The sequence below is a fragment of the Juglans regia genome, chromosome 4, assembly GCF_001411555.2.
Source record: "Juglans regia cultivar Chandler chromosome 4, Walnut 2.0, whole genome shotgun sequence".
In the NCBI taxonomy this organism is placed as follows: Eukaryota; Viridiplantae; Streptophyta; class Magnoliopsida; order Fagales; family Juglandaceae; genus Juglans; species Juglans regia.
Window position 1 is genome coordinate 17888133 of NC_049904.1, and position 144179 is coordinate 18032311.

Sequence of the window (144179 nt, forward strand, 5' to 3'; positions counted from 1 at the left end):
TGGTTATAGACCTTCAGATTAGTGCTTGTTATTCAATTCTATGTGAAGCTCTCATTTGAGAGACTTATTGCCCTCTGTCAACTCGAACTTGCAAAGAAAATAAGCACCTAAAATCATAGCAAATAAAGTTTGGGGTTTTTTGTTTTTATTTTTGTTTTTGTTTTTGTTTTTGTTTTTGTTTTTGTTTTTATTTTTGTTTTATTTTTTTGTTTTTTTGTTTTTCTATTTCCTATTGAATTTTATTAACCATTACTTCTTTGCCTTATTACTTGGAGAATGTTTTTTTTTAGTGTTTTTGTTTTCTCTCTTTTTTATAATCATCATATAAAATGTAAGCATTGGAATTGGCTATCCAAGTTCATTACATTAATTTTCACTCTTTTGTCTATATATTATTTGAAAAGTTTCATTTCTCAATTTGTTTGGGAACTTGGGACTTAGGGTGTTAGAGTTAGAGCAAGGCAGATTTTTTTATTTTTTATTTTTTATTTTTTTATGCGTTGTGTTAGAGGTTTTGGATTCAAGTCCAAAATTGAATGATCAGAGCTGTATATAGAATATTAGTTTGAGTTGGGTAACCATGTTTTTTGTTTGAGTTGGATAACAATTTAATTTCCACATCTTCAGTTTGCATCTAAATTTGGATTTTTTGAAATGCATTCTTGGGTTTTTGTTTCTCTAAGAGTGGGAACTACATTGGACAAGGATTTAAATACAATCTCTTTATTACATCCTTTTTTATGTAGATGCAGAACTATGGTAGTGGATTGTTGCAATTGCATGTAGCTTGAAAAAGCACCTGTCACATTAATTTCTTATACAAAAACAATCATTCTGCAATGTCTCTCTCAATTTCCAACTTCCCTTTTAAGGATTATTTAACCACCATGCTTTTAAACCAAAGTATTTATTTTCTGGGTTAAGTTGAATATTTATGTTTAACCATCATGCTTTTAGTGTACTCAATTGTGGAATGATTTATACATTTCGGTTTAGTAACTTTGTCCTAAAAACTCAATTGCAATAGCGGGATGAATAAAGAGGAACATGAAATGCCACCTATTTTATATCGATTTCACCGACTCATGTATGAAACATATTGGTCATTTGGAAATCTCGTTGTGTCCGATATTACCATTTAGTTAATATATTTGTTATTTGTGTATTATAAAAATATTATGGTCCAGGAAACCCGTAATACCCATAATTTATTATGCCTCAAAATGCATATCCAAATCCATATATATAAGCTTGGGGTAGCCAGGTAGATTCCTTTTAAACTTTTTTAGTTTTTTTTTCTTATATGCATTTGAGATGTTTTAATACCGTGCCTAACTATAGCCTCCGTCGATGCCACCTTTTGGACTAATGATGCCTTACCCTCCGTCAAGTAATTCGGAAGAGTCACACGATTTCAACATACCTTCCAAGTATATTTCTTTTAAACTTTTTTAGTTTTGTTCTTATATGCATTTTGGATATTTTAACACAATGCCTAATTACAGCCTCTATTGATTCCACATTTTGGACCAACAATGCCCTACCGTCCGTCGAGTAATCCGGAGGAGTCTACACGAATTTAACATACCTTCCATAAATATTCCTTTTAAAAAATTTTAGTCTTTTTTTTTCTTATATGCATTTTGGATGTTTTAACACCAAGCTTAATCACAACCTCCATCGATGCCATCTTTTAGACCAATGATGCCCTACCCTCCGTCAAGTAATCTGGAGGAGTCCACACGAGTTCAACATACTTTCTAGGTATATTCTTTTTAAACTTTTTTAGTTTTTTTTTCTTATATGCATTGAATTTGTTTGAATATCGTGCCTCATTACAGCTTCCATCGATGCCACCTTTCGAACCAATTTCTCCATACCTTCCGTTGAGTAATCCAGAAGAGTAAACAAGATCTGAAAAGACTTCCCAATTAGCAAGTGAATCATCAACTGTGCCACTATCATTGGGTGCTGAAAGTGAAAAGAATTTTGGAGATGCATCACACACGATTGATTAGAGCTATCTCCGGGCTAACGGTATTAGACTTTTAACCCAATTAGTAAACATCTGGTGTATATAATATAAGTTTTAATACAAAACATATATTTTCATTTTCAGAAATTTCGTCGAACGTAAATAAAGCGACAGAGGCAAAGGGGACTAATGAAATATTAGATGATGATGAACAAGTTGAGGAGCCAAAACTTGGTATAGAGTTCGCCACTGATAAAGAGCTTATGGCATATTATAAGCGATATGCCAAGCAACGGGGGTTTTGGTATTATCACACAAAGAACGAAAAGAGAGACAGATGGGAAAGCGAAATATGTGATAATTGGGTGTGCACATGGTGGCAAATACCATCTAAGCCACAGTAATATCTCGAAGCTACGACCAACAATTAAAACAGACTATAAGGCAAAGGTAAATGCTCACATTTCACATTGCACATTGAGAAGTAGTTTCAAGCAGTGTATATAAATGCGAAGTTTAAAGAGATCTAAAGAGAGGTGTGGGGGATGATTGGTTGTAATTGCATTCTTATTAGCAAACATGATTTTATTTCCACCTTCAATATCTTAGATGAAATTTTCACGGATGACCATGTCAAAACCGTCCAGTAAATAGTTTACTATAACGAGGAGGAATGTGATGTCAAATGCATGTTTGCAGTGTTTGAGATGAGGGACATTATCTGTAGGCATGCATTTAAAATTTGTCAAATGAAGAAGATTCATGTGTTGTCCGATAGAAGTGTCAAATTCTTGGATTTTCACTTGCGGTGAAAACAATCTATTTCATCCATCTACCATTTTAAAAAATTAATAGAAGTTTTTCACGTACGTAGAAAAGCTATATCAGACGGCTTAAGTTAAAAACATCGTTACTTGCGTAGTTATTGTCCCACTAGCATCTTAATTAACAAGAAAAGACAAAAACAATTATACAACCAAAAAGATGAAAAATAGCGAGGAGTTGGATGGAAAATGATATAACAACAACTATACTTCAGTTTACAACCAAGTATAAAAAAAAAAAATTACTATTTTATTTACTTTGAACCGTTGCAAGTTTAGAAATTTTAAATTAAAATAATAATAAAATTAATATTTTAATATATAGTAATAGTTGAGTTGTAATATAATTAGTGATATATATCATCGTCTGGAGTTGGATGCCCTTATCCTCCTAGTACAGATGAGGCCCTCCGCGCCTCTATTGCGACTAAGAAGGCCATATGAGAGGGGGCAAATCACCTATTCAGGCTATTCTCAATGCAAAGAAGAAGAGGGCGGGAGGGCGGGGGTCACCAAGGTTACATATATTGTGATCCACCCTTGTGCGGAGGCGGATTGCAATATCTCCAACTCTAACGACATGTAGAGGACAACCACGGAGTGGCGTGCCACTTGCACAAGGTGGCCTGGGAGCCGAGCCACCCTCAATGGGTGGATTCGGCAATCTTGTTTGGACTGTTGTGTTGAATTGCAGAATCACCCAACAATACACTACACAAGTGCATTCTATTGCTGCAATACACACTTCACTATCCTAATATTGACATTTCATTTCATTACAACTCATTATATAAATTGATCGAGTACTAATAAAGCACCAAATATATTTAATTTTTTATATACATAAAACTATTTTTTTTAATTTTTAAAAGTATTTTTATTTTGAGAAAAAAATTTATCTTTTAAAATATTGTTTGTTTTGCACATAAATATTAATAAGTTTTATTTCTCACTTTATATTTTTTAATTTAGCTGGATATTTTATTATTATTATTGTTGTTATTTATTTCAAGGGTAAAGGTAAAATTCTCTTTTCAAGTGAAAAGATCACAAATTTCTATGCATCAATGATCGCAAAAATTAATAGACGGTGCTACGTCCACCCAGCTTCGTTGGGATCTACCATAAGGCATAAATTATTGATATTTTTTATTATTTTTTTACATGTAATTTTTAATAATTTTAAATATTTAAAAAAATTATAATATTATTAAAAATTATTTTCTTAATTACTAAGTAAAAAGAATAATAAAAAAAAACTCTAGTAGTAACATTGAACGGTAAAAACCAATGTTGAGAGTATCATTTTTCAAAAATAATAGTGTAAGGCAATTGCAAATTGAATGGTAATTTGAAGGAGTGCGTGATTTTTCGCAACTCATCTCAACTTATCTCACTACTATTTATTACTATTCAGTAACTTTAACTCATAAATTTCATTACTATTCATAACTCATCTCATTACTATTTACAATCTATCTCAACTCATCTCAAATTATCTTCGAATCCAAACGTCTCCTTAAGCATCCAACTAATTCAATATTACTCTACTTTCCATAATTCCCACGTCTCGTATAATCCCACCAAGTTCTAAGAAAAATAAATAAAACCGTATTTTTTTGACAAGAAATTATGTAAGATTATCCTTTATTAATGGCAGAAGGATAGAACAAAGACAAGCATCTCAGATGGATTTAGGTGGTTGTCTGATTCCTTTTGAGTGATTTCTTATCGTATAAGAATTTTTTGTTTTAAATGAAAGTTTAAAATATTATTTTTTAATATTATTATTATTTAAAAATTTAAAAAAATTGAATTAAAATTTAAAAAAAATTATTTCTTACATTTGATGTGAAAATTTAAAATATTATAACGATAAGACTAAATAAAAATAAAATTTTGTGCCTCGTCCCAGAACATTGGATTAGCTGTAAAAAGTTTCACAATTAAGATGGAAAGAAAACACTTCCAAGGCGTGAACAAAGGCAAAAAAAAATTATATAAATAAAAAAGAAAAAAAAAAAAAAAAGGTGAAACAGCTCTTTGTGATTGATGAGGAAGAAACTATAGGGGGTAGGTTCCCTTCAGATGAAGAGCATGCACAACATGAAAGACTTTCACGCAAAATGAATGACAAAAAAAAAAAAAAAAATTTGAGAAACCCCAGGTGGCTTGAGCACGTGAGTTAAGATGGTGATAAAGCTCTTATACGTCAGTGGGACCATCATCTCTGAAAGGATGCTGAGCCTGAAACCTCTCGATTTTCATGTCTCCACAGCCTCTGACCCCTTTGTCTCACTGTGTGTTGACATTATAGGGATCAAGTTCATGATATTATAGTACCCTACCATAAGGATCTCAACCTTCTGTATCTCTCAACCTCACCTCATATATGATATCATTAACAGTAATAACTCAAGTAATACACTCATCAATGGAGCAGATAGAATTGCAAAAGGTGGTGGTGGTTTGTGGACCCCAATCACACCAACTATACACAGACATAATTGCTTTGTGACTTCACAGAGAGAGACAGAGAGATGGCAAAATTGAATAACTTTCCCCCTACTCGGATTCACTGTCAAAGCTCTCCATTCCTTTCAGACCCCTTCGCTTTTGCTGCATATGGCATCCACAACAAGCAACAAACATACTAATAGTTTCAGTCTACAAAGTTATATGTATATATATTATACACACAAGCAAACAATTGAATCTAATATACCCTTTTATATGTACCCATAACTAATGGCTTCGAGCACTTGTATTATTACTTTGACCATAAACATTATGGGTTTTTTTCATTTTTTATTTTTATTTTTAGTTTTTGGATTTTGTTTGGGGGGGGGGAGTCGAGATGGATGGTTGATTTGCAAAGAATATGTCAAAAAACTCCAAAAGAAATGTGTGTGAATCAAGTTGTAATCTCCATCAAGGAAAGTAGATGGAAACATCCAAAGTCAAGCACATGATTGTGAAGGATGACCGAAAGGAAGAACAGAAAAAATAAATAAATGATCGTAGGGACTGGGTCAAAAGACTAAAGAGGTGTTTGTTCATTGCTGAGACTCCAAGTTTATTTTAAAAGTCTTTGATTAATACAAATGCTTGCCAAAAAAGATTGAAAAAATAAAAAGAGTTGTAGTTTGTTATGGGCGGTCTCTCTCGCACTCTTCCAAAATCCAAAAAGGCCAAGAAGAGTAACACAACCGAGAAAGAGAATCAATACCTTCTTCACACATTTCTTCTCCCGAACCTCATATCGATTCCTTGTCAAGTCCGACAGCCACATCCCTGGAAAACAATACTGCACCAAAAACACAGTAACCCACAAATTTATATTTGGTATCTGCATGGAAGAATTTGGAAGGAAGAGAGCCACTCAAGAAAGGAAACATATTATTATTATTGATATGATTTATGTGGATTTTTCCTGTTGGGTTCTTATTTTCAGTATTTTTACCTGTAGAGCTTTATCAATATTCTTGGCTCTTTTCTTGGGTCTCTGAGAGAGCTTTGTGCCTTTCATTGCAAGGAAATCATCTTCTTTCTCCTTTCTCGACAGAGAAATGTAAATCCTGGGCCACTCAGTCACTTCAAAATTCACCTTTTCTCCTCCTCCTCCTCCTCCCAATGGAGCAGCAGCGTTACTACGGCGGGATTCCTGCTCCAACAGTGTGTGATTAGCAATCCCAACACGATCAGAGGATCCATTTGGCTTCTCATCTTTTGCTGACCCAGAACAAAGCATCACCTTTCTATCATGTTTTTCAGGAGGAGGAGATCGTTTCCCCGCCGTAGATCTCGGCAGCACCCTGCCACCGTTTCTTGATGGTGACCCATTTCCTACACGACCAGATCGCTCTTCTAAAGTCCTGGGCATGGCGGCCTAGAAATATTAGGTAATAGATAGCTAAAGGTGCTTGCTTTGGGATGGTTGCAGAGTAAATTCAAGTTCTAAAACTTCGATGAGAACGGAAAAATCGAAAAGACAGGATTTTTAATACCCACCCAGAACATTAAAATGCATTTAACATACACTTGTCTATACTATACTAGTACCACATACTAGCAATTAATTATATTAAATAAATATAGTAATTCATGTCAATATATCTTATAAAAAACAAAAAAGGAGTTTGAACTTTGAATTCTAATCAGAAAGAACAAATAAGGGAAACGATTTTCAAAGAGTTCTTTTCTTTTTTTTCTCCTCTCAAATTTCAAGATCGGGGATTAGAGGACTGTAACGGGGCTCAAAGCAATTCTCTGTCATAATCAAGGGACGGAATAAGGCATGAATAGGGGATACCCACTAAACCCAACAAACATTTGTGAAAGAGAATTGGAAAGCAGAGACAAAAACAAGAGAGGGATGGAGGACTAGGATTGGACTGCCTGAATCTTGATAACCCACTTGATCTTTTAGGTCTTTATTTTCCATACCCATCTTTTTGAGGGGCACAAAGGTAAATTAGTAAAAATGTGCTGTTTTCAACTAATATATTCTACAGAAGCAGCTAAAACATAGCGATCAAGGGTAAGCACAGCATCTTGATTTCAGATCCTGGATCGAGGTGAGTAACGTCTGAAATTTACCAAATAAAAGCAAATACGAAGACCCGGAATGACATTTAAGGGAAATTATTCATCATTCATCCTACATCTAAAGACGAGAAGAAACCAAACAAAAAAGTCCTTGATGAATCATAATGCAAGATCTACAAAAAACAAAAAACTTAGCAAATAAAGATGCATAAAAACGTACTAATTAGAAAAATATTTTCCAGGAAAAAAAATGAAAGAAAATATTCGGTAGAGCGAGAAAAACAAGAAATGAAAGCAAAAAGGTTGATACCTGTTTGAAAGAAAGGAAGAAGCTTCCCTTCTGGGTCTGGTGGTGCCATTAGAAGTAGAAACGGGAGGAAGGGGCAGTGGCGGCGGCGGCATCGATAAGGCGGGGGTTAGTCTCCTCTGGGATTTGATAGCAGCAGACGACGATGAAGATGAAGCCGAGTCATCGGTCGGTACGCGGACATCGGTCCTTGAGACCCTTGCCCTTTTTCTTTGGCCCCACTGCAATAGCATGTCTCCGTTACCAGCTCCAGCACCCCGGCCGGGGCTGGGACTGGCACTCGCACTAGGACTTGGACTCCTGTCGCGTTTCGGGTTCTGGGTCGGGATCTGTGCCTGGTGGTTCTTTGCTGGTGGTGGTGGGGAATCATGGTGGTGGTTCTCGGATTGGGGAGAAGTGGGTGCAGCCTCGAGGGTGGTGTTATGGTCTTGAGTTGTTCTAGATGGGGATCTGAATCTGAAGCCTTTGCCTTCCAAAGTAGAACAACTAGTGCTATTCACGATTGGTTTGGTAGTATTCGTCGTGGTGTGGAGAATTCTGCCATTGGTGATGGACCTTTTCACATTGCTCAGAGCCAGAGGAACACCATCTGGGCTGCTTACTCTCTGATATCTGCATAACCAAAAAAATATACACATTCAATACCATTAACCCTTTCGATTCAATTGGGAAAAAAAGTTAATCACAAGATCTGATGGCGCAAAGGGAGGATATGACAAAAAGAACAGATTCCCTTTCCCAGCTGCTCACCCAAATTGCTCTAAAATGTAATCGGCATTACACGAATGAAAACATTCAACACACACCAAGAGAAAGCACTCAACACTAAATGTGCACAAGAAATGTTCAGACATTCAAGGATTTATGTTTAGCATAATGAAAATAACAACATTTTTAGGATGGAAATTCATTTTCGGAACATAAGGCCACAGGTGAATCCTCCAGCAACGCAACCGGTGACCTGCAACAAAATCTAGCAGAAAGCAAACGAGCTCTGGTAAAGCTTCTTAAGCTCGGTGCATCGCCCCATGAGTAAGGAAGAATTTCTTCAGGAGGTTTGGTGTTGTTCCCTTGTTGATTACTTTCCGAATATCTAATCGAGAAATCCAGGTTCAAAAACATCTTGACCGCTGTAGAGAAGCAATTACCTTAAGGCTTGAACCCGCCAGTGAGATTTGTTGCCAGATTAAGATGCAGAGACTCTCCAGCAACCGAATCTAAAGAAATATGATAATCGATTGGAATTCAAAACAATAAAACCGTAAATCTCAATCTCAATCTCGTGGGTATCTCGATCATTCCACACTCACACACAGAGAGAGAGAGAGAGAGAGTCTTCCGTGATATTTTCATTCATTCAAGAAAAAAGACAAGCAACAAAAGGACCAAATTCGGGTCCAACCCACAAGAAGGAGCTCAGTTTTCAAAGAAACCGAGGCATTGCTGCCTGCCAACAATTTCCACCATGAAAATGGTTGATATCAAACAACAATAACTTGGGGGGTGGGCGTGTGGGGCTGAAGAAAAACAAAAGAATAAGAACATCTCAATCAAGTATCGGCAACAACAGGATCCAGGAACTCATTGCGCCATCAGATAAAGCTACAAAAGGGAAGAAGAAAATAAATTCATCTCAAGGCCTCGAGCAATGGCTATATATATTCTGGCCTTTTATAATCACAACAGAGAGACACACAGAAAGAAAAGGGATATATGGAGGCAGACCTCATCGACATATATGTACTCCAAAGGATGAATATTGCTGGAACAAATTCTGCTTTGATCCCTCAATCACTCACTCAACCAGCTTTCTGTGAAACAAACGGATACGCGTTTCGGTAACGAAAACACCTATCAAAATGACTTCTTTCTTCCGATAAATTCAAATGAGATAAATCAAAATAAGACAAGAACAGAGAAGAAGAATGCTAGAAAGAGAGAAAGAAGAAGAAGGAAGAAGGAGAACAGTAAGAGAGCTACAGAGGATGGGCGATGAAACGATATAGTAGTAAACAAAACAGGTTTTAACAAAGTTCTTTTATCAATCGAATTCTCTAAAACACCCCCATGTTGTCACGTTATCTCCCACTCTGCCACCATATACATATTAAAACCCATTCCCAAGAATTCCATCACCCCCTTCAATCCCATTACCCTACAACTTCCCAACACTAGGGTTAGAAGTTGCCGTCCCAACCCAAATGCATCGAATCCTTCGCTTGTGAAATTACCATTTTTTTTTCTCTTTTTTTTTTTCTTTACTTGATATTTATTCAATTTTTTTTAAAAAATTATGTGACGCTGACACACTTTACTTTACGATTGTAAATATCATTTTTTTTAAGCGTAAATTATACTAAACTTCATCAAATACGACCTTTTAATCTTGCAATGATACTTCCAATAAGGCTTGATATTCTTAATTCATAATTTAATCTCACTTTACACTCTTGCTTGAATTCTAGTGTTAAATTGGATGGAAAGTAGTTCACATGCATTGCATGAACAATTTTTCGATTTGAAATTGATCGAATTGTGTTTATTTTATGTGCCGATTTGGAAAATAATATTGTATTTTTAAAAATGGTACTTTGATCATTTATGTAAAAAATTACACTTAAACAATACAACAACTACTTTTCCTCTAATTTAATAGCAAAACCTAAGGAATGGTTCAAAGAGACATTATAATATTTAATTTAGGGTGTTAGGAAAGGAAAATGATAATTTAGAAGTGTTTTAGAAAAGGTGGCAATTGAGGGCTTGAGTATCATCCTTCTTTTGATCTTTGTTTAAAGACCATGTTCAAATAAAATCTCAAGACATTTTTCTAATTAAAATTCAAATAAAATTTTAGTTTTTTCTCATGGTGGGGCCCTTCCCCCCCAAGAAATTTCAATTCTAGCTCGTTAGTATTGGTGGAGTTTTTTTAAACAGCAATGCTATATACAGTCTGTGAAATACACAAATATTGTGCAGTCATTTTGAAAAAGAGTGGGGTCTACTTATAAAAAATTAATTTCTTTTTATGTGGGTCTTATATTTATTCACTTTTTTCAAAGCGACTGTACGGTGCTTGCACACTCACGACTGCAAATATCATTTCTCTTTTTTAAATCCTCTTGAAATCATTTCTAAAAAGTATATCAACAAGTGAATCCAATATGTAAAATATTTAATTAAATATATTAGAGTGTAGAGTTAGATTTCGAAGATCATGCTCTAATACCATGTAATATCACTCTTTATTCTAAAATTTTATTGTAATTGAAATAGGTAGATTTAATATTTATATTATATTGTTAACGCATATAAAATGCCATAATGGCATCCTCGACCGTAAGTATTCTTCTGCCTTGTCTTATTATTATTTTTTTTTATCTTAAAAAATTATCTATGATTTTTCAAGAAACATGAAAAAAGGGCAATTGTATTTTATAAGAAAAGAAAAGATAATAGAATATCTATAGATTATTTAATTTTACAAAATATTGAACCCTATTCCTATGATGCCACATCATCAACAATCTCACTAGATTATTAAATTGTTTATTTTATAAAGTTAAAATTATAAATATAGTATAGTATATCCAATTAAAATAATTAATCTTATTTAAATTCAAAATTATTAATTGAAAAACAATACATTTAATTAAATTACTAATATTAATTTCAAATTACTAGTCCTTTAACATTTTTAAAGCGCATTTTTTTCCTTTCTCAAATTATACCCATTAACTTTGAAAAATTATATAAATAGCTCTTGGTTTCTCTCTTCACATCACTTCTTGAGATTAAAAAGCTAACGGATGACTAGTTAAAGAATCACATAAATGCCATTATATTTCTTGGTTCCTATCATAAATGCTATTAAATTTTAAAACAAGTTAAAGAGTAATTAAGCCGTTATGACTATAATTATTTTGACACGCTCTATACATAGCTATGGGTTCCTCTTTTCATTTAAATAAAGTTTACGAGGTTTCCTCCTCACTAATATAGAAATAAATGAGAATAAGAGATTATATTTTTCTTTTTCTTTTTTTTTTAAAAAAAAACATATTACATTCATTAATAACGAACATTATAATTTTGATCTGAAACATATATAACAAGTCAACTACAATATATTAATAGCTCTCCAGTACACAACTGTTACTGACATAGTCTAGTTTATACTGCAAATCTCTACAGACCACCATCTGAGATCTTTTACAACTTTTAATTATTCTATGATATTCCAAAGCATGCTAACTTAGTTATCTAAAATGTTTTTTTTTTTTTTACATACTAAATTTAGTTATTTTTGTGCATTTGATATCAAATAAAATTAGAATTATTCCAACTACAAGTTTTGATTGTAACTATGAAATTCCAAAACCACGAGAATTTTACTTGAAAAGGCAAAATCTTAATTATTGAAAGAAAAATAAATATTTAATTAAACAAGAAATCTATCATAAATCTAGCCAGAATTGAAATCAAAAGTTATAGTCAAAATATTACCATATGAGCAATCAATCATAAAAATCTCATTGTTTCTTGCCATGTTTCCTCTAATCTACTTCTCTAAATTTTAGTCTAGCGAAGGTAACAATTCTACCTTCTTAAATCTACTCAGCTCCTCAAGTGTACCCTAAGTGTATTTTGGATTTTTTTTTGTTTTTTTAAATGTTAAAAAAGTAAAAAAAAAAAAAAAAACACACACACACACACACAAATATATTAGTGATAACTTATTCAAACTCTTAAAAAATAAAAAATAAACTAAGGTAATTTGAACTTTACACTTGAGGGGGTTAATTAGCATTAAAAAATTATATATACTCATTTTTGCGTACTCTTTTACACATTCTACTAATACGATTATCTACGTCACTTTTTCTCAATATAAAATAATTATTTTAGTCAATCATATTAGTATAGTGTATAAAAAAATATATAAAATGATTATATGTAGCAAAACTTATTAGCATTTTTGAGTTCTTCTCATTTAGAGCGGTGCTACATCCAGCACCAAATCTATCTCAAGAAGAACAAATTTTTTTTTATTTATTTTTTTTATATTTATAAATATATTTTTTTTAAAAATTTATAATATCACTAAAAAATATTTATTTAATCGTTAAATAATAAAAAAAAAAAAAGAAAATTTTTTTATCGGGACCAATGGAACCCAAATGTCGGTGACTTAGCAGTTTTCTTTCATTTGTCACAGCTTAGAGTAGAGTGCTTTCCTTTGTTTTCTTTCCAATTGGATAATACTACAGCTCTTATCACTCTATTCTACAGCTCTGTTCTACTATTTTGATTTTTTAATTTTTTTTTTCTTAGTGATTAAAAAAATATTTGTTAATAATATTATGATTTTTTTAATTTTTAAAAAATATTTAAAGTGTAGAAAAATACATATATAAAAAAGAAAAAAAAAATCCTATAACAAACGGTAGTTTTCCGTGATAGCTGGAAGTGATGACTGTAACAGGGTCCCTTTCCATTTGTCAATTGTCACAGTTCATGGAAAGCCGCTGTGACGTCCAGACCATACTATGTATTTGTTATTTAAATTTTTTTTTTAATTTTTAATTTTTTGACAAATCATTCCTCTGGTTTACACTCATTTAAAAAAAAATATATATATTTTTAATTGTGAATTATATAATTATCACATAATGATTTTGAAAAAATATAAATAAAATATAAAATTTATATAAAAAAATTAAATTTTTAATAATAAACTCTATTCTTTTTTAAAACGGTTACATGACGGTTACACACTTCATAATTATACGAAGAATTACTATTCTTTACACTCTTATTTAAAAGAGAAAAAAGTATTTACAATTTTAAATTGTGCAACCGTCGCGTAATAATTTAAAAAAATAAAATAAAATATAAAATCTACATGAAAAAAATTATATTTTTAATAATAAATCATACTATTTTTTAAAATAATTACACGAAGATTATATAATCATAATTAAAATTACTCTTACAAAGGACAAATAAATTCTGGCGTTCTAGAACATCAACCTCGTAAAAAATCTAATTGTAAGTTTCACTTTTTATCCAATCGATTCGCAGTTGATATAGAAACGTTTCACATTAAGTATTTTAAAAAACGTTTCACTTATTGACACACCAAAATTCTAGAAAGAGTTGTACACGAGTCGTGTGTCAATACACCCTTTACGTCCTCTTTACTTTATTATATAAAGAAGTGTAAAAAGAGTTTTACATCATCTTTACTTTTTATATACATTGGAAGAGCAGTTATTTGGACAGCACAAAGAAGTCAATCGACAACAGGACTTTTTCCACAACAAGACAAAATAGAAGGGATCTCCACGTCAAACTTTTGGCCTTGCCCACAATTCTATCCATCCAAACGTGGCCTTAAACCAGCAATCAAAGGGCCATGAACACTATCTAATAACTTGGAAGTCAAGCCTTCCTTCTTTCTGCATAATAATTATTGAGGAAAATTTGAATTCAATTGTCAAATGCTCCTATCAAAAATAGGATTGACTATGAATTGGAGCCATAGCACATGGTTTCATCAAACCATAAAAGCAGGTTTTACATGAAGATTTGAGTCGAGTAATTCTATGCATCAGTCACTATTTACTTTCACACTTCATAGTTATAATTTTTTTTTTCCGTAGAGTAAGAGTGTTTTTCATAGAGTATGGGATATGAAGAAGCAAATAATGTGACATGTGGCTTATATGGCACCATTATATCCTCTACTTGGAATAATAATATAAAAAAAACATGGCACAATAACATCCACTGGCATCATGGCGCATCCGTGGGGAATATAGAGTGGTATAAACTTATCTAGCGTCATGACTTCCAAGTGGAGAAAAAAAATAGGGAAAAATGTCTAGACTCATGAATAGTTATTATACAATATTGAAGCACAAGTAAATTAGACTGTTGATATGACCTGTGCTTCAGCATTTTGGGAGAGATGTTCCCGAACACCATTGACGTGCATGCCTGATTTACAATGAACGAACTGCATCACAACTCTACAGTCAAATTGACCAAATAATATATGGCAAAACAAATATTATAATCAAAAATAAAAAAGGAAAAGCAGAATTTTGTATGAACATATGAAAGACTCAAGGATAAATGATCTCAGCAGGAAGAAGATAAAACTCTTGTGAAAGCAATGAGTCACCAAATCTATGAGATTGTCACCAATCATACCAAAAAAGAGAAGATAAAAAGCTCTGAGCTTCAGAGTTGGAACAAAACTACAATATATTAAGTACAGGGAGTCTTCTAACTCAAAACAAAATGAGACACGACTGCATACCATTTAATGTATGGAACATAGCTGCTTTCTCTGTTTCTTTTTTTTTTCCTTGTTATGGAAATGACCAGGAGTGGAAATTCTCATCTTTTGGATTATGAATTTATGGCTCCGGAAACATTGAGAAATCTCAATAAGGCACGATGCAAAAGAGTTCTAATTATGCTATTTATTATTTCTGTCTCTCTTGATATAGCTATTTACACCTCTGCAATATTGCATTTCTAGACAGTAACTCGGGAAAATCATTAACCTTCAAATAGAAAATCCACAGTGCATGCATTGAGATTATAAACTATTATATTCCATCCTTCAACAACATATGAAGCCTCAACTTTTTTTTTTGTTTAATAGGTAACCATAGAAGCCTCAACTAATCCAATCATTTCAATTTGTAACACCCTTATGGACTTATCATTACCAAGGTCAACCTGGCACTAATTCTGATTTCATCGATTTGCCGAACTCTTATGGACCTAAGATAAGCTAACCAAGCATTGAAGGTGACACAGGACACAAAAGGCTGAAGAAAAATGAAGCTTATAGAATAACTAAATCATGTAATCTTTGAAAGGCTATTCAAGATACCAAGTAATCTTAATTTATGTTTCACTGTCAATGAGGTGGGTCTTCAATATGTAATTTCTTTGTTTGTTGTGTTTTTTTTTTCTTTATATTTTTTTATTTGTGGTCTTTTATAGCAGTTGGGTTCTGCAATTCTTAAATTAGGACTTCAATTTCTACTAGAAGTGGTAGAAAGTAGAATCATGACAACTTTGATATGGGAAAATTTTCAAACAAGTTTTGCTTTCTTTTAACAGTAAACTGCATCAAAAACTTTTCTAGGTGAGAGACTCCTAGAAGGCCTTGAAAAAACTCCAAGGCTCCAAAATGTCTGAAGTAGCCTTAACCATGAAACCAGAATATCTAGAGTCCTTTAGCCCACCTATATTGGTAGGAAAACCTAAACTTTGAACTATGGTCAAATAGGTTTTGGGGGCCAAGCAGTATCCAGATTCCTTGGCATATGGAAAGATTAAAGGATTGAATCCTCAGGTCCTCTTTAGCAACTATTTCTATAGGTGTCGTGAGAGGCCAAGTGATCAGCTCAGCTTGCTTCCAAAATTACTCTTCGCAAAAGAAAAAAAGTTAGGCTTACTGTTCTAAATCCATATCCTTTTTACTATGTTGCCGTTCTTATTCTATTTACTTAAACATAGAAGGTACATGCCTAGTATGAGAAATGCCAAATACAATGTTAAATTCCATACTTCAAAACAAGGCTGATGTTGAAACCTGTGCAATCAGCCATAAAAACGTCTCTGCCCAATCTACCGAAAGAGCCTTGGAACTGATCTCTTTGGTACTTTGCCTTCAAGTTTTAATCTTCTATATGCTTCTCTGATATGGCAAGGCCTGATTGGCCCAGATTCTTTCCTCTCCGTCATAACCATTCTAGCTGCAAAGTAAGGAGTCTTGTTACTAATGCTAACTATTCCAATTTTAGAAGATACAGATAGTTGGACTTCATCATGCACTATATTTTAGATTTGATACATAGTGTTCAAATAAATATAATTGAGAAAGCATCTCACACAATCTCATTTATTCTCCATTGTGCAGTCATTCTCTTTATAGTCATAAGAGTATATATCTTTCCTTCTTATGATTAACCAAAAGGTGAACAATAGTTGTTCCTGAAACTAGTTCTCAACATAAACTCAAGATTGGACAATATGCATACCTGTTTCGACAAGTTCTCCAACAAACATTTTTGCTATCCCTGACACTACAATTGTCATTGGCACAGAAATTTTCGGGGTTCCTGTGATGCTTGCTAGCAACTGCATCCACACCAAAGGATAAATATGCAAACAATGCAAACAAGAAAAGAAATATGAATCTTTACAAGGATGTACCAAAAGCAATCAGTAATTGGTGAAGGTAAGTTCAGAAAACAGTACACAAGACCATAGGAATAGTTTGACAAATTCAATATTAGGCACAAAAAATGGCATTCATGTAGCAGAAAAATGTGAGCCTCTTTTTAACCTGTCTTTTGTTTTTACCTTTCAAAAATTCAAACTCCCAACCTTTCCCCCCCATCAAAAAGAAAAAACAAAAACAAAAACAAGAATGAAGAATTCCGTTAGGCCTGAACTTAATATTGCTGGTCCCCCTCCACCACCTCTCAGATAAACAAAGCAGAAACTGACCAATTTATTGGAACTAGAACACTTCAATTAAATACATTGAACCCAACAAATGAAGCCCATCAACAAGGGAAGAAGAGGAGAGGAGAAAACAACAACCAAACATGAAGCGTACCCTTTTCATGTTAGATTTCTGAAATCCAGCTCTCCTAAAGGACTCGTACCTACTCATCTGTTGCTCAGTGAATTGTGACAAAATAGCCCTGTAGAAGTGATCAAGAGCAATAGTTAGCGGACATGCTAGTTGTATAATTAATCACATCAATTTCCAATGCAGATTAGAGTAGGATAAAGAAAAAGGCAAGTTAGAAGATTGGCCCTTCCCTCATATCCCTATTCCGCCCTGCCTCAGTAATAAAAAGGAGAGAGAGGGAGGACAGAAGGTTAGTCTGATGCAGGACTTGGTGTACGTCTAGTTCCCACAGAGATTTCTTTTATCATAAAGATAAGAAGCACATGCAAAGAAAGGCAAGCTCTAAATTGAAGAACCTTAAGAAACAGGCATTTTTTATGAAGTGGGATTGTAACCAAAACGGCTATCAGTACATGCAATTGCAGTTTCGATAAAAGAAACTGCTATTATTGATGAAAATATACTGAGTGGTTTCATTTTCCTCAATATATACCAAAACGTGCATTTGCAGCCACTCCTTCAGAGATGATTCTGTCATAAACTGGTATCTAAAGCCTTCAAAAGCTTATCTTTACAAACGACTTGACATAATTAAGCGATTAACGGGTTTCTCCATATACGACTCCCGTTTCTTTTTCTTCTTATGTGTTTAATTATGATTTTATTTTCCAATTGATAGAGAAACACTTTTTATGATAATTCAGGCGCAAGTGGTATATGGGTTGTCAAAATTGAAATTTTCTCACAGAAGAAAAGGTAATGGAGAACAACAGTGAAACGGGTCTGCGATAATAAGATACAAAAAAAAAAAGAAAAAAAGAAAAAAGAGCATACTGCATCTTGGCCATTTTAACAGGGTCGGCAGTGGGGGGTAACTTGGAGAGCTCAACTTCCATGTTGTCCTCCTCCTCTTCCTCCTGATCGTCGTATTTGTTCTTTGCATTGGATTTAGCGGCAGAGACTGCTGCTGTCGTAGCGGTCGATGCTGGTGCGGACGTGGAAGCAGAAACGGAAGGGTCAGCGGCAGAGGAATGAATACCCATACCCGTATCCGTACCCGTACCCGTACCCGTACCAGTACCAGTACCTAGACCATCGTAGTCTTCGTCGTCGTCGGGTTCTTGTTGTTGTGCATCGACAGCTACTGCGGCGGAATCATCCTCTTCCTCCTCAAACGCCGCCTCGAACGGATCTTTCGATATCTGCTTCATTCTCTCTCTCTCTCTGAAACAGGGAAATCATAAGGGAAAGTAGGTAGAACCTGAAACAGCATCGTTCTACTTTGTCCGGAACGATACGACCTGTCGCTCAAATATGTTTGTAAACGGTATGTAGTTTTTATACTGCAGTCCAAATCCCTTAAGCCAGACATTTACCTTTCACCAAATATAAAAATTTGATCTACTCACAAATTATATAAAATATTTATATAGAGATCCGGTTTAATGTGATTCATCGTATCATAAAGTTCTTTTTATTAAGAAGTAAATCATATATATTACATCAAATGTAAGATTCGCGTGGTTTTTTTTTTCTTTGAAGTAGAACTTTCCAATTTCATTCATAGAACAGTGTCTACGATACAATCTTTGTCTTTCTGTAAACAAGTTAAAACAAAATCAGATGCCTCTTCTATCCACACCTTCTCAACATCTAAATGTGTAGATGCTTTGGATAAATTATGAGCTACTGTGTTTATACTTCTATGTGCATATTGCACCTTCCAGTCAGGCCAAACTTGTAGGAAGACCTTCATTTCTTCGATAATGCTTCCATAGTAGGTAAAATCTTCATTTATGACATTTACTACATTAACAATAACATGTGCATCCCCCTCTAGTATCACTCTGTTGAAATTCAATTTGCTGTAGATTTACATTGTTTTCCTCAGTGCAAAACGTTCTACTATAATTGGTTGCTCCACATTACCTCTTTGATCGCAACATGCTACCATCACCTCCCCCTTTTCATCTCTAATGATAATTCCTACCCCCATCTTCCTTGACTTAACATCGAGTGTTGCATTCCAATTAACCTTTACACAATTCTGCCCTGTGGTCTCCAATGTTGCTCCTCCCTATCTACATTGTTAAGTCTCTCTAGCCTCTCTAAAGGTTGTTGAGCTAACTGATATTTATTCAAACTATCTTTGGCTGACTTGATCACATTAGTGGGGCTGAGAAACTTCTTTTAAAAAATGAATGTGTTCCTTCTGATCCATAAGTTTATCATGATTGCTGATGTTTCTTCCATTTAAGTCTTGTTGAGCTTTCCTGTCAACTCTTCCCATAGTTTCAGTAAATCATCTTCTGCTATCCTCCATTTTTTAATTGGCTTCAAAGCCATGGCCCAAACATTATTTGTAGCAGGGCAATGCCACAGTACATGCATCACATACTCTTCTTCTTGTAAACAAATGGGGCATTTTGGTTCATAAACAATTTTTTTTTAAAGAGGTTTCTTCTTGTAGCTAACAAATTATTTCATGCCTTCCACAAGAATATTTTCACATTTCCAGGTATATCCAGACCCCAAATATTCTTCCACCTACTATCTGTCTCAAGCTCTCCTGATGTTTCCCCCTGCACTGCTTTTTTCCTTGCTTTCTCCAGAAAATTAGCATTCTTAACACTGAATAAACTCTTCTTGGAAAGACCTTGTACCATTTTTTCCTCTATATTAATCCTTCTGCTTAGGGGGGATACTGCATATCTGGTTTGCCTCTTCCTTCTTGAATATTGCTTTGATTAGACCCTCATTCCACTCCCTATTTTCCTCACGTATGAGTTCTTTGACTTTTGCATTAGCACTAAATTTCCCTCACGTATGAGTTCTTTGACTTTTGCATTAGCACTAAATTTCGAAATGGGTAATTGAACACAAAAGGATGAAGGAGATGACAACCACCTATGACCCCATATTTGAATTTTATTGCCATTACCTACCCTCCATCTATGTCCCTCTTTTAACAGACCAATAGAACTCCATGCACTCCTCCAAATTAAAGAGGGTGCATTTCCCAACTTTGCCTCCAATATTGAGGAATTTTTGAAGTACTTTTCTTTGAAAATCACTGTAGCCATGGAAAAAGGGTTCGAAACTATTCTCCATCCCTGCTTTGCCAATAAAATTGAGTTAAGGCTTTCTAAATCTTTGAAACCCAAATTTCCCTTCCCTTTTGGTTGTCCCATCTTCTTCCAGCGCCTCCACTATATACAACTCTCTTTCTGTTGGTTTTCCCACCAAAACTTGGAGAGCATCACATTCAATTCTTTGCATAGCTTCTTAGGCAACTTAAACACACTCATAGTATAGGATGGTATAGCTTGCAAGACAGCCTAAATCATAATTTCCTTCCCTGCTCCTGAGAGAAAAGAGTTTTTCCAATTGTTCATTTTTTGCCACGCTCTTTCCTTTAAACACCTAAAAGTGTTATATTTAGATTTGCCTACCATGGTGGGAAGCCCCAAGTGTTTCTCATAACTGCCTTTCACTAAGGCTCCCATTCCCTTAAAATCAGATTTTTGTCTTCAGTTTTGGTGTTTGCACTGAAAAAAATAGCAGTCTTATCCTTGTTCAAAAATTGTCCAAAGGTTTTTTCGTACCTTAACAATATCACTTGCAATTTCCTCCATTCTTCCACACAAGTTCTCCCAAACAACACACAGTCATCAGCAAATAACAAGTGATTTATTCTTAAACCCCCTCTCACCACTGATACCCCTCTTGTTTCCCCCTTATGATTAGAATTATTAAGCAATGAGCTTAAACCTTCTGCACACATAATGAATAAGTAGGGGGATAAATGATCTCTCTGTCTTAAGCCCCTTGAAGGATACACTTTTGCCTCTGGTTTACCGTTTATCAAAACTAAGTATGATATAGAAGTAACACACTTCATAATCAATCTGACCATTCATTACAGAAGCCTAACTTCTTCATAACAGCTCCCACAAATGGCCATTCTATTCTATCATACGCCTTGAACATGTCAAGGTTAATAGTCATACTCCACATTTTACCTTTCTTCCCCACCTTTATTGTATGCAAAACCTCATAAGCAACCATGATGTTATTAGTGATTATTCTCCTTGGGATGAAGGCACTTCAGTTGGATGATATGATTTCTGTCAACACTCCTTTGAGCCTATTAACAATCACTTTAGACACAATTTTGTAAATGACCTACAAAAGCTAATAGGCCTATATTCAGTAACAGCCATGGTGTTCTTTGTTTTAGGAATAAGGGCAATATAAGTATAGTTCATAGGTGAATAAAAAGAGTTACCATTCAGGAAGGCTAGCCTTGCAGAACACACCTCATCTCCTACTGTGCTCCAGTGATTCTGATAAAAACATGCTCCAAACCCATCAGGACCTGGTGACTTTAATGGGGCCATTTGCTTAATTGCTTCCTTGATCTCCATTTTGCAGAAAGGCCTCACAAGCTTCTCATTCATTTATCTTGTGACTCGAGGCTCCAAGTATTGCAGACAGTCTTCAATAATTGTTGTGCTTGGTTGAGTTGTGGTAAATAACTTCTCAAAATAGTTTCTAAAAGCTCCTTCAATCTCTTCATGACTTTTAAACATCCTATCTTGCTCATCCACAACCTTTTTTATGCTATTTTTCCTTCTTATTTGATTTGCACTTGCATGAAAAAACATGGTGTTTCTGTCCCCAAAAGCATACCAGTTCCTTTTAGCTCTTTGTTTCCACTTCAGGTCCTCCATTTCAAGCATAACCCCAATCTTCCTTTATACTCTTTTAATCTCTTCAAAGTTATATCTACACTTTTCATCTTGTAGCTTTTTGAGAATCTCAATCTTTTCCATTATTTATTTCAACCTGTCAATACTAATCTGATTACTCCATCTGGTGAGAGCTCCTTTACACTTCTCCAGCATGTTTTGAATATTTTGAGTTGGCTCTCCCCTTTCCCCATAACTGTGCCAAGCCCCTTTAATTACTTCTTCACAATCATACTCTTTAGCCCAATTATCTTCATACCTAGCACTTTCCTTCCCCTCCATTCTTTCCCTCCTACCTTATTCATGGGCAGTATGATTGGCCTGTGGTCTGAGCTTCTTCTAGTCAGTACTTTCACCCGATAATCTTTGAACATTTGTGACCATTTTGGATTTGCCACTGCTCTGTCCAGCCTTTCTTTTGTGAATGTCTCACCTTCATGTTTATTATTCCATGTGTATTTATTCCCTCTCCACCCTAAGTAAAAAAGTTCCCCCTTCGCAAGTGTTGATCTGAAATTCTTCATCTATTTTTCTTGTATCGACTTACCACCCACTTTTTTATCATGAGCTAGGATTTCATTAAAGTCCCCTATCACACACCACCCTTGATTATCACTTGGCCTTAGGGATATAAGCAAATTCCAAGCTTCTTCCCTTTTGCTAGTTTCAGGCTAATCATAGAAACCTGTCAGCAACCACTTTTCATTCCCTTCTTCCTCTGTGATCCAGACACTTATATGCCTCTGAGTATAATTCAAAACTTTTGTTTTAACCCTATTATTCCACAAAAGTGCTAATCCACCCATTTTCCCAACTGGCTCCACCACAAAACACCCTTCACAATTAAGTCTTTTCTTCAGTCTAGCACACTTCTCAGCTTTTAACGGGTGAGTTTGGTTACCAAACTCATCTCAACTCATCTCAACTCATCATTACAATTTTTTCAAATCTCAATACAAAATATAATAAACAATTCAACTTTTTCAAATCTCAAAATAATAATAATATTAAAAAATAATATTCTAACAATATTTTATCATCTCAATTCAACTCAACTCAACTCGCTTCAACATCCAAACACAACCTTAGTCTTCATTAAGAAAACTAAATCAGGTTTCCTCTCCTCCACCATATGGCAAAGGTCTTGAACTGTCTAAGGGTTTCCAAGCCCTCGGCAGTTCCAACTAATTGTTTTCATTGTAATTGACGGGGTTGTTGAACAACCTCTACCAATACGTGTTGTGAAACTTCCACCCTCTTATATATGCTCTTTTTGCCTTTTTTACACTTCAAACTCTCTGCTTCCCTATCTTCCTTCTCATCTTTCATTCTTTTTTGAGTGATACAAGCACCAAAATTGTTTGTTCCCTTCCTTTTCTCTCGAGCTCCTCTTCGATTCACCTTTAGATTGAGTCCTTTTGGTTGTTAACCCCTTGACAATTGTTACTAGATCTTCCATCAGCTTCTCTATCTCAATAGGCATAATTCCTATGGGTGTAAATTTAAACCGGAAAACTGGACCAGTTGGAGTTCCTATATTATGAAAATTGGCCGGACTTGGTCTGATTTCGGTTTCGTAGTTTCCGGGACCGAACCGGTTGGAAAAAAATATATATATAAAAATTAATTTTATATCTTATACAAAATATTTTATGTATACAAGTTTGATATATAATATATCATTATAATAATTATATATAAAATTTTTATATATAATATATAATTATATATCATATATGAAATAATTTCATATTATAATTTATAAATTATAAAATAAAATGTTAATCTTAAATATGAACATTTGTAATTTGTTTGATCATATGTTATTAATATAATTATATATAAGATAATGTTATTATAATTTATAAAATAAAAGTTTACTCTTAAAAATGAAAATTTAATTGATCATATGCTTTAAACATAAAATATATATATTAAATTATTAATAACATTTTATCATAAGAAGTAACATTTTATCATATATTTTTTTACATTTTAAAAAAATAGAAAATTGGATCGAACCTTACTAGAAACTGGAGGTACCGATTTAAGAGGATAACCGGTGCATAATCGGTTTTGAAAAATATAAAACCAGTACACATACCGGTTCGGTCCTAAATTTTGTCCAAAATTGGACCGGACCGGACCGGTTACACCCCTAATAATTCCCTTGCAATCTGCCACTTCCCCTTCTTCTTCCTTTCCTCTCCTTCCATCTTTTAATTTTTTTTTCTCTTCCCTATTTTTATTTTTCCAATAGTATTTGCTTGCTTGCATTTCATAGCTGACTCTTCAACATTCCTGCCTCTCCCATCACTACCTTCCCTCAAAACCCCCCACCTTCAATGTCCAGCCTTACCAGATCAATACGATCCTTTTTACTGTTTATCTTTCTATCATCCTTTTTGTTACACTTTGCTGCTACCTCAGCTTGAGAACCCCACCTCTCATATTCTATATTTGTAGTAATACTAGCAGCACTCCTATTTATAGATATGGAACCCTATTTTTTCTTCATTCTACCTCATACTTTCGAGTTTGCCCTTAGCCACGTCCCATACTAAACATTCCCTTCCTCTTTCCCTTCACATCCTTTAAGCCCATGAATTAGACAACCACAAGAGAAACATAGCCTAGGTAGCTTCTCTTAAATGAATCTATAACTTTTCACCTTTCACAGTAATGGTTCTGCCTCTGGCTAGTGGTTTAGAAAGATCTAGATTAATGAGGACCCTTAGATATTTTCCTCATCCACTGTCATCCTCCTTCACATCTACCTCCACCATGTCTATGGTCTCTTCCCTATCTGCTTCCCACGTTCTTCATTCATGCATGTGAGGGGCATGTTGTGCCTCTGAACCCAGAATTGCTCCTGACCAAACCTCAACTTCTGTGGTGGTGTGTATTCTTCAAACAATTTCAAAGCAAACAAATGTAAGTCAAATAACCATGGCCTCCCACTCCACACACATTGTTTATGAGCTTGATTAGCAAAAGTTATTGTGAAAACATTCATACCAACTTCTAAGAATTTCGTTGCCTTGCTTACCCTCCATACTTTCATCGTGGACTCTATCACTTCCTTGTTGATGCTTATTTCCATGCAAACCTTCCCTACCAGATTGCACTCACCTTTGTAGAAGATTTCTTCTGTAACTCTCTCATTGATTTCTATGGCCAAACCTTCCTCCTCCGTTAAGCATGACCTCTCCCGTTTCTCTTCTATTTCATTCATCTCCTTCATTGAGCTTACCACCTTCTTTTGAGTTGCTACCTAGCGGCTGTGCTGCCCACAAAATCTTCCTCCATAGTATCCCTATCGTGCTCCTCTTCCACTCTAATACTTTCCCACCTCAATTCTGTTGGAATCTTTTGTGGTCCCACTACTTCACCGCAACCTCCCGTTATAAAAGGAGAGAGGAGACTAAAAATATGTTGGTATCTAAGATTTGTGTGTTGAGCTAAAAATTTTTTTTACACTAAAAAGATTTGTGTAAGAGCCAAACGTGCAACTTCGGAAAAAAATTTTGAAAAAAAAAAAGAGATTCCACTTAAACAAATTCAGATTTTCTTTAGAGGAGCTTACTTCTTTTTAAGGGGCTTGTTGTGAACTTATAAGACACAAATTTGGTAAGTAGCATTACATGTGGATAGAAAATGATATTCTCACCAAGGAAAGCCACCGACAAAATTTACCGATTATTTTACTTAATGATTAAGTATTTTTTAATGAGTTTGTAATATTTTTTTTAAATGTTTAAGGGGTTTAAAAAAATGTTTAAAAAATATTTACACGATTTACGGAAAACTTTAGAAGACTATCCTCAGTAGGTATATATGTATGTATGTATGTATGTATGTATATACAGAGGTATATATATATATATATATGTATGTATATATAGAGGAAGCAAGAATGATTGGAGTGGACCATACGATGTGAAATATGTCACCTCGAACTCTCACACTCAAGTCTGTCATTTGGTTGATATGAGAACATTGGCTTCAGTTTGAAGCAAAGTGAAACATTCCTAATTCCCTCTTTTGAATCTTTTAGCAGGCCCTGAAATCTTGAAAGATACCAAAACATCTTGAATACATGCATACAAAGCTACTGTCATAAATAATAAACACGACAAGAAAACCAAGTAATTCGATCGTACAACGGAAATGAATTACTACGATATTCCATAAAAAGGAAATATTCGGTAACATTTTTCTTTTCTTTTCTATTTATTTTTTGAGAAACTTCATTTTACACCCCAAATAATTTGCACTTTTTTTTTTAAGTTGTACCCGAACTATCATAATCGGTATAATATAGAGAAATGATATTTGAATTTGTAGAATGTGCAAACGTCGCGTAATTTTTTTTAAAAAAAGTAAGTAAATATGCGACTCAGATAAAAAAAAAAACTAATTTTTTAATAACAGATCACAATCTTTTTTAAAATAATTACACGATATTTATACACTCAATGTGATTCAATTTGGACCATCATGGTTTGCAAGGGTACAAGATGGGGAGAATGTCCCAGCTTCCATTCTTAATAACTAAATACCATCCCTTCTTCCTACGTGGGGAGGGCTTCTTTTCATGTTCTCCTTTTTATTATTTCTTTCACTATATTGTTGTTGTCGTCGTCGTCATCATTTATCAATATTTATCAGTACTTTTATTGTCCATAATTTTTGTTAGTCTTTTTATTTGCAATTTGTTATTGTTATTGTTGTTGTTGTTATTATTATTATTATTTATTTTCCATTTTCTTTCTTTATGATTTTTTTAATCATTGTTTTATGTTATATTATATTTTTATTCATTTTTTGATTATAACTTTTGTTGTTTATAAATTTTTTCTTTGTATTACTCTAGACCTATTTAACGAGGGTATGCTGACAATTCATCCATAAAATTCCAGAATTTCATTGGATTTAAACTGCGAGGGGTTGAAAATGAGAAGGAAAAAAAAAGAAGAAGATAGTTTTGAGTGTAAATTGTTAATTTTTAAATAATGATAAATGATATTTGTAGTCCTACAATATGAAAGTACTCCATACTCTGTAGTTGGTTTGAAAAAAATTGATAAATTTGATACTAACATAAAAAAAATTATTTTTATTATAGTGGCCTCTACCTAATATTTTCAAATGAGTATGCATGACGTGCATACCATATGACTATATTTAATATTACTCTTTAATAATTTAACGTGAAAAATGATGTTACTATATATTGAGTTGATGTATGACTAGAATAGATCCTATTTTGTGACAATAAGTTAATTTCCAGCACCTCACTAGCTCATATTAGCACTCACAAATATGGGTAATGATACGCTTACTACTCTATTACTACTCATCGACTACTCAAGTGTATTTCAAGTTTTTTTTTCAATTTTTTTTAAGTATTTTTTTAACATCCTTAATCATTAAAAAAAAAATAAAAAAATATATAACTTTACTAATACTCACTTTTTTAATCATTAAGTAAAATTAAAAATTAAAAAAAATCAAATATAAAAAAAGTAATAGAAGGTAGTAATGAATCAGTAGTAACCCTATCATTATTCTACAAATATATGCAAACCGGCATGCAGGAGCAAGGAGGGATAGCTTTTTTGAGGGCACCTACGTTATGAAAAAATCTACACAACTTCCCATCCTTCACACATCACATATTTTTTAAATTTTATATATTATTTTTTTCTTTCATCAAATTTTTAATATATGAATAATGAATAGAAAAATAAAATTATTTTAAAAAGAATAAACTCAAAAAAAAAAAATTTTTAAAAATATTAAAAAATATAAAGATTTAAAAAAAAAATAATGTATGGAGGTTGGAGAGGTTGTGTAGCATTACTCCCTACGTTATACCTTAACTAACAATATATATAGTACAAATAAAGCAAGAAGATTAGAAACGAATACTAGTCTTCTCTCGCTCTTTTTCTCTCTCGGGAAGGGGAGTGAGGTGAAGTGGGGTCCACAAAATATTCTAACAGAATTGGAGGTGGCAGAGAGGCAAGGGACGTGCACAACGGTTTCGTTACGGCTGAGTGGGAGTACCGAAGGTGGCAGGGAAGGGGTGGTCAGAGGAGGAGACGCTGGTTCTTCTCTGTTTTCTTCTCTGTTTTCTGATAAGTAAGAGAGGCAAGCAAGGTGGTGAAGGCTGAGGAAAACATGAATGAACTGGAGAAGAGGTGGGAAAGTATGAAACTAACGGAGGAGGAATCCAAATGCATCGATCTAGACGATGAGATACCAGAGGAATTGAAAAACAAGGAAGACTGTAGTCTGGTAGGGAAAGTGTGGGTGGAGAGAAGCATTAGTAGGATGGTGATAGAAAACACAATGGCAAAAGTATGGAGAATTAGTAGAAAAGCTCAGTTCCAGGAGGTTGGAACAAATATGTTTGTTATGACTTTTGCCAACCAAGCTGACAAACTACGTATTCTTCAAGGAAGGCCATGGTTATTTGATAACCAGATGTTTGTGATAATGCAGCTGAATGGATCTATCCCTCCACAGAAGATGGATTTTAGTAGAGAAAGGATGTGGATTCAGTTACACAACTTACCTTTAGCATGTATGAATAAGGATAGAGGAGTGGTGATGGGGGAGACTATTGGTAGAGTGCTGGAAGTGGAGACTCTGGTTGATGGAAGCGGATGGGGGTCGTTTCTTAGAATCCTAACAGAGTTAGATTTAAAAAAACCATTAGCTAGGGGAAGAACTATTACTATAAAAGGGCAGGTTCTCTGGATACCTGTTAAATACGAGAAACTTCCTCATTTCTGCTTCAGATGTGGGTGCATTATCCACGATGAGGTAGGTTGCAGGGGAAAGGATGGGGAGGAAATACAGTTTGGTGCTTGGATGAGGGCTGGAGTGAGAGCTAAGTTCCAAAAACAAGGAGAGAGTAGATGGAGTCCAACTAGAAATGGAGTCAGCATAGAGAGAGGGGAATCAGCTGCTATAATGAAGGTGAAGGAGGTTCCACAAGAGCAGACTGTTGATAAGGGAGGGGTAGAGACTGACTCAGGGTTTGAACAAGGGAGAGAGATAGGTCAAGAGACTAAGGGAAGTGAAAGGGAAGAGAGTAATTTGGGTAGTTCACCAACATTTAAGGGCGTGAAGGATATTACTATAGAGAGTCAGGAAACATTAAGTGAGGAAGGGAGGGAAGAAAGGAGTTCTCTGAGAGAGGAAGTTGAAAATAGCATAAGGGAGACGAGGGGGAGAGGAAAAACCATAGGAGCCTGGAAGAGAAGAGCAAGAGAACAAGGTGACAAAACAATTTCTCATAGTGTCTCCAGCCTTTCAAAGAGATTATTTAGTCCAACTGTTGTAGGGAAGGAGGAGGTAAGGGGGAGGAAGAGGCAAAAAAGTACCAGTTGTGAGGTGCTTGAAGAGTCACAACTTTTGGTGGAGGCTGGTGGACAGCCCCACCAATCATTATGAAAACTCTCAGTTGGAACTGCCGAGGGCTTGGCAACCCTCGGACAGTTCAAGACCTTTGCCAACTGGTAAAGGAAAAGAGGCCAAATGTGATATTCCTCATGGAAACAAAGTTGAGGAGTGGTAAATGTGATAGCATAAAAAGAAGAGTGAGGAGTGAGGGCTGTTTTGTGGTGGAACCTGAGGGTAGGAAAGGGGGATTAATGTTACTTTGGGACCAGTACACGAGAGTGGAAATTCTGAACTATTCCAATAGACACATTAATGCTTGGATTAAAAATGAAGATAGTAATGAGAGGTGGTTGCTGACAGGCTTCTATGGGCAGCCTGAAACTAGACTAAGGGCAGAAGCTTGGCAGTTGTTGGCATCATTGAGACCATTAGAGGAGGTAGGATGGTGTGTGGTAGGGGATTTCAATGAAATATTAACACATGATGAAAAAAAAGGGGGCAATCCAAGATTAGAGAAACAAATGGGCAGGTTTAGAGAAGCATTGGAGATGGGAGGTCTGTTTGATTTAGGGTGGAAGGGTGATAAATATACTTGGAGTAATAAGCATGGGGATGAGACTTTCACAAAGGAAAGGCTCGATAGAGCAGTAGCTAATATAAGGTGGAAAAGGATGTTTAAGGAAGGGTGGGTAGAAGTTCTGGCTGCTAGGTGCTCTGACCATAGACCCATCTTACTTTATGTGAACCAGAAATTTTCTAGTGAAAGGAGGAGGAAGAGGCTGTTCAGATATGAGGCCAAATGGTCTTTGGAGGAAGATTGTGAAGAAGTTATAAAAAGAGTTTGGCAAGTGAGAACAATGGGTAGGGATACAGAAAAGGATTTGCAGTTGCTACTGGAAGACAGTAGAGTAGCCTTTCAAAGCTGGAGCAGGAAGATTACTCAAGATAAGGGAAGACTATTAAAGGAAAAAACAGAAAGGCTTAAAAAATTACAAGAAGATGAAGGGAGTCACAATATGATGGAGATAAAGAAAATACAAGAGGAGATAGGGACCTGTCTTGAGATGGAGGACTTAAAATGGAGGCAAAGGGCCAAGTTGGATTGGTACATTCATGGGGATCGAAATACTAAGTTTTTCCACTGTTGTGCAAATCAAAGGAGGAAAAAGAATATGATTTTGCAGATTTATGATGATTATAACTTGAGGTAGACCAAACCTGAGAAGATTGAAATGGTTTTTAACAACTATTTTTAGAACCTGTTCACCTCAACAAACCCGACCCCTGCAGATATTGAAGACAGCTTAAGGGAGGTGGTACCTTGTGTGACAGATGATATGAACATTTGTTTAACTAGAACCTTCACTAGAGGAGAGGTCGAGGTAGCTCTTAAACAAATGGCTCCATTAAAATCACTAGGCCCAGATGGATTTGGACCATGCTTTTTTCAAAAGCATTGGCATGTAGTAGGTGATGGAGTGTGCAAAGCTGTTTTATCATGGCTCAATGGTAATGATCTGAATTCTTCTTTGAATTACACTTATCTTGCTCTTATTCCTAAGGTTAAAGAACCAAGAGTGGCTAGTGATTTTAGGCCTATAAGCCTTTGTAATGTTGCTTACAAGATCATGTCAAAAGTCTTGGCAAATAGGTTGAAAAAATTTCTGAATGCTCTTATTTCACCCAACCAAAGTGCCTTTATTCCTGGAAGGTTGATTACAGATAATATAATGGTGGCTTATGAGGTGCTTCATTCAATGAAAGCTAGGAAAAAAGGCAAAGTAGGGAATATGGCTATCAAATTAGATATGTCTAAGGCTTATGATAGGATCGAATGGTGTTATTTAGAGGCTGTTATGGGGAAATTGGGTTTTTGCAGGAAATGGATTGAACTTATTATGAAATGTGTAACAACTGTGAGCTATTCTGTGTTAATCAATGGTAGCCCCGGATCTAGGTTCCTTCCTTTGAGAGGTTTGAGACAAGGTGACCCTTTGTCACCATATCTCTTCATTCTTTGTGCTGAAGGGCTTAGTGCACTGCTTAATCATTCAGATTCTAGGGGTCACACAAGAGGAGTCACAGTAGCAAGAGGTGGAACTCGAATTAACCACTTACTTTTTGCTGATGATTGCATTTTGTTTGGAAGAGCTGTAGCAGGAGAGTGGATTAAAATCCAAGAATTACTACTGAAATATGAAAAAGCATCAGGGCAGTTCTTGAACAAGGAAAAAACAGCAATCTTTTTCAGCTCAAACTCAAGGAATGAAGAAAAAAGGAAGATATTGGAACAAGGAGGCTCAGTTATGAAAGGCAGCTATGAAAAATACTTGGGTTTGCCTCCTGTAGTAGGGAAATCCAAGTACAACACTTTTAGAGGTATCAAAGAAAGAGTGTGGAAGAAGATCAGCAATTGGAAGAACTCTTTTCTGTCCTCAGCAGGAAAGGAGATCTTGATCAAGGCAGTGTTACAAGCAATTCCAACATATACTATGAGTGTGTTTAAACTTCCAAAAAATCTGTGTAAGGAATTAAATTCCCTTATGGCAAAATTTTGGTGGGGCAACCAGTCTAGTAGCAATAATATTCACTGGTGCAGTTGGGAAAAACTTGGAAAATCAAAAGGGAGGGGAGGTTTGGGTTTCAGAGATCTCGAGAGCTTCAATGTGGCTTTGTTGGCTAAACAAGGATGGAGGTTTTTACAGAATCCAAGGAGTATGGCAGCCAAGATTTTCAAGGAAAAATATTTTAGCTCAGTCTCTTTGTTTGAAGCTAAGTTGGGTTATAGACCTTCATTCATATGGAGGAGTGTATGGGGGGCCTTGAAGCTGTTAAAAGATGGTTTAAGGTGGAGAGTTGGGGATGGGAGTAGCATAAGGATTTGGGGGCAGAAATGGCTTCAAACACCCTCATCTTACTGTGTGCAATCTCCTTGCTCGATTCTAAATGAGGAAGCAAAAGTTAGTGAGCTGATCTCTGAAGGAAAATGGAATAAACAACTGATTGAAAGAATTTTCACTCAAGAAGAAGTTGAACAAATATGTAGCATCCCTATTAGTAGACTAAACTCTGAAGATAAAATGATTTGGGGAGGTACCAAAAAGGGACAATTTTCTGTTAGCAGTGCATATCAGATGGAAATGAACAAGAAAGAAGCATTGAAGGGTGAAAGTTCAAGGGGCAGAGAAGGGGATGCTCGATGGCAGGAAGTTTGGGGTTTGAATATCCCAGGAAAGGTAAAAATTTTTATGTGGAGAGCTATGAAGGAATTATTAGCAACTAGAGTGAATCTGTCACTGAGGAAAATAACAGATAGCTCATCTTGCCCAATATGCAAAAATGATGATGAATCAGTGATGCATGCAATATGGTACTGTCCAGCAGCAGCAGATGTTTGGTCCGAATCAGACATTGTCATACAGAAGTGGAGCTTGTATGAAACTGATTTATTAAAACTATGGGACAGTTTGGTGGAGAAGGTAAGCAAAGATGTGTTAGAGGAGACTGTTATGGTTATGAGAAACATCTGGTTAAGAAGAAATGAGTTCATCTTTGAGGGAGTTTTCAAAAGACCAAGCCAAGTCATTAAAGCAACTAGAGATGAATTGAGAGTCTTCCAACTGGCTCAACAGAATGCAAAACAGAATCCAATTCCAAGAGTAGATAGAGGTGCTGTTTCGTGGAGCAGACCAAGAGAGTCCTTTGTTAAAGCTAATTGGGATGCAGCAGTGTCGAGAAAAGATAGAAAGGTGGGGCTCGGGGTGGTCATTAGAGATGAGGAAGGGGAAATCTTGGTTGCTGCAAGAGAACAGATTAACTTGACAGACTCTGCAACAGCCGAATGTCTTGCTTTATGGAAAGCAATGGAAGTGTGTAGAGAGCTCAACTTTAACAGAGTTTTATTCGAGGGTGATGCTCAAGTTATAGTGAATGCTGTAAACAAAGGGGATGAAGACTACTCCTCTTATGGGGGTGTAATTGAAGATGCCAAGAAGATGTTAAAAGCTATAGAGAACTGGAGTGTTAATTTTGTTTATAGGGAAGCAAATACGGCAGCTCATGTGCTTGCTCAAGAAGCTTTATCTTTACATACAGATTTAGTTTGGATTGAAGAGACTCCTAATTGTATTAGGAGTATTATTTGTAAGGAAAAATCATGTAATGATGTTATAGTTCAATGAATGAATAAAGAGGTTTAATATCAAAAAAAAAAAAAAAAATAAAGCAAGAAGATTCTTAACTTCTCTCCATGCATATATGCAGTACCATTTATAATTAGCTTTGTAAAACACGAGAATGCATGCAAGAGAAATACTCTCTCTCAATTATTTGCTTTTTATCATGAAAGTTAGCGATAACATCAGATCATTGTACGAAAAGAATATTAATTGAGACAAAGTAATAAACAACAACAGCAACAAATATTCCTTGAGAATCTTGGATGAGGATGCTCATGAATTTGGTGAACTTTATGAAGATCAAAACCACCATATATATAAAGAAAAGATTATGAATCATTATGGTTTTTAAATTTATATAAGTTTTTTATTTGTACTCTTTTCCCCCCAACATTTTCTTCTTAATTCTTGTGGGTGACTGCATTTGTTGAAATGATCAGGACCGTCAGTATTCTCGAGAAATATATACTAATCTTTATCTTAAATTTTATTATCCTCAATTATATTATTGATGTGGTATGTTTTAAATAACTGTATTTAAATAGTTGACATGTGAAATTACTTGAATTATTTGGGCAAGTATACTTAGAGATGATAGATCAATTTAAGATAGTGGACATCATACATATATATATATATATATATGTGTGTGTGTGTTAAGTGATAGCAGAACTCGAGACAATGTCACGTTGTCTCTTGAGAAATGCTTGAGATCTTATGTAATGAAATTTATAAATTGACGTGGCTTAACATTATTCATCCAATCTATTTTTTGATAAAATGATAAGTTAATTTAGAATCTGACGAATCAGGTTAAGTTATTTTAGTTTGTAAACTTTTCTGTATAAACTGATTTCTGTATAGAGCTAACACTCATCTTAATTTTCTATCTATTGCTCGATGCAGTTACATGCGCAGCAGTACGTAGGAATTTGGGTCCATTGGGACAGAAGGGACAACAGTTGAACCGAAAGTTGATTCCTTTTGTTTCACCAAACGCTATTTTCAAATGGGCCCTTAGAATATCGTTTCATGAGTTATGTTCATGACTCATTATTTTTTTTTAAATTAGACGAGATATTAAAATTAAGAATAAAATATTATTAGAATATTATTTTTTAATATTATATTTATTTTGTGATTTGAAAAAGTATAATTAATATTTATTGTATTTTATGTCAGAGTTTGAAAAAATTATAAGAATTATGTGAGATGAGATGAGTTGAGAGGTTCTCTAAATCCAAACAACCCTTTATGAGAAAAAACATACTCTCCGGCCGAGTTTTGTCTGAATTCAAAGATATAAAAAAAGAAAAGAAAAGAAAGAAAGACACAAAAAATGGATTTTATAGCATTTATTACTGTTCATATGATTTTTTCGAATGATCGATAAATTTTGTAAGACCTACTTCATGAGTCAGTTTTTCTCTCATTTATAACCTTCAAGTACTTCGGATAAAAAAAGCTTTGAGTAGATGATCTTGGTCCATCTGATATAAGATGATCATGGACTTTATAAGGGATATTATAGCGTGTGAGAGATCAGCTTCCACAAATGCTGAAGCATCGGAATCTGATATTGGTGATTCAGTTAGGTAGCAGGCACCAACCAGATTGGATGTAACAGGTTTTGTACATCATCGTCGCATTTCACATTTGCATGCACTTTAAAGGTAGCACATTGGTTTGTATATTAAAGTAAAGGAAATTTGAAAGCCACTTTAATAAAGATATATATATGTGAATAATATAAGGAAAATCTGATGATGCAATACCAAAGATAGATAGCTAGATGTCTTTTCGAAAGAGAATTGTGTTCCTTTTTATCTTCCATGAACCACTAGTGGGTACCTAACTTCTCCTGGCCAACAATAATTTCTTAAAGCATCTTAATAATTAAAGAAAACATTAATAGACTCGCATGCATGCATGCATACTTCTTCTCTTTGATTGATGGTAAGAATAAAAGTTTATGATAATAGATACTCTATCAATTTGTAAGATTAGAAATAACAAATTCTACAAGAAAAATAAGCATTTGTGACGGATTATTTATTATGATAGTGACTATTGTTGCGATAAAAATAGACTGATTTTGGAAGGAAATAATCATTTTCACTAGAAATAACTTATCACAAATAAACAGTTTTCTTGTAGAATTAATTAATTAATTGAAATCCAGCATGAAGAGCAAATTGTTGAACATCATGTGATAGCAACCATGATGTTTGCATGTAATGCTCTAATAGAAGATCCAAACCACATGACCTATACTCCAAAAGGACTAGTCAATAATACAATTGGAGTCTCATTGGAATCTTATAAAGAGTAAAAATTTATCATTCCCAAGCAATGTGGGATCTCATACACCACATGATAAGATTATGAGAAGTACAAGTGTTTGCACAGAATGATTTACTGCTGTATTTGGAAAATATTCACACACTAATTACAACAGTTGATCACTGAATAAATACACATTTGCAGAAACTATTTTAAGAAAGAATAAAGCTAGCTATTACAGAGTATTATGGAGGAATTAAATATGGTGATACGAGCTTGATTCAAGGCTGAGAATCTGCCTCCTTGGTCTAATGCTTGATTGAAGGAATTTGCTTGATTTCCTTTATACCACATACCCTTATTCATATCATATCGAGTATCACAATTTATCCCCATTAAATTCCTGACGTTCTCGTCGGACCTGTCCATTGTAGGTGGCATGACTTAAGTCCCACATTTCTGGTTAGGATAATCTCTGATGTCATTTGTAATGCCCCAATGGAAGGCCCAAACCATATGACCTATACTTCAAAAAGACTAGTTAATAATACAACAGGAATTCTATTGGAACCTTATAAAGAGTAAGAAGTACTTCTCATTTTCAAGTAATGTGAGATCTTATACATCACCTACCCTTATTCATATCATATAGGATATCACACTGCACATATTTTTTATATATTTGATATTAAAAGCACTGCATTGAACATGTGATATATAGCAGCCAGGCCTTGTCCTTTTTTTCTTGTTTTTCTTTTCCCTCTCTGCAAGTACAGGAGCTGCCACCCTCGAAAATCTAGGCTTGTGTGTTTTTTTTTTTTAAATGAATCATTAATTTCAACGGTGATTTTTTCGTTATCCATTCAAATGATCCAAGGGAGGAGGGAAGAGATTCCATCGGTGATGACATTGATGATGATGGACCATCATGGCTTTAAAGACATCATCATCATCAGATGCTTAGAGTTTGGAAACAGCAAGTCTACATGCGCTTAAAAAAGTTGTACGTACTGTTTTGTAAAAGATGAATGATGCTTATTAGATATGTTTTCAACATGTATATCATGCATGGAAGCGTTTTTGGACATCATAATTTCTTAACGGTCAATGGCTTCATGGCAGCATGGCCTATATATTATCATGCTCTCTTCAAAGGAAAGCACTCTTCTGCAAAATTTTCAAATTAGAGTCAGAAAATGGAGTCCTCATCCTCAGGCAGAAAATGGAACGGCCAGTTCTGTAGGACCCCAGAAATAGAGCCAAAATACCAATCAAAAACCAAAAGAGATTACCATGCCTCTATTCGAGGACAAACTAAGCCTGTTATACTGCAACTTATTGACAAGAGAGGAGAAAATATATATAAAAAAAAAAAAAAAAAAAAAAAAGAGATTCATGCAGGTCACAGGAGAGAGAGAGAGAGAGAGAGAGAGAGATTAAAGTGATGAATCCCCAACAAGCTCCAAAATCAAGCGAGATGCTTTTTCTTTTTCACCTTGAGGTTTAAGTTTTTTAGTGACTGGGGGGCCGGGCTCTTAGGTGATCACTACTTATTCCTATGCTCACAGCCAATTAGAAAGATGGACATGACCGAGGACCAGGGGATTTTCACTTTCCACCTGAAAGGACAGAAATAGTGTGTGTTTATCTGCATGCCCTAAGTTGATACAATTCTTGGATGATCCTCATTATTAGACATCAAACACCGACAACTTAAAAATTCTCACGAGCCAGGGTGTATCCCCCAACAGCTTCGCTAACTAGCTAGGCTGCCACTCTCAATGCAAATATTCCTTTGATGTCATAATGATAAGGGCTTGACTGCATCTGGTGATCATGTAAATAATTAAATCTACATCTTTTAACCAATTCAAACTTTTGAGATAAGTGGTGATTTCACACCAGCTAACATAAAATATATTTTATGCTTTTGAATTTCTCTCACAATTGATGTGCTTTCACGGTATGCTGTGTATCACATACTAACTTATAAGTGGCAAAACTCATTATGATAAGCAACAAAAATAAAGCAGAAGGAAAAGAAAGAGGGAGAGAGTTGCAAGGTTATATAAGTAGATAAACTCAAGCTGTATGTCATAATGGTGTTGAGGAATAATCCCATATTGCATGTGAACAAGGTCTTGAGCATGTTTATAAGAAATGAACAATCATCTCTTGTAAAATTGATTTTATGAGATGAATTAGGTTCAAGAATTTTTTCATGATATCAGAGCCAGGGTACAGGACGAACGGGAACCCACATTACTTATCTCGTGACAAGAACTTGGAAAAATACTACTCTGCATTTGAGGGAGGGTGTTGAGGAATAATCTTGCATTGCCTGTAAACATGGTCTTGGGCATGTTTATAAGGAATGAACAATCCTCTATTGTTGAACTGATTTTATGAGATGAGTTAGGCTCATGAGTTTCTCGAGGAGGGTGGAAAGACATTTGCCAAGCAATAAGGAAAATCCCAGTACTGCATTTTAATAATAAACCAACTCGTGCAAATTATACTTCCAAACCCAATATCACAAATGAAGAAGAAATTATGCCAAAATTGCGGCTGTCATCATCGATTGACATGCTTTAGATTTGCATATAGTTCAGTTTAAGTATGGATACTGAGCTCTAACAGTGTGTAATACTTAAGGGTCAATTAATTTTGCATTTGCCTAGCTACCTATGATTGCTTCTTTTGCATTTTCATTTTGGTCAAAAACCTCCCAAGTACAGAAGATTCAAAATATGACTTCTCTGTCCATTTGGGTCCAAAATTTAAGAAATAAAAGCAGGGCCAGCTTTGTCATTTGGATTCAAAAGCAACGGAATTCTGAATATTGGTATGATCAAACGGTCTGCTGTAATATATTCATCTTTAAGCAAACATTGCTTTTGCTTTTTCTTTCTATAAAGTGAAAGATAAAACCAGGATAGACTCTCACATAGAGGAAGAAGGCCTTGGATGCTGCTAATATAGCTCTTTGCTTTGCAATACATTTGCTGCTTCCACAGTTGTCTTCATTGGCTCTCTCTCTCAGCTCTGCTGAATATATAGCTCTATGAACTGTGGTATTGCTTTACTTCAATCTGATAAAAACTATTGTTTTCTCTAGAACCCACCTCCTGTATACCAGAGAGCTTCCCATGGCAGCTTCTGATATGAGGTCCGTCTCCTTCTATTTTATAATTCTTGTCTTTCTAACAACTTCTCTTCCTGTCTCGGCACATTATCCATCTCTCAAAAGGCAAGCTTCAATCCTGGTTTCTCTCAAACAAACTTTCGAGTCCTTCGATCCTTCTCTAAGTAGCTGGAATGTATCGAACTACTTGTCCCTTTGTTCTTGGACTGGTGTCCTTTGTGACAGAACGAACAGATTAGTCGTTTCACTAGACATATCAAATTTCAACATCTCTGGTTCTCTCTCCCCTGCAATCACAGAACTTGTTAGCCTTGTTAATCTTTCAGTCGCCGCAAACAGCTTTTCCGGCTCTTTTCCGCCAGATGTTCACAAGCTAGGAAGACTTCAGGTCCTCAACATGTCCACCAACATGTTCAGTGGAGATTTGAACTGGGAGTTCTCTCAGTTGAAAGAGCTTGTTGTGCTAGACGCTTATGATAACACTTTCAATGGCTCACTTCCTTTGGGTGTCACTCAACTTCCCAAGCTGCAACACTTGGACTTTGGCGGGAATTTCTTCACTGGGAAAATACCTCCAAGCTATGGAGATATGAAGCAGCTCAATTATCTTTCACTTGCAGGAAATTCATTGGGCGGGTTCATACCAAGGGAACTTGGTAATCTTACTAATCTCCAGCAGCTTCTTTTGGGTTACTACAACGAATTTGATGGTGGAATCCCATCAGAGTTGGGTAAGCTGATCAATCTGTTTCATCTAGACCTTGCAAGTTGTGGACTGGAGGGTCCAATTCCTCCAGAGTTGGGCAATCTGATAAACTTAGACACTATATTCTTGCAAATAAATCAACTCAATGGTTGGATCCCTCCTCAACTCGGGAATCTGAGTAGTCTGAAAACTCTTGATCTTTCGAATAATGCACTAACCGGAGCTATCCCGGTGGAGTTCTCAGGCCTCCATGAGCTTACACTCTTGAACTTATTCATCAACAAACTTCATGGTGAGATCCCTCGTGCCATTGCAGAGCTACCCAAGTTAGAAGTCCTAAAAATGTGGCAGAATAACTTCACCGGAGCCATTCCTTCCAAGCTTGGTCAGAACAGTAGACTAATTGAGCTTGATTTGTCAAGTAATAAGCTCACTGGATTGGTACCTAAATCTCTATGCTTGGGAAGGAAGTTGAAGATCTTGATTTTACTACACAATTTTCTGTTTGGCCCTCTGCCTGATGATCTTGGCCAATGTTACACTCTCCAAAGAGTTCGAATTGGTCATAATTATTTGACTGGCTCGATACCAAATGGATTTCTGCACTTGCCTGAGCTATCACTCATGGAATTGTACAATAATTATCTTAGTGGGCCACTTCCGCAGGACACAAGCAAGGTACCCTCGAAACTCGTCCAGCTAAATCTTTCAAATAATCGCTTATCTGGGACTCTTCCTACTTCTATTGGAAACTTCCCCAGATTGCAGATTCTTCTACTAAATGGAAACCGATTCACAGGAGAGATTCCATTCGACATGGGCCAGTTGAAAAATATCCTAACTTTGGATCTGAGTAGAAACAACTTTTCAGGCAGAATCCCTCCTGAGATTGGTAATTGCCTCTTGCTGACTTCCTTGGATTTGAGTCAAAACCAGTTTACAGGCCCAATCCCTGTTCAAATTTCACAAATTCATATATTAAATTATCTCAATGTCTCATGGAACCACCTTAACCAGAGCCTCCCTAAGGAAATTGGGTCCATGAAGAGCTTAACATCAGCGGATTTCTCCCACAATAACTTCTCTGGTCCAATACCAGAAACAGGACAATATTCAGTATTCAACTCTACATCCTTTGCTGGTAACCCTCAGCTCTGTGGTCCTTACTTGAGCCCCTGCAACTATTTATCAAGCTCACCATTAGAATCCCACAACCATAGTGGCAGCAGGCCTCAAGTCCCTGCAAAATTTAAGCTTATTTTTGCTTTGGGACTCCTGCTATGCTCGTTGGTATTTGCTGTTCTAGCAATCATAAAAACCAGAAAGATGAGGAGGAATTCAAATTCGTGGAAGCTCACGGCATTCCAGAAGCTAGAATTTGGAAGTGAAGACATTCTGGAATGCATAAAGGAAAATAATATTATAGGAAGAGGTGGAGCTGGGATTGTGTACACAGGAACAATGCCAAATGGGGAGGAAGTAGCTGTGAAGAAGCTGTTGGGAATAAGCAAAGGCTCTTCCCATGATAATGGCCTCTCTGCAGAAATACGTACACTGGGGAAAATCCGTCACAGGAATATTGTGCGATTGCTGGCCTTTTGTTCAAATAAAGAGACCAACTTGCTTGTATACGAATACATGCCAAATGGAAGTCTAGGCGAAGTTCTGCATGGGAAGAGTGGTGGTCATCTGAAGTGGGAGACTAGGCTTAAAATAGCCATTGAAGCCGCAAAAGGATTGTGTTATTTGCATCATGATTGTTCCCCTCTGATAATCCATCGGGATGTCAAATCCAACAACATTTTACTTAACTCAGATTGCGAAGCTCATGTGGCAGATTTTGGACTCGCCAAGTTTTTGCAAGATACTGGAACATCAGAGTGCATGTCTGCAATTGCAGGCTCTTATGGCTATATAGCTCCAGGTATGTTTATTCTTTTATTTTCTTTTTCTTTGCATAGATGCATCAGTTTCTGGCATAACTCAAAGCTTTAGCTTCATCATATCAGAATACCTAATCACTTACATTGAGCAGTAAAATAAAGAAAACACCAAAAAAAAAAAAAAAAACAAAAAAACAAAAAATCTCTGACTAGAGTCTTTGACTTGGCGAAATGGGTCCGTCACCCGGGATCCCGGGAAAGAGGTTGTGTTCATGCTTTCGGAATCTTACTCATTTTCTTCAATTTCGGGATCAAAATAGCAAACTAATAAAGGGATATACACTTCTTCCCCCTCTCCATAAAATATAGCTAGAATATACTTTTCTTGGTACTAAAGCAGAAAGCAGAGTTCTGTGCATTCCGATAAGGGTAAAGCCTCCACTAACACAGGAAAATTCTCCTTTTGCTTTTTCTTTTACTTACAGCCACACTAACGGGCTATGAGCTTTGCATGCCTTGAAAGTTGAAACCATTAGCCCATGTTCGTTCAGACGTATTCCGATCGACCTTTTTAACCAGAACCCAAAACTAAGACCATAACAGCATGCACATATATCCAAAGAATTCCCCCTTAAAGAATCCAGATTGGGATCTAAGCTTTGCTTTCCCTAAACCCCAGAAAGAGCAATATATCTTTAGATATACAAACCACAAAATACCTTTCTTTTTCACATTAGAGTCAGTAACTTTACCTGGGGAGATGAGCTGATACTGATTCTCTCTCTGTAAAAAGAACAGTGTGGTGAGTCATGAAATCCCACTCAAACTTCACAACATTGAAGTTTGAACAGACCCATAATTTACCCTTCTTTAAAGTATACTACTGCATGGTGAAAAAGGCTGCATTTTTTTTCTTTCTTCCTTTTCTAATATTATGATATTCTGCGATGCAGCTATATATAAATCTTTTTCTTTATCTTTTTTTCTCCTTTCTGTGCTTCCTGTGACAGAATACGCGTACACATTGAAAGTTGACGAGAAAAGTGATGTCTACAGCTTCGGGGTGGTGCTCCTAGAACTCGTAACGGGAAGGAAACCAGTTGGTAATTTTGGTGAAGAAGGGTTAGACATTGTTCAGTGGGCTAAGATGCAGACTAACTCACGCAAAGAAAGAGTTGTGAAAATTCTGGACGAACGGCTGGTGGCTGACTTTCCACTAGATGAAGCAATGCAGGTGTTCTTCGTCGCAATGTTATGTGTTCAAGAGCACAGCGTGGAGCGCCCCACCATGAGAGAAGTTGTTCAGATGCTTGCAGAAGCTCAACAACTTAATACGTTTCGAATGCAATGACATCCCAATCATGCAAGATCTTCAAAGTATTAAAACTAAAATATAACAGCATCAGACAAGCAGTTTCAGTATACATATATAACATGAGTGGATCAAATGCTTTTTTTTTTTTTTTTTTTTGGATTTTTACGTTGCTCTGTATTAATTGTTGGTTGGTTCATGTAGTTAGAGTTGAGGGGGGGTGTTGTGGTCATTTAAGTACTCCAAGTAAACATGAACAGTAAGGATACTGCAAAAAGTGATGGTATATTTGTGGTTGACTGAATTATTGTGTCATCATTTAGATGGTATTCACTGAATGATGTGAGGTTGCTTTTTGGAATATAGGTGCTGTAACTTAGTATTTGAGGGATGCTAAGTGCATGAGACAAGGTGGGCAAGACAGTACTACTGTTTCTGAGGTCTGGCCTAAAACGACAGATCAAGGAATATTTACAAGATTTTACGTTCGAAAATTCCAGTGCTTCTGTTAATTCTCAAGAACTCATGACAATGAAAGGGTTTCTTTTTGTTTAGTGTTTTTAAGAAGTATTTCTGTGTTTTAGGGCACTAACATCTGAGAAAGTATTTTAGGGTATTTTTGTATTCTGATCATTATAAGAAAAATAGATTTTTGTGACTATTTGTGATCAAAACAAACTTATTTTAGCTGTAAATAATCATTTTGTTAGAATTAATTAGTCATAAATAAATAATTTTCTTATAGTAAATTTAAAGAAATATATTTTTATTGCATGGAATTGGGGTGTTTGGTTGCTTTTGTTTCGGGAAATGTTATAACTTTTGTTTTGGCAAGTCTTATGGTGATTATCTACTTTGTGTTACCATTCGTGACTTCAACTCACCTATTAATTTCACCCATTTGATTTTTTGTTTTGTTTTTTCAATAAGGTAATATATTTTTCACTTGAAAAGCAACCCACTCAATTTTGTCCTTCAAAAAGTCGTATGCCCTCCTACCGCTTCTCTCAACAAAATATTCTCATCCTTTCCCATATGTGTTTCTACCGGATAGGAGGATGGAGCCTTGTCCTCTTTCGTTCTTTTTCCAAAACCTGTCTATTCATAAGCTTTTTTGTTAGAAATTTTAATCATTTCTTTCCACCGGCTCGGTTTTGATCAGATCTATCGTACTCCAGTGACTGATTGCCTGCATGCGCCCTACCATGCAACTCTCCAGTCTGCAATCTACTAGGATGAAGTGGAATTGTGACGAAAATCTTGGCACGTGACCCTCACGTTGTAACACCTAGGCCCAATCTTAGTCCAAGCTCGTACAGAAGGTTTGTTGCTAAGTAAAATTGCTCCATTTATGAGTAGTGTGTGCATTCTTATTTTATTTATTTATTTATTATTATTATTATTATTATTATTATTACTTTATCTTCTTCATTATTATTTTTATTATTTAATTTTTCTCTATCTCTTCTCTCCCCTAGCAAACAGTTTCCTCGATAGTTTTCCTTCCTCGTGACCCACGTCCTAATTTCTCTCAACAATTGCTCTCCCTCATCCTTTTATTTTCCCTCTCCCATGCGCCTTTGATGCTATTTCAGGTTCTCACATCATCTTTACCTCGAAAATGCTCTCTCTTTCTTTCTGATCTTCTCCGTCAGTTTATTTTTCTTTATCCAACTACTCACATCCTGTTTCAAACGCGCACCCACTTTGCACCCAATATTCTCCCTTTCCCTCTTTTCTTCTCTGTGAATCTCATCGTAGCCACCCTATAATATCACGATATACTGTCTGCTGCAAACATCCATAATAGATGCACCACTGTACGTAAGAATTGCTGCGTGCCCTTCCATAGCCAGCAACAGGATCCATAGAAAACCACAAAAGAAAACCTCCACCGTTGCACGACTTCCACACTCATGACATTACTGCACCATGCACATGACAACAACCAATGACCCATTTTCACAATCGCATGCCGCTGCCAAGCCGTATCTTTGCCACCAACATCCAAGCAAAGGACCACTGCCTCACACCTCCCACAGACAGTGTAATGCCCCAATCCTGCATGGGGTCGGAGAGTTACTTTTATTACTTAATATCAACTCCAATATCACAATTATAACTAAAGACTCCAAATCCCTAATATCATATAGAATTTTGATTCAAACTAATTTCCTAAATATAATCAATTTTTCAAAAGACCAAGTCATTAGAGTACAATAAAATTTCTTAATAAACTTCGCCAATACTCATATAGAAACTCTCTATACTTAAATCCACTATTATTTAATCATCTTACCCAAATCTTCATAATCTGATCCTTAGCTGAAAATATCCAAATATCTGAAAAATATTATAAAGATAATGGGAGAGTTACCAACAACTCAATAAGTAAAGAACATATACTAGTATGTAAATATGAGTATTTTCAGAATTTAGAATGCAGAAAAAAATATTTACTTTCAGAATGCAGAACAAAAAATACTTACTATCAATTTGCACAATCAAAACATATTACCAAAAATATCAGAATGAAACTTTTAGAAAAACAATCTTATTCAAAAATCTTTTGGCATATCAAAATCTAAAACCACATCTTCATCATATCAAAGCATCATATCGGGACATATATCATATTTAACCCCGTAGTAGGGTTATAAATCACAATTATAATCTGTGGAAGGGCCGTATCCACTATTATCACTCGCGATTGGGCCATATACAATGTTTAACCCCCCGTTTTAGGGTTATAAACCACAATTATAACCCGTGGAAGAGCCGTATCCACTATTATAACCTTTGGTTGTGCCGTATCCACTATTATCACCCGTGGTTGGGCCGTATGCCACTGTTATTACCCATGGCTGGGTCGTATCCACTATTATCACCCGTGGTTAGGTCGTATACTATGTTTAACCCTCATGGTAGGGTTATAAACCACAATTATAACCCGTGGAAGGACCGTATCCAATATTATAACCCGTAGTTAGGCCTTATCAGAACAGAATCAGAATCTCATGCCAAGGTTTTCTGATGCCACTTCATATCAAAAACCAAATACTGAACAGTTTCAGATAATTTCACATGTTCGAAATAAACAGAATCAAAATATCTTCATTTATTCACAGCAAAACTTTTAGATATCATGCATCAGAACATCTTTATTTCATCAAAACAATACTTTCAAAAAATAGAAAGACTCATATTCGCTCTTTTTCAGATCAGAAACATAATGTACAAAAACTAGTTCATGTCTACACTAGTTATGACAAAAATACTCTTCTATTTCTTACGGATCTCATAAGTAATGCAAAGCAAATAATTGAGGATATTTTCAGATTTCTTTTCAAAACAAACATGCATATTTTCAAAATTAACTTCGTTTCATTTTCTTTTTATGCAAAATCTAGCATATGAAATCCGCTTATCTGAACTTCTTAGCTTATCAAAATTTCTCCCCCGTAGTACTGAACGAAAATCAATCGTCACCTATAAAATTGTCATGTAACTCTCATAAATTTTAATTTGATTCTTAAACCTGAAATACCAAAATAACCAATTTTTCCTAAATGTCTAAAACTCTCTTAATCTAAAAATATAATCACTTCCCAAATTCATCAATAATCACTTAATTTCTCTGACAATGACAATAAATTCTGAATTATTTACTACTGAAATATAACTATAAAAAATTTAATATCAACTAATATAATTTAAAACCTTAAATATTTCCTATAGAAAAAATAAAGTTTATGTAATAAATTATAACCTGGTCAGCCTAATTTAAAACGCAAATCCAAGGTAAAATATAAAAAGAAGAAGCCGTCTTAAAATCAATCCATCCGAATTCTAGTTCAAAACACATTATAATTTGACTTGCAACTTAGAGGGTAAAATAGAAATATCATAAAACAAATCTTCTCCCACGTAAAATGCAAAAACCACTTTGGTTTGTAAAATGTCACTAGCGAGAGGGAGACCTAGTTGTGACGAAGACTCATCTAGAGGAGTTGCGGCGGAGCTGGGTGGATGCAGAGGAGAGAGAGAGAGAGAGATGAGTGAGAGAACGGAGAGGGAGAGAGAGAGCTGAGCGAGAGAGAGAGGACAACCGTGAGGGACAAGGCGGATCTAAGGTGATTTTGTGGCTAACCTGATTATTTTTCTGTCGTACGGTGGTGATCAACCGAGTTTATGGCCTTCTCGGTTTTGCTCTGTTTTGGGAGTGGGAAAACAGGGACAACGGGCTGAGTTCGTGAAGAGGTGGTGGCTTACGGTAGCAAAGAGGAGGAGTTGCGCAGTGGGCTATCACACGGTGGTGCATTCATGTAGTGGTGCTACGCAGTGGCATGGTCGTTGCAGTAGTGCGGAAGGGTGGCTCGATAGCTACTGGTGCAACAGGTTGGAAAAATAAGAGGGGCACGTGGAGGTTTGAAGCACTAGACACTATCTTATGGTGTTGCTAGACCAGGGTGTTATAGACAGTGTTCTAGCGCATGCACTGTCGTAGGAAAGCCTCCTCCTCCTTTGTTTTTCTACACCAAAATAGAGCAGTGTCACCCCAAACTTGAGAGCAAGCTGCTGCACGTCTCCTCTCGTACCACCATGCATCACCGAGCAGCACCACCGTGACATGCACCTTGCACCACCCCGAACCACCATACCCAACCTGGAGCCGTCGTGAGCCACCATCATGGCACCTTCACCCCTCTTAGTTACTCCCTGTTGGCAAGGTCATCATGCTCTCTCCCTCTCTCTGAACTCCACCGCCTGCCATAGAGGAGGCCGCTGTGATTGTATCTCGCCAGCCCACTCCCTGCTCCTTCACGTGTTCCTTGCTCTCCCTCGGTGAGTGTTCTATTCCTCTTATGCTGTGATATATATATATATATATATATCTCTCTCTCTCTCTCTCTCTCTCTCTCTCTCTCTCTCTCTCTCTTTGTGCTCTTTTGCCGCACCCAGACTGCCGCACTTGCCACCGTTGAGCACAACTCAGCCACCCACGTTGCACTGCCTTGTGGTCTACACCTAGAGCTGTAATCGAGCTGAGCCGAGCCTAGCTTTGGCTTGCCGAGCTTGGCTCGACTCAAAATACTTGAGCTCAAGTTCGAGCCCGAGCTTGAGATTTTTTTTTTTTTTTTTTTTGTGTTCGAACTCGACTCGATAAGCTTAACTCTCAACTCGAGCTCGTCCCACAAACGACTTCGAGTCGAGCCGAGGTCGAATTGTTTATTTTTTTATTTTTTGAATAAGATTTAATAATTAATAAATTAAATAAATAAAAAAAAATCTAATATTAAATTTATACAACTAACAAGTAGAACATCTATTGAATTATAAAATTTTAAAAAAATTATAAATAATTAATATCAACTAGTTGATACTTATCCAAAATAACAATATATTATATGCGTGTATATATTATTAATATATACACTTAATATGATAGCATATATCTATTTCATATATGATTCTCACATACTAGTATATGAAATTATTAAATTTTATCGACTATTATGTACAAATTATAAAATATACCTATGAAGTATATTCACTATATAGACATAAGTAATTAGATTACATATTATATATTTAATTATAAAAGTGGTATGCTTATATTATTTGCTAATACATATATATGTATATATACATATGTATATATATATATTTATCAATATATGAATGAGTTTTAATCGAGTCGAGCTAACGAGTCAACTAGAGCATAAACGAGCGGGCCTTAACGAGTCTTGGCCGAGTCGAGTCGAGTTTTGTCGGGTATGTGTCATTTACAAATTGAGCGGGTATCTGGTTTCACGAGCGAGCTTCTTTTTTTTTTTTTTTTTTTTTAATTTTACGAGTCGAGTTCGATTCAAATTTAACTGAGCGAGTACCAAGCGGGCTATCGAATAGATTGGTTCATTTACAATCCTATCTACACCTGATATGCTGATATGCAAATACACAGTGCCACTACACCTAAGATGAGTGGGTCGTGGGCCACAAGCCCATGTGGTCTCATGAGATTACCAAAGTACTTTTATAATTTTAGTATTACGGGCTTTCGCATGGGTTTCTTTTAATTTCTTCTTACTTTTGGATGTTTAGTTTTAAAAGAGTTGAATTGTTTGATTTTTAAATTAGGTTTGTTGTATTTTATAGATATTGTATTAACAATTTTAAATGGGCTTTATCTTCTTTTTTTTTTTTGTATTAATAAATTAATGTATTATTTAAAGTGGGTTATGTTCAAGAGATACCAATTTTCTATATTGGGCTTCTTTTTAATGTAATTAAAATACTATTATTTTATTTAAAGTTAGGTTGTGTTTAATATTTTAATCTATCCATATTTTTAAATGGGCAATTATATTAGCCCATAAGCGATAGGTTACAGAAAAGGAAATTATGGTTTTAATTGTATAACTAAGTGTTAAATTTTGACTAGACTATATATTATAAGTTTACAAGGATTTTATTTTAACGTTAAAGTATTATTAAATATATTTTATGAACTACTATTATTTAAGAAATTATGATTTCCAACTACGTTATATGTTAGTAGTATTAAATTAGGATTTCTTAAATAGTTTATAAATATATGAGTTTTAAATATGATTAAGTTAATTTTCAACATGAATTTAAGTTGTTTCGCCATATTTTGATAAAAATTATATTATAATGAGTTAATAATATACTTTTAATGATATTAGTATTTATTAGATTTCTTGTAAGTTTGAATAATAATGTTAATTATAAGAAAATAAGCCTATTTTAAGAATTTTAGTTTTCTTGACTTGTTTTAACAGAATGAATATAGCCCAAGTATTCTACCAAATTATATTTTAAAAGTAAAAAATATGTTACTAGTATTTTAAATAATTTAAAATATTAGCATTCATGATTTTCGTATTAAACTGAATATTTATAAAACTATTTTTGCAATATAGATTAAGTAGACGAAGAGTTTTAGTAGTCATTTTAGAAGTTTAGTAATGTTTAGTTTTCCGTATAGGTGACGATTTGTATTTATTCGACATGATTGTAGAAAGATTAAAAAAAGTTAAAAAGTCCAAGTAAGTGGAGTTCCTATGCTAGATTTGCATAAAAAGAAATGAATTGAGGTTAGTTTGTAAAAATGTGCATGTTGTTTTAAAAAAAAGAAGGTAAAAAATAACATCAGTAAATGTTTTGCATTCACTCATGAAATACGTATGGAAGAGAAAAAAAATGCTTTTGACATGAATAGTGTAGATATGAACAATTTTTGACATGTTTCTGAAATGTGCAAAAGAGCGAATATGATATCTGAGAATTTTTTTACATGTGATATGAAAATGATTTGGATCTGTTTTTAAACATATGGAAATGATATGAATATGTTCAGCACGTGGTTTGATATGATATGCATCTGAAAAACCTTTAGCATGACTTATATGTTTTTATTCTGATTCTGATTTTGGTTCTGATATGATGATACTGTAAGGTTGCAACCCGACCAACTTGACTCATGTATTGGCCCGAACCGACCCGTCTTAAACACAATCTGATATGGGCCGACTCGACCCGAGATTGAAAGCAGGTAATGGGAACCCAAATCGTTTACAAACAGATCCAACAAAAACCTTACAAATCCCACTATCCTTATACAATCCGATCAAAACCCAGCATAAGCCAATACAAACAGAGCCCATTTTCTCGAGAATTCATGGATAAATGCACAATCAGGCAAAAATTACAAATCCCCTGAATAAAAACCTTAAACCACTCCATTAAAATTCCATGAATGCTAATGCTGTCAGATCGCTTCAATTTCTAAGCAGAAACAGCACGAGGGTTGCTCTTGCTTTTAGTCTCTGGGCTAGCTTCCTCGTCTTAGGCCTTCTCTCTTGGTTGCTTCATATGGTTGCTCCTCTCTCACGATCCATCTTTTTTTATTGGTTGAAAATATTATGGAGATAGCTGGCGCCGCGTGGTGGTGAAAACCCTAAGAAGAGCGAGTTAAGAAGACTGAAGACGACGAAGAGGACAAGGGCGACGACAGCACTGGACTTGAACTTGAAGAGGGAGAGGTCGCGGCTCGACTCCTTGAGGATGGTCTCGATGCGTTCCATCTTTTTGATCTTAGATTTCTTGGCGATCTTGGCGGAGGAGTCGGTTTTCATCATCTCCAACTTCTTGGTAGCCTTGTCACTTAAGGACCTCGACTTATAGGAGTTGATGCGATAGATGAGGAGCAAGGAGATAGCTTCGCAGACTATGGAAGTGTAGAATGAAATGGTCACGACGGTGAGGCTGTCAGAGTACTTGAAAGAGGAGAAGATCTAAGGAGAGGCCATGGGAATAGGTGGTTGTTTGGATGATAGTAAAAGGTGAGAAAATGTTTTCTTGAGAGTTTTACGAGGTTCAAATCGTTTGACAACTTGAACTGAATTTGAGATTTCTTATAATATCGGTTTTAGCGGGTTCGACCTGCAAGTTGCTCCACCCTATTTTTTTGGTCGGGTCGGGTTGAGCCCCATGGACGGGCCGGGTTCTAATGTTTTCTGCACAGGCCTATGATACTGTTTCACGTGACATGGTTGGTACCAACATGATATGATATGAGTGCACCCATTTTAGAAGCAAAGTGATCTTTTATGTGTTCTTTATTGTGTGCACACTTGAAACTTCGAGAATGAATAAGGAGAAGTTTTACAATATGATACTGTCTGGTTTGGCCACCGGGGATAGCACAACCCTACCACAGGGGTTAAACATGATATATGATATGATATGATATGATACGATACGATACGATATGATAAGATGAAGATGTTAAGTTATGTTATGCCATAGTGTTTTTGAATATGAAAATGGTCTTTGAGTATGAAAATGATATTTGAATATGAATAGTTGGTTTTTGAGTATGAAAAGATTGAAAAGTCGCTCGGATTTTTTGATAACACATTTATGAGATCTGCATATGAAAATAAAATGTTTTGTTACTGCATACCGAACTTTCTGAAAATGCTCATATTTCATATTTACATACTAATATATGTTCTCTGCTTACTGAGTTATTGATCATCCCTTATCTCCATAACATTTTTCAGATAATTTTGATCATACAATTGAGGATCAAGAATAGAAATCATGTATGAGGCTACGTGAACATAGTGGATTAAGCACAAAGATGGTATTTTGGTTGTTGGAGATTTTATTCCGTAGTTCTGTTTTGCTCTGTTGACTTAGCATCTTGGAAGGTTGATGTTAAATTTTAGATTTTTGTGGTGTTTAGATTAATCTTATTGGAGTAGTTGATCTGAAACAATGAGTTGTACGTGTCATTGAAAACTTTGGAGTATATAACTATATGGTTGAAAAATGATTTTGAGTGATAAGGAGTAACTCTCTGATCTATCTGGGACCGAGGCGTTACATACACGCGACTTGTTCCTTATGTGGCTACCATGCGCCGTCGCGCCATAATGCGTTCGATGGCTACACACATCGTACTAGTAGTTTCGCCACCTCAAGATCTTTTAGATCGAACACACCCATCTCACAATCACTAGCACGTGGTCTCCATGCACTATAACAGGTGAAACTAGGCCATAGTCCAGGCCATTCAATGCCAATCTTCTTATTATGTTTCCGTTATCCCTAATTGGTGATCTTAAGGTTGGGAATATGGGTCTCTTTAGGAAATATCTCAGGACAACAAACTACAGTACACCTTCAACATCCACCACATCTAGCGGTGGCATCACAGTTCGCATAGTTGTGCAAACTATAAAAAATCATCATTTAAGACTATGTTATCTTTGTAGGGTATGGGTGGGGACTAAGTTTTTGGTCCCAAAATCAGATTTTTTTTTTCTATTTTTATACTGTGGTTGTTGTAATGTGATGTTTATTGGGAATCTCACCCCCTCCTCATATATTTGACTTTCCTTATATTAATGATATATATGCTTGATTAGGAAAAATAGAAAAGCAACCTACTCAATGCTAAAAAAAATACTCTCGAGAAATTCACCTATTTATTTCACTAAAAAGACCAAGCCTAACACATATTTCTAGATCTATGAATTTACTTTCCATTTTAACAGGTGATGCCTGAGAAGTCATTGAATATGTTGCTTATACAAAATCAATGCTATGAAATAATTCACAATATGACATCTTGAGTCAACATGATCATATGTCCTAGTTGCGTGACGACGAGCCTGTAGGCCATTTCGAATACGATGGCCTTGCCAGCCCAAATGTCACCGGCAAGATCATCGAAAATCATGAAATCTTATGCTGACAGTCTAAAATCGAAGGTCTCCTCCAAGGTGGCGATTTAAATGCGACCTCCAGTTGCAGTTGGAGGTCACAGTTCAAGGTGGCTCAAGTTTTTTTCTTCTCGGAAAAGAGATGGCAATAGAAGTGAAAGAGGTCCGGTTCACATTGGTGCTAATAGGCGTTGGTGTTGGAAAAATTGCATTACAGATTGGAGGGAGAGAAAAAGTCATTCCCGACCTACTGAATTGATTTCGCCTCAATTAGTATTATTTTTAATCTCGATAACGTTCCGGTACGATTGTACAGTAGTGATACGTATATTTATAAGGATGAATGAAAAATAAGTATAAAAAAAATAAGAGTAAAAGACTCATATTTACGTAATTAGACATATTACCCACTCCCCTCTCCTCTATTTTGTCTTTTAGTGTAACTTGGTAGGCTGGACCTAGCCTTCAGCAGGTCGGATGTTTTATCCTCCACAATTAGGATTCACGTCAACAATTGCTGGGGGGCTGTTCTCTATCCCTTCGATTGTTATATTGGATCAGAAGTACATAATGGTGAGAATGAATTTGAAGGAAGACTTTGCCAAAGCTTGGGAGAGGGAAACTAGATAAATGGAGAGGCGGGCGTATCGAGTGTTCAAGAGTGGACGCCAGAATTTAACGAAAGAGAGGAATCCTCTTTGGCACCGATTTGGTTACTCTCCTAGGTCTGCCTCTTCACTTATTCCCAGCATTTATGAAAATATTTGCCAGTTCGATAGGTCGATTTTAAAGGCCGATAATGCAACTCTGAATGAAAAAAGCCGAGTTGTGCGTGGATGTATGTGGAGGTGTGGCCAAGACTTTACTTGATAGATTCTGGATTGGGACTTCCAAATCGAAAGGATTTTGGAAAAGGGCTGTATATGAGAAAGTTTTGGTATTCTGCCAGGTTTCTAGGCATTAGGGTCATCTTCAAGGTGCCTGCAAATTGATAGAAAAAACCAAAAGGATTGAGATCTAAGAAGGGCAACAGAGATGAGGGGAGGACAGTCAGTCTACGATGGATATGGAAGGGCGGGAGAAAGAAAGTGTGGTAGGGAAAGAGAGTTAATGGTAGGAAAATAAAGCTAAGCCTCATACCTTGTAGGAAAATATGGAAAAAGGAATGGACGAGATGAAAACTGGGCAGTGCAGCAAGAAAGGAAACCAATTGTGTGAAACCCAAAATTTAAGTATTGAGAACCAAAAAAGACTAGAAGAAGTGGTAAAAATCGACCTGAAAGATGATAGTGATCGAGAATGTAGTAAAAAGTGTGAATCTCAAATGCATGGGCAAAGAGGACTGCCAGTGCTCCATTCAATCCAAGGAGGATATCTCTATGGTTGTAGACATAGTGGTGGTGGAATCTGTGCAGAAGGATAGGAAGGACGATGATGGCAATCTTATAATAGAAATCAGTCAAGGACTGAGATGTTCAAATTCTTTTTCGTCCTTAGAAGACCAAGATGATGAGAAAGCTCTGTTGAAGGCAATCATTACTAGCAGAAAAGATTATGAATTTGATTTGGATAAACCTTTAGTACTATTGAAGAAGGAGATCAAGTTGAAGGGTAAGAAGAAATCTAGCAACAACCATAACCATTTCCATTAAATATCTCAATGATACCAAATATCTTAGTATGAAACATTAGGTGAGTGGGAAATATGGCTTCAACTGGCAGATTAAAAAAAATTGTTTTTAAACATAAGCCTAAGGTAATTGCTCTGTTGGAACCATTCATTGCCAGTTAAAAAGCAAGCAAGGTCTTTGGTTAGAATGTTACGTTTCTCTAATTATTTTCCAATGAGGATGTTTATGGAAAAATTTGGCTGTTGTGGGATGAAGAAGTTGAGTTTTGTCCTCTACAGATTACCAATCAAACTATCTCAAGCGTGGTGAGTTATCAACATAATGAGTTTATCCTTACATGCTAAATGAAATTATTTAGAAAGGAGGGTTCTTTGGCAAGACCTAAAGAATGATCTACAAATACAGAATAAAATATGGATTGTGGCTAATGACTTCAATACTATCAGGAATAATTCTGAGAAGTTGGGAGGTTTGTTAAATCGAGGGTGGCCATTGAAGACATTAATTTTTTCATAAACGATTGTAGTTTAGTGGAGGTAGCTGGTAGGGAAAGGAAGAAACAAAATATGAGTGAGATTGGATAGAACATTGATTTCTACTGATGTTCCTAAATCTTGGTGTAGTATCTATAAAAAACATGTTCTGATCGTTTGTCCCATGTTAGCTACTGAAAATCTAAGTCATGTCTCCTATGGCCCGACTCCATTCAAATTCTTACATATATAGGCCCTACCCAAGGAGTTTAAACCTTTATTGACTATCTTGGCAGGAAAGCAGCTTATGGGACTGGTTTAGCGAAGTTGGTATTTAAACTAAAGAGTCTAGAATAAACAATCATTTGGAGGAGTTGAGCAAAGGATGCAGAAACTAGAAGAGGACATTCTAGAGTTAGAGGTAGGGTTGTGTGAGAATCAATCTAGTCAAATGGAACAGGAGTTGTGTAGAAAGAAGATAGAACTTTATACTTGTTTACTGTAGGAAGAAATACTTTCTAAACAAAAATAAAAAATAAAATGGCTGCAGGAAAGGGATGCTAACACCAAATTTTGTCATGATATCACGTAAGTCAGAAGGAATAAAGCCCAATAGCAAAAATGAAACTAGATAATGGTAGAATTCTGGAAAGTTCGGAACAAAAACATGAGGCTGCAATGGGCTACTTTGAAGTAACCCTTACTTCTAATAGTTCAGTGGAAGACTTCAGGTTCTTTTTTTTTTAAGGTAGAATAAAACCATTCATTCATAACAAGATATTACAACTTTGACTTGAGACATACAAAATACAAGCCAACTCCTGCTTTTAAGGCCCCCCAATACACAAATTTATTTGTGACTAACATGGTCTAGTCTATTGCTGTAACTCTCTACAGACAAACCATCTGAGAGACAACACTTTGTCCTAAGACATATTTAACAAACCCACCATTCTGTCCTAAGAAAAAATTAAACAACCCCACACTTTGTCTAAAATAGAGTAAATGACACACTCTATGGAAAAAATCCAAGAGATTATGTGTTTTCTTATTTATTTTTATTTTAACCTAAAGCAAAGGAAATAACAGAAAATGTAAAAGATATATGGGAAAATAGTGAATTACAGATTGAAAAGCTGTGGATCCGCATTTTCAACCTTAGAGGAAACAAACACCGAGACTGTGGTGGCGTGTGAGGGACACGCGCCACCTTGGAAGAACGGCAGAACGTCAGGTCTAAAGAAACTGATGGCTTTGGTCCCAAAAAAGCCGCTTGGGGCGGCGATAGAGCTCCCCTTGCGATGGCGCTTAGATGTCACACACACACACTTTGGGCCACGCGTGTGGCTCACGCGTCGCTCTGTTTGACGAGATTCTTTGTCCATCTGAAGAACCGATGCCTTGGGAATCTTGCGGTGGGGTGTGTGGTGGTAGCCTGGCTCTAGAGAACAACAGATTTGCATTTCGCCCTACTGTGAATGAAAAAACAAACAAAACCAGAAAAATAAAAGAAAAACTAGAGAGAAATGGGAGGAAGGGAGGAGGGAGGGAGGAGCCAAAGCTCCAACCCCCCTCCTCTGGTCTAAGTCTTTTTTTTTTTTTTGGATTGGGGGGTTGTGTAGAGAGAAATGAGAGAGAGCGAGAATAGGGTTTTTTGAGGGGGGCGAGGGCGGCTGTGGAAGACTTCAAGTTTGATTCTCTTATAACCCCTGTAATCTCTCAAGTGGAAAATTATATTTATGCAAGCCACCATCTATGGAAGAATTAATTACTACAAGAAATAAAACCTATTGTGGAGATTTTCTTTATTGTTGGAAATAATATCGCCACAATAAGTATTAAAAATTCAGCGACCTCGATGTCGCTGCAAACTTTTAACATCAAGTTTCGAAACTGGCCTTTTGCATCAATGTTTTCACTAATTTCGATGGAAAAATTCGCCGCAATAATTAAAAACTTGTTGCGACATAAGTGGCTCAATGGAATTGGTGTTTTAATGATAGATCACTCTGGCGCCAAAACGCACCAAAAGTGTCCCCCTCAATTTTCACCTATACAATCCCCAATATCCATCTTTCTTCCCCAACTTCGTCTTCTCTATTTTCATTTCCCTTGCAAATTAACCCACCTGTCTCACGACTGTCCTTTACCATCGAAAACCACCCCTACCAGATGCCTCCATCAATTTGCCTTCCACAGAAGCTACTGTCCTAGATTTCCTCCGAATGTGGTAAACATCAGTGATCTGTGCCTCCACCTTCTGCAATTTTTGGTTCAAAAATCTGGACTCCCAAGTGAAATAGGTTGCTATTTTTCTCTCATTTCCCATCTATTTTGTAGAACCACCATGCTTATCGTCCTCGTCAGTAGATCATCTCTACTCCACCGTCTCTCTCTCTCTCTTAGACGTTCATTGCAGTAGAGTAAAAGTGAATAAAAAATGGCAACTAATATGCAGCAAAGTAAGAAACGAAGAGAAAGACTAAAAGTAGTGCTTTTAACCACTTGTTGCGACGAAAAGTGGCGCTGCAAAAGGGCCATTTTCTTGTAGTGTATAAAGATAGCTGTAAATGCTATATGAATGGATAGTAGCCTGGGTCCAGATGGTTTTGGATCTTATTTTTTCATGGAATGTTGGGACATTATCAAGGAAGATTTGGTTGAAGCTGCCTCATAATTCTTTCAAGGCGATATTTTGAAAAGACTTTATTCAGCCTCTTATATAGTGTTGATGCCAAAAGATAGAGATGTGTTGAACTTTTCTAAGTTTAGATCCAAAGTATAAACAACACTACATAAAAGGCGAGTTCATAGTGTAACAAAAGGGTGCGAGGTGGCAATGTTATGATCGAAGTTGATATAGCTAAGGCATATAACAAGATTGAATGAGATTTCTTGTTGGCAGTACTAAATGAATTTTGTTTTGCAAAAGCTTGGATCAAGCTGGTGTCCAACTGTATCTCATCTTCATGGGTTTCCATCATGAAAGGGACTTTCTTTAAGTCATCACGTAGACTGAGACAAGGAGACCCGTTGTCCCCATATCTTTTCATTATAGCATAGGAAGTCCTAAGTAGATTAATCAATCACTCTTTTGATGCATGGGCTATCGGTGCTTACTAAGGTCTATGAGACTATCCTTTGGGTACACATTTGATATATGCAGATGACTTGGTGGTGTTTTCTATTGGATCTCAATCTTCTTTACAAGCTCTAGCTATAGTGTTGGAAAAATATGTGGATATCAGGGCAGATGATTAACAAAGAAAAATATGTTATATTCTTTCCTACTAAAGCCACATTGTCCAGAAAAAGGACTGAGCTGAATGAATTTGTATAAGAATGCCATAAATAGAGTTACCGATGAAGAGACTTGGATAAGAGGCTCTACAATAAAAATTGAGTTGTAGAAGGAACACACTGAGTAAATCACAACAAGCTCGTGGAGCTTGTTTGAGGATGTTGAGGGCACAACCGAGTTTGCAGACATGGTTAGGATGGCGGGAGTCAATGTGGCCCAAACACTACTTCATATAGTCAGAAGTTTTAAGGAATTAATTAAGAAACACATTAACATCGAGTTGACGAATCTCCCAAACTTTAACGATGGCAACGATGAAAACAAATCGAATGCTTGTAGGTTAGCAGAGAGAGAGCCTTAGAGAAATCAAGGCCATCAACTTGGTTAAACTGCTTGGCAACCAAGCGAGCTTTGATTTGAGTTGCTCAAGGGAGACGTCGGCTTTGAGTTTAACTTTGTAAACCCAATTGGAGCTGATCACATTCATGTGAGGTTGATGAGGAACTAAGGTTTGTGCATCATTGCTGCCCAGAGCTTCTAATTTCTCTTTCATAGCTGTAAGCCATCTTCGATATTGTTTAGCAAAGATAATAGTGTGTGGGATGAAAGGGACATCATGAGAGACATGTGCAACATGCAAATTCTAGTACCTTGGGGTTTGGCTTGCGAATGCCATCCTTGGCCCAAGTGAGCATATGATGTAGAGTGAGGACTTTTGAAGGTGGAGAAACAACGTGATTTGAAGGGATAGAACCTGTAAGACTTGTGTTCATGCAAGGGATCAAGGTACGGTCATTAGGTGTAAGCCTGGCAAGCTCAATGTAGGTGACAGAGACTCCAGACGCTTAGGTGTGCTTAATGAAATAAGGGGATCATGAGTGGAAGGTGGAAGAGCAGTGGAGGAAGCATCATTAGGATGAGAAAATGATTCACAGTCGGTAAATGAGCACAAAGTAACAACATCTTAACCATATAGTTGTGTTGGTGAAACGTACGTGTGAGAATCGCAAAGAAAAAACTCTAGAAGAACACTCTAGAAGAACACTTCCATTTAGTAACCACTTCAACATAAAGAAATTCATAACTTCCACTTGAGATCTCTTAGGCTTGAGGGAAGAATGGATTTAACATTTAAGACTCTAACTATGAAAAAAAAAACATAATGCCTATATGTCTAATCCTAGAGTGCCATGTAGCGACCATAAAACACCTCTAGTAGAAATGTCTAAGACCCACCTCCTTAAGAGTTTTCAACTCATCACTTGGATGCTTGACATATGGCATCCACATGGACTAATGGGAAGTCGCCACCTCATCAAGATTATGCCACCTCATCATGGCCTTGCCATGTCACCCTCCACTTCAGCATGAATAGTAACCATACCTAGACCTAACCACCCACAAACTCAACCTCAAACCACTCTTGGTCAAGCACAAGATGCTTTAGGACACATGTCTTACACTAAGGAATGGAGGACCAAAAGGGACTAACAACCACAAAAGGACTTTCTGCTTTGGCCGGGTGTCCCACTCACACAACAGCCTCATTTGTTTAGTTTTTGTTGCCTCAAATTCTCTTAATCCGCCATACAGATGTACATGAGGATGAATGCCAACCCTAAGACCAACCACAAGCCATTCAAGAAACCTTAGAGCCCTCTCAAACTCTCTCTTGCTCACTGGGCACATTCCATTCTCTCCTCAATTTTCTCTCAAGCTATCTCTCCCTTACTCGCCCACTCACAAAATCATTTCCATCAAACATTTTCTCTCAATCTCTAGAGCCCACCTACACAAACACACTCAAAACACCATCATGCCAAAAAACTCACACCTTTCTCTAACAACCTAGACTTGGGAGTCTTGGTTTTAGCCTTCAAGGAATGAGCCTATTCTCTCATGTTCTTTTTTTGCTTCATGTTTTAATGGCTAATCAAGAGTGTACTTGATGATGAGTTTTGATGGTCGAATATGAAGTTATTAATGTCAAATTTTTCGGGTGTATGAGTTTTTGTTTTGATAACTAAAGGAAAAATGGTTTTGAGGGTAAAAGATCTAATTTTGAACTAAGTTTTGGATACTTGGTTTTGATAAGAACTCATGAAGGAAAAGGATACTTTTATGATGTTTATGGTTGATGTGAATTTGAATTGAGATTTAAAGTATGGTCTAAGATTCCTATTCGTGAAAAGGTTGAGTCTTTTGATTATGATATTGTTATATGGACTCAGTTGGAGTAATATCAAGAGTAATGTATGTTTCTTATGTTTTATGGCCTTAGATATCGGTTCACTTGAAGTATGATATAAGAACCATTGTAAGAAATGTGTTTAGAAATGTGGAATGCTTGGTTATGTTTCAACAAAAAGTTGTGTTGATGGATTTGATAATAGAACTTGTTTTGTATCAAAGAAATGGAAATAGAAATAAAAAGGGCAGAAGTTGATTGGTGTTAGGTTAAACACCGTGGGGTATTAGTGTAATTTCAAACTTCACTAAGGGCCTAATTTGCAAAGTCAAACATCTTAATCAACGTCAAACTTGTGTGTGATCGCTCTTTAATAATAAACTATCAACACTATAGGTTAACTAAACCATGCTCTTTTGTAGACAACAAGCCAAACATGTTTTAGTGATGTTAGCAACTTCAGGTAAGTTTTTCCATGATGATACTTACGAATGCGTGATCTACGATTGTAAGTTATGCAAATTGTTCAACTTTCGTGTTGTATACTTCCTACAATAGTTATGTAAATTATACATTTATGTATTGCACATAATAACCTTTAATTCTTGTAAGATCACATTGTTTTCAAAAGAAGAGTGTATGGGTTGATTCACAATTCCAAGTTGGGATGGGATTGGACATTATCCTAGTGAAACTCGTCTAACCACTTTAGAGTGCTTAAGAATGAAGTGATATCTTCTAGATTGATGCTGGGCATGAGAGCGTAACGATCTTGGGTTAAAAGGCTTAAGGTAAAGGACGATTACGCAAAGCCTTAACTAATTCTTGAGATAAAGTCACTCTGGCAGACGTTACCCGTAGGTCTAGGAAAGGGAATCATGATGTGCGTATGAATATTTAGGGGAGGTCGTGGCATATAGTTGATATGAACAATAAGGCTTTTGACATTCAAAGATGAGGAATCTGGAGGACTTTATCCTTTGAAAACTTACATAATTCATGCATCTATTACTTATGTGATAATTATCAATGCATACATTCATAAGACTTGCTATAAAACTAACTTACTGAGATTTAAAAATCTCGCCGTAGTAGTCCCACTACGATGCTGATTTTCCAGAACCACAAATTTTGCAGATTAGTTTGATGAAGGTGTCTATGAGCAAGATGACCAAACACATCCGAAGGAGTAAGGAGGGATTAACCCATTTACTGACCCCTTGTTTATCTGTTTACTGTGTTTCGGCTTTACCACAATGGGGTGAGTGCTTTTATTTGGTTGAAACAATTTGGGGTATGTAGTAATTTATGATACTATGGTTTTAATTTTGGTGACTTATGGATGGCATTTGCTGCCATACTTTAGGAGTTCAGAAAACTCTTCTAGTATTGATATATAATATTTATATATTTCAACTAGCCATTTACTTTCCGCTGCAATTGCATCATATCATTAGTAACATGCTAGGAGCATGATTATAACAGTCATGAATGTAAGGGGTGTGCAACTCGGTATTACTTGTCCAAATGTTGCGGTAAATCGCCAAATCACAAGCGGAGGGTCGTGAGCTTCACAATAAGCGATAACATATTCTTTGAAGACCGTATGCAGCGAACTGTAAACTTGACCAGTGGGTGGCCCTTATGCTTGGTGGTATAGCCCAGAAATACACAATGTAAGGACTTTGGCTCCAGTATATGCACCCAGTAGTCACCAAGGAAAGGGAAGGAACATGATCCCAACACACGTAGATTGGAGTAATCAAATTGTCTTCTATACAAACGAAGAAAAGAGACTGCATGTGAAGATCTTTGGATGGTAATCTATTAATTAAAAACACAACAATAGAAAAGTAGTGAATCGAAAACCATGAAGGAAGGTGAGCATGAAAGATCATAGTGAGGCCAAGTTCAGTGATGTTCCATTGCTTATGTTCGGGTTTTCCATTTTGCTTTGGTGTTTTATGATATGCCAATTAATGATGGATCCCTTTAGATTGCAAATAGGATATGAACTCATGAGGACCTTCATCAGCTTGAGCCACACAAATTTTAGCATTAAATTGGCATTCAACATAGTGGAAAACACCGCAAAGTATGAAGTCAATTCAAACTTATGCCACATGGGAAAAGACCAGGTGAAATTTATGTATTCATCAACAAAGATGGAATACAATCTATATTTATCACAAGAAGCAACAAGAGCTGGTCCCCATAGTCACAATGTACTTTATGAAAATAACTGGTTATTTTGTTGTCTTTAGGCAAAAATATAGCTACATGATTTTCCCATTTGACATTTGACAATTGACACGTATAGATGAAGAAGTAGATTTTAAAATATCAAAAGAAATATGTTTATTTGAATGTAGATGCTACAGAACTTGCTAATTTGGGTGCCCTAGAAGGTGATGCCAACAAGCAAAACTGACTTTGTGAAATGTGTGAGAAAAACAAGCAATTAGAGCTTCATTAAAAGCATATAACAAACCTCTTCTACAACCCCTCGCCATTATTATCTGAGTTGCCCTGTCCTTTATTACAAAACCATCCCCATTATATTTAATAGTGAGTAGATAGTCAATAGTAAATTTACTAATAGAGAGTAAGTCCTTTGTAATGGTATGGAATTACAAGAACATCATTTCTTGGAATGGAAGAGGTACCGAAACCAATAGAAGTGTTACCAATATGTGTGATCGATAAAGCACACCATTACGAGCCATAAGACTTTCTAAACTATGATAAGGTTTAAGTGCATGAAGGTTACCTGAATTTCTTGTGACATGATCAATAGTAGCTAGTCTGGGAACCACTTAGAGTCGTGAATGGTCATGGCAGCCAAGGCCTAGGATATGTTGTCAGTTTGTAAGGAGTGGTTGAATCAATTAAAATGAAGAAAGTACATTGACTAGGTGTCTGAACCTTGGGTGACGGAGGTGAGCTGTTGCTTAAAAGCAAGGCTGTGATTGGATGAGTCATGGGTGAAAGCATGTAGTAGAGCGTTCCAAACATCAACGGCAATATTGAGATTGACAACAATATTGACTACGTCTTCTGAGAGTGTGGCAGTGATCTAGCCTTTGAAAATGTGGATTGTCTTACACCACTAGACATTTATGGGGTTAATAGATATGTTATCCACTAGAAGATATGGTGAATATTTGATTTATCCTTTAATGAAGCCTTGGAGATCATAGCTCTCCAAGATATTGAGCCTCTGTGTCTTCCAAAGTAGGAAGTTGGTGGAGGTGAGACATAAAGAGAAATAATTAGTTACATCTTGAGCCACGGGGTATAGGTATTCAGTAGATGAGGGAGAAGATGGAGAGTAGTTCGATGAGTTGGATGTGGAGAAATAAAATTTGCAGATAGTAACCTCTCTCTGATCACCATAAAGAGTTACGAGAAATGCCATCTCATGATGAAGAATGAAAGATATGTCTTATAATATCTATAAAAAAGATACACATTGTCTTTGCATATATGAGAAGCTATACAACAAAGTAAGGTGATGTGCCGTGTAAACAGTGCCAAAATATAAACCAAGGTCAACAATGTTGTGTAAGTATTGAAGAATATGTTTCAATATTTTTTAGTGAGCTACAATTGGTGAATATATAAATTGGGGAACAAAGCCAACACTATTGGAGAGTTTAGAGTGTGTAAGGGTAAGATATTGTAGTGTCCTAAAAGTACCATGAAAATGGTTGTGGTCATGGAAAAAGGCATCACTAGTGAGGCCTTTGGTTTTGGACATCATGATGTCCAATGCCCAATGATCATTAGTGCAACTTCACTCTAATGGTTGATTAGAGTGAGGTTGAGGATAATCTAAATGGTGCCAGGTTTGATGACTGGTGAGAATATGTCAGCATAATTTACTCCACCAACTTGGATAAAGCCCTTAGTGACTAGGCTAGCTTTAAGGCAGCCAAGTGTACAGTCACCATTTAATTTAGTCTTAAAGACACACTTGCAACTAATGATACCCATGTGAGCTTCATGAGGGACAAGAGTCTAGGTATGGTTGTCTTGTAGGGCATGGATTTCGCCACACATTCCCTGGTACGATCTGTCATGATTTAGAGCGATGCAAACACTCTTGGGCTCCTCAGGAAGATCCACAACAATATGAAGGTGAGCATCAAGTAACCATTGTGTCTAGGAGGAGACCAAAGTGAAGTTGGAGGATCTAAGCAATTAGAGAAGGGAACAGTAGAGGAGAGTGAAGAAGGTGATGCTTCAAGGGGAGAAGTGTCACCAATAGGGCTGTGAAGAAAAGTGTAGAACCCAAACCGCCCAATAAATCAAACCAAACTTGCTTGAAAAACACGGTTTGAACTAGTTTGTGGGTCAAACCCGTAAATGTCGAAACGATCTGACTATTTCTTTTCTTTCACATGATTCTTCTTCGTCTTATTCTTCTTCTTTTCTGCACAACCCTACCCCCACCAATCAGGAGCAAAGTCCCGACACTACAAGCAATCAAGACAACCAAGGGTCCAAGATTACCTTTCGCCGATACTTTTGGAGCTCGAGGACGTAAAATTGAGCTTACAGAATGGCGAACGCAATCATGTAAATCGAGGGGTATGCGGTGCAGTCAGAGACGTTGCCGCTGGAGGGTTCGATCAGGTACGAGGCCTGAAGGGTGGAGAGGTTGGTGGTGAAAGAGGCACAAGGGAAGTTGTTCTCGAGGGACTGTTGTAGGCTTGCAGCTGGTGAACCAGTTGGCTTGGAAGAAACGGAAGAGGATCATGGGTTTTTGCCTTTTTGGACTTAGATATTGGTTATGGAGATTTTGCTTTCGAGTGGGTTGGAGTTGAAGTGTGATGCTTTTCGAGCAGGTTGGAGTTGAAGATCAGGATCAGTTTGATAGTCACGAATCGTTGCTTCAGACTTTGAGAAGAAACGGGTTGGCCCGACTCGGGTCGGGTCGGTTCGGTTTGTATTATCCTGAGAAGTGGGCTAGGTCAGGTCGGGCCCAGACATAGCCAGGGTTGTAGGCCTAGTCACCAGTGGATGTAGTAGAGCTTGGCCGGGAAGCATTAATTGCAGTAGCTAGGGCAGTACGTGTAATGCTTGAGAGACTATAGAGGAAGCAGAATATTTTTCCAATTTCTTGTGGAATTAGCGGCAAATGAATTTAGATGAATGAAAGGCTACTAAAGTTTGTTGAACAATTGCAATCAATCCACTTGTCGCTTGAGATAAATGCTTTTGCTCTTTATTTCATATTGGGACTCTAATAAATAAATTATTTCTAACATGTATATGCATGTATGTTTGTATGTGTATATACACACACATTGAGAAGGATCTTCTCTCCTAACATTTACTTTATAATTACTACTGTAAAATATTACTGAATGCGGCCAAGATAGGTTAAATATATATTCTCTGCTTTGATAATTAAATGACATGTTGACATGTGTTAAAACCATGCATGTATGAATATGACATATATATATATTATATATATATATATATATATATGAGTTTCAAATCGTTGATTACTTGGTGTCTGGAAACTCTTTTGGTGGAGGATGGCAGGCTGGCTATACTGTCCACATCCTTGAAACCAACTCTACAGTTTTTGTTTTTTTCCTTACACAACCAAGGAGAGGGTCAATTATTCATGCTTGGATGTAGGGAAAATTATAATTTTCTGATGCATAAAAGTCATCATTTCTAAAAACAAAACCCTTTTTTATTTTTTATTTTATTTTTAATCTAATGCGTACAAGTCAGATTAATTGAGATCGGAGTGATAAACAAAGCTATAATATATTAATTACCTTATATAACTTTCTATCCAAATTCTGTTCAGTTTTGGTCGAGTTTTAATACTTAATTAAGTAAAAGAAAAATATATATATAAATAGTATCTTGCAGAATCTACTGACACATTTTCAAAATCGTTACTGACTATAATAAATATTACGAGACCACTTTAAATATCTTTTACTCTCACTTAGGGTTCATAATTTTAAAATTTTCAAAAAATTAATATTAAATATAATTTTAAGATGTGTAAGATTCGTACATTAATCCCTTTAAAAAAAGTAGAATCTATCGTGAGAAAACTGATTTTTCACTTGAGTCCTAAATTTTTCCTATTCTAAGATTGTATAAATTATTTTCCAGTTTCAAATCCATGAATTTTGTTATACACACGGAGTGAGAATTAAATCCAAATAAATATAGCAATTTTTAATCCATTAATTTGTAAAAGAGGATTGTTATTTGTTAATATCCTTTTATTGATCGTCCTCTCATTATCTATTTGTTATGTTTAATTATATTGTAAATGATTCAAATAAATCCACAAAAAAATATACACTTAAATCAAAGAATCAAATCATTAATTGTGAAATCAATCCATAAAAACAAATCCCATAGATATTAAAAGCAAATTAAGGATGGAAATTGCAGTTTGGTTTTATAAAAGAAGTTCTCACAGACATCACTCTTAGGCAAGTTCCTGTACTTGAGTTTGTCAAGGCTTTGGCGGCTCTGCAGCTTCCTTCACCTTGGCAGGCTCGGTTGTAGCTGGTGCTGCTTCTTCTTTTTCAGCCTCCTCCACTGCCAATTCTATCTTCTCTTCTTCTATTTTCTCCACCTCCTGATCTTTCTTCTCTTCCTCTTCCTTCTTTTCTTCTTTCTTCTCTTCTTCCACAACTAAGATCGTCTCCTTTTCTTTATTGCCACCTGCTTCTTCAGTTGTCGTAGCTGCTGCTGGAGGTGGCTCATCAACTTTCTCTTCTGTGACTATGAATGTTGATACCTTTTCAAAGACAAAGAGAACTGGTCCTGGAACCAAAGCTGGCTCAAACTTTGAAGATGCTTCAGATACTTGTTTTGATCCTGGAAATTCTGTACATGCATGTAATGTGTTGAACATAATTTAGCTAGGGAGATTATCCTTTGTTCTTAAAATAATGGAAATAAAAATGATCATATATAATATACGTACCGATTTTCACGAGTTCTTCTAGGAACTTTTGAACCACAACAGAGTTCTTCTTCAATCCTGCCTCCTTAGGTTCCTTGATAAAAGTCTGTTGCAGTTGAAAACATGATTTATTTAGTTTTACTCTTTATATTTTCATTCATCTCTTATTTCATTTTTAACTTATATATATATATATATATATATATATGTTCTGTTATTGCCTCAATCTTCGCTGGGTATAATCTGACCTTGATTTCTGCTGAAGAAGCCTCATATATCTGGAGGACTTTAGGTTGAAGCTCAGTCCTCTTCTCTTCAAACTCCTTATTGATTTGCTCCTAAAACCAAACATAGATATATATATCAAAAGAATGTCAGAATTTTTTTGTTGTTGTTTTGTTCTACAATTATTCATCATATATGCCTGCATGAGTATATCAAAAAGTTTATGGTTTCTATTATCTTCGGAATAAAAGAAGCAATAAATTTCAAAGCAGTAAGCAATTACATACATACATACATATATATATATACCTTAGACTCGTCGAACGACTTGCATGCCTCAGAAGCAGCAGCCTTCTTGGTACCAGTACTAGTCTTGTCGAAAACCTTCTTGATCTTTGGAAGAACTTTTTCATTCCAGTAACCCATTTCGTTTCTATAATATTCAACCAGATAGCTTTTGCTGGCCCTAAAAAGAGAAGATCGAAACCAAGCAAGATCAAATATAAACACACACAAACACACAACAAGCTTAATAAGGGTTTCAAAACAGGCAAAAAGTTAAGGTTAATGAACAAGAAATCGCTAAAGAAATTGAGAAAAGCCATACAAATTAAGTGTGGATAGCTAGGGTGCAGAGAAACCAGATGCAGGCAAAGAAGAATATATATCTCTCTAATTTCTTGGTTCAAAACTAATCTCTCTGTCTCTATCGTGGCAAAGGTGGTCACCAGTTGAAGTCCAGCTCAATGCATCTGTTCCACCCAACTGTCTACTCCAAATTAAGGCACATGAATGTCAAAGACACGACAGGCATGCATAAACATATAGACGCACTTTCCACTAAAATACCCCCCTGCTTGCAATTATATTACCAAGAAAACCCATTTCTTCATCCTCTCCTCCCCCACTGCCGTCTCCTTTAAATGACATTCTCTATCCTCCAGTTGGATAGTTTGAACAAACATATATAAACAATGTAAGCTGTAACATGCATGGGTACTTTTACAGGTATTTTTCTCAGTTTCCTGAATATATTGGTGGAGGGATATGCATGAGGGTATAATAGGGAAGAAGAAAAGTGGTGGTGGCCAGGAGAAGGCGCAGCTGGCAGTCACTCATGCACAGGTGGGCAGACAGATATCATGAGTGGGGGCCATTCTAAGTACTATACCTTCTTCGATGTGTGACTGCTCACGTGGCTTCGCTGGTTCTACACACATTCATGCCCTCGATGGCTTCAAGCCATACATATCTATCTGTAAAAAAACAAAAAGAATGGCGTTATTGTATAGTTGACAGATAACAAGTGAGGACAAAACTTGATCATGCATGCATGCCAATATTTAAAAAGGTACTGCAATATGAATTCCAAGGGAATAATATATGTGTGTGTATATATATATATATATATATGTATATAATCTTAATTAGTGTTCATGCAAAATAATGTAATAGATCATAAGGTAGCACGCAAACTTGCATTCACAAGATACGGGCGGAGTTGTGAATTAACGAAACTGTAGGTAAATTAATACTACTATAACAGATTTCATTGTGATTGAAGAAACCGTCACAAAAAATAAAGCCAACACATAAATGTTTTGGTGACAGTTTATTGTACGATCGTATTTTGTGATGGTTTATTATACGACTGTCACTAAAAGTTTTTTTTGCAATAATTGAAAATTTATCATAAGATACAACGTTCAAACGTGAAGAAATTTTATGACAGTCAAATTCCGTCATAGAAAATACGTTTGAACATATCAAATAACGTTCGAATGTTAACCTGACCGATTAACATTCAAACAATAAATATCTAACATTTGATATTTTTCATTCGTATGTTTGATTTTTACACCACATGTTTGAACGTTTGTGATATGACGATTGAATTTTGTCTTCGCACATTATTGGACAATTGTTCGAACGTCAAAGATTAAACGTTTGGATGGTTAATAAACACGTTCGAACGTAACGTATATATTCCATAAACATTCGAACTTATTATGTTTCGATCGAACGAATATTTCTTAATGTTCGATCAATTCATCAAAGCTCACGCATTTACCAAGATTTGAAGCATAATTGTCAGGAAACTTCACACTTTGCAACCATTTGCAAAAGTCAATTCTCTCATTCATTGTTATCATAAAACATGCATGCAGCATAACCACCCTAATATTGCCTTCCACCTGCAAATGAAGATTAAGTTTAATTCTCATTCTTTTAAGATCTTTCATCGTCTTAATCGTGCCCTTTGTCGTTTTGTTAACGCTCATCAATGTTCCCAATATATTATCATAAATATTATTCTCTATATGCATTACATTCAAATTATGCCGCAACATGCATGACAACCAATATGGCAAGTAAAAAAAAATACTTCGCTTTGTCCAATTCAATTTCATTGTTCCTCATTTTCTCTTGTTCTTCCCCCGACCTTTGTCAAAATTGTTCGCTCCAAGTTCTATTAATTGCTCCACTTAGGGGTGTAAATTTAAACCAAGAAACTGATCCGGACCGGACCGGTTGGACCGATTTTGAACCGGTTCCGATATAATGAAAACCGGCAGGACCCTGTCCAGTTTCGGTTTCACAATTTTTGGGACCAGACCGAGCTGGTTGGAAAAAATATATATAAATTAATTTTATATATTATACTAAATATTTTTTATATATAAGTTTTATATATAATATATAATTGTATATGAAATTTTTATATATAATATATATAATTATATATATAATTTCATATTATAATTTATAATATAAAATGTTAATCCTAAATATTTACATTAGTAATTTGTTTGATCATATGTTATTAATATAAAAAACATATCTTATAATATTAATTACATTTTATGGCCTAATAAATTCTGAACATAATATATAGTATTAGTATATATTAATATATTATAAGAGTTATAGCATAAATAGTATTTTTTTTTTTTTTAGAAATAGACTTCATTTCATTCAAATAAACCAAAGTTACAACTGTGACTTATCAATATAGGAAAAACCTGAACTACAAGTCAAACTACGCATCTAATCAGGGGCACCCCCACACACAAATTCTTCTCTCATAATAGAGAAGAGCGATTTGTAAAAGCAGAACTAAGCGGCCACTCTTCCAAGGAAGAGTAGCACTAGTGCTATGGACACCAAATCCAATAGACTATTTCTTTTTTTATTTTTACTAAAAACAAAAGTACAAAAACATATTAAAAACTATTAAGAGGAACTAGGGCTACATCTCATTCTCTGCCCACTACCCCCTTCTACTATCTTTATTCTTTTATTCTTTTCCTTTTACTATCTTCTTCTCCTTCCTACCTCTTCTCTCTCCCTAGCCCGTCCCCCTCTTTGTTATCGCCGCCCACCGCAAGCATTGACTTCTCGAGCCCAGACGACACGCGCACCGAGCTCGCACAGACACCAGCCTCCACTACGCAGAAGACCCTCTTACACATGAGCTCCACCGCACAACACTAGCCGTAACAACGCCTGCCCCTCTCGACCAGCTATTGCCCCAGCTGCGTCCATTCTCGACCTTCAACCTGACCTTTCAATTCCCCCCCCCCTCTTCTCTGTCTGTCTCTCTTTTTTTTTTTTCTTTCTTTCTCCTACTGTACCCGTGACCCCTCTCTTTACTGTTTTACTCCTTCCTCACGAACACCTCCAGTCGATGACCATCGCACCAGGCGACACTCATCACGAGCCTAACCATCGCACGGCCTTCCGATTGCCATTGCATAGCCACCCATTGATGACCGTCACGGCCACCCAAGTAGCTCCAACAGGCTGCAACACTGGCTTCCACCCATCGATGACCATCGCGACCACCAGGCGACTCTAGCAGGTTGCATCCATCACGAGCACCGGCATCCATCGCACAGACCATGGCCATCATGGCCAAACGTGCAACGAACAAGCACCATCGCTCCAAACCCAATAAGCCCATCCAAAAAAACAACTTCGAACAAAATGCATCAGACAACACTTCCAAACCCAGAGGATTTGTGGGGTTGTGATGGAGAACATAGGTGAAAAAAATTGTTGAGAATGGATCACCTCCTTTATTAGACCTAAAAAACACAAAAAAGAGAACAAAACACAAACTAAAAACTGGAAAAAAAAAGAAAAGAAAACACAGGCTCGTTGAAGCTTGGGGAGGTTTCTTTTTAGAGAGAAGGTGGAGATTCTCTCTCTAGGTTTCTTTTTTAATTGTCAAGCTACAACATAGCATAATATAGTTAACTTATATGTTAGTATTAATACTATGATATTAGTATAGTATGATACTATGATATTACTTATTAGCATAATAGTATATATTAGTAATAATAGTATTACTATTATTTAATATAGTTTTATCACTTACATATTGATATAGTACTATACGGTATAGTCTATACCAATGGTATTACTATATACTATTGGTTAATAGTATAATATGTAGTACTAGTATAATATATCATATTATATTATACGCCAATTCAAACCCGCTTCCAAAAAGAAATCCCTCGTCTCTGAACTTCTCTCGTCTCTCCCGAACCCGCCACCTCCCTCAGCGCCTCGAACCCGTCTCTCTCGAGGGGGTGGGAGCTTCGGCTCCTTCCCCCTCGCCCCACCTCTCCCTCTTCCGTCTGCTCTGTGCCACAGCAGCTCCGTTTTTGTGTTTTTTGTTTTGTAGGCTTAATAAGGGGGAACACCGGATATGGTCTTTCCGGCGACAATAGATCAGCACGAGCCTCCCCTTGGTGTTGCCCAGTCGCCGATCTTCAAGTCTACCGAAGGCGATGCCATCCGGAGTGGCGAGTTGCTCGCACGCGCGGCCAACAAACTCGTAGGCGTTCGGCGAGTGGCCTTCTCGCGACGTCGAGAGGCCCTCTACCGTCGCGACGCGCGGCGCCGCTGGGGTCTGTGAGCCCGGAACTTCCAAGATCAGTCGACGGTTTTCTCCCAGGGTGGCGCGTGTTCTGCACGCGCCTCCGCAGCCGTTCGGAGCTTTTCTTCTGCTGTTGGTTTTAGTTGTGTTTCAATGTTTTTTCTTGTGTTCTGTTTTACATATAAAAAAAAAAAAAAAAAAAAATAAATCAAAAATTTAGTCCCCGCGGACCGTGGTCCGAACTGGTGGTATGTCCCCATCTCCACTTTGGCGGTGTATGGGATTGGTGTACCCTACCTCGTGTAGTCGGGGTATGGGGTTTGTTTACTCTGTCGGGGACAGAGATGTGTACGATGAATCTCTTAGACCTCGGTCTTTAGAGTTTTGTCGTCTGGGCTAGACCATGTCAGCCACGAAAGTGTGCTGAGGTGCTATTAACGATTGTATCTGACTTTTTAAGTCAAAGTTGTATGTCCATTTTATTAATGGAATGAGATCCTTTATCAAAAAAAAAAGTATAATATATCATATATGTGTGATAGTGTATAGTTACTATTATAATTTTGATAAATACATTAGTGTATTAGACTTTATTTTATAGTTATATTACACTATATAATACTTATATTTATATAATACTTATTTTATAATACTTATCTTATTATTATTTTTAATTATTACTCTTATATTATTATTATACTTATATTATAGTATATAGTATAATATATGTTATACTATATATATTTTATTCCATAGGAGATTTTTTTCCCAATTTTTTAGTAGTTATATTTATAGGCTTGTAGCAAAATTTTTTTAGTAAAACAGATTTTTGCAAAGCAGTTTTTAATAAAGTAGATTTTAGTAAATTAGATTTTTTTTAAAGCAAATTTTTTATACTAAAGCAGATTTTTGTAATAGTAATAGATTTTGGAATAAAAGTATAAAACAGATTTTTTAAAGCAATTTTTTTTTATAAATGGATTTTTAATGACAAATTTACGTTTTAAAAAAAAATAAAAAATGGGACCAGACAGGATCGAAAATCGATAAAATCGGAGGTATTGGTTTAGGAGGGTAACTGGTGAATAATTGGTTTAGAAAATACAAAATTGATACATACCGGTTTGGTCCTAAATTTTGTCCAAAACTAGACCGAACTGGATCGGTTACACCCCTAGTTCCACTATCTCATCCCTAGACAACTCCTTTGGTGCAATTCTGTCCTCCACTCTACCATCAAATTTAGTGTCTTCCCTTCACCATTCATAATTTGTTGACAAATACCGTCGATAGCCCATGAAACACATCTTCTACGAATGTTTCCTTATTATACGTGGGATATGCCAACTTTCTTTCAGTACTTCAACCCAAAAGATTGCCATATGCTAGAAATCATTTATCATCCATAATGCTGCAACATGTATATGAAAAGATGTCGACGTGTATGCATCAAAAGTTCGAATGCCATTTTCCTATAGATCTTTCAACTCTTCAATTAATGGCTGCATGAATATATCAATATCAATCTCAGGTGATCTTGGACCCGAGATAAGCAAAGTTAACAGAAAGTTTGGCGACTTCATGCACTTCCATGGTGAAAGATTATATGGAATCAACACTATAGACCACATGCTGTAAGTTGTACTCATATTACCAAACAGATTGAGTCTATCCATTGTCAGTCGTAGACGCATGTTACGAGCTTCGTTGCCAAAATCTGGGTATTTATTATCAAAACATTGCCACGCAATTGAGTCAGTTGGGTGCCTCATATATTTGTCATCCTTAACTTGTTTCTCCTTATGCCACCTCATATCTTGAGTTTGTTTGCTACACATATATAGCCTTTGCAATCTTGGTTTGAGCGGAAAATAACGCAAAACTTCCATCGGAACATTTTTCTTACCCTTCCACCTCGACTCTCCATATACAGGACAAGACTATTTTTCCTTATTCTCCTTCCAAAATAATACACAATCATTCCTACATGCATGTATTGACTTGTACTTAAACCCTAATCCATTTCTCAATTGTTTCACTTCATAAAAATTCTTTGGCACTGCAGAACCTTCATGGAGCACCTTATTAAATAAGTCCAATACCATGTTGATTGCTTTCATTGACATCCCACACAAAGACTTAATATGAAGTAACCGCACAATAAACAACATTTTGCTGTGTTTTGTACAGCCAGGATAAAACTCACAGTTTGCATCTTTCCACATTCTAGAGAAATTCTTTGACTCAATCCCTCGGCCACTTGAGGCATCATCATCAATTTCATCCATAAACATCCCAGCTCTAATGTCATCCAACATTTCCACCATCTCATCCCACTCATCATTGTCATCCAGGTGCCTTATTTCAATACCATCATTGAACGAAATATCAGCAGATTGTTCATATGGCTCACCATGTAACACCCATTGAGTATATCCCAAATTGATACCATTCACAAATATATAACTTTCTAGTTTATCCAAACCTATAACTTACAGATTTTTGTACCCTTGACATGGACACTTTATGTAACCTCGACTATCGGCAGAGGCTCGAGCAACATCAATAAAATTTTTCACTCCACATGCATACAAAATGTAGTCTTTTCCAAATCTATCACCAAGATGTATCCAACTTTTTTCAATTTCTAAAAAAACCTATGGATTAGTATCATGACAACTAATTTCACATGCGTGACATGTTCCAATTCAATTCCCCATGTTCTTTAGATAAATGTAGTTGGTCCTATCCTATTCGAGATTATATTATTCATATTGCACAAGTTTCTTCACTCTTGTACTCTCCATGCCAGTAGAAATTTCGGCAGCACCTCGCCATAGTTCTCCAAGTATACATGATCGCAGAGAGGGATTGTCACCCTACGAACAATATACCTAAAGAACAAATGAAGAAGACACTGAACTTTCCATCCTTAATGTGAAAAAAAGAGTAATGAAAATGTGCAATATAGATAATATAATCTCAAACTATCCACACTAAACAATTCAAGAATTAGTGAACACCTAAGTGTATACTAATTTCCAAACGAGTCTAAAATTATTCATGCAATGTCACACACACAAGCTATAACATATAAGACATAGCTATAACACACAAGTTATAACATATAAGTAATGTATATTCATACAAAAATTCTTAGAAATCCTCAATAAAGAATCCATTATTGGGTCATAACACACAAGCTATAACATATAAACAACATTCCCAATTTCTTAAACATGCCCCAAACTTGTAAGATGCATTATATTTTTTTTTTCAAAAATTGTAAACCTATTGCGACAACTTTTATCGCTGCAATAGGTTAAACTAAACATAATGATGGCTTTCTCTTTAGTACAAAGTCCTTTTGCAACAACTTTTTAAATGCAAAGACATCGCATCAAAGTGCCGTAACGTTCAAACGTTTACGGTAAATGTTCAAACATTTTGTAAAATTTTCCATTCCCGCTAAGTGTCTTGCCAAGTCTGTTTACATACCATAACGTTGTAACGTAACACTATTGACATGCAAAGGTAGATGAAATTAGGTCCCCGTATATGCCATAAAATTAACGCGAGAAAGGTCCCGTCAAATTTTTAAAAAGCGTTTGAACTTTTTTTTTTTTTTTTTAAATACTACCTCATTCTTTCATTCAATCATAGAACATTGTCTAGAAAACCTTCCATGTCTTTCTGCAAACAGGAAGAAATACAAGTTGGTGCCACTTCTATCCACACTTGCTCTACATTTGATCTTAATGCTAACTTAGCCAAGTTGTGTGCTACTGTGTTTGTGTTTCTGTGTGTATATTGAACTGCCCAATTGGTCCACTCAGATAAAAAGACTTTGAATCTTCAATGATATTGCCATAGCATGATAAATCTTCATCTGGGCTATAAACAACTTTAATAATGTTTTGAGCATCTCCTTCGAATGTCACTTTGTTGAGTCCCAAGTCTCTGCAAAGTTCCATGGCTTTTCTAAGCGCAATTCCTTCTACTATTACTGGTTGATCCACATTACCTCTGATTCCACAATAAGCTGCTGTGACTGCCCCATTTTCATCTCTAATAATGACTCCTAACCCCATTTTCCTGTGTTTGACATCACAAGCTGCATCCCAATCAGCTTTAAAGTTATTTACTCCTGGTGGTGACCATTTCTGGATGACTTCTGCTCTACTGTCCCCTCCTCTACTGCGTGGTATTCTTCAATAGATTCTCTGGCATATTTGATAATACTACTTGGGCTAAGAAATTTGTTGTCAAAAATAAATTTGTTCCTTCTCATCCACAATCCCCTCATGATGACTGCAACTCCATCTAATTCATATTTGTTGAGCTTCCCTTCAAGATCTTTCCAAAGCTTAAGCAGGTCAGTCTCCAAAGGACCCCATTTCTGAATTGCTCTATGAGACTCAGCCCACATATCACCAGCTGCTGGGCAATGCCAGAGAACATGCATGATAGTCTCCTCTCCTTTCAAACAGATGGGGCATATAGGGTTTTCAATAACTTTTTTTGAAAAGAGGTTTACTCTAGTAGCAAGAAGGTTGTTTCCCGCCTTCCACATGAAAAACTTCACCTTATCAGGAACTTTCATTTCCCATATGGACTTCCACCTGCTATCCATCTCAGCCTCCCTGGAAGACTTTACCACCACTGACTTCTTTCTATTTTCTTCCAAAAAGTATGCACTTTTGACTGAAAAAACACCTTTTCTCGAGGGACCCCATATCAATTTGTCCCCTAGTGCTCATGGGGATACTACATATATGCTCAGCTTCTTCTTTATTGAAAATTGACCTGATAAGGCCTTCATTCCAATCCTTTGAAACATCATCAATCAATTCTCTGACTTTTGAATTTGCTTCTAGGATCGAGATAGGGGATTGAATACAAAAGGTTGAAGGAGACAGTAACTATTTTTGACCCCATATGTTGATTTGTGCTCCATCCCCAACTTTCCACCTCAGCCCCTCCTTTAGTAACCCCAATGAACTCCAAACACTCCTCCATATCAGAGAGGGGGCATTCCCTAGTTTTGCTTCTGTGATGGAGGTGTTCTTGAAATATTTTTCTTTGAATATCTTAGCAATCAAAGAGTGAGGGCTTTGTAGCAATCTCCAAGCCTGTTTAGCAAGGAGAGCTAAGTTGAAGCTAGCCAAATCTCTAAACCCCAAACCTCCCTTACCCTTAGCTGTCCCCATTTTTTCCCAACTCCTCCAATGGATCCCATAACTTTTCTGATGATTACTCCACCAAAATTTGGACAGCATGATATTGATCTCCTTACAGAGCTTTTTGGGCAGCTTAAACACACTCATTGTGTAAGAGGGAATTGCTTGAAGTACTGCCTTGATTAACACCTCCTTCCTTGCCCCTGACAGAAAACAATTCTTCCAGTTGTTGATCTTCTGCCACACCCTCTCCTTGAGACATCTAAAAGTGTTATATTTCGATTTACCAACCATGGTTTGTAAACCAAGGTATTTTTTAAAGCTGCCTTGAGCCATGGACTCCCCTACACTTAGGACTAAATCCCTTTCTGCCACAGGAGTATTTGAGTTGAAATATACTATTGTCTTCTCTTTATTCAGAAATTGGCCAGAAGCTCTTTCATACCTTAGCAACAGCTCTTGCAATCTCTTCCATTCCTCAACACAAGCCCTCCCAAATAAAATACAGTCATCTGCAAATAGCAGATGATTTACTCTACTCCCTCCTCTCACAACTGTGACCCCTTTAGTATTCCCAATCAGATCTGAATGATTAAGCAAAGAGCTTAACCCTTCTGCACACATTATGAATAAATAAGGGGATAGGGGATCCCCTTGTCTCAAACCCCTCGAAGGAAAAATTTTTGAACCTGTCTTTCCATTGACCAACACAGAATAAGAAATTGAGATTATACAACTCATAACTTGCTCTATCCAAGCATCACAGAAGCCTAGTTTTTTCATTACTGCTTTCACAAATGGCCACTCTATCCTATCATAAGATTTTGACATGTCTAACTTAATGGCCATGTTCCCTTTCTTTCCCTTTTTCCCCACCTTCATGTTATGCAAAACCTCATAGGCAATCAAGATATTGTCAATAATAATTCTGCTAGGAATGAAGGCACTTTGATTGCTTGAGATGATCTCTGTCAAAACTCCTTTGAATCTGTTAACTAGCACTTGGGAAATAATTTTATAAAAAATGTTGCAAAGGCTAATGGGTCTATACTCAGTTACTACTTTTGGGTCCTTCTTCTTGGGAATTAAAGCAATAAAGGTAAAATTGACAGATTGGAAAGAAATGATACCATTGAGATGGTCAAGCACAACTGCACACACATCATCTCCAATTGTTTCCCAATGGTTTTGGTAGAAACAAGCTCCAAAACTATTAGGGCCTGGTGACTTTATAGGTGCCATACTTTTAATTGCTTCTTCAATCTCCCCTTGCTAAAAAGTCTAAGCAGTTTTTCATTTGCCTCCCTTGTAACTCGAGATTTTAAGTGTTTTAAGCAGTCTTCCATCTCTTCTGACCTTGGTTGAGTTGAACTGAACAAGTTCTCAAAATACCCCTTGAAAGCTCCCTCAATTCCCTCTTGGTCTTTACAGATTCTCCCTTGCTCATCTTCAATCTGTTTAATTATGTTCTTTTGCCTCCTTTGGTTTGCACATGCATGGAAATACTTTGTGTTTCTGTCCCCCAGTGCATACCAATTTCTTTTAGCCCTTTGTTTCCACTTAATATCCTCATTCTCAAGCAAAGTTCCAACTTCTTTCTGCAACTTCTTTATTTCAGCTGCATTGAGGCAACTCTCTTCATCTTGTAATCCCTTCAGTACCTCAAATTTTAGCTTTATTTCCTTATTACTGTCCAGTTTGAAATGCTTACTCCATCCTAGAAGTGCCCCTATACACCTTTCCAATTGTTCTGTTATTGGGGTTTGTGAATCTCTCATTCTATCATTAGTCCTCCATGCCTTTTGGATTACTTTCTCACATCCCTCCTCCTTATCCCAGCTTGCTTCATATCTAAAGATTCTACAATCCTTCCTTATGAATCTGTCCCTTCTGTTCATGGTCAGCAGGATTGGCCTGTGATCTGAACTCTTGCCTGTTAGCACTTCCACCCAGCATTCCTTAAACAATTGGACCCAGGTTGGGTTGGCGACTGCCTTATCAAGCCCTTCTTTCATGAATGAAGCATCCTTATGTCTGTTGCTCCATGTGAACTTGCTGCCCACCCACTTTAAGTCTAACAGGTTTCCCTTCTCCAAAACCCTTTTGAAATTCTCCATGAGTTTCTCTTGTGTGGGTCTGCCCCCAATCTTCTCATCATGAGTTAAGATTTCATTGAAATCTCCTAGCACACCAGCCTTGAAAACCTATTGGCTTTAGTGATGTCAGTAGCTCCCAAGCTTCAGCCCTTTTGTGAGTCTCAAGATGGCCATAATAACAAGTCAGCAACCACCTTGAGCAATCCACCTCATTTGATATCCATGCATTAATGTGCCTTTGTGTGTAACTCAAAACTTCTAAGAGGACCCTACTACTCCATAAAAGTGCTAAACCTCCTTTTTGTCCAACTGGTTTTACCACAAAACACCCTTCATACTTAAGTTTCTTTTTTAAACCTTCATACTTGACTGCTTTTAATCTAGTTTCCATAAAGAAAACTACATCGAGTTTCTTCTCATCTACCAAAAGGTAGAGATTTTGAACTATCTGAGGGTTCCCAAGCCCTTGGCAATTCCAACTTAAGATTTTCAATGAGAGTGACGGGGCTGGTGACCAGCCTTCGCCAATACTTGTTGAGAATTATCCTTTGAACCTTCACTGTCCAACTTCCTTTCTTGATCTTTTTTTGCATGTTTTCTACCCCCCATCACCTCTTCTTTTTTCCTTTTTCTAGGAACATATCGTCCACCCTGATGGGTGTCTTCCCTTTTCTCTCTAGCTCTCCTTTCCCCCCCTCCCTTAGTCTTCATATTAAGCATTTCTAGACCCTTGCCAATTGTGACTGTTTTCAAAGTCTCCTCTCTCTCCAGACTCCTAACTTCCCCACTTGCTTCCACCAACCATCCATCAACCCCTTTCGTACTTTTTTTAGGTGTGCCTTTAGTGCAACTACTCTTTACTTCATTGTTCTCTTCCCCTCCCCTAAACCCAGGCTCAGTATTCTCCCCCTCAACACACTCCTCCTCAGTGTTCTGCTCACCCTCACCCCTTTTGGTTTCCTCTCCCTCAGCCTTATTCTGGTCAACCCTTTCCCCCCTTGTCCCTCACTCTCATATCTCCATTTGCTTTCAAAGCCTTCTACTTTTATTTTCAACTTGGACCCCATTTTTGTGTCAGCCCTTAACCACACTCCATATTGCAACTTCTCACCCACCTTCCCAGTACATCCCAGTGTGCCATGAATTAAACAACCACACTCAAAGCAAAATTTGGGCAACTTTTCATACTTAACTGGGATCCAAAACTTGTCACCTTTCATCGTGATTGCCGTGCCTCTAGCCAAGGGTTTCATGAGCTCGATGTTGATACGGACCCTAAGGAACTTACCCCACCCCACCCCATCTTCTTTTGCATCCACCTCTTCTACATTACCTATTGTTCTCCCTATCTATTTGCCATGTTCTTCATTCATGCATGCGAGAGGCATATCATACATTTGGACTCATAAACTTTCCTTTTCAAACCTCATTCTTTGCGGGGGTGTATATTCAAACAACTTCAAGGCTAACAAATGTGAGTCAAAAAGCCAAGGTCTCCCACTCCATACGCACTGCTTGTCTGCTTGGTTAGCAAAGGTTGCGGTAAACATGTTACCTCCTAGGTCAACAAACATGGCAGGCTTGCTAACTCTCCAGACTTTCTTCATTGTATCCTCAAGAACCATTATGCCAATGTTCCTATCTAGACAAATCTTCCCTACCAAACTACAATCTCATTTGAACCATATTTCCTCATTGACAGCATCTTCAATGGCTATAGCTTCCCCTTCCTCCTCCGTCAAACAAAACTTCTCCCACTGTTCCTCCAGATCATTCATTACTGAATAACTTTCCTCACCTTCACACCTACGACTGCCTCTAACTTCCTCCATAACCACCAGCTTAATGCGAATTGCTCCTCCGTACTCCACCTTGCGTTTCTTTCTCACAGCTACGTAACCACTCTCCTTGTGCGTACGTGATCTCTTTCCACCACCTTTCCGTTAGGAAAAGATGTGGTCTCCCCCACTTCATCTCAGCCTCCCACTAGGAAAGACAGAGAGAAGAATTAAGTGCACTTTTATTTTAAGTATTGGCACAACATGCAAAAAAGGTTACTAATTATTCCACATTCGAACGTAACAAAATAACATTCAAATGTAACACTGTTGACATGTGAATGTAATTGAAATTAGGTCTTTGTATATGCCATATAAGTAATGCTGGAATGGTTCCTCTAATTTGTTTAAAAACGTTTGAACTTAATTATTCAACATTCGAACCTACCAAAATAACATTCGAACATAATACTATTGACATGCCAACATAATTAAAATTAGGTCCCCATATATGCCATAGAATTAACGCGGGAAATGTCCCACCAATTTTTTTAAAAAAGTTCAAACTTAATTATTCCACATTCGAACGTAACAAATTACCATTCGAACGTAACATTGTTTACATGCGAACGTATATGAAATTAGGTTCCCCATATATGCCATAGAATTAACGCGAGAAAGGTCTTGCCAATATTTTTAAAAATGTTCGAACTTAATTACTTCATGTTCAAACGTACCAAAATAACACTCGAATGTAATTTTGTTAATATGCGAACATAGTTTAAATTAAGTTTCCGGTATATGACATAGAAAAAATGCGGGAAAGTTCCTGCCAATTTTTTATTAACGTTCCCATGTAAATCCTACCATGTTCGAACGTGGTTTATACATTTTAGTTATATAGTATATGTAACATAATTATATCGTATAGTAATATATATAGTATATATTATATGGTTATATACTATAGTAATCTATATCTATATAGTATATTATAATAATCTATATAATTACTATAGTATATATATTACTATATATTTTGTTACTATATATTACTATATTACTATATACACTAACTCCATGTAGTATTTCCCCAATTGATCTATATTTGAGAAAATATACTATATGTAATATTTACCTATAAATATACTATATATATAAAATTCATTCCATTTATGTTCGAAAGTTTACAACACACGTTCGTACGGTACGGGAAATAGCATAACGTTTGAGTGTACTAGTTGTAACATTCGCATGTTACTTTTATATATGTAGTGATTTTGAACGTCGAACGACATTTTCACCTACATCCAAAATTTGAACCGTCACACTAAGCCATCAAATCCATCACACGCCGCCATCAATCGCCACCACAACTGTCACATAAAAGGTTAGTGTCCATCTCTCTTCCTTTTATTGTTTTTTAAGGGATTTCCATATGAACCAAAACTCGATTGGGGCCAGATTTGTAACTTAATTTTCTGGCCACCCAATGGCCAAATGGCCACTGTAGATAGTCTACACTTATTTCTATGGTGGTCATTACAAGATTAATGTCCTATTTGAGGAAATCGGAAATGGTTGAGCCGACTCAGTCATTTTTTGGGTTTAAACATCTGAAAGTCTCACTAGCAACGTTTGAACGATACTCTGTACTCTGAATGTATGTTAATCTAGGTTCGAATGTACTGTTACGTTCAAACATTTATACACTAAAACGTTTGAATGTAATATTTTCCTGGCCGTTTGACTCCTAAGGTTCGTATGTAACATTTCTATAGTTTGAACGTTTAGGTATACGTTTGAACTATATACATCAAACATTCAAATGTAAGGTCTCGTGGGATGTTTTAGTCCTAATGTTCTAATGTATACCTACATAAGTTCGAACGTTAAGTTAAATACGTTCAAATGTATACCTGCATAAGTTCAAACATTAAGTTAAATACGTTCAAATGCACAAGCACGTTCGAACGTATTTACATGAAACGTTTGAATGTAACGTTTCGTGGGTTTTTTGACTCCTAACGTTTGAATGTTATTACCTACACGTTTGAATGTTATCATTTTACGTTTGGACATTAAGTTCTACGTTTGAAGTTATTTCAGGACATATTTAATTTGTTCCCCTTTATATATATGTATACTTTTTTTTTTCGCAAAATATGACTCATCTTTTGACAACTAGGAAACGGGAGAGAGAAGGAACCCACGACACTTCTCGGGTATGCTATAGAACTGTTATGGTCGAAAGCAATCAACGAGTTCGATGAGCTGACTGGGAGGAGAAGAGTCTAAGGTCCATCTTTATTTCCAGAGGTTGGACCAACATCTGCGCACTGAGGGGGAGGTTATACCCCTCCATGGTCCGCGAGTTTTACATTGAGATGTTGTCCATGCCTCAAGATGCATCATCTCACATTGTAACTATATGTGGTGTTTAGTTCGAGGTTTCAGAGGATATCATCTTTGAGCTACTTGGGGTCAGTTGCGTGTCTGAGGCCTTAACTATAGTGGATGCTCAGGCTAAGGATGCACCAAATGTAGGCACATCTGCATCATCTACTGGCCCAGTCTAGTCTATGGCCAGAGATGTAGACCAGTCAAAGGGCAAAGGGACTGATTAGACTCAGGATGATGATTGTGATGAGGATTTCTTCATTCTCATTGGGAGATACCACATACCATTTGATAAGAACATGTTCTCCCAGATGTTGCTGCTGACATTTTTCCGCATGTTGCATCTCACAGTTGCAACAAATGTGGATTATGTGGCACATAAGGCCACCTTGAGTCTGACTCGCACGCAGTTCCTTATATGAGTGGCACGTGGAGAGCCTATCGATTTACCACTGTGGATATTTGAGAGGATCTGTGCCGAGACGAGCATCATCTCCAATGATAACCTACCATATTGGGTGATCATTACTCGGCTATTATTGGACTAGAGAGTGCCACCCCAAGCATAGGAGTGGTTGACTGAGCAGATGAATGCCCTCGACATGACCTATGATCGGAACATTGGACAAGGAAAGGGACATGCTCGACGTGAGCCTGGGCCTACACCAGATCATGTTCCTATGACCCATGAGCTAAAGCCCACGCTAGCCATTGCCCCACTGTGCTCCACCACACCCCGCCTTGAAATTTCCCTCCTCCACCAACTAGCACGTCAGATATGCCACCCCGTTGAAATAACCCCACTGGTTGCCCCTCTATTTTGTCTAGATCCACCTCTGCTATCGTGCACCACCGCTGCTACCGCATGCTCCACCCCTCTTGACACTGCCAAATTAAGCATTTTTGCCTCTTGCCTCATGCTTTAAATTTTTTATCATATTCAGATTAATCTAATCAACTCTGTCCATCTACACAATGACATGCACACACGCTCAATCGTGGGACACTTTAAGCCATCACGCTCAATCATCCAGAAATTTACCTGCCGTATAGTAAGTAAATCTTTAGGACCCTTGATTTTACTAACGTGGAATTGTTGCTAACTTTGTTGCAATCTGGTTGTGATTAAGAAGTGGCCTGGGGGCCCTGTGAAGTGTTAGCATATTAATGATGTAGTTGTTGTCGAAAATGTGGGTCGAGGGTCAGATGGAGAGTTGGGAAACGCGTGTAGTTGGGATTTATGAAATTGTTAAAATTGGGACTTTTGTGTTGTTGTGTGGTTGACTGTTTTGTGCTATGCCAAGCCAATCAATAACTCATGTCATGCATCTGCATACTAATTGTTATTAATATTTGTCATGATTTATTCAATTGTGCTATGTTGTTTAATCTAAAAACTGGGCTTTTGGGTGTCATTGAGAATATATTTTTTCTATGGGTGCATCTGTGTCATGACCCCAAGTCAAGATGGGGTATTATTTCGGTGGAGCCCCTCTGGTCACTCAGGAGCATGTAAGATTGAGTGACGTCACCTAGGCTATTGTGGGGCAACAGTTGGCTCGGCCAAGACGATAACGCTCTTAGCTCTACTCTGTAGGCCCTTTGCTCGTAGGGGCTAGAGGATGTCTTGTTACGTTAAGTGCCAAGTGTGGAGTTGGACATCACTCGTTATGAAGTCACATGTACAGTCGTTACCCGTGGTGTGACGAAGGGAGCTGGGGTGTGCGGGTGGTTCCAAGGGGAGATCATAATGTACACTGTACTAAATGGTTGTAAATTGGGTACAAATGGAAATTTTGGAGTGAGTAGCTAATTAAATGATATTATGTTTTTTTTGTAAGATTACATAAATGGGTATTTGGGAAAGTCTCTTATGGCTGTTGTGCATGTTTGTTCATATGCTTCCATGTTTGAAATTATTGGTTGTTGTCTGTAGATTTATTTGTTGAGATTGCGAGATCTCATTGTGGTGTTTCCACCTACGGTTCCTTTTCAGTAGACTTTGATGCAGAGGAGGGTTTTGAGCATGATGGACCAACCCTACTTGAGTAGTGATGACCTAGGGTTTATTTCTGTAGTAGTTGAAGGACTTCTAGTTCTATTCTTATCCTGATTAGTTGGATGATTGTAATAAATTTTTTGGAGGACTTCTTGTTGGGTTGTAATTTTAAATTTTCTGGTACTTAGTTTTAGACTGCTTTATTATATTTTTCATTGTGTTTATAAATTGTACACAATTTGCATGTTCGCACGCACTTGCATTTGGCGAAGGGGTATGTGACCCAAGTGGCCATCATCCCCGTGCCACGACTCCTATCAAATCACACGTGGGGCTCGAGGGCGCCACAGGTGGTATTAGAGCGATTCAGCTCTGGGAAAACCACAAGTCACCTAGGTGTAGTACCATAAATATAGGCTTTAATCTCTGAAAATTCTTTTGTTTGAGTTAAGGAACAACATTATGGGTTGCGCTTTGGCAAGAAAATATGGTGCGACCCAGGTTCCAGCGTGACAAACTTTTGGCCAAGCTCCCGAGGATGAACTACCTCTTGGTGATGGAAATTACGCCATGGCTAGGACATTAAATCGTATGAAAGAATTCCTCCAGAAGTTCCAGCCCCAACCTGGGGAGGAGTAGAGGGGGTGCTCCTATGAGCGTTTCTTGGCCCATAGGACCCCTGGATTTATGGGTGAGGAAGTCCTACTCTGAGTTGGGAGATGGATCAAGGATCTAGAGAGGATGTTCGAGATATGCGGGTGCACCGAATCCCAAAAGGTGCTTTATGCAAGCTACATGTTGCAACCTTGAGATGGAGCTAGGATCTTTCGAGTTCAAGGAGTTTGATGATCGCTTTTTCCCTAACATAGTGAGGCTCCTAAGGCAAGGAGTTCAACAGTCTAGTGCAAGGAGACATGACAGTGGAGCAGTATGCCCAGAAGTTTATGGAGCTCAGTAGGTTTGCGATGTATCTGATTACCAATGACGAGATGCAGACTGAGCAATTTCAAGAGGGACTACATCTCGAGATTCGCAGACAAGTCACTTGTATGTAAATTCTGACTTTTCAGAGTTTGGTTGAGGTGGCCTCTATAGCAAAATGGGAGTTTGGTGGTCCTGTAGGCTCTTCGACGAGCTAGAATAGGAGATTTGCAGGAGTGGGAAACAGGTCAGGGTCACCTCAGAACAGGGGCAAGACTGCAGGCGTCTACTGGTGTGCGTATAGGGGGCCGAGCTACAGCATGTGGAAGGTGCAATAGATCTCATGAAGGTTACTGTTGCTCGAGAGTGCCCCAATGCTGCGCAAGGAAATTGACCAAGACAATGTGGAGGAAGGACGAATCAGGGGCAGGAAGTGCAGGCGAGGGTGTATGGTCTGACACCTAGTGATGTCAATGATGAGGCCCTGGAGACTCAAGATGCGGGGGTCATCACAGGTATGAACTAGACCTAATCTTTTGAGTTAATGTTTGTGTGGTTTAATTTCTAGAATTACATTGGAAGTGTTTGATCTCATCAGGGAGAGTTCGCTTGTATGAATTTTATGCTTGTACATTTTTTGATTCGGGAGCATCCCAATCCTTTGTGTCCACTACTTTTGCACAAATGCGTAACTTAAACACAGAGTCTTTACAATAGTCCATGGTCGTAGCGTTACAGAACGGAAAAAGAGTAATGTGTACAAAAGTTGCCCTAAGCTGTCCTTTGGACTTTTGAGAGAGGATACTTGATGCCGACTTAATAGTATTCAAATTGCTTGGGTTTGACATCATTCTGGGAATGGATTGGCTATTTTGGCATTTTGCGAGTGTCAATTTTCGGAGCCGAGTGGGGTCAATTTCCATCTACCTAGAGGTGGCTATATGGAATTCACAAGTAGCAAGCTGAGGTCAAGACCCACAGTTATATTTGTGACCCAAGCAAAGAAAGATTTGGCAAGTGGGATAAATGCTTATTTAGTTCAAGTGGTGTCTAAATCAGGGGAGAGGAAGTCAGTAGTGGAAATTCTAGTCATTCAGGAGTTTCCAGATGTTTTTGCAAGTGACCTCCCGGGTTGCCTCCCATTCGAGATGTCGAGTTCACGATTGATCTAGAACCTGGAGCGGCTCCAGTGCACAAGGCTCCCTATAGGATGGCACCAATTGAGTTGAAGGAGTTGAAAACTCAATTGTAAGATTTGGTAGACAAGAGATTTATTCAGCCCAGTTCCTCACCTTGGGTTGCGTCCGTACTGTTTGTCAAGAAGAAGGACGGCACCCTTAGAATGTGCTTTGATTATTGGGAGCTTAACAAGGTGACCATAAAGAACAAATATCCACTGCCTCGGATTAATGATTTATTCGATCAACTTCAAGACGCGGCTACATTTTTGAAGATCGACTTGAGATCAGGGTTACTATCAGCTGAGAATAAGGGACAAGGATGTACCGAAGACTGCTTTCAGGTCAGGGTACAGGCATTATGAGTTCAAAGTAATGCCTTTTGGGCTAGCTAAAGCCCCTGTAGCTTTCATGGACATGATGAATTGAGTGTTTCAGCCTTATCTGGATTCCTCTGTGGTTGTCTTTATTGATGATATTCTTGTGTATTCCCAAGATTTGGAGGACCATGCTAATCACCTACAATTGGTGCTAGGTAAGCTACGGAAGCATCAGTTATATGCAAAACTCTGCAAATGCAAGTTCTTGCTTGATGAAGTCAGGTTCCTTGGGCATGTCATTGAGGGTGTGGTTGTAGATCCTAGTATGGTCGAAGCAGTTTTGGCCTGGCTGCGTCCCACGTCAGTGCATGAGATCCGAAGCTTCTTGGGACTATCGAAGATTTGTGGAGGGGTTTTCTAGATTGTCTGAACCACTCACTACTTTGACCAAGAAGAATGCTGAGTTTGTCTGGACAGATAAGTGTGATAGAAGTTTCCAAGACTTGAAGAAGAGGTTGACCTCAGCACCTGTTTTGGCACTTCCAAAGCCGCACAAGCTGTTTGTTGTTTTCATCGATGCTTCCAAATTTGGTTTGGGGTGTGTTATAATGCAAGAGGAGCGAGTTGTAGCATATGCGTCCCACCAACTGAAGGATCATGAAAAGAACTATCTCACTTATGACTTGGAGCTTGCAGTAGTGGTTTTTGCCTTAAAAATCTGGCGACACTATCTGTATGAGGAGACCTATGAAGTCTACACGGATCATAAAAGCCTGAAGCATCTCTTTAAACAGAAAAATCTCAACATGAGATAGAGAAGGTGGTTGGAGTTAATTAGTGATTATCAATACAAGATTAAGTACCATCCGGGGAAGGCAAACCAGTTTGCCGATGCGCTAAGTCAAAAATCTCAGCTTGTGGATGTGGCTAAATCATCGGGGTTAGACTCTCTTCTCTTCGGAATGAGGAGATTTTTAGTGGAAAGTTCACAACAAGAGGAGATCATAGCATGCATGAAGTCAGAGTTTTCGACCTTGAAGAACTGAAGACTCTTCAGATGAGAGACCCGAAACTTCTAGATATCCGGCAGAAGGTCAGAAAGTCAAAGGGACCAGCACATTTTAGTTTGAGTAAGGATGGGACTTTGTTGTTTAGAAATCGTAGGATGATTCCTATTAATTTAGAGATTAAGGAGAAGATTCTAGCAGAGGCACACGCGGCCCCTTACTTAGTTCACCCTGAAAGTACGAAGATGTGCCAGGATCTGAAGAGAAATTTTTGGTGGGAAGGGATGAAGAGGGACACAACCACGTTCATTGAGAGATGTGCCACCTGTCGACAAGTTAAGGCAAAACATCAAAGACCCGCTAGTAACCTTCAACCCCTCTCAATTCCGAAATGGAAATGGGATGATATTGCTATGGATTTCGTAGTGGGTTTGCCGAGGACTCCAAGCAGGAAGAATTCTATTTAGGTGATTATCGACCGATTGACCAAAAGTGCTCATTTTCTACCGTTCATGAATACTGACACATTGGGAAAGTTCACACTACTATATGTGAAGGAGATAGTCAGACTGCATGGGATACCCAAGACCATCGTTTTGGATAGCGACCAGAGGTTCACATCCCATTTTTGGAAGAGCTTACAGGTGGCAATGGGCACTAAGTTGAAGTTTAGCAGCACTTATCACCCACAGTAAGATGGCCAATCATAGCGCACTATTCAAAATCTTGAAAATATGCTGAGAGCCTGTGCTTTGGAATTCAAGGGTAATTGGGAAAATCACTCATTGCTCATAGAGTTTGCATACAACAACAGTTTCGAAGCTTCCATTCAGATGCACCTCATGAGGCTTTGTACAGGAAGAAGTACAGATTACCGTTATACTGGGATGAGGATGGTGAGAGCAAGCTTATTGGGACAGAAATAATTCAAGAGATGAAGGACCAGGTCGAGTCATAAGAGACAGGATGGCAGCGACGCAGAGTCGTCAAAAGATTTATGCAGATACAAGTAGAAGAGACCTATCATTCGAAGGTGACTGGATGTACCTCAAGGTCTAACCCATAAAGGGCATCAAGAGATTTGGGAAGAAAGGGAAGCCTAGCCTAAGGTACATCTGCCCTTTTCAGATAATGCAGAAGATTGGATCTATCGCTTACAGGATTGCATTACCGGATTATTTTGGGGAGGTGCATGACATGTTCCATGTATCCTCTTTGAAAAAGAGTTTTAGACAGCAAGAAGCTCGACTGGTCGACCCCAGTAGCATCCAACTGCAGCTTAACCTTACCTATAAGGAAGCACCGACATAGATTTTGGACTGGGAGGAGCAAAAACTAAGATCCAAGACAATACCTTTGGTGAAGGTGTCAAGGGGAGATCCATCGGCTCAAGACTTCACTTGGGAGAGAGAAGTAGACATGAGAGAGTATTTCCCGTATCTATTTGGATATCATTGACTGTATATCTTATTCCAAGCAAGTTTTGAGTTGTACTTTGTAATTGTTTTGGAATTAAATGGTTTGAGCTTATCAATTTCAAGGACGAAATTTCTTTTAAGGGGGGGAGGATGGGAAGCCCAAAATATTTTGTGTATGTAGGCTTTTTCTTTAAAAGAAATTAAATTTGAGCCCAAGTGATTGTTTGTGGATTATTTTTTTTTTCTTGGATTGCTGGGGGCCGAATCTAAGCTTGAGAGGGGAAGAAAGCGAGCCCAGCTCGTGGGTTAGTGTGGGAGCCTAGCCCTCCCACCAAAACGGCGTCGTTTTGATGGCTTTGGAGGTGAAATTGTTTTCCCTACCCCTATATGGCGTCGTTTTGTGCATTTGATGGCAAAACCCTAAATCCTTTTCTCCCCTAGCACCGCATGCCCCTCCCTCTTCTCTTCTCTCTTTCTTTTTTCTTTTCTTCTTCTTCTTCTTTCCTTCTACAACCCATGAGCCCTCGCCACTATTGCACCTTCGCCACATGTCCATCGAGCAGGCCATCGCCTTTGTCTACCGCCACCTTCACTTCCACCAATCCACGCGACTCTCTCTCTCTCTCTCTCTGCAACCCGTGAAGCTTCGGCCATGGCAACTGCTTGCCGCCACTACCCACCACTTGTCGCATGCCACACATGCGACACTCGTAAAGTCAACACCATCCCACATCCCTAATCACAGCCACGGCTGCAATTGCCGAGACCTAACCCTCTGCCTCTAAATAGGTCGATCCTCTCCTCCCCTAAATCATCCATCAAGTATCCTCTCCTCCCCTCAAATCGTATTTGAGCACCTCCCTCACCCCCAAATCTACTCCCCCATAGCCTTTAGGAGTAATTTTTCCTTAGCGCCGATGTGCGCTACCGTGAAGCACCACTCCCAGTTGTGTTCTGGCTGCTGCACGACTACTTCTTGGTACTCCACTTTCCATTTACACCACACCCCGCCTTGAAATTTCCTTCCTCCAGCCACTAGTATATCAGATCTGCCACCCCCTTGAAATAACCCCACCGGTTGCCCCTCTATTTTGCCCAGATCCGCCTCTGCCATCTTGCACCATTGTTGCCGCCATGTGCTCCGCCCCTCTTGACGCTACCACAATAAGCCTTTCTACCTCTTTCCTCGTACCTTAAATTTGTTATTATGTTCAGATTAATCTAACCAACCTTGTCTGTCCGCATAGCGACACGTGCACATGCTTAATCGCAGGTCCCTTTAAGCCATCACGCTCAATCATTCAGAAATTGCCTTTCACATAGTAAGTAAATCTCCAGATCAACCCTTGATTTTACTAACGTGAAATTATCGTTAAATTTGTTGCAGTCTGGTTGTGATTAAGAAGTGGCATGAAGCCCTATGAAGTGTTGGCATATTAATGATGTAGTTGTTGTCGAAAATGTGGGCCGAGGGTCGGATGGAGAGTTGGGAAATGCGTGTAGTTGGGATTTGTGAAATTGTTGAAATTTTGACTTTTGTGTTGTTGTGTGGTTAACTGTTTTGCTCTATACCATGCCATCCAATCATTGTCTGCCATGCATCTGCAAATTAATTGTTATTAATATCTACCATGAATTATTCAATTGTGCTATGTTCTATACTATGCTACGTAAATTGAAAACTGGGTTTTTGGGTGTCATCGACAATATATTTTTTGTGTGGGTGTATGCGTGTCATGACCCCAAGCCGAGATAAGGTATTATCTCGATGGAGCTTCTCTAGTCACTCGAGAGCGTGTAAAACTAAGTGACGTCCCCTAGGTTGTCGTCAGGTGACAGTTGGTTCAACCAAGATGGTAAAGCTCTTGGCAAGACTTCGTAGCCCCTCTGCTGGCGGGGCCTAGAGGATGTCTGGTTACATTACACGCCGGACACAAAGATGGACACCGCTTGTTACGAAGTCACATGTACGGTCGTTACCCATGGTGTGACAAAGGGAACCTGGATGTGCGGGTGGTCTCGAGGGGAGACCATGGTGTACACTATAATAAATAGTTGTAAATTGGATACAAATGGGATTTTTGGAGTGAGTGACTAATTAAATGTTTTTTTTGTAAGTTCACATAAATGGGTCTTTTGGGAAAGTCTCTCATGACTGTTGTGCATGTTTGTTTGTATGCTTCCATGTTTAAAATTCTTGGTTGTTGATCTGTGGATTTATTTGTTGAGATTGCAAGATCTCATTATAGTGTTTCCACCTACAGTCCTGTTTCATGGAACCGTAGACTTTGATGGAGAGGATGGATTTGAGCATGATGGACCAACCCCACCTAAGGAGTGATGACCTAGGATTTATTTCTATTGTAGGTTATGGACTTCTAGTTCTATTCTTATTTTGATCAGTTGGATGACTGTAATAACTTTTTAGAGGACTTGTTGGGTTATAATTTCAAATTTTCTGGTGCTTAGTTTTAGACTACTTTATTATATTTTTCCACTACGTTTATAAATTGTACATAATTTGCATGTCCGCACACACTTGCACATGGTGTTGGGGTGTGTGACCCAAGTGGCCATCACCCTGTTGTCACGATTCATACCAAATCACATGTGGGGGTCGAAGGCTCCACACACAGATTTATGTGGTTCAACATAATTCCTACGTCCCCGGGAGTTTTGGGGATGGGAGAATCCGTTATAATGTTATTGTTTTACAATCTCTCTTGGTCTCTCATTTTTACTATACAATGAAGATCGAAACTCTATCTTTTAGAAGTGTCTTTGTTGTTGGTTCTTTGGTCGTGAGGTTGAAGAAGCTGAAGCCATCTTCAAAGTTCCCCCAAATCATCTGTAAGAAGCCCCTTTCATCCTCTACCCCTCCCTTGCTTTATGTCATATCTTCTTTATTTTATGTCACATTTTCACTTTTCCTCCTGACACCCTTTCCTTCCTCAGTCGTTGTCCTCTTCTTCCTCTCTCCTTCTGTTGTCTTCTAGTTGGGGCCTTTTGATAGGCTAGACTTTTTATGTGAGCTTAAGATATTTAATCCCCTTTAGTTCTTATTAGCATTCTCGTTGTTAAATTGTTTGTTGGCTTTCACTTTTGAATTAAGCTTCCCAGGCAACCTTATAAATGCTAGGTAATCTTGATCCAATACCCCCATGTGACTTGGTACTTAAGTTTAGGATCTTGAGTATTTTTATTAAGAAAATCCAATACCCCCTTGTGGTATGAGTTTATTAAAAAGAGAATCCACAGTTAATTTTTCATCAATCAACATTAGCCAAAAACACTTGGCAGGATCACAAAATACAACCTGTCAATTTGAATATTTCTTTTAAAAAATATATAACTAAAATGGATTTTATATTTAAAAATTAAAAATTAAAAAATTGGTGTGTAGTGGCTAGTGATGGCTGAGTTGGGTGGCCAAATCGAGCTACCGAACTACCATGGCCAAATCGAGCCACCTAACTCATCCACCAAGTGGGTCGCCCAATCTTTGCCACCATGTGGTGGCTAGCTAGATCTTGGCCACCCACACAATGGTCACGCGATTGGTTTCTAGATCTCCCTTGAGTTGGCTAAATCTTAGCTAGCCATCCTATGGTGGTTAGAATCCAACCACCACCTAGATGCCCCTGTTCTGGCTACCCACGGTGGCTAGAATATGGTCTTCGAGCCATTGCCACTTGTGGTCGCTTGGTGACTTTCACTATTTTTTCTTTCTTTCTTTTGAAATATAAAATCATTTTTTTATTTAACAAAGTTGTTTATGTGTTTCTAAAAATTCAATTAGATTCTTAAAAAAAAGGTTAAAATTGTCACGTGACAAGATATGATTCAACCACATTTTTTTATACATTGATTGATGGAAAAATTAAAAGATGATCATCATTCTTATAAATTCATATCAAAAGTGATTATTATTATTATTTCTTAAAAAATACAATAATCTAAATCTAAGTACTCGTGCATGGGGGGTTTTTAGCCAAAGTTTCCTATGTCATTTTATTCTAACTTATTAAAACCCCTTAGTTCGCTCTTAATTAATGTAAAATTGTACGTACTCTCCTATATTATCTAGGGAATATCAAGTAGTATGTTTATATTAAACAAATTTAGTCTTCCTCGGTCTTATATTGTTTGTACCGTATTGACTTCACCGTAGGACTCGATCAAGATGATTAACCTACAAGAATAATGCATTAGGCTGATCAACAACTTACTGACGTCAGGTATCTGTGGGTGAAAGTTTTATGCCTGAGCTAGTGCCTTGAACAAGTCGTGAGCTGTGCAAAGTGACAAATTGATAACTTGAGTCCAATCTTTTCACCTGGCTCTTGATTGCTTTTACTAGGATTGCGCATAACTCCGAGAATCTGACTCCCATATTGACTCCGTACTATTGGAGTCAGATCAGCTCCGATAAAATAGTTGGAGTCTAAGGTTTTGTTTTTGTATTTTTAGTCGGAGCCGACGACTCCGACCTCCGCCTCTAACTTTAGCCTCCAACTCCGCGTTGACATCCGCCTCCAACTACAATATTAGTATATACATAGGTTATAAAATATATATATATATATATATGTATTATATAGTGATCATATATACTCATATTGATAGTTTATAACTTATATAGTTAAATTCAATATTATACTAGTATGTGATCATTATTATAAAATAATATATTTATACTATAATATAAATAGACTAATAGTCTAGTATATGCGCATACCGTAGTATTACTATATATCATACATAGTCTATTATAATAAGTATATACTAATATACTTGATTAGCTAATAGTGAGTAATATGTAATAGTCTATTATAATAAGATATAATTAGAAAAATAGTGTGTGATTTTATATATAGAGTGATTGTTTATAGTTATAAACAACACATAATTAGTAATTAAATACACTCATAGTTCAATGAGTCAATACTAGAAGTAGTAAATTAGTAATTGTTAGTAATCAATACTAACAATTAAGCTCAGTTTTAAAACCATAAAATCCATAAATAAATAAAACTTGGGGTTAAAACAAAGGTTAAAATTAAACTTAGGGTTTAAAAAAATAAGGTTTAGAGTGTAGGAAAAAAAACCCAAAACAGGGTTTTGTAAAAAAAACATAGGGTTTAGAAAAGACATTTTCAATGGTTCAACCCAAAATATAGACTTTGTATGGATCTCATCGTATCAATCCAAAAATTGGGGTTGAGAAATCAATTGGATCATAGTTTAAAACAAAGCCCACTAAAAAGGGACAAAAACATAAATAGCCCAATTTCACAACCCAAATCCGACATCAGATCGACTCTACTTCGCTTAATGGAGTCAAAGTTGGATCAGATTTTGCACGTGTTAAGAGTTGGAGACGGAGGTCAGTATCAACTCCGACTGAATCGTAGTCAAAGTCGAAAGAATGTTGCATCTAACTCCGACTCGGTCGGTGCTCAGCCTAGCTTTTATAGCCTTATATATCCTAGTCCTAGGCATATGCACGGCATCGACCAAGTTATGAAGTGCACTCAGATCATGCCATATATGAGGGCATGGTGGTCTTGTGGTGTGGTCTCCCCTACTCCCTTACTAGCTATTTGGGACGGACCGTGTTTCACTTCCAATTTCTTGAACTTTAATCGACTTATCCTTCTATCTAATTCCTTTTTCGCTTCTTGGAGGCCTTCTTCCTTGGGCATGTTGATCCAACGACCTTGACACATACTTTCAAGATTTTACTCAAACAAAACTAGGGAGGGTGATGAGATCGTGTGATCTAATTTTCATGGAAATGTTCGATCTATGTGTGAAAATAAATAAGATAAGAGAGGACTCGTATATATATAACTGCTAAGAGTGATGCGTACGCGCTGCAAAAAGGCATAATAAGCTAGAAATTATAAGAGGAATGTAAATATATATATATATATATATATGTACACGCGTCCTTAATATGTTACCATGAGATACCATTTGGCAAATTCAAAAAAAAAAAAAGGGGGAGAGAGAGAGAGAGAAAAGATTTTGCTCAAACACATGATCTCATGGAATATCTAACTACATAACCTGATGATATCTTCAACTTAATATACCATATTCTAGAGAATAAAGAATAAAAGAAGGGAATAATTCCAGGTGTACATACTTATTTCACTAACTTAAGAATCATAAAGCTAGCTGTTGTCAGGGACATATATACATGAATTCCCAAGTTCGTGTGTAAAAAGAGGGCAAAGCTCAAGAGAAAAGAAGAGACGGAAGAAAGAGCTAGCATTTGTAGAATATCTGACAAGCTATATATATAGGGTTCTTCCTAGCCAACCCCCTCAGCACCTTCGAGCACCGCAGACTCATAAAGAAACAGTTTTGAGTGTCATCTGGTGCATGCATGCTTTTGCCGGAGGGAATTGGATCCGCTCCAACATCATAATCAGCTTTTATGTGTCTTTCTTCTTTGTTAATGTTCATGTTCACTCCAATACACGTGTTTAACTAAGTACATGTACTCTTTATGCTGCAGTCAGGACTCTTATTTTTTTAAAGAAGTGTAAAGTGATCATCATAAGTTCCATCTCAAAGAAACTTGAACATAAATATTGTTCTTGATTCACACATAAACATAACTCGATCGTGCAAATTCTTAACATATTATATATATATATATATATATATATATATATATATATATATATATACACACACACACACTCCATCATCATCATCAAGATCTCGACATGTGTTTGAGAATTTAAAAAGATGTACTTATATATGTAGATATATGTACGTACTCTTCGATAGGGATAAATTATATACAGGATCATGATCATCGAAATATCGCTATTTTTGTAACGTGGTATTCAAATTATTGACACATATATTGCATCCTTAAACTATCAAAAAATTGTAATTAATATGAACCCTTTATTAAGTAACCATCATTAATAAAGTGTCATATCAACTTTTTTTTGTCTATATGATCTTAACAGCCAAAATTGAATAAATGGTGTTATTCGACAATATTTCTGAAGAGGATGTACATTTTAAATCTTCAAACGTCGTCTCTATATCATTCCTTTCACAATTTGGCACCATTAGACATTTTTAATTATAAGATTTCGAGCTTCTATAGATTATATTTGTGTGAATGGGTGATTAATTTAATTAGCAAACCACAAGTTTGAAGTGCTTGTTTATCGAATTCTTCGAGCCGAAGAATTAATTCTAAGCCAATATTCTTCTCATGATATTATTCCCAATTAAGCTACATTCACTCTGATAATATCCTTCTCTCCTTTTAGCTTCAACTCTCAAATATAGATATATCCGGATCATATCCCACTCTCCTATATTTCAGTTTCAACTTTTAAACACTGTATATTAAATAATTAAGGCCTCGTAATTTGGTTACACAGATGATATGAAAGTTAAATAAAATATTATTATAATATTATTTTTGTTTTAGAATTTAAAAAAAATTAAATTTTTTATTATATTTTGTGTAAGATCTAGTTTGAGAAAATTGTCGTAATTATATGAGATGAGTAAAAAAAAATATTTGTGTAATTAAACGAGGCCAAGAACTTTGTTTGTTTTTTCATATAGTTATGATCCTAGCTAAATGGTATTAGCTATCAAGCGAGATCATATAGTTATGATCCTATAGTAGTGTGGACACATTATCGATCATGTCATGAACTGTTAGTTTAAATAATTAAAATGGACAAACTTACTTTGGTTGACCTTTTTATTATCATTGGCTTCTAGTACTTGTAGATAATTAAAGGTGGATACAAATGGCAGACAACCATGTCCCCTCTCATTCTCCTCACTTCTAGTATAATAGTTAAAGTCAAAAGATTTTATTGGTTATGACTCAAGGGAAGATTAGTAGAAAAATATAAAGTAAAAGAGGCGTAGCTTTGTGTACTAGGATCCAAGTGTAAAGATTAGGCCTAGATCTTAAAGAAACAGGCATTAATCAATAAAAAATATTAATTTTTATATATATATACACACACATAAATCCAATCACTTCTTAAAGAAACCGAAAGGGAATTAAAGAGAAAAAGAAACAAAAGGTTCAAATCTTATCTGTAATTTCATTAAAAAACATCCTCTTCTGTTCATTCTCTCTCTCTCTCTCTCTCTCTCTCTCTCCTTTTTCTTTTCTTTTATATATCACTAAAGCCAACTTAATTATGTAGATATATATTCTGGTTTATAATCATTTTTTATTTGCCTACCTATTAACTAATAATATTACATAAGAGAATTAATGACGTTAAAAAGCTGATCATAAATGTTGTTCTTGATTTTAGCTATGTTATATTTTAAGAGATCGATTTATCATTTAAGTGGCCGTTGATTATGTATCAAATGTATATTAAGTTGTTCGAAATAGGATTTGAGTATCTTATAGTTCTTAACTGAATTTTAAGAGCCTAAAGTGGAAGAGAGATAGACACATGAATTAGACGTCACAATATTTATATCTAGCTACCTCAGTGAATATTTCTTTCATGAGCAGCATTAAATGTTCAATATCTACCACTCTAAACTCTAGAATTTGGTCAAAAACTCTAGGAGATCCAAGTTTTTAATTGATGATAAAATTTGAGATTATGAGTAATATTACTTTATCATTTTTATTGTTTAATATATTCAAAAAATATGTATTTTAAATGGTTTCGTAGTATATATGAAGAGTTGTGTTACTCTATAATCAGATGCTTTGTGGTGGGTTGGTGGGATTTGGGGAAAAGGTTTTGGATTTGGGTTTTCAAAATCCAAATCCACTGTTTTCCTTTGGATTAAAAGAACGGAGTTTGAAATCATGACAATGATTGATTCAAAATCATCCGTCCAAATAATGCAATCTAATTAGGAAGATAACAAGTTTTCATGTCCCAGTACTCTTATAATATATTATCCAATTATATATATTAACTGAATTTCCTAGAAGTCTTAATTAGACCAACATTTTTCACATGATCTTCCAAGACCCCTTACTTTTTTTCTCAACCTCAAACCAATCCCAAAGCAGATCAAAAATCATCAGTTCATATTTTTAGAAGTACTATTCATCATTATTTCATTATTTTTAGATTGAAAAATTATTATTATATATATTCTGCTTAATTTACAATCATTTAATTCGTACCATATTAAAGGATGATATATAATTTAAAGGGATAATGAATATTAATATTTTTTTATTATTTTTCTTTTGTTCATCATTAAAATATATCTTGTCAGCACACCCGTATTTTTTTATGAAAAATACTATAGTCACCAAATAGATTACACAAAAATAATCCTACAAACTGATGTAGTATGATATGGTTCGTCAGATTGTAAAGTTAATTTTATTGTAAAGTAGATTTAACGAATTACATGAAACTACATCAGTTTGTAAAATTATTTTTGTATAATCTGTTTGTGACTGATCTAGCAGTACTACTGATCTTTTTTTTATATATATGTTTCAATTTGTCTTCTGGGCTATTGTATTCCTAGCTCCATGCTTTTAGTTTTTATCTTAATTATGGTGTGATCATCCACCATTTGCACCCACAGACAAATTAAAAGGGGATCTGGATTCTGAATGCTTTAAACAAAAGATCGAAGTAGTAGTCTAGCTATCAGATCATGACTTTGTGATCGCTTAATTAGAAAGACATTAGAGAGCAATATAACGACAACCTATCATGTTGTATATATAGCTAGCTATAGGTTATCATTCAGCACTAATTAATTATATAGATTTGGAAAAATTAATTAATTAATTAATTTGAATAGTTATTTTCAAAAAGATAAGGACAAATCACTTTCTTAATTTAATTTCTTTCATTATATCCTATAAATATTTTATGGTTTCTCTGGTACTACTTGTTTGTTTCTGAGGAAAACAAACATGACAGCTTGCTCATGATCTTTTGATCTCTATAGAAATGGCAACGAACGTGAGAACCAAAAGAGTGGCTGCAGAGTGGAAAAAATTGCAATGGTGATGCATATATATATATATATATATATATATATATATATATATATACGAATATTCTTTTTACCTGAAAAGGACATTGACTGAGTATTTTAAAAGATAATTAATTATTATAACTCTAGTATATATCTTTAATTATATATTTAAATATCTTTCTTTTTAGCATATGATCTTACGCCGACAAGTATAGTGGAATATTGCCTGTTTGATCTTAGTATGCAGAGATCGATTATACCACTAATAGTCTTGAAATTGTTTTAATTGCAAGTGGCCAAATCCTCCAACAAGAAATCTTTTTCATGCAGACCAAACAGTAACATATGGGGAATAAATTCCGAAGCTAGCTAGCTTCTTCATGATCATCAAGAAAAGCACCACGGCCCGGCCATCTCGATCCCACCATGCATGGTTTAAATTATTTCTGTGAATTCACATGATGTTTTAATTTTATCTTCTTGCCATTAGTCAATATTCCCTAAGAAAATATGGCATAATTATGTATGTGTGTGCTAGCTTTAATTAACATTTTCTTTGATGATCATTAATTAACTAACACTATATATTAATATTTACTATTTATGCTAAAATATTTCTTAAATTGTTTTAATTTGAAGTATATTTATTATTATTTTGAGAAGAGCTAATTATTTTTTCCATTAATGCATGTATTAATTAAGCTATCTTCCTCATTAATTATGTACCAATTAATTCAGACGTTAATTATGGCGTAAATTTAATTAATTACATATTAATTAAGAGTACAGAAAAGTACGTATATACACAAATTATTTTTCTTATAAAAGAAAGACAATAATTAATTCATCGCCACCTACACTTTGACAACCTTAATTCATGAGAAGTATTATAGTCGAAAAGAGATTCAATAAAAGTTATAAATCCAAGAGATTCGATAAAAGTTATAAACTCATAAATTGATATGATTCGATGTGGTACGTTAGATTTATTTTACAATAAAAATAACTTTACAATCTAACGTATCACATCAATTCACATCAGTTTGTAGATTTACTTTTATAAAATTTCTTTGTAGTTAAAACATTTCTCATCTTAATTATCCTTTGATCAACTGTTGATAATTTTCTCTAGAAATTAGATATACATAATTAAGGGATCATGGTGATTTATATATATATATATATATGTGTGTGTGTGTGTGTGTGTCTGTATAGAAGTTGGGGTTTGATTAGGCATCCAATTATGTGGTAGTTTGATGGGACCGTGAGTACTATTAATCCACCATTAATTATGGATGGCAATACAGATAAATATATATGTTATATCCACCATCACTTAATGATGAAGCTGAAAATTAATATTTGAGATATATAACACATTTATATAAATATATATATATATATATATTGTCTGGAGTACTTAATTAAAAGCTTATTAAATGCCTCTGCATTATTTTCCTTATTACTAAGTTTAGTAAATAATTAAGTTTAGTAAAAGCTTATTACTAAGTTTAGTAAATAATTAAGAATTTATTACTGTATGGATTTAAAATTTTAATCAAGATCAATCTACATGATGCACATAAGCACTTCTATACGTACATAATAAACTAAATGTTTTTCAGGCATATATCATGCAAATTAAATTAAGTAGTACACTAGATCATCATCTGTTATATGTTATGTAATCAACATATATATGATTACCAATTGACATTTATATAGTGAGAGTGTTTCATCTTATCTTATCTTACTATTACAATTTTTTTAAATTTTCATATAAAATATGATAAACAATTCAATTTTTTTAAATCTCAAAACAATAATAATATTAAAAAATAATATTCTAATAATATTTTATTCAACTGTTAATTTTTATTTAAAACTCTCTGATCTAATCTAATCTCATCTCATATCATATCATATCATATCATATCATCTTATCTTCCTATTCAACCGCACCTTAAAATAAACTTCCATTATGGATTACGAGACTGGATTTGAAAGACTAGTGATAAAGTCAACTTCAAATTACTGGATCGATCTAGCATACAGCTCTTAGCTAGCGGATGCTTATATAATCTTGTTTTCACACTGTTAATTGGATGATGATGATATTGATACTGATAACTATAATAATGATAACATAGTTTATCATGCTTTCAAATCCTTTATTAAATTTGATATTACAAGCTAAGCTAGCTAGGAGATAAAACTCGGAAAGTGGCCTGAGCCCTATCTTAATTTCTAGCTTGAGTCCTTAGGCCCTCCTCTTCATCATCACCATCATCATCATCATCATCATCTCCGATCATGTCTTATTTAGAATCAAACGCTATCATTAACCCTATGAACCATCTCCATCCTTTGATTGGTTTTCTCCTCCTCTCTTTTCTCCTCCTTCGTCTTCACGTACAAACCATACACATATGAACAAAACCCCCAACAACACAGCACTGTCGACACCGCCTTTACGCCTCCAAACTCATCTCCATACACCAAAACTCCTCCCAGCACGTTCGTGGCCAGCAAGGCTGTCATGCAGATTCCTCCGGTTAATGAAGATGTCAAGAAAACCATCCCTGCTGTGCCCAGAAAGCACAGCTGCCATGTCAGTACGTTGAAAAACACCGTCACCCAGTACGCGGTTGGCCCTTTGTCGAATACCCTTTGGCTTTCTGTCTTCATTTCGGAGAATCCGCCGTCCAACGCCATCCCAGTGCTCGCCAATGCCGTGGCAGCGACCTCCATCACGAGCTGCATTTCCATCACCATCTGGTAGCAGTAAACTTTCTTGTAGATCATCTCCATGACGGGAAGATAGAGAGCAAACAGCAAACCGGCACCTATTGTGCAAAAGAAGCCTATGAAATATTTGGCATGGGTTAAGCCGTTTGATCTGTCGTGTCTGGAATCCAAGGCTAAGAGCACAGAGCTCAGGGTTAAGAGAAGCACAGAGTTGAGATTCGAGAATGTGATCTTTTGCTTGACAATGATAAAGGAAAATATGAGATTGAAAACCAACTGGGAGGATAATATGAGAGATGAGGTAGAGACGGGTAGATAAGAATTTCCCCAGGAGAAGAGGAGATTGTTTAGGCCTAACATGAGGCCTATGAAGATTGACAAGATCAAGATCTTTGGAGTGAAGCAAGTGAAGGGTCGTCTCTCAGTGCATTTGAGGAGATAAGGGAGATAAATGGTAAAGAGAAGGAGAGGAAACCCAGCGGATTGAACCCATGTGGAGAGCCATCTGCTTGAGCCCTTGTGGTTGAAATAGAACTTGGAGAGCAGGGAAGAAGAAACCGAACCCACAAAAAGGAGGAGGTAATTCACCACCAAAAGGGGCAAATATCGCTTGCTTGTCTTTGATTTGTGGTCTTGATCATGCACTTGGATCGAGTTCTCCATGGCTAATGATTATGAATCTTGTTTCTGATGTTTCTGGGGAGGTGTTTGGGAGAGTGTTTGGTTATGGTGTTGGGAAGAGGGTTTTGGGAGATTTTGCTGGTGGGAATGGTGTTGAGGCTTCCATTTAATAAAAAAGAAAAAGAACTTCGAGACAAATTAAAGGGACAAACACTTCTGGTGAGTGATGCCTATTGACTCTTATATGAGAGTAATGATTTAATATGTTTACACTTAAAAGCAATATTAATGAAGGAGGGTTTGGATTGGGTGTATGGAGGCTATGGGCTCTATGAAACCTTTCGGCTCATAGGAGCTAGGTTGATTTTGATTGGTTCAAGTACGGATTGAAAGAGAATGATCCAATCATTATAGAATCAGAAGGACTCGAATCATCCTCCTCATACATATACATCATGACAGCCTATTACCTAGTAGGCCAGCCCCTTTGATTTTCTTGCTTTCTGAAAATCCAACCGTCTGATTTGGACCCAAAAATGTGATGATCAAAGGAATGATTATGAGTAGTGGGTCATGATCATCCTCACGAGATCAATGCTGCATAGAAAGTTTTTATGCATCATGAGGTGCATGCTAGCTAGTAGATCAGGGAATGATTCAAATAGATGGAGGAGGATAAGGGCGAGAGATCGAAGGATAAGGGTCATGAGAGGAGGATACGGAGGCAGATCAGAGTGAAAAACATGCAGAAACGTCTACAAATGGCGTTGGGTAAGAGCATGGAAAGTACAGATGGAGAGAGTACTTATGATTTAGGATGCAAGAAACGGCTAATTTTGACTGCTTCCCCACCAAATGCCTTGTGCTCCATGCAGCTTAGTTATAACACGCGTTTGCCATTACAAGAGCAGAGCAGTGTGCGTTTTTAGTACTGTTTCTGTTCATACTTCGATCTGTCTCTTAATTTTAACACGTGTCCATTCTCTTTGGCATTTGTCTCTCCGTTTTGGCTCCAACTCGACGTTCCTGAGAGGCCAGGTGAATTGGAAGCTTCGTCATGGGTTGGTGTCACTCGGGGTTAACCTTTTTAACTTAAAAGTCATAATAATACAAATTTAAATGCAATAATCCTTTGCAATCAAATTGATGCCGGACATAATAATAATTATAATTCTGAAGGTGAGAAAATCAACAAAAATTAGATATTAAGACAGAAAAGATGAAAAACAGAGAAAAAAAACTTTGAGAGTAAGATTTATTCATAAAAGTCAAACACTCCTTTTGAAACTCACTTTTGAACCCACAAGCCGCCCTCAATCAGTTGAGGAAATCCAAATATCTAGCCCAAATCGGAATAAAATTCATTCCTAAAAGTGAAGCGAAATATTACCATAAAAGGAATTAATAACTTAAATGGATGATTTGTAGGGGGAAATGATTGATTTTTTGATCGAAATGAGGATCACCAGGCACAGTTGGTGACCACGACATGCACGCCAAGATTTTTTTTTTTTTTCAAATTGGGGTCATATGTGCAATTTTGATACCCATAACCAATGGTATAGCCAAAATACTGGCGAGTGCACAGTATTGATCCAATTTGACATATTTGTGTTGATGTGCTTTCTTGAGGTAGTTAATGTAAAATATTTTAACATGAAACATTAATATTAGGATTTTCAATTTTCTATAATCCACAATATTGAATATAAGTTAAAAAACGTAACCCTCTCCATTGTAGTTTGACGAGGAGTATGTGTTGACCTGACGATCAGAAAATGGTCATCCTAGTAACTTTCCTTTTAAATGTCTCTCGATGGCTAGAGACACAATTATGTTGTAGGAGAGAACCCTTAACCCTCTCAATGCTTAAATAGATTTCTTGACCATCATGGAATCTGGCCATCATGAAGTAGTAGTAGTTTGCTTTATACTTCAGCAGGCCAACATGAATACATAACTAGAAGTGGATTTCCTACTATCAAAGCAATCGAAAAAATCAGATTTGGTGTATCCAATTGCCTCTAACTTGTCATTTCTTCTATAGAGGTAAGCTTATAATCCTTAGTTCTTTTCAAATAGTGCAATACCCTTTTCGCAGCTTCCCAATGAGACATTCATGGGCTGCTTTGGTAGTGCCCAAGCATGCCAACTACAAAACTAATGTCTGGCCTCGTACAAATATATGGATATATCAAGCTTCCTACAACTGAAGCATAGGGGATCTTTTCCATCTCTTTACATTCCCAATCAATATTAAGATATTATAATATGCTAAACTTATTAACTTTTGATATTGGAGTATTTAGCGATAAAGAACTTTTCATGTCAATCCTAACAGTCTTTGTATTCGACCTCGAGAAATTTCAATTCTGATTATGAATGATGCATCACCCATATCTATCGTTTCAATGTTCTTGGAGAAAAAACCCTTGGTTTCATAAAGTAGACCAAGATCACTATTAGCTAACAAGATATCATCAACATATGGGATCAAAAATACAAACCTACTCCCACTGACCTGCAGATTTATATACATCGATCAACAATCTTTCCTAAAATCCAAAAACAGTAATGGTGTTATTAAACTTTAAATATCGTTGGCAGGGGGTTTGTTTAAGCATATATATTCTTGAGCCTCCATACTAACTAACCTTTGCCCATTTCTGAGTAGCTTTCTGGTTGCTCTATGTAGACCCCTTCATCCAAACTTACATTTAAAAATGTCATTTTTAAATCCATCTGGTGCAACTCTAAATCATAATGAGCCATTAATCTCATAATGATTCTAAAAGTTTTTACTAGATACTAAAGAAAATGTCTCTTCGTAATCAATGTCTTCTTTTAAAACCCTTGGCAACAAGTATGGCCATATATCGTTTGGCATTGCCTTTTGAGTCATGTTTTGTCTTAAAAGGCCCATTTATGACCAACTTTTTTACACCCTCCAAGCAATTCAATGGGAACCAGTTCTTTCTATGGTTTGTGAGAATGTTAATAGATCTTCATTTGTCTCGATGTCAAATTAAAATTCCTAGAGATACACCATATAGTCGACCGAAATGGCAGAACTTCAATCTCTCTGAGATCTGGGCAAGACTTGTTTTGGTGACTCTATACTTGGTTCATCAAACTTAGATTCAAGGATTTTGCAAACATCGAGATGTAGCTCTGTCGGAATCAAGATACCGAAGTTTAGTAAACACAATGAAGTCGGCGACCCATATCATCACTTGTTGTCCATAGTGTTTTTATTATGAGATGAGTGATCATTTACTTATTTCAAGGCATCATTATAATGATAAATCAAAGGAACCACTATCTTTTCTCAGGTTGCGAGGATAGGGACATTTACTCGTATTTTCTCAATAATCACATCTCTTGATTCTATTCTCCCCCTGATCTACCCGAGTTCAAGGAATTTGGCATTTCTTGTTTTCACTATTCTCTGATTATGATTAGGATATTAAAACTTATATGTGAGGACTGCTCTAGTGAAAGAGGGCATACCTCCATGCAGGAGCAAAAAGGAAGGTGAAGAAGATAGCCTTTCCTTGTTGAGTGGAAGGCAAAAATGATTCTTCCTAGATTTAGGTGGCAAACAAGGCAGCAGTGGTCTGCAGCGTACAACTAGAGGGCAGGCTTGCTACCTAACATGCGAAGGCAAAGAATAAGCTTAAGACGAGCAATAGTTGAGGACAAGACCCTTGTTGACATGTATGAACTTTCCAGGACTAAACGAAAACAGTCAGAAAGGGGCAGTGTCATATGCAGAAGCCCACACTCCATCTAAAGCAACACATCCAAAGTGGGTCTGTCGAAAGGACTACAATTAGTAGATCATATCGTCTCAGCCCAGAGGTATGGTCTAACATCATGTAAGAGACCCTCAATCAGAGAGAGACTGAGGATTGGACATAAGGCAGACAATAAGGACGTGCAGACCATTCCCTGCCAGTTTGTCTCTATCATCCTACAGTGAAAAGATTGAGACTAAAGGACTTCTATTCATTCACATCTGGAATCAAAAGGACACCAGATGAACCCTCTCTTGGTTTTCGATGTTCGCTTTGACTATTTTGTATCTTCACTTGAGTGAGTGTATCACATGTCGATCATCATGGGACGAGACAGAGAATTCCCCATACCATTCCTACAATACGTCACCACAAGCTTCTTACGAGTAAAGAAAGTCATCGTGAATGATCGGTGCTGGCCTCACTTAATAAATAGAATGAAGAATCCCTCGGACGTATCACGTGTTGGTGTTTTTGCATTGGTTGGCTAGGTAAACATTCCCCAGTACAACATATATATCTCTGTATGAGAGTTGACCTTTGCTAGGGATAAGTGAGTTGACTTGCACCATGTCAGTCGGGTGGGAGAGATTTCTCAATTTCAAATGCTGGAGCAGCTCACCCCCTTTTGGCCCATCAAGCAACAAATATATGTATGATGAATATCTATGTGATAACTATGAACTGGTATGTGATTGGTGTTACTAGTTTTATGTGCTACAGAAGAGGGTGATTTCTCGCCTTGGTGACATGTACAATTATATATGTATTGAGTTTTGTCGGGTAAATGTAAAATAGGTTGGCACTGATCCCGCTCTTCATTGTGAAGAAGATCGTGGTAAGTTGTCGGGCAGCCGAGAGGTTGAACCAACTCTCCATCGTGGGAGGGATAAAGCAGCCTTAAGGCATAGCTTATCCCTTTGTGTCCCGTGAGGGGGTAAGTTGTCGGGCAGTTTGAGACTAGACCCACTCCCGCTTGTTAATGCCCACAGGAAAAATAAGTGTTAGGCAGTCAAAGGTTGGACCCACTTTACACTGTGTGAGGGATAAAGCAACCTTACATTGGGTCCAGCAGGGAGGTAAGTTGTAGAACAGCTGTGACGCCCCCAACCTCCGCTTGGGATGGAACGGAGACTTAGAGCATCAGAACATGCAACACATGGTTACATATCCCCGTTCATGAAAGTTAAAAATGCAATGCATCCTAAAATGCATCTAGCAGTATGCAATAATCGCAGGGGAATAAAGGTGACTAAACAAAACTTATGACAGAATAAAGTAGAACATTACAATGTCATTCATAATCATCATAAGTTCAAAGTCATGAGATAGCATATCCTTAATACAAACAAATCTCCATAATTAAATTAATTGTTTAATGCGCTCTAAGGCACAGAGGGTTAGCTATAAACATTAAAATAAGGTCTAATCTCTTCTCGAGGTTTGGCTCCTCCTCAATCAGTCGAATCCACTGGTCCATCCGATCCATCTTTGTCGGTTCTTGATACAACTTCTATCATTCCGAGTGGAATGATAGTAAGTCCACAAGAGGTGAGATTTACTTATAATTTCAGTACGTTAAACAACCAACGTGTACAAAGATAAATTATGCATGATAAATGATAAACATGAAATGCGAGCTATGCAAAAACCTGTATTTGTCTCCCATCAAGATTCCTAAACATTTTTCAGAAAGACTAATGCACATTTTCTTGCAAAAAATATGTTTTAAAAAAATGACATTTCATCAATGAGAAGCATCATTACTAACAATAAAATTCATACTTAGCAATTGACAACATAATGTATAGTATCATCACAGTTCCCCAAATGCATTGTGTGTACTTGCCGGTGATCGTAATACAACTTACGTTGAGACTACATTGTCTGTAAACTCATTCTTAATGCACTGGTAACATAACATAATATCATCATAGTATCATAACATATACACCCACCAACCTTAGGTGCATAACATTTGACTTCACTCTAGCGTCTCTTAAAAGGAACCTATTCGAAGTTCGTTAACTGTTTTTCGTCAACTCAGAAATTACCACTCTATTCTTAAACACTCTAGAGTGGACAAAAGAGTTCCACTAGGGTAATAATTTCCCCACCCTAGCCTTTGGGGTCGAGATAAAAATTTATTTTCATGCAAAGTTTTGAAAAAAAAAATTTCATGACATGCATTTATGAAAATGACCATTGGTGAAATATGTTCAAATGATGCAAATTGCACATGTTATGTAGGCAAGTAGTTATGTGCTCAGTGTATCATATAATATGATATTTCATGCTCAAAATAACAATTATAACATGAATATGGCATTTATCAATAAATCATAAATAACTTATCAAGGTGTAAGTTAGAGACCAACTTACAAACTGCTTGAATTTGGAAAAATCATAGTAGCTGTAAAAAATGTTATACTAAGTTAGGAATTGATCTTCTAAGGATGATGTTCAATATCAAAAGGGTTAAAAATTAGGTATTTACACAAATACTCCAACCAAAATTGCTACTAAATTTTTACTATTTACAAATAAGCCCAAAATTTAACCAAATTTTACAAACCTCATATTTTTCATATTCTCAAACCATATATGCCTTTAGAATTGTAAAATTCAAAGTGAAACTATGCTAAACATACTCAACCTGTGGCATGCAATTCCTTGGGGCCTAGATGTGATTTTAACTATTCACCTCTATGGGTGCAATGTGTAATCAAATTCATCAAGTGCCAATAGTGATTATAACCTTAGGGATAAATTAAAACCTAGATTTAGGTCATACAAGCTCATCCCAACACTAAAACATGGCTTAAGTCCTTAATCACCATTAATCTAACCCTTGAGCATGCATGATATCTCTTAGTCTTTTTCATTAAAAAAGGTTTCAAAAACTGAAATCAAATCATGAATTTTCCTTCTTATCCCAATCACAAGGTTTTATAAATGTTCACTATTCAAGCCTAGGTAAAAAAGATAAATCAGAACCTCATAGTTTAACCTAATCAAAACCAATGCATGTTAGATGATCTACACAAGTTAGAATTAAAACCTACTATGGCACTTAAAGCTCCCAACACAAGAACACTCAAGAACTTCACACAGCTCACTCAGTTTCACTCTTTCGCACACTAGGAGGAGAAGAGCTCTCAAGAACTCAAGAGAGGGTTTGAGAAGTGGTGTGAGGAGGTGAGGAGTAAAGGGGGTATTTATAGTGTTCAAAGGAGGGGTGAGGGGTGAGAGGCACGACAATGTAGGGGCTTGTGAGTGGTGGGAGTGGGCGGTGGTGGTGATGAGTGAAACTTCCATATTTGTATCATCTTTGTGCAGGTGGTGAATAATGCCTTGAGCCACCATGATCTCATCATGGTCAGGTGGTGCAAGGAGGCTAAGGGTGCAAGGCTACCCTGGTGCAGAAGGAAGAGAAAATTTGAAAATATGGCATGAAGTTATGTCATGATGCCGCCGGGTAGAGTTGTGAAAATATGGACAGATTTTCACTTCATGCTTACATCAGCTTTATTTTATCCCCATGGCTGAAATGCACAGGTATAATGACACTCTTTAATTCCCTTTATAGGTGGTAGAAGGTGGAGGGATTGGCTGCCAATTGATGATGAGTGTGCAGTCCATGGAAAAGGGTGGTATGGGGTGTTGTCAAGTGATGCATTGCACAAAAATCAATCGATTTTTGGCTCCAATTGGAGTGGCTTGAGTCAAGACTCACCAAGATGACTAGAGGGGCTCTTGGGGATTGGAGGAGGAGGGAAGTGGCATGTGGTTGTTGTTCAGCCAAGTGCAGAAATGCAACCAATCACAAGCCATTTGATTTGGCTTCAACTATACTTCCAATGAAACCGGTTGGCTCTTTGTGGTTTGGTTCCTTGGAGCCAAAACGACCAACACTCCAACTGAACTAAAGGGACTAATGTGAGAGGCTAAAAGACAAATATGCCCTTGGAAAAAAGGTGTAATTAGCGTGGGTAAGGGGCTAAATTGTTATAATGCACCAAGTGATGCAAAAAGGTACCAATTGTGATGTTTTGGGCAATGACATGTCTTTGCCTCTAATGACATATGTTGGATCAAGACTAATCTTCTAATTTATTCTAAGAATGATGAAAAACAATAATCAAAATAATAGGTTTTGGATAGAAAAAGTCAGAAATAATTAAAAATGAAATTAAGCTCAAAACATGATTTAGAGATCATTAATCATGTGTGAGTTGATTAATGCTCTTAACTCAAGTTCAAAACTTAATTTAGATCCAAAGAAATCCTTAGGGGCGTGGGGTACAATATGGGCTTGAGGGAAGCCAGTGGTATGGTGCATGTGGGCTTCAAATAAAAGTGTAAAAATTGGAAGGCAAGGCATTTGAGCTTTATTGGGCTTGACAGGCCTTTTTGTGTAAATGCTTTGATGTGGGCTTTTAGTGTGGGTTAAAGAGTGGCTCTTAGGTCCAGATTTAAGATCTTAATAAGGGCTTCAAGGATCAACCAAGATTGGGCCCGAAAAGTATGTATTTCCAAGATTGGGCCTAAGGTCTTTACTAACACCAACTTAGGCCCAAAGGCTTCAAGTCCTTCTCACACTTGGGCCTAAATCCTAATTCTCCTCAAGAAGGGCCACTTACACCATAAATTCTAATGGATCTAGGGTTTAAGGCTCCTACTCTTGGCCTAGTTCAACTCCAAAGACTGGGCTTAATTCTAAAAGCACCCATATTTAACCTCTTTCTTAGCCCAAAAGTAACGCCAAATATCACTTCACTAGTGGTCCTATGGTAATTAAACCATAATAACGTATTAAGAACCTTCCAAACACTTCTAGCTAAGTTTGAAGTATGGCTCTAATGCTAAGAATAATCCAAAAAAAATATAACCCAAAAAGCTAACCGAGATTAAGGGAGTTAATGGCTAGGTCTTAAGGGGCTTTTTAGGCAGGCTGTTACAACAGCTAAGGAGCTGGGTCCGCTCTTCATCATGATGAGGTTGGAGTAAGTTATCGAGTAGCCGAGAGGCTGGACCTACTCTCCTCCAACGAGGGAGGTCAGGTCTCCAGGAGGGTCGGACCCACTTGTTGATCCTCACAGGGAGATAAGTTGTCAAGCAGTTTAGGACTGGACCCACACCCACTCGTTGATATCACAACGAAGGTAAGTTTTCGACGAGCGAGACTACATTCTTGGAGAAGGGAGTTGAGACATAGCTGGGGAGAGTGTTTCTGGGCGAGACACAATTCATTTCTGGAAAACCATACTTTCATTAATAAATTTTACATTGTTGCCATGATAATATAACTTACACGTTTTACACTTTTTAACAACAACACTTCCACAGATGCTCGGCGTTTTAGGGGTGTGGTAGCTCGTTCCCTTGAGAGTCTCAGAGCCAGTAGGAGCCCGGGTGGTTGTCAGCAATAACCACGTAAGGGCCCTCCCACCTAGGACCCAGTTTTCCTTCGTCTCAGGTGGTTGTCCATGTTTGCTTTAGCACCATGTCACCTATCTTGAACGCTCTTGGTCATACTCGCTTGTTGAAACATCGTTCAGCTCCTCTTGCAAGTCAAGCTACTCTTCTAGTTGCTCGTTGTTGGAGCTTTGCTCAAAGTTTTACACCCTATAGGTAAGGATCCCCACCTCGACGGGTGGCATCGCCTCATGTCCATAGATGAGAGTGAAGAGGGTTTCTCCCATCGAGGTTCTCACTGTGATATGGTACGCCCACAATACACCGAGAAGTTCTTCTGCCCAGGTGCCTTTCCTGTCGTTGAGTTTCTTCTTGAGAATCCCCATTAGTGACTTATTGGTGGCTTCAACATTCCCGTTGGACTGTGGATGTCCTTGAGTTGTGTACTAGAATTTGATTCCTAGGTCTCGGTAGTGGTCAGAGTCGAACCGTCTTCCGTTGTCCGATATGATGACGCAGGGGATGCCGAATCTACAGATGATTGTCTTTCACAAGAATCGGGTGATGTTGCTTGCCTTGATTATTGTCAATGCTTCAGCCTCTGCTCACTTAGTGACGTAGTCTACTGCTATCAGCACAAATTTTACTCCCCTTTTTCCTAGAGGGAGAGGGCCTACTAGGTCAACCCCACATTAGGCGAACGGCCAAGGCGAGGTGATTGACGTCAACTCCTCTAGTAGGCAATGAGGTACTTTGGAGTACTTTTGACATTTCCTACACTTCCAAACGTATTCTTCGGCTTCCTAGAGGGCACGAGGCCAGTAGTGCCCCACCCTCATCACTTTGTCTGCCAACGCCTTTCTCTCGAAGTGGTCACTGAAGATCCCCTCGTGTACCCTTACCAACACGTACTGGACTTCTTCAAATGAGATGCACCTTAGGAAAGGCATGAAATAACCTCTCTTATACAGGACTACCTCAAGTAGGGTGTAGTGTGTTGCTCTATTCCTAATCTTTCTATCTTCCCATCTGTTATCGGGTAACTCATTGGTGTCTATATACTTGATTATGTCCAACGCCCAATTCAAGGCTCCTAGCATTACCTCTATGACTTCAATTTCCATGGAAAATACCTCCAAAGTCCTGACCACCATTTGTTCTGGCAGAGGAGAATCTTCTTACCTGAATGCTGCTCGTGCCAACTTGTCTGCCTTTTGGTTCTCAGCCCTCGGCACTTGTTGCATCTAAAAGTATTTGAAGTGGGCGCGCTCGCCTTCTATTAGCGCTAAGTACTTCTCCAATCTTTCGCTCTTCATAGCAAACTCTCTTCGTACCTGGTTGACTACTACTTGAGAATCAACCCGCACCTCTATCTCTTTGGTGCCCAAAGTTCTAGCAATCACCAAACCAAAGAACAACGCCTTGTACTCTGCCTTGTTGTTGGTGGTTTTAAAAGCCTACTTAATAGCGTAATCATGTTCTTTGCCCATTTCTGTAACAATATGCACCCTCACTCCCCCTCCAGTCTAGCAAGATGAGCCGTCAACGTAGACCTGCCGAGCTTTATAAGAGGTGCATGTTAGACTTCTTTTCGGTAGCCAGTGAATTCTGCCACAAAATCTGCCAAGACCTGTCCTTTAACATCATTTCGAGGTACATATTTGATGTCAAACTCGCTTAGCTCCACTGCCCAAGGGGGTTTCGGTTAGAACCCTTTCTAGGTGAGCTTGGAAATATGGGTGGAGTCGCTGGTGGTTACCACGAAGGCGAAGGCGAGGTGGTCCATGCATGGATATCTAGCCTCTGCTCTTCAGTGCTCCCGGCTAGTGTTATATACAGGCTTTTGGATCCCCCTCCATCCCGTACCAGGGCCGAGGAAGTTGTATACAAGGAGACTAACAAATACATAATTAAGATCTCCCCACATCTAGGCTGGCTGAGTAGTGGAGGGCTGGTGTGGTATCTTTTGAGAGCCTCAAATGCTCGATCGCACTTGTCATCCCATGTTCTTGCCTTTTGCGACAGCTTGAAAAATGATAGGCACTTGTCAGTGGACCTCAATATGAATCTGTTAAGGGTCACTACCTAGCCAGCGAGTTTCTGCACTTCGTTGACGTTTCGAGGTAGGGCCATGTGTAGTATGGCCTCCACTTTCTTTGGCGTAGCTTCTATTCCCCATTTGGAAACCATGAAGCCTAGGAACTTTCTGGAACCCACTCTAAAGGCGCACTTCGCCAGGTTGAGTTTCATTTGGTATTGTCGTAATACTGCAAAGGCCTCATAGAGGTTAGCGAGGTGTTGCTCATGAGCTCCACTCTTGACTAGCAAATCTGCCACGTAGACCTCCATATTTCTCCCTATCTGATCTTTAAACATGCAGTTGACCAGTCGTTGATATGTAGCCCCCGCATTTTTTAATCCAAACTGCAAAGCCAAGTAGCAATTTAGCCCATAAGTGATGAATGAAGTCTTCTCCTCATCGTCGGGATTCATGAAGATTTGGTTGTACCCGGAGAATGTGTCCTTAAAGCTCAGCATGCGATGGCCCGCAGTGGAGTCAACGATCTGGTCGGTGCGGGATAGCGGGAAGCTATCCTTTGGGCAAGCCTTATACAAGTCGGTGAAGTCGACGCACATTCTTCATTAGCCATTTGGCTTTTTCACTAACACAACATTGGACAGCCAGTCCAGGTAATGCGCCTCCCGTATCAAACCCACTGCGAGTAGTTGATCAACCTTTGCAGCGTTGGCGGTGTTCTTCTCAGCATTGAAGTTCCTACACTTCTGTCTAACCACCTTGGCTTCCAGATTCACGCTCAAGTGGTGTTGCATAATTTTCAGGTCGATTCTAGGCATATCCTCATTATTCCAAGAGAAGACATCCTAGCATCCCCGTGAGGAGTTACTGTATGGTGCGCCTCATTTCGGGCGCCATTCCTCTTCCAATCCTAACTATAGCTTCAGGGTGATTTGGGTCTAGGGAGATTAACTCTAATGGCTCATTCAACTCTACTTTTTTTAAGGTCTGCTCATCTTGGATCTCTTTATCCTTTACAACGTGTTCAAACAGGAGTGGGAGAACGTGGTCATCTCCCGGGTGATGGACTACATGCACCCCGCCATCCTTTGGCTTTAATTCCTGCACATAACATTCTCGCACCAGGACTTGCTCACCTCGAATTTCACCTACTCCCTGGGGTTTGGAAACTTCATCTTTAGGTGATAGATCGATGTAACTACCCTCAAGTTGTTGAGGGTAGGTCTACCAAGTATGGCGTTGTACGAGGAGGGACTTTTTACAACAATGAAGTCAGCCATTGTTGAGGTCGTATAAGAGGTCTTGCCCACTAAGACAAACAATGTGATGGTGCCTACAGGCTAGACCATGTCCCCCAAGAAGACTTTCAAGGACATGGGCACTGGCCGAAGACAGGCGGGATCAATACCAATCCGGGTGTAGGCTTCCCCAAAAAGGATATCGGTCGAGCTGCGGTTGTCGACGAGGATGCTTCTGGTGGTGAAGTTGGAGACCAGCATAATTACTACCAGAGAATCATCGTGGGGATAGAGGACCCCTTCCTCATCATTTTCTCTGAAGGAGATGACGAGCGAAGGATCACCCCTCCTATGCTAGGTGGGACGGTATTCAGCCAACTATACCTATTGGTATCTTGCCCACCTATCGTGTGCCTTCATGTCGGATGAGGTGGCGTCCCCACTAGCAAACCCTCCCACAATGGTTTTGATCTCTCCTAGCAGGGGACCTACTTGGGGTGGTGTTCGAGGGCAACCATAAGGTGGCCTTCGTTTGGTTGTTCTTCTTCTCGAGCTTCCTTCCCTCCTTTGTCTGTTGGGCATTTCTACACTTCTCTCCTGCGACCTTCTTCTCTACTCGTGCTATGGTCTTTAGCTAGGAGGATACTGGGGTTGCGATCATCCAATCTCCTCTCTCCCCTCCTTCAAGGAAAGGCAATCTTTCGTGTTACGGGTGGTGGATTGGTGGTAGCCCACTTCTCGAGCGGCAGGCCTATCTTCTTTTTGGATAGTGAGTGCTACCCAGTTGAATCAAAACCCCAGGTCTCTCGTGACAGCTTCTTCTCTTATGTTGTCATGTAATCTTTTCTCCATCTTCTCCCAGGCCTTGCCCTTGCCCTTGCTCAACGTCTTTTGCTTTCTATTTGCATGTTCCAATTCTTTCTTCCTAGGCTTGGTCAAGGCCCAGAGTGTGTCCTCGGCATTGATAAAGTTGTCAGTCTGATCCATAAACTCTCACAGCATTGCAAGAGTTCCCCTGGATAATTCTGCCATGAACTGGGATCGAGGCTATACTCCCCCTAACAGTGCTGCCAAAGTTATTTTCTCATCTTGGTCATCTGTTGTCATGCGCTCCTTGTTGAACTTGGACAGTTATGCCTTTAGACCCTCATCTTCCCCTGCTTGATGGTAAGGAGATACATCGTGGGACGTCTCCTCCTTTGGCTTGCCATAAACTATGTAAGAAACAAGCAGGCCAACTCCCTGAAGCTGTCTATGGATCCAGGCATTAAAGACCCGAACCATACTCTTGTGGGTCCCCTCAAAGTTAGCAGGAAGGCCCTGCAGGCTACTTCCCCTTAGAAACTATGTAGAGTCATGTGGACTCAAAAGGTCTCCAAGTGTTCAAGGTGGTTGTTGGTCTCGTTGTACATGTCCATGAGGGTAACTCAGAATTTGGATTGTAGCGGCACGGCCATTACCTCCGTGTTGTAGGGCAGACCAGTGTTGGTGAGCAACTGGTCCACTGACGATGATGTACCCATCCTCTTCGTCATCTCTTCGTACTTCCCTTTGAGGTTACGCAACTCACTCCACATATTCCTCCTTTCTTCCTTTGCATCACCTCCTCCTCGTGCATTTCTAGACTTCACATGTTCATTGTTATTGGGTTCTACGACGTTTTCTGGTTCGTTGGTGGCTACTCTGAGTGTCTTATTCTCTTTTCGAATGGTCTCTACTTCGGTAGTCAACTTTCCTACTAGTTGCTCTTTCGCCTCAAGCCTCACTTCCATGCTTGTTGATGCTGCTTCTTCATATCTTAGAGTTGTCCAAGAATAGGTTGTCATCGGCATACGAAGGACACGTGAAGTCTATAGAAATCTCATCTGATGACGCCACTATTAACGTCTTGTTTTGTACGTCGTTGGGCTGGGTTCCGGCAACTTGAGCCTAGGCCTTGATAGCTGCACACTCAAGAAAATAAAGAAAGGGGGAGCCGGGAGGAGACCAGGGATTCTCCAATGCTTAAGTTAGTATATCTCCTTAGTAGTTTGTACAAGAGTACGAGATCTTAGAGAGAGTTCTTCATATCTAGGGGTCGGCTTTTATAAGAGATTTTTGGGTGGGGACATCATGTACCTTGCCTTAGGGGGCTCATGTCACTTAGACTATTGTTTGGTCAGAATCCTTTAATACAACGTGACTCCTTGGGTGACGTCATTAATGCGACGTGGAGTCTGGCGAGTAGCGTCATTAATGTAGCTTGGCTCCCTGACTAGACTTTAACCTACGAGTGATCATTGTCAAGTCTCTCCATGCCTTATGTCTGGAGATCGAGGGTCCTTCGTATCTCTCACCCACCTACCTATACAAGTTCTCGAGGGCTAGATGTCATTGGGGTGTGTCAGGGCGACAAGTCCCATCTGTCCCTATCATTCGTCTTTCTCGCATGAGGGTTGCTTCACGGGTTGGTTTTGATTACAGGCCGAGTTCTCCGTAAAGGCCTAGTAATTTCTTTTGGAGGAGGGTCGTTGGGCCAAGTTGGGCTCTCCCTCCCTTTCTTGAGGTCCTTCATGGGCTTGTTACTCAGGCCTACAGAAGAAAAAATTCCCTTACACATTGCATATTCACGAGCATTGTTTCTCATTAACGGTCTTATCATAGTTGTCTAACCTACGTATGGTTTTGATATCGGAACCATAGATTTTGATGCATAAATAGATTCAGAAGTGATACCTGAGAAGGAAGAGCCAACCCAGCCCGAGCAGTAGGCGCAAAGGCCTCTTTCCTGTTGTAGAACTTGACCATTTTGAGAGTTTTACTTGTAAATCTTTGTCAGGTGACCAATTGTGTTTAATCGACCTTATTTGGTTGTACAAACCAAACAGCTAGACATGTGAATAATTTTCTAAGAAATAAAGTGATGTGGATTTTGCGAGAATATAATTATGGTTTTTAAACTTCTGGTACTCTTATGTTTAGCCTTCAGACTAAACCTTTATTTTTCGCTACAAATCAATTACTCATTTTCTTACATGTGCACTTCCTACTGAATATTGCACACCTAACCTGATTCTAACCATGGGTGTTGTCGATTGGTTGGCACTCTTAGCACCATGGATTCTCGTTAGGACTTTTATCGAGGAACAAGGTGCCACACTATACCCTTTTGACCTTTACGGATAACCAATAGAGTACCCACTCACTATTTTAGGATCCAGTTTCTTTTCATGGGTTGTAAAGTCTTGCTTCGGTTAGACAACTCCAAACATGCATATGTCTTAAACTTTGTGTCTTATCGGTCCATAACTCTAAATGAGTTTTTGGAACCCACTTACTGAACTCAATTTAAGATATACATTGTCATTTTAATAGCTTCACTCCATAATGACTTGGATAAGGCAGAATTACTTACCATACTCCTAACCATATCCAATAAAGTCCAATTACGCCTCTAAGCAACACCATTCTGCTTAACTGTTTCCTGACATCGTGTATTGTGCAAGGTTACGAATGGGTCAGGGTTATGACCCTATTCTTCATACTTTTCTTAGTATTCTCCACCTCGATCCAACCTAATGATTTTCACTTTCATATTTAACTGCCTTTCACCTCCATCAGAAATACCTCAAGTACTGAAACATCTTAATATTTCTCATGTAGCAGATATATATATATCCTTATCGTGAAAAATCATTTATGAAGATGATAAAATACTTTTTTCCACACCAAAATATTCTGTGGAGAATGGTCCACATATATATATGTGTATATTATTTCAAGAAACTTCTTACTTTTTGTTGCACCTTTTTATATTTATTTGGTTTGCTTTCCTTTAATGCAATCCACATACATCCCAAGATTAGTAAAGCTTAAATGTTGATGTATCCCTTCTTTTTCTAATCTTTGCAACCTTTCCTTGAAATGTGCTCCAAACGTTTATGCCACAAGTCATAAGAATTTCATTCATCAGGTTCTTTTAGTTCCAATACACGCTTCATTGTATTGGGCATATACATTTTTTACAAAGGTATTATCAAGGAAAAATCGATTAAGGCCATTAGAAAGAAACTCAAAACCAATAGATAAGGTATTTTTTAACAAATTGAAACTACCTTTATGAAATGAAAATGAATAATTACTAATGTCAAATCTGGATAGAGAAATCAAATTACACATCACATAAGTCACAAAAACTGTGTCACGAATGTTTAAACAATGACTTATACTTAAAACTAAATGAAAAGTTCTTATGGCTAAACTTCAGCCTTATTCTCGTTTCCCATAAAAATAAATCGCTCACTTGGTTTAGTGTAGGGCTTGTAAGGAATCCCTATATAGTAATGGAAACACGAACACTAGCACATGAATCTAACCGTCAAGAGTTAGTAGGAATATTTACAAGATTTGGCTAGAAACATACAAAGGTAAAAGACTTACCTTTCTTTTCAAACTAAGACTTACGACTCTGACACTCTGACTTCATGTGTCCCAGTTTCCCTCAAAAGTTGCAACTGTTATCTTGAACTTGATTGACTTTAGCAAGCTCATTTTCTTTTGGTGGTCCAATTTTCTTCATTTTGCCAAAATGCTACATTTTCTTTCCAACTTCTTTAGTCATAAAGTTAGCATAGTAATGTTCTTGTTGTTTCAATCTTGCTTCCTTACGAACTACCATTCTTGCCAACCCTTCCACATTCCAATTGTCTTTTATAGAATTATAGTGCTATGGAATGGATCATACTGAGGTGGCAATGAATTCAAGATAAACTTCACAATAAATTACATCTCTACTTTCATTCCCAGGGTTTGTAATCCAGCAACAATATTTTTCATTTTAAGGATATGTTCTTGCATTCATTTAGTTTCGTCATATTTCATGTTGATAAGTCTAGACATCAAAGTTTTTGCTAAAGATTTACGGGTGGACCGAAACCCCTCCTCAACATTTTTCAAAAATATTTGATCATCTTCACTACTAGGGGTGAATTGTTTATAGTTTTAGCTATGGTCATCCTCATAAACATCATACTTAACCTGTTTGATCTCTCTCCCACAACTTCAATATTTTTTTCTCGTTCTTACTACTATTCCCAGTTATGGATGGTTGTTTTGGACTTATAAGGGATAAATCCAAGTCAAGAACTCTTAAGGTGAATCGTACTCGCTCAACCCATTCTGAAAAATTAGAGTCATTGAAAATAGGAACAGATGATGTTTGTGAATACATTGATATTGGTATGCTTACTGTAAGAAATAAAATTGTTGTCACACAATGCTTTCTGTTAGACAATTATAAACAATAATTAGAATTTAAACAACTATGAATGAACTAATAGTGTTATTAATGTTCCTCCTTTGGGTGTGAATCTCAATATACAAAGTATTCTCACTAATATTAAATTATGTTGATGAAATAGTAGTGTCATCAAGATCCCTATTTGGCAGTAGATCTTGATACACAAATTAATCACTCCAACCTTATTTTGATAGATGAACTAACATCTCATCAAAATCTCTCCTTTGGGAGATAATTTTGATACACAACTTGCTCACTCCAACCTTATTTTGATGTATGAACTAATATCGAAATTCTTCTTTTGTGAGTGAACTCTGATACACTAATTGTTCCCTCCACCATACTCATCTTACTGTGGAGTTGTACCATTTGGTACCTTTCAGCAACCAGTCCTTTTTCTGATTTTGGTGCAAACCATTTGCTTCATATTAGGTGAACAATCATATATAAGGCAAGATAATAATCAACAATAATTCAAATTTTTAATATTAAGAGCCAAAAGCAACTTAAATAAGTCATGCATTTATTGAACAATAAGAGTATATACATGAAAGACAAATAAAATTTCATTTTTTAAATAAATATTAAAATAATATTATAAAATACTATGATCAAATCTCGGTCAGAACTTGACCCTATTGGTCAAAACCATGGTTGAACCCTACTAGGCAACCCGGTTAAATACCCAGACCATAATCGGCACAAGTAGCTTCAATTCTTTTTTCTTTTTGTTTAATGTGTTCAGGCCAGGCCATGCCTTCAGGCCTACTATGCTGCCCCACATTAACTGCCTTAAAACGAGCTGGCCTTACGAGATTGATCTGAATCCAAGCCCAACCTTGCAGCCCAACCACTTAAACCAAACTCTGATGGCTTTGTGACCCACGACTCGAAAAAGACATTTTGTCAACCCAAGATGTGTTTTCAGGCTAGAAAATGATAAACATGACATGTAGATACTTGTAGCAGCATTCTCATTATCACATCCCCTAGTTCTTATAAACAAGTGGAAACTAGACCATTTTTTTAAAAGTAACATGAACACTATACTTCACCACGTACATAATATATTGGAAAAGAGATATAAGATAAGATTCAAATAAACTATCTTTGAGTAAAACTATTTACATATTGCTATTTGTAATTTTGTATACCGCTAATTTGTCAGCAATTACCATGAAGTTAGCATTACGCCTAAATAGTGCTTAATAACAAATCCTAGTCAGGTATATTTGTTACCTGAAATGCCTGATTTATTGGCAAAAGCTATGTTGTTACTTCCTAAAAGTTGATAGACATTGAGTTCAAGGGAGAATTTTAGTTTTCGAAAATGATATACATACAATCCTTTTCATAATCATGTTTTAAACGAGGAGTATTTTTGTAAAATAACTTATAAAAGTAATATTGTTTTACATAAATACTATCAATTTAAAGCATGGTCGTACAAAAGATTGTAAAAAAGGTTATACATGTATCATTACTAGGGATGATACCTCATGGTGCGGGTCGAGGTGTACCCTTCCCCACAACCCGCCCCGCACCATGCAGAGAGGAAGGGTTTTCAACCCCACCCCTACCCCTGGGAGGCGGGGGTGGGGTCGAAAATCTCATCCGTCCCACCCCACACCCAGGCCAATATTTACCCATGACTTATTGAATCTAAAAATTATTTTTGGATACAAAAAATTTTTTTGGACCCAAATTATAATATAATTTAAATAATAAATTAAAATTTATAAATACAAAAAAAGTTTCAACTCATTAGAGTTGTATTTTAGATTAACCTAATCTCTTAGGCCAACCTTTATATAGAAGGCCAAGACAATACAATAGTCATACCTAAGCAATGTGGAACTTAATAGTAAGTCTCACATTGCTTAGGTATGACTATTGTATTGCTCATATATAAAGGTTGGCTTATGAGGCCAAGGTAATCTAGTAACTTGAATACAACTTCAAGTTTTCAACAAATTGTATATTATCTATATATAATATATTTATTTACATAAATATTTAAAAAAATTATATATAGTGGAGCGGGGCCCTAGAGTCAGCCCGCCCCCACCCCAGTTGGGCATTCTCCCTGCTCGCCCCTACATGGGCAATGCGGGGTAGGGGCGAAATAGTAAGAGAAATTTTACATGAAAGCTTTACATTATACATCTCCACTTAATCAATATGTAATTTGTCATTTTTGCTCTTCTATCTTAATGTTTAAATATGTGTGTGTTTAAATAAAAATGTAAAATTGACAAATCACATATTGATTAGATGGATGTGTGTGGTATAAAACTTTCATGTAGCATTTCTCATAAAAATAAATAGAGTCCAAACAAAACGCTCGAAAGCCAAGTCCAAATGTGTGTATATTGCCCTTTTTACCATGCAACCTTCCCGACACTGGCCACACTGCTGAGTTCAAGGTATGTAGATCCTTTAATCAGTAACAAATTGTGCAACATCATGGCTAATGACTACTCCATTTCTCAGCAAGATTTTATACTATGATAATAGTAGGAGAAGTCACCTTTGGATGATGGGAGTTTAGGGTTAGAGAATGGAAAGGGCAAAGGCATGCAATGGGTGCAGCTGCTTTATTCTGGATTTGACATATGTTCATCCATCCTTCTTAGGGGTGTAACCGATCCGGTCCAGTCCGATTTTAGACAAAATTTAAGATTGAACATGTATGAACTGGTTTTGCATTTTTCAAAACCGATTACGCACTGATTACCCTCCTAAACCGGTACCTCCAGTTTTATCAGTTTTGAGTCTGGTCCGGTCCGGTTTTCCAGTTTTTCAAAATGTAAATTTGTCATTAAAAATCTGTTTATAAAAAAAACTATTTAAAAAAAAATCTGTTTTATACTTTTATTCCAAAATATGTTATTACTACAAAAATCTGATTTACTAAAAAAATCTACTTTACTAAAAAAAAAAAATCTGCTACAAGCTTATATATATAACTACTACAAAAATTGGAAAAAAAAATTCTGCAACAATGTATTGTTTAGGGACCTTGGGCTGCTGGGCTTTTTGTGAGTCCACTGGGATTTCTAGCCCAGTGGCAACTATATACTAATATAACTATATATTATTATTATATTGTATAGTATAATATGTTATAATATATCCTATATACCATGTACTACTATACTATATACTAATACAAGAAGAATATATAGTATAACATATATTATACTATATACTATAATATATATATTGCACTTCTGAAATGTGTTCCAAGATTGCTTCAAGAATTTGAGCAGTTGACGAGAGATAGGCTTCGTGGTCTCCCGAAGGGGGCCATGGCGGCCAAGGATTCTGGTCGACGTTCCTTTGCTGATCTGGTATCTGTGGTTCCGCAACCACTTCCAGAATTATTGGTGCCTCATCGTGGGCCAAAGTACGTGGATGGAGAAATGTGTTAAGGAGGAAATCGCTCGATCTGCGGAACCTTTTCGGTTCTCTATTGTGCTGAAGTTTATAAGACAGAGACCTTCGTTGGATGTGATCCGGTCGTTTATACATCTCCGCTAGGGATTATCTTGCATGCCGATGGTTACAGCTATGCGGAGATCAAGAAATGTTTTCATTCGAATGACTAATGAGCAAGATTTCATCAAAGCAATATTTCGTGAATCTTGTGAAATAAATGGGAATCAGTATCGTGTTTTTCACTGGACTCCAGAGTTTAATGAAGATGAGGAACCGTCTTTGGTCCCAGTTTCGATTGTGCTGCCGAGGCTTCCTCCAAATTTCTATCATGAATCTTTTCTAAAGATTTTAACTGCTCCGATTGGTAAGTTCATTAGAAGAGATAATACAACCAAATGTGCAACTCGCACGGATGGAGCTCGTTTATGTTTGGAGATGGATGCATCAAAAGAACCAATTTCTTATTTCTGGATTGGGATGCCTGGATCGGGCCGCAAGCAAGAAATCATTTATGAGACGCTTCCAGCATTTTGTAATCATTGTAAAATTCAAGGGCACAATGCTCGTACTTGTAAATTGCATAATCGGAGTGATGGAGAAAAGATTTGGATACGAAAGAATGTAAAAGATTCGGAAGGAAAAAAAACAGAGACTCAAGTGGAAAATAATGTTGAGTTGGATAAAGGTAAGGGAGTGATGATGATGGAAGCAGGAATGGATCAAGGAGATACGGATAAAATAATTTTGTCGCAGGATCAAACTCGGGATTATGGTGATCAAGAAATGGGTGAAAAGGAGGGGGAAGCTATGCATAAGTTGAAGGGTCAAGAAATGGATGTTAGGTTGAGTGAAGAAAATGAATTATCTGGTAAGGATTATCATGTAGAGGAGATAGTAGATGAAGAAACAGAGGGATTAAAAATGAATGAATTGGTAAAGCTGGCAGGGGAGAGGTCGATGGCAGAGAGGTTTGCCGGGGTTGTTGATACAGAAAATTTGGATAGTAATTTGATTTTTGAAAAGGCATTAGAACCGATAGTTTCTGATTCGGAGCTACGAAAAATACCTGAGGAGAATACTGAATGTATGGAGGATACAGTTTCTGAACCAGATACGGAGCTTAACGTGGAACATTTTTCGAAACAAAAAGACTATGCTTCGGATAATGAGGGAGCGAATGTTAAGCGAAAAGGAACGAGGAAAATATTTCAAAAAGTTCGAAGTTCGAATCGGGTAAGTTCTCGGCCAAATAAATTTTCTTTATGATTGGTCCTATTTTATCATGGAATATTAGAGGATTTGGAACTTCTAGAGGTCGTTTAAAAAGTTTGGTTAGGAAATTAAATCCGAAAATTGTTGCGTTAATGGAACCTTTTGCTTCATCGGATAAGGCGCAGGGGGTCGCTCGGTTTCTTCATATGGATAAGTTTATTATAAATGATGGGGAGTCTGGTAAGATTTGGGTGTTTTGGCATGATGATATTTTAGTTCAGCCGATTATTTGCAAAGAACAATATATTTTAATTCGCGTTGGAGTGGGAAATAACGCAGTTATTTGTTGTTTTGTTTATGCAAAATGTAATTTGGGTGAGAGGAGAGAATTGTGGGAGTCTCTCAATGATCAACTGATAGGTAATGAACCTTGTATTGTTGTAGGGGATTTTAATATTATAAGGGAAGACTCGGAGCGTAGAGGTGGTAGATCACGTCCGAGAAGGGCTATGGAGGATTTTAATAATTGGATTGATAATTGTGGTTTAATAGATATGAAGTCGTCGGGTAGAAGATTTTCTTGGTGTAATGGCCAAAGAGGGTTAGCTCGTAGCTGGGCAAAATTGGATAGAGGTTTAGTTAATGCCAGCTGCTTGACTAAATTTCCAAATATGAATAATTGTTATTTATCGAGATCAACTTTTGATCATTCGCCTATGTTTATTCAATTTCAGTCCGATCTTTTTAAGTATGGACATTCTCCATTTCGGTTTCAGCAGATGTGGATAGAGCATCCAGACTTTCAGTAGTTTGTGGGTAGGATTTGGACAGAGGAGGTGGGTGGTTTTGGTCTTCTGAAACTGGCTTTGAAGCTTAAAAAATTAAGAGGTTCTTTACGTGAATGGAATAAGGGTATTTTTGGTAGAACTGAAGCTCATATTCAGGGGTTAGAATATAAAATTGAGGATTTGGAATCTGCTTTACAACAAGATTGGAATCCGGCGATAGAACAGGATCTTGTTAGTACCAATATGGAGTTAGCTAGTTGGCGTCGAAGGGAAGAAATTAGATTGGCTCAATTGGCTAAAATTAAATGGCGGGCGGAGGGGGACCAAAATTCATCTTTCTTTCATGCGATTTTGTCTTATAAACGGAAACAAAAAGTTTCGGACATGAGATTACAAGATGGAACTTATTTGGGATCTCCTGAGGAGATCCATTTAAGTGCTGTCAATTATTTTTCAAATTTTTTACAATCTGATAGTCATGATAGTTTACCGGATTTATCTCATATTATTTCGCCTGTTATTTCTTTGGAGGATAATGCGATTCTTGGGGCTATTCCTTCGATTAATGAAGTGAAAACTGTTCTGGATTCCATTCCTTCTAATAGTGCGCCAGGGCCGGATGGTTTTGGTTCCCGTTTTTTTAAGAGTGTCTGGGATATTATTAAGATGGATATTATGGTAGCGGTGGAAGAGTTTTTTAGAGGCGGTAAATGGTCGAGATTTTACTCGTCGTCTTTTGTGGTCTTAATTCCTAAGATGGATAAGCCTAATGGGTTTGATAAATTTAGACCAATACGTCTTTGTTCGGTGTTTTATAAAATTTGCTCTAAGGTGATTGTAAACCGTTTGGCTGTTTTGCTTCATAAAATTATTTCTGTTGAGCAAGGTGCGTTTATTCCTGGAAGAAGTATTTTTGAGAATATTAGTCTAACAAAGAAATGGTCCATTCTATTAATAAAAAAATTCATGGGGGTAACGTGGTATTGAAGCTTGATATGGCTAAAGCTTATAATCGTGTTGAGTGGGATTTTCTATTGAAGGTACTTCAATCTTTTGGGTTTTCTTCTGCTGTTTGTGGTCTTATTAAGGAGTGTATTACTACGCCTTGGTACTCGATTTTAATGAATGGTACTACAAAAGGTTTTTTTAAAGGTGGTAGAGGATTGAGGCAAGGCGATCCTTTGTCCCCTTATTTGTTTATTATTTTACAGGAGGTTCTGTCTCGTCTTATAAAACAAAAGGTGGAAGAAAAAAGTTTTGGCCATTTTTCTCAACCTAGAGGTACGATTTTAGTATCTCATCTAATGTATGCGGATGATGTGGTCATTTTCACTAATGGTGGTTGTCGATCAATTCGGTGTCTTCTAAATATTTTGAATACATATGAAAAGTGGTCTGGTCAATTGATTAATAAAGAGAAAACTGCTATGTATTTTTCCAAAAACCTTTCGATGGCTAGAAGAAGGAATCTTAAACGATTGACAGGATTTTCAGAAGGTAAGTTTCCTTTTAAATATTTGGGGGTGCCTATTGTGTCGAGGAGAATGAAAATTAGTGATTTGGAAGAGTTGGAGAACAAGGTTAAAAGAAAAATTAGTGGTTGGAAAATGAAACTTCTTTCAGCAGGGGGCCGAGTGATTTTATTGAGACATGTTTTGGCTAGTATGGCATTGCATCAACTAGCAGTTTTACAAGTTCCAAAGTTAATTATTTCATCATTAAATCGGTTAATAAGTGCTTTCTTTTGGGGAGAAAAGGATGGAAAGGGTAAGAAAAAATGGGTTGATTGGAGGAATATTTGTATGCCATTAGAAGAAGGAGGTTTAGGTATTAGATCGTTTGATGAGATGCAAAAGGCTCTTCATTTAAAGCTTGCCTGGAAATTGATGCATGAAGATTCTCTTTGGATAAATTTTTTTTGATCAAAATATGTGGGGAATAAACCTTTGATGTTGTTGGATCCTAAAAAGGGGACAAGTTTTTGGCAGATGATTGTTAGAAATATTCCTACAGTTTTGAGTAACTCTAAATGGAAAATTCGAGAAGGAAATGTATTTTTTTGGTATGATAAATGGTTGGATCAGGGGCCTCTTGCTGATAATGTTTTGGTAAGTGAGCAACCTCTTTTGAAGATAAAAGATTGTATATTGGATAGAGGATGGGATATGGATAGGTTAGAGAGGCTTGTCGGGTCTGAAGCTGCAGAGAGGGTATTAGAGGTTTTTGCAAATTGCAAAGAAGGCAGTGATTTGTTAATTTGGACTCCTAGTGAAAGTGGAAAGTTTTCAACAACATCAGGTTGGGATTGTGTTCGTGTTAGAGGTCAGAATTTTGAGGGGAATAAGTGGATTTGGAATAGCATTCTTCCAAAAAAAATTTCGGTATTTATGTGGAAGGCTTGGCATGGAGCTTTAGCCGTGAATGATAAAATTCGTAGAATTGGTATTCCTTTAGTCTCGAGATGTAATTGTTGTATTCAAGGAAATTATGAGGATTTAAACCATGTTTTATTTGCTGGTGAAGAGGCTGCCGAAATCTGGAAGAAAATTGGAGTTATGCTTGGGCTACCTATTGGAAGGACCTGGTATGAAACATGTCTAAGTTGGTTTAGGAGAGCTTCTAATGCAACGCATTCTGGAGTCATTTTGGGTATATTACCTACTGTGATTTCGTGGAGGCTTTGGACAAGGAGATGTAAAGCCCGTATGGAAGGGAAAATTGAATCTGGTCAAGTTGTGTGGCAATCTATCAAACAGTGGGTGGGCATTATTTGTCAAGGGTTTTCAAAGCCTAAGAATTTTAATAAGATTGACCTTTACATTCTTAATTGTTTTAATTTACAACAACTTCCAATCAAAAAACAAAAAAATGATTACATAGCTTGGTCTAAGCCGGAGCCAGGTCGTGTGAAGCTCAACACGGATGGAAGTAGTCTTGGGAACCAAGGTGCGGCAGGGGCAGGAGGTGTGATCCGGGATACACATGGGAATCTGTTGTTAGCATTTTCAAAGAACATTGGTTATGGTACTAGTAATTATGCAGAGTTGAGAGCTCTAGTGGAGGGTGTTAAACATTGTAAGAATTTGAATTTTAGTGCAGTAGATGTTGAAATGGATTCGAAAGTGGTTCTGTCATGGTTAGATAATAAACGCTGTGGTAGCTGGTATTTGGAGGATTATTGGGAGGAATTGCTATTTCAGAGCATTAATATGGATATACGGTTTATGCACATTCATAGGGAAGGAAATGGGGCTGCGGATTGGTTAGCTAAAAGGGGGGCAACTGATGGTGATGTGGTATGGCAGAGCATGGGGGAAGTTTCTCCTCTGTTTCGGGGGTTGATTAGAGTTGATAAATGGGGTCTTCCTTCTGTTAGGCGGAAGAGATAGATGAGTCTTGTGAATGTTTCTGGGTTTCGTTCCTTGCGGAGTTGCTGTTTTTCGTTCCGTGCGGAAGTCTTGTGGGATGGTTCGGGGATCGGTATTGTTTTTGCGGGTTTAAGCAGGTTTTTTTGTTTTCTTTTTTCTAGTTTTCGTTTTGATAGTATGGGTCTGTACTTTTAGTTGGTTTTGTAGTTTGTTTTTGGGTTTTGGTTTAGATACAAGGGATGGTCTGTATCCTGAGTGTCAGTTTTGTTACCACGGTTTTCCTCCGCCATAAGTGAGGTTGATTAATAAAATTGGGATGGGGCCGCTAATGGACAGGTGGTTTCCAGCTCTTATATAAAAAAAAAATATACTATAATATATAGTATATATTATTATATAGTATATAAGTGATAATACTACATTAAATAATAGTAATACTATTATTACTAATATATACTAGTACTATATATTATTGTGTTACTATTACATATAGTTATAAATTAAAGAATATAATAATACATTGATACTAAATATATATATAGTTATAGTGATTTGGTTATAACTATTAGGTATAAACTATATAATAGTATTAGTATTAGACTATTAGTATAGCTATATATTAGCAATAGACTATTAGTTATAGTAATTTAGTATAACTATATTAGTATAACTATAAATATACTCTATATTAGACTATTAGTATTAGTATATATATTAGAATTAGTTATAATTATTAGAATAACTGTTTATTAGTATTTGTTATAGTGAATTTAATTTATTATAACTAATACTATATAGTAATACCATACTAATACTAAATAACTATAGACTATACCAATACTAATACTAATATAATAATACATTGATATCAAATTATGACTAATACTATATATTATACTAATAGTGATATTAATACTAAAATATTAAGTTAACTATACTATTATACATATATTATGCTATAACTTTTATCATATATATTATTTATTAATATATCATAGTATTATAGTGTTACTACTATAAATTCTAATATTATGCCAACGAGCCTTGCTCGGTACAAGCGAGTTTGCATACCCAACCGCGTACCAATGCTTACATGGCTTTTTTTTATTGAAAAAAAAAATAAAAAATGAAAAAATTTTAAGAGAAGAAGATCTTTTATCTCACGAAAATCATTTTCATCTTCAATTCGCACCGTTTCGTTAAATGGATGTCTTACATGTCAACATCGGTATACAGTTTGGTGCGCGAACCCACTTGTAAGAAGACTTTTTCCTAACGTATTGAGTTAACTATATTATGCTATAACTCTTATAATATATTAATATATCTACTAATACTATATACTATGTTGAGAATTTATTAGATCATAAAATGTAATTAATACTATAATATATATTTTTTATATTAATAACATATGATCAAACAAATTACAAATGTTCATATATAAGATTAACATTTTAAGTTATAATTATAATATGAAATTATATATATAATTATATATATTATAATATAAAAATTTCATATATAATTATATATTATATATAAAATATTTTTTATAATATATAAAATCAATTTATATATATTTTTTCCAACTGATCCGGTCCAATCCCGAAAACTATGGAACTGAAACCAGACCGGATCAGGCAAGTTTTCATAATACTGGAATCAGAACTGGTCCCGTACCTGACCAGTTCAAAACCGGTCCAACCGGTCCGAGTTGATTTTACGGTTTAAATTTACACCCCTAAAACCCTTTCACACGCACTGTTGCACCTCTCTTGCCTTTTCTTTTTCTTTTACTTTTTTATTATTATATTTTTCAAAAATTATTTGATTCTCTTTCTTCACCACTCCCTTTCATTCTCTTCCGAGTTTCAACATAGAAACAGAAAATAAAGTCTTTAGTGATGGAAATTTTGAATTGTTTTTATTTTTTAGTGGTGAGCAACCAATCCATTTTTATATCTTTTCTTGGTTTTTCTTTTGACTCAGTACTCGACTTTCAGAAAGTCTTTTGGAAGAGGGAAATAAGTAAGAAAGCAACAGAGAGAAATAGAGAAGACAGTATTGTTTTTTTGTAACACAAAGGCCTAACACAAAACTCGTGTTCAGATCTTTTTTTTTAATATGGATAAAAAAAAACCCACTGGAATTTTAGTGAGTAATTTTGAAAATAGGTTACGGACCCAGAATTTGAAGTAATAGATTATGGGCTTCTTATTGGGCTTGATATTTAGATTATTTTTAGTTAATATTTTATAGATCAAGTGGGATTTATTCTGAGTTTTTGGCCCGAAAAATTGTGGAACGAAGACTAGTTTAGAATGTGAGACGAAGCCCTTTTATAAATCAAGAAGTGGGCCCAACAAGCCCAAATTCATATGAAACCATTTTCAGCCCCAAACTAGTATAACTTCCATGTGCGTATGCCTCTCATTTTTTCTCCTCTAGGATTTTTCAACCACTTGACGTATTTATAGAAGCAGAGGTTTTTTTTTTCTTCTACTTAGAGAAACTGCCCAAGGCTCCTTTGCTGCCAACCACTCCCCAAAGCCAAAGCATCTTCCATCGCCGTCACTGCATCTCCACGGATCGCAGCTCCTCCTCGCCGTGCACCACCTCCACTTGACCAACACTGAAGCTCCAGCTCCTCCGCCATACACCACTGCACCACCACCAAAGTGTCGAGAACAATCACCTGTATAGTGAACCGAAACTCCTCTGTTTTGGGTCTAAAAAACATAGCAATTGGTTGCTCCTCCATGCATGGTAGTTTCGCACTACCAACCCTTTCGGACGTCTCCTCTACAGCGCAAAGGGATCCCATTGTCCAGCATCTCAGCCACCCTAGCCACCGCTCATTCCCGATGAGTTCACGTCGCACCCTACGGCTTTCATGTATGTATATTCTGGTTTTCTCCGTGCACTCTCTCTCTCTCTTCATCCGCTCTCTCTCTCTCTCTCTCTCACTCATCACTCTCCCTTTCTCTCCCCGTGCTCTGCCACCACGCCTAGCCGTGCCGCCGTCAATAGTCACCCAGGTCGTCACCGCATGTAACTCTCTCGGTAAGGAGCTCTTCGTCTCTCTTACGGTGCTCTCATATCTCTCTCTCACTCGTCTCTTTTTCTCTCAGTACAACGCCGCCGGGATAGCCACCTTCTTCGCTGCACCGCACGCAGCTCTTCCCTCCTCGGTGAGTATCTTGCGCCCCTGCTGTTGCACTACGTAACACATGAAAAAAAAATTCTTATAACTAAGTGTTACAGAGGCTACATAAATTTAGTTTTACATATTATTTTAATATGAAATTTCAATATTGCCCTTATTATTGGATGGTTTCACTTTGGAATTATGTTTATATTAAATATGTTTTTACGTTGTCTTTGTGGGAAGTATAGGATTTTTAAATTGTACTATTGGTAACAAATTATTTTTTATAGTAAGTGTGTAATTTTATTTTGAACATTTTAAGTATGATTAAAGCTTGTTTTTTATTTAATGAAATTTTTACTAGTACTTATCTTAAGTGTTGATTGATATCAAAGAAATTTAGAAAATGAGGATACTTTTAGAGGATAATTTTATAATTAAGGAATATTTTAAAATTATGGGAATTTTTAGATATTGAAGAATTAAAATAGATATTTTAGAAGCGTAGGCTTAAATAGTTTAAATTTGTGATTGATGGAAATTTACGGAATTACATGACAATTTTATAGGTGACGATTATTTTTATTCTGTACTGTTGTGGAGAATTTCTAATAGGCTAAGAAATTCAGGTAAGCGGTGGTTTCTATGCTAGACTTTGCATTAAAAGAAAATAAACTGAGATTGATTTATGAAAATGTGCATGATATATTTGTCTTTGAAAAGAAATGTGAAAATAACCTTAATTATTTGCTCTACATTACTCATGAGATCCATAAGAAACATAAGAGTATTTTTGTCATGACTGGTGTAGACATGAGTTAGTTTTTGTGTATTTTACTTCTGATCGAGAAAAGAGCGAATGTGAGTCTTTTTTAAAGTTTTGTTTTGATGAAATAAATATGTTCTTACTCTTGAGATTTAAAAGTTTTGCTGTGAAAAAATGAAGATGTTTGATTCTGTTTATTTCAAACATGTGAAATTATCTGAAGTTGTTCAGTTTTTGGCTTTTAATATGAAGTGGCATCTGAAAACATTGGCATGAGATTCTGATTCCATATTCTGATTAAATTTGATTATGATGTTCTGTTTGGTTTTTTGTTACGGCCCAACCAAGGGTTATAATAGTGGATACGGCCTTTCTACGGATTATAATGGTGATTTATAACCCTACTGCGAGGGTTAAACATAGTATACGGCCCAACAATGGGTGATAATAGTAGATACAGTCCAACCACGGGTTATAATAGTTGATACGACCCTTCCACAGGTTATAATGGTGGTTTATAACCCTACCACGAGAGTTAAATATGGTTACGGCCCAACCAGGGGTTATAATAATGGATAGGCCCTTCCACGGGTTATAATTGTGGTTTATAACCTTACCACGGGGGTTAAACATGGTATATATCCCAATGTGATGCTCCGATATGATAAAGATGAGGTCTCAAATTTTGATATGCCAAAGGATTTTTGAATAAGAATGTTTTCTGAAAGTTTCGCTCCGATATTTTTGATAACATGTTTTTAATTTTGTATTCTGAAAGTAAATGTTTCTAATTCTATATTCTAAAAGTAAATATTTTGTTATGCATTCTGAATTCTGAAAATACTCATGTTTACATACTAGTATATGTTCTCTGCTTACTGATTGATAACTCACCCCTTATCTCCAAATATTTTCAGATAATTTTGTTGGTTCAGCTGGAGAATAAGAATAGAAAGTTTTAGCAAGGTGTAATGATCGTAGTGAAATAAGTGTCCGATGGTACAAGTTTATTGGAGAGTCTTATTTAGTAAGTTTATGATTTTATGTTATTTGATATTTGGAGTCCTAGACATTTCTAAATATTTTTGAAGTTTTTAAATTATCTCATTGAGGTGTTTTTATTTGGTGTCCTGGTGGAGGAACATATATTTTTTTTGTTTGAATAAATGGATTTGTATTTATTGGAAATATTTGAGTATTTAAAGATGTTATGGAAATTAGATTTAGGTTACAAGAGATAACTCTCCGACCCCTACAGGACTGGGGCGTTACAGTTTTACCTCTTGGTGAATTGTCACTAGTTTTTGGGAGAGAGAGATGAGAGAGAGAGAGATGGAACTAGGTAAAGCATGAGAGGCTGAGATGGGTTGCCTCACATCTAGGGAAGCCAAGTAATTTGTGAGAAGATGGCAAAATCTTTATAGGGTTTTCCTATTGTTGACCAAATCTGACTACTCATTTCTCCCTAAAGCTGAAAGATACAGCTGATTTTTGCTTCCTCTATTGGTCAAATTCCTTTATTTAGGCACAAGAAATCGTCTGTTGAAACCCAGCATTCACAAGTGGTGAAAACTTGAAGTCCTTGGATCACAGAAAAGGGGAAGCAACACAAGTGCTAGCAAGAAGAGCAATAAAGGAAAGAAGCAAAATTATAGAGGAAGGAAGGAAGGAAGCAAGCAAACAAGGAGGGGGAAGGATGCAATGAGAACGGGCATTAGAGCTTTAGGCCAAAAGAGGGGACGGAGAAGAAATTAGGATTTTTGGCCTTTTCTTACAGTGGCCAACGTGGCAGTTGTGTTAAAATCAAGGCTTTAGAAAAGAATTTTCGTAATAAAATAAGATAAATTCTATATACAACTGTAAACTACATAAATGTCGTATAATCGCTTTAAAAAATAGTGGAGTTTACTATTAAAAAATTAATTTTTTTAATATGAATTTCATATTTTATTTATTTTCTTAAAAATGATTAGGTAACAATTATATAATTCACAATTATAAATATATTTTCTTATAAAACAGATAGAGGGGCGGGGGATCCCAAACATCTGCCCCGAATAAAGTTCCACCAACTAGGAAAAAGAAAATAATTTTTGAAAAATGGACTACTAGTAATAGGTCTGCTACAAATGCACTTTGGGCCCAAAGCCCAAGAGAAAGGCCACCTCGCTTGGTTTTTTACTTTATTTTTATTTTTGTTACAATACCAAGATTGGGATGCTTCCTTGAGTCGTAGCGGCCTATGTTATAATGGGCATATCAGGAAGTAAGGCAACAACATCTAACGTAATATTGTATTGTTGTAGTTAGCGTAACTTTGTCCCTTTTAATCTCAAATTCAATGTTGTTCTCAACTCCTTGGAAAACGGGGGTACGAAGACTCTAGTCTTGGAGGGAAGTAGTAAGATAAAGAGATGGCAAGGGTTGATCTAATCTGGCCAACGGTGGCACCTCAAGAGCCTAAGGATCGATATAGGAGAGTGTATTGCACACATCAATCAACCTGCAAATTTGATGGCAACATCTTGTGGATTAGATGCCATTAATTTGGACGTTGCAGCACTTGTCGCCAATGGTGGTGCATGAGATCCACTAGGATAGTGTGTGATACTCATGCGCCGCTTTATTTTCAACATTGCTTGGCTTGGTTTGGCTTGTAGATTGGCAACTTCTGGTTCTGCTGGCGGTGCATTTAGCCAAAAGGTAGACCTGGAGCAACAGACCGAACTTACTAAAACGTACTCTAATGTTGCAACTTGAACATGATTAAAGTATTAAAGTAGGGTAATTTCAAATATAGATTGTCAGTCGAAGAAAATTAAAGTGAATCATTAATCCATGCAGATTTGGGTACCCATTAAGTAGGAGACAGAGTGGAGAAGGAGCCCAGGGACTATTGGATTGAGTTTCAGCTCATGGGCCCAAATGTCACAGAACCTGAACACTTCAATAGTCCTTTTTTTTTTTTTTTTTTTTGGGAAGTTTTTTTATTTTTCTCTCAAAGTGTTGAGGAAAACATCTCAAGATTATCGTTTAGCCACAAAATGAACAAAAGATATATTAATAGTTTCTTTTCCTTAGTTGAACAAAACCATTTTTTAAGGACTTTTCAGCATGCAGGCATATACCCACATATATTTCAATCATATTTTCATCTCCCAGCATATATATATAATATTAGATTTGGAATTATTATATGTATGTGGGGTTGGAGCAGATCAAGAAGAAAGTGGAGGAGCACTCTCTACACACAAAGTTAGAACATTTTAGATTACAATATGCATGCTACGATCGATCCCAATGTGTGAAATAGTGGTAATCAGCTCCTTCAATATTATAAGTTTCCCAACTCGTCTCCCATCACATATCGTGCATGCGAGTGAATTTGTTCAAGAAAATATTAAAACCATGGTTGGTTGACTCACTTTCAATATATGGAGCTCCAAGCCTCCAACCAATTAAGCCAGTTTGTTTGAGTCCCTTGGAAAGCCTTTTAAGTATGCTATGCTTTACTTATTTAGCTAGCCAACCTTGAGTGTCTTGAGTAATAATCTCATGTTGCCTATGAACAAGATCTTGGGTATGTTTATAAGAAATGAGCATTCATCTCTTATAGAACCGATTTTATGAGATGAGTTAGATTCATGAATTTCTTCAAAATATCAGAGCCTGCCACAGGACGAATGAGGACCTACACTACTTATCTCGTAACAAGGACCAGAAAAAAATACTGACCTGCACATAAAGGAGGGTGTTGAGAAATAATCTCACATCCATTACCTGTGGACAATATTTATAAGGAATAAGCAATTCTCTCTTGTAGAACCGGTTTTATGAGATGAGTTAGGTCATGAATTTTTTCAGAATGAAATCCATCTTTTAGCTCTTGGTATTCTACGTTGAATCTAGGACCCTTATGTTAAAGATTAATTGGCTGGTATATATGAGTGGTTGTACACAGGGATAAAAAAAAAAAAAAAAATTAACAAAAAATACATGTAAAAATATATTTTTAATAATATATACTTTGGAGTTTGGAGATGGAGAACAATCAACAATGTTTTAGTATGTGGAAGAAACCAATAGAAAAATAATGTGAGGTTTCCATGTCCATTAATGAGAAAGGGAATAAGCTTATAATTATATTAATATTGCAGGCAGCCTCATGCCGCAGCCCCAAAACCCATGTTGTTAAAGTTGCAGCAGACTCCCAAGGTAGCCATATTACTCTATTTGGCTGATTATGTTGAAAAATATTTGGAGAAACGAAAACAAAGTGAATCCTGGTCAGACCACCAGTCATGATCTTGCTGATCATGATAATCACCATTCTGCAGATCATGAAAATCCAGTTCCCAACAAGCAATTATCTGCAGATTCTCTGTTACAAAGAAGCAAGTCATGCGGTGAAGGAAGAGGAAGTGCTCCTGCGGATGAACTGACGCGTAGACTGCCTAAACCAGATGCTGCCGTTGAAGATGACAGGAACATGGAACCTTGCGAAAAGGGTTTCAAATGTGATCTTCTGTGCCTGTTCTTGCAAGTGTTTTGCGTGGGAAACGGAGTGAGTCCCGGAAATGAAGAAGTAGCGATCGCAGAAGTCATATCAAGGACAGTTTCCATGGAAAAATTCGAATGTGGGTCGTGGGCTTCATCCGCCATATGTCGTGGCAGTGATGAAAATGGAGACTCAAAGCATCTGTACTTCGATCTGCCATTGGAGTTGATCCGAAGTAGCGTGACTGACGATGCAAATTCACCGGTGACAGCAGCTTTTGTCTTCGACAAAAATCGTAAAGGAGTTCTAAAGAAGAATGGCACGAAATCAAATGAATCTTCGCTTCGCCATGTTCGTTTTTCTACATCGTGCCCTGACTCGCCAACTTTATGCATTTCGCCTCGATTGCTCAAGGCAAGGGAGGACTTCACTGCTTTCCTAGAAGCACAAAGTAAATAAATAAATAAAGCATCATGCACTATTCTCAGATTGCAATGTTTGTGTTGCTTTTTAATGATGCATTTGTATATTTGGTCATTTACCTTACAAATTTTTGGTGGCCATTTTGGTTGTGTTAGCACCTTTAAAATGGAGTATTGCATGATTAAGTTTTTGAAGTCTACTAATTTATATATATCTATAGCATTTTATGTTTCTTCCATTCTTAATTGTAGGCTACAAGAAAAATGCTTATTTGTGACGAAAACGGCCATTTACTACGAGAGAATGCATTGGTGTTTGTTGTTACGAAAACAGGGTTAGAATGGAAAATGCAAGGGATGCAAGTGAAGCTTGCTATGTGTATTACAATCAGATTTATCTTGGCTGGATATATTTCCAATTAGGTCTGGATATATTTCTCAGGTGGATCTCTTTCTTTCGGAACATCTAGTTAGCCTTGTTTGTCTCTGAAATTATGTGAGGGACCTGCATGTTTTGGTCTGGAGATTAAGATAGGATTTTCAGCATTCTATTGAATTGGTTTCAATAATTTAGATGAAGTGAAATCAAGCCCCATCCTGCAGTGGCTGCAATAATGTTTTGAGGTTTTTAATTACGTGAAGAACAACTTGAAACTGGAAATAGACCCGCTTGAGGCATGTTATATGTCATGGAAATTTTTTTTTTAAGTATGAATTTTAAAAATTTCAATTCTGTGACTCTATCTAAACCCAATTGGGAGCCTCGACACTCTAAACTCACGAATTGGAAATGACTTTATATGATATATTAGATCTATTTTATATAAAAAAAAATAACTTTATAATCTAACGTACTACATTAATTCACGTCATTTATTTTTTTAAAATCTCTTTGTGACTAAAGAATTTCTTTAAAAATATTATAAAGTTAAAAAATTATTTGAATATAATTTTTTTACTTTTTGAAATTTAAAAAATAGTATTATTTTTTGTATTTTATTTGGAAATTTGAAAAAATTATAGTGGTTATCATGCATGTACGGCTTAGATGAAAAAATTAAATATTTGAAATTGAAAGTATTTTATATTTAAGTGATATTTTCCATTTGAAAATAAAATATATATATATATATATATATATATATGAGGATATTTGAAAACAATTGTATTGCGAAACGGACCCACAATTGGAAGTCAATTTTCTGATGCAACATTATTTGATTCATGGAGGAAATTAAAATTGAATTTTCAGTCCGCGGATACTTTTGTGCACTGATTTACTAGTGCTTAATTTCTCCTACGTTCTATCCCATTTTGCGTCATTTCCCTTCCCAGAATCACAACTTAAGGAAATATTTAATATTTATTAGCACCATATTCAATCTCTCTGATCTTGAGTGTAAACTTGTTTATAATTCTAATTTGTTTTATCTAATGATTATTTTCGAGGATATTTATTTCAATGTGATCATGACAAATGTAGTTAGTTTGGTTGCTCCTGTTTTAGGAGATGATCATAAATTCACATTAATTTAGTTAGTTTAGTTGTTATTGTTCTTGGTGATCATACATTATACATATTTGTAGATTTTCACAATTTATTGTTTAAAGTTACTGGTTTGTCTTTTATGTTCTACGATTTTAATATAGAAAATGTTAAATGTACTTTAAAAAAAAAAACTTACTTCTCTTCTACATGTCAATTATTCATATGCCGAGAATTATGAAATTTTTTAAAAAATTAATAAAATAAATAAAAAGGGAGAAGTCCCTAGTCGGCCCATACACAACCACAATGTTTTCTGCATCTTTTGCCAACATAGGGCCCATATAGCTAGCTGAGTGGGAACCTCTGTTCTTTCCTCTTCATCAATAAATTAAAAATTGACCACTCAAACAGCCTACTCTTTTTCTTCCCTCAATCCTATCTTTTTAACTAATTAAAACTTGTACCTCCACTTTTATGGCATCACACCAAGCGGAGGCCATCCTTAACATCATACAAGGAATTAAGGATTGTATCATAAAACTCAAAAAATACAATTGTAAAAGTACAATAACAGTCGATGAATAATGATATATACAAGTATTAAATATATAAATTTCGTGCAAGTTTTTTTTTTTTTTTTTGTGAAATTCATTTTTTACAAAAGTTTTGCAAAAGACATATTTAAGACTTGTCTTTAGCATTACTCATGTTCAATCGGAGTAAACCGACACAAAATAACATCCGAATAATACACCGATTGAATTTTAAAATCGCTTCTTGGGTACTCCTTTTGTTTATATAGCCAGATTCTATTTATTGGACCCATCGTCCATTTATTTGTTTTTTTTTTATTTTTGCAGTGTTGAAGTCTCTCACCCCTCCGCCCGCCCGGCTGACCTTCCCCTGTTGATACCTAACCCAAATGCTACAAGCAGGAAGACAAGAACCATGCACCTTCCTGTTCCACAAGTATTCATGTGAATGTGTCCCCCACCGTTTCAATGCAGGTCTGTCACAGATGCATCTCTCTCTCTCTCTCTCTATATATATATATAGAGAGAGAGATAGATATAGATATAATAAGAAGAGGGAAATTGAGGGCCATGCTGGCAGTGGCCACCCCTCCTTCTTTGGTTGGGATTCTCCATTCCCATTATGGCAGCTCAGCTGCAATGCATGCCTGCCGCCAGCTATATCTTATTGTCATCATCTGTTGCTGTCTGTCTGACTCCACAAACACTTGACAAATAACCAAACATTTGTCAATCAATGGACTTACACATCATCCCTCTCTTCACACACCCACAGGACTTTTTCTTATCGTCAGAGTTATTATCGTCGAAACCATTTAGGATGTCACTAAATTCACGTGAATAGATCCGAAAAACCTGATCACTCTCTCGTGCATGGTGAGCTCCTCTTCAAGTATTTATGTCAATTTTGAACCCAAAAAATCTATTTAGAATCCTCGATCCATATTGACACATGATTTGATCATATGGGAAGTGATCTCCCATAAAAATAAAAATGATTGATATTTTAATTATAATAAGTAGTCATGATGTTTGTATGCAAACAAAACTCAAAATTCCCATGAAGATGTTTTGAGTTTCCATCACCATGTTCATGACTTTGGAACCACCAAAACAAAAAGTCATCCAATTAAAGAGAAAAACACCAACTTTATAGCAAAATCCCATAATTTTTCTGAAGATCTATTGATGATGAAATAAACAGTGATATGAGGTTGAAAATGCAGCATTGACTGCTCAATTAAATTACTACTTTGGAGATCATATTGGTGTGTTGTAGTTATAACTCGTTAAGTATCATAATCATAGAAACAGTTGGATGCAGCTCTTAAAACAGCTTCATCTGCTGTCAGTAATTGAGAGATATATGTGTCTTTTGGTTTAACTCAATTCAACTGGTCTCAATTTATCTCAGAGTAATACTATATACAATCGTGAAATGTGTAAATATCGTATAGTCGATTTCAAAAAGAGTGTGATCCATTATTAAAAAATTAATTTCTTTTTATGTAGATCCCTTATTTATTCATTTTTTTTAAAATGATTACACGACACTTATACATTCACGATTGTAACTATTTTTTTTTATCTCAAATTAATTATTGATGAGAATCAAGATTTTTTTTTTTATTATTCATAAAATTACTCTTTATATATATATATATATATATATTCTCTGCAGAGCACCGCATGCACACTGGAGTGTGCAGGAGCCGTGAGGGTGAGGGTGAGGGTGAGGGTGAGGGTGAGGGTAGTAATTAATAATAAAGAGTGAATATAGGAGTGAATCATTCATTTCTCTGGCAAACACATTATTGCAAAGTGCAACGGTTGAGTACAAAAGCTGCTTGCTATCTTTGGTATGGTATTATTAATTTAAGGGTACGTGATGTAATCATTATTGTTACCACCAAATAAAGTGGCTCATCAAATTGATTTGGTTGGAACCCACTACTACTACTAGTACAAGAGAATTTTCTACAAATTTAAGTTTAATTTTACGTCGAAAATGCTTTTTAAATTTACTAAATTAACCTCTAAGTTCTGCATTTGGTAATATATGTTTTGTTTATAAATGAGAAGAAGATATTAAAAGTAAATGAAAAGGCAGGCGTGACATTATCCAAACAACTCTAGCTTGTCACATATATTAATATAATGAAAGAGAT

At 36.8% G+C, this 144179-nt stretch overlaps 9 protein-coding genes across 10 annotated transcripts; 3 read left to right on the forward strand and 6 right to left on the reverse strand.

Annotated features, from left to right (window-relative positions):
* Nucleotides 1–4980: 4980 nt before the first annotated feature.
* LOC109009052 (putative uncharacterized protein DDB_G0290521) lies at nucleotides 4981–9652 on the reverse strand. The gene is made up of 5 exons (XM_018989386.2): nucleotides 9380–9652; nucleotides 7658–8266; nucleotides 6263–6674; nucleotides 6029–6106; nucleotides 4981–5418 (listed from the first exon to the last, which is right to left on the reverse strand). The coding sequence occupies exons 1-5, from the start codon at nucleotides 9388–9390 to the stop codon at nucleotides 5365–5367; spliced, it is 1164 nt and encodes a 387-aa protein (XP_018844931.1). The 5' UTR covers nucleotides 9391–9652; the 3' UTR covers nucleotides 4981–5364.
* Nucleotides 9653–14348: 4696 nt separating this feature from the next.
* Nucleotides 14349–18602, reverse strand: LOC109009050 (transcription initiation factor TFIID subunit 11). Of its 2 annotated transcripts, none has more exons than XR_001999007.2 (5): nucleotides 18159–18588; nucleotides 17307–17394; nucleotides 16723–16822; nucleotides 16250–16437; nucleotides 14349–14656 (listed from the first exon to the last, which is right to left on the reverse strand). XR_001999007.2 is itself a non-coding variant. In XM_018989385.2 (5 exons), exons 1-4 carry the CDS (start codon nucleotides 18533–18535, stop codon nucleotides 16310–16312), a joined length of 693 nt encoding a protein of 230 aa, XP_018844930.1. In that variant the 5' UTR covers nucleotides 18536–18602; the 3' UTR covers nucleotides 14349–14656; nucleotides 16275–16309. The 2 variants fall into 2 exon arrangements, 1 of the variants encoding a protein (XP_018844930.1); XM_018989385.2 differs by having other exon boundaries at nucleotides 16275–16437; nucleotides 18159–18602.
* Nucleotides 18603–28261: 9659 nt separating this feature from the next.
* LOC118348183 lies at nucleotides 28262–29542 on the forward strand. The gene has a single exon (XM_035689198.1). It carries the CDS (start codon nucleotides 28262–28264, stop codon nucleotides 29540–29542), a length of 1281 nt encoding a protein of 426 aa, XP_035545091.1.
* A 9333-nt stretch (nucleotides 29543–38875) lies between these two features.
* On the forward strand, nucleotides 38876–43552 carry LOC108986423 (leucine-rich repeat receptor-like serine/threonine-protein kinase BAM3). Its single transcript, XM_018959035.2, has 2 exons — nucleotides 38876–41727; nucleotides 42697–43552. The coding sequence occupies exons 1-2, from the start codon at nucleotides 39102–39104 to the stop codon at nucleotides 43035–43037; spliced, it is 2967 nt and encodes a 988-aa protein (XP_018814580.2). The 5' UTR covers nucleotides 38876–39101; the 3' UTR covers nucleotides 43038–43552.
* A 23644-nt stretch (nucleotides 43553–67196) lies between these two features.
* On the reverse strand, nucleotides 67197–68842 carry LOC108986417 (plasma membrane-associated cation-binding protein 1-like). Its single transcript, XM_018959029.2, has 5 exons — nucleotides 68641–68842; nucleotides 68343–68499; nucleotides 68057–68146; nucleotides 67830–67914; nucleotides 67197–67729 (listed from the first exon to the last, which is right to left on the reverse strand). Exons 2-5 carry the CDS (start codon nucleotides 68457–68459, stop codon nucleotides 67353–67355), a joined length of 669 nt encoding a protein of 222 aa, XP_018814574.1. The 5' UTR covers nucleotides 68460–68499; nucleotides 68641–68842; the 3' UTR covers nucleotides 67197–67352.
* Nucleotides 68843–77065: 8223 nt separating this feature from the next.
* LOC108986422 lies at nucleotides 77066–77557 on the reverse strand. Its single transcript, XM_018959033.2, has one exon. It carries the CDS (start codon nucleotides 77555–77557, stop codon nucleotides 77066–77068), a length of 492 nt encoding a protein of 163 aa, XP_018814578.2.
* A 289-nt stretch (nucleotides 77558–77846) lies between these two features.
* On the reverse strand, nucleotides 77847–80221 carry LOC108986421. Its single transcript, XM_018959032.2, has 3 exons — nucleotides 79349–80221; nucleotides 78794–78980; nucleotides 77847–78688 (listed from the first exon to the last, which is right to left on the reverse strand). Exons 1-3 carry the CDS (start codon nucleotides 80219–80221, stop codon nucleotides 77847–77849), a joined length of 1902 nt encoding a protein of 633 aa, XP_018814577.2.
* Nucleotides 80222–103296: 23075 nt separating this feature from the next.
* Nucleotides 103297–104780, reverse strand: LOC108986418 (probable purine permease 4). The gene has a single exon (XM_018959031.2). It carries the CDS (start codon nucleotides 104614–104616, stop codon nucleotides 103534–103536), a length of 1083 nt encoding a protein of 360 aa, XP_018814576.1. The 5' UTR covers nucleotides 104617–104780; the 3' UTR covers nucleotides 103297–103533.
* Nucleotides 104781–139285: 34505 nt separating this feature from the next.
* On the forward strand, nucleotides 139286–140073 carry LOC109001236. The gene has a single exon (XM_018978435.2). The coding sequence runs from the start codon at nucleotides 139313–139315 to the stop codon at nucleotides 140024–140026; it is 714 nt and encodes a 237-aa protein (XP_018833980.2). The 5' UTR covers nucleotides 139286–139312; the 3' UTR covers nucleotides 140027–140073.
* The last annotated feature ends 4106 nt before the right edge of the window (nucleotides 140074–144179 follow it).

Bases quoted from the DNA above. Each gene is read 5' to 3' on its own strand.
- LOC108986422 (XM_018959033.2), bottom strand. From the start codon at position 77,557: ATGGATAGCAGGTGGAAGTCCATATGGGAAATGAAAGTTCCTGATAAG.
- LOC108986418 (XM_018959031.2), bottom strand. From the start codon at position 104,616: ATGGAGAACTCGATCCAAGTGCATGATCAAGACCACAAATCAAAGACA.
- LOC109009052 (XM_018989386.2), bottom strand. The intron at 6,675-7,657 runs GTATCAACCTTT...CGCCATGCCCAG, and splicing joins TCTTCCTTTCTTTCAAACAG to GACTTTAGAAGAGCGATCTG. The intron at 6,107-6,262 runs GTAAAAATACTG...TTTTTGGTGCAG, and splicing joins ATATTGATAAAGCTCTACAG to TATTGTTTTCCAGGGATGTG.
- LOC109009050 (XM_018989385.2), bottom strand. From the start codon at position 18,535: ATGAAGCAGATATCGAAAGATCCGTTCGAGGCGGCGTTTGAGGAGGAA. The intron at 16,823-17,306 runs GTACGCTTCATG...GTGTGGATGCAG, and splicing joins AGAAATCTAACATGAAAAGG to TTGCTAGCAAGCATCACAGG. The intron at 16,438-16,722 runs GTATGCATATTG...CTTACTTTGCAG, and splicing joins TGGAGAACTTGTCGAAACAG to CTAGAATGGTTATGACGGAG.
- LOC108986417 (XM_018959029.2), bottom strand. From the start codon at position 68,459: ATGGGTTACTGGAATGAAAAAGTTCTTCCAAAGATCAAGAAGGTTTTC. The intron at 68,147-68,342 runs GTATATATATAT...GTTTGGTTTTAG, and splicing joins AGTCGTTCGACGAGTCTAAG to GAGCAAATCAATAAGGAGTT. The intron at 67,915-68,056 runs GTCAGATTATAC...CAACTGCAACAG, and splicing joins CTTCTTCAGCAGAAATCAAG to ACTTTTATCAAGGAACCTAA.
- LOC108986423 (XM_018959035.2), top strand. From the start codon at position 39,102: ATGGCAGCTTCTGATATGAGGTCCGTCTCCTTCTATTTTATAATTCTT. The intron at 41,728-42,696 runs GTATGTTTATTC...TTCCTGTGACAG, and splicing joins TTATGGCTATATAGCTCCAG to AATACGCGTACACATTGAAA.
- LOC109001236 (XM_018978435.2), top strand. From the start codon at position 139,313: ATGTTGAAAAATATTTGGAGAAACGAAAACAAAGTGAATCCTGGTCAG.
- LOC108986421 (XM_018959032.2), bottom strand. From the start codon at position 80,221: ATGGAGAATTTCAAAAGGGTTTTGGAGAAGGGAAACCTGTTAGACTTA. The intron at 78,981-79,348 runs GTATGGCACCTA...CATAACATGAAG, and splicing joins GATTGAAGAAGCAATTAAAA to GTGGGGAAAAAGGGAAAGAA. The intron at 78,689-78,793 runs GTTCAAAAATTT...TTAATCATTCAG, and splicing joins GTTGGTCAATGGAAAGACAG to ATCTGATTGGGAATACTAAA.
- LOC118348183 (XM_035689198.1), top strand. From the start codon at position 28,262: ATGAATGAACTGGAGAAGAGGTGGGAAAGTATGAAACTAACGGAGGAG.